General features: G+C 43.4%; 1 protein-coding gene across 2 annotated transcripts; it reads right to left on the bottom strand.

Annotated features, from left to right (window-relative positions):
• Positions 1 to 36,352: 36,352 nt before the first annotated feature.
• ZNF516 (zinc finger protein 516) lies at positions 36,353 to 97,432 on the bottom strand. Of its 2 annotated transcripts, XM_009983876.2 has the most exons (5): positions 95,524 to 97,432; positions 51,650 to 53,131; positions 44,191 to 44,295; positions 43,215 to 43,282; positions 36,586 to 36,645 (listed from the first exon to the last, which is right to left on the bottom strand). In XM_009983876.2, the coding sequence occupies exons 1-5, from the start codon at positions 97,430 to 97,432 to the stop codon at positions 36,586 to 36,588; spliced, it is 3,624 nt and encodes a 1,207-aa protein (XP_009982178.2). The 2 variants fall into 2 exon arrangements, with proteins under 2 accessions (XP_086465294.1, XP_009982178.2); XM_086609168.1 differs by lacking the exon at positions 43,215 to 43,282 and having other exon boundaries at positions 36,353 to 36,645.
• Between the last annotated feature and the right edge of the window lie 46,747 nt (positions 97,433 to 144,179).

Genomic DNA, 144,179 nt, shown 5'->3' with positions numbered 1-144,179 from the left:
CATGGCTCCACTCTGGCTACTTGGATTTCAGATGAAGACAAGGTTATGAGTGCCTCCGTTTGTGGATGTCAATCTTGAGGTATTTCCTAGTATCCTAAATAAGTAAACCATGTGTCAGGTAAAAGGTCTTTGTATAGCGGTGTCAGATCGTCAGCCTAAAGCAAAGGACCTTACTCCTCTTGACATCAGTGAGAGTTTTTTCCTGTTTCTTTTCAGTAAGCAGTAATAGCGACCTCATTAAACTCTGACCAAAGTCCATTAAAACGTAGATGGACTTGGGGTAAATCCTTCAGAGACAAAATTAAATACACATAGATAGACAGACAGATATAGACAAAACAGCAAGTTTTTGGCTGGGATTTGAACTTTCATTACAGATAGGTACTTCCAGATTAAACACATAAGCAAATGTTCTTCCCTCCCCCTTCTTCTGTGCAGCCCTGTGGGATAGGGCATAGCTTAACCTTACTCCAGTTTCTCTCTTTTCAACTGCTGAGGGACAGTGAACAGATCAGGAAGCCTGTTATTCCAAATCTGAAATTCCAAGTGCATTACTTGTTCAAATTAAGCCATGTGATACTGTTTTAGTTCATTGATTTGACAACTGTGACATTTAAAACAATGTTTCTGATACAGAAACTGCTGGAAAAGCAAATAAAAAATGTCCCAAAAGCAAACCATTGTCGAAAGTAAGCACAGCTGGACCCTAATTCTTTAATAAATTGGAATGAATATTCCCAGAACAGATTTTCAGTATTTAACCATGTTTTTAAATTGCAAGACTTCTGAACTTGCATGACACCTGGAAAACATACTGTCCTCACTTTCTCCCCAAACTGAGTATTTCAAGAACTTTTCTTGTCTGTACAAAAGAAAAGCCTGAGTTCAAGCATGATTATCCCTATTTTTTAAGCATAAAGTTTAAAGCTACAGTACACAGAACTTTGAAATAATTTAAGCATCTAATGGTACAAATACTTGTTTACTGAGATTTTCAAAACTACTGAAGCAGCTTAAAGCACCCCAAAGGTGCCTTTTAAAATGTTATTACCTACTTGCATCTCTACTTGCTGCCCTCCCATCTCCTGTCTTCTCTTGTCCCATTGTCTCCATTGCCGGCCTTTCTTCCTTTACTTTCCTACAAATGCCAGACTGAAAAACACTTCACTTCTGCTTTCCCCACCTATATCTCAGCATGTTGACAGAACCTTTGCCTGGATTTCAAAGACCATTAAAATATACGCAAAGAGTCAGTGAGGGATATTGTTGTACAGCTTGATCACATAAGCAATGACTGTCTAGTGTACCTTAAATGCAAAGGCACCATAAAAATAGAGGAAAAATAATTGTGGTGTTTTCATTCCTCCTAAGTGAGGGAAGAGATTGGCATGGAAGCCCAGTTTTGACACTCTCTCCCTGCCCAATTTGTTGGCCAGTCTGTTCTTCCTTCCCCACTCATCCGTGAGGAGTTGAAAAGGGCAGAACCCAAGCAGCACAAAATGGGATTGAGACTTGGAAAGACAATGAAACAAAATGAATAGACATAGGTAAAATAATCCTTAAACAATGACAGCTCTCTTTATTGTAAAAACCGAGATGATAAAACGGATAGTAAAACTTTTAATCGCCTCTTTACCGCACTGTGCAAGACTGCTGCTGTCAGGGTCCTGCAGTCAAGCCGTGGCCAGGCTGAGCAGGGTTTTTAGAGTTTCATTCTTCATCTGCAGATTTCAGGAACGAAAGGATTGTTCCTAGGAGAGGAAGTTAAAATTTAAATTGCCCAATTTCTTCCTTAGGCTGGCATAAATCAAAAGTATTAATTGAGTTAGGCTGGTTGGAAAGAGCTGAAATTCTGGTCTATAATCTTTAAAAGAAAATGCATTTCTATTGTACATTACTAGAAAATTAATTTTGTTGCCTCCATAAGACATCTATAGGAAAGGAGAAGAAAATAAAAAGTTCAAAGTACTGTACTAGGTCCCATGGTCTCTTTTTGGAGCACCAGTCAGTCATCAGTCCTAAAATAAGGTCCTCCAAGTGTGCAAAGGGCTCCATCTTTAAAGGAATCTCAGAACTGTGGCCAAAAGCCCAGGGTCCCAACAGCTGACCAGGAAAAAAGGGCAGACTTCCACCACAATCCTGTCAAGCTTGAACCATTTCCATGAAGCATTTCAAGTTAAACTAATCGTCTCTTTTTGAGCTTTGTCCTGGCTCTACTCAGCTGGCCTGTCGTTGTGCCAGAAGATGTCTGTAAGTGAAGAACAGCAAAGCCCGAATCAAAACCTACCAATTTTAGATACAGATGATCCGCGAAGCACTGTCAGAGTCTGGCCTGAGGGGGGTTCCAGCTCTTCATTTGCCATTTATAATTTTTTCCCCTACATTTATTTCAAAAACATATTCTTTCTCCTCTTTTATTCTTTGATACATTTCATGAACTGAACGCCGGCTGCCACTCCTGCTGACTGAGTGATGAAGCCTGCATCTGTTCCTAAATTAAAGCTGAGCTGAGAGTAGACTACAGCATGTCCAAGCCAGGCTGAGATGACAGCGATGCTTGAGTGGAAGGGATGGTTGTGGTAGAGAAGGGACAAGTCAGAGATGTGAGCGCTATGCTTGTTGGGCTGGTGATTTGGGATAGACCACTCTGCACTTAACCAATAAAAGAGGAATAAAATTACCCCTCTCCCCGCTGCTCCATGACACAGGAACAGGGGAAGGAGAAGAAGGTATTTGTTTGGAGCATCCATCCACCCTATAGATCCTGGAGCCCACACCCCAGCGTTACGCCCAGACCATGTCACCACATGCCAGTAGCAGCCCTCCTGGGAGCACGGGGGGCTCAGGGCTGCTGCCATGTGTCTGACAGAGCTGGTAGGCAAACTAAGACGGATTTGAAACTTCTCCCCCTAACACAGGAGGAAAAAAGATTAAAACAAATGGGCGACAGGATGGCTAATAGTGCTAGTGCAATCACTGGGAATAGCAGCCGTAATAGAGTCAGCCTTGGAGCGAGCTGCGGGGTGGTGATGTTACTTTATTCTTAGTCATGATCAGTGTTAACTAGTATTTGTCTGCTGAATGCCTACAGGTCCTTGTCAAGGATCAGGCCCCCACTACGGCTGGCCCTGAATACCACCTAACGCAAAGCTGCTGTCCTCCAGAGCTTGAAATTGAAGCACAAGTCAAAAGGCAGTAAGTGAATTCTGCAAAGAAACAGGTGGACCCCAGGGTACGAACGAGACAAATGTGCGATGACATGGCCTGAAAGTGGCCAAACAGTTACATGCAAGAGGATGAGAAATGCAGCTATTTCTGTTAATTTGAAGAGTCCCTTGGACAGTCTATCCAAGTTAAAGTTGCCAGGTCTTTTGATGCATTTTCAGGGTTGAAGCCCCCCTCCTGGTAAGCAGCTGTCAGGGAGGCAGGGAAGAGGTAGCCTCTCTCTCGAGGTGACGTGAAACGAATGTGGGAGCAACAATGTTGATACCTAAGGCTAACTCTCTGCACGTAGTCCATTTGAACTGCATCTTCCAGAAGCCAAACCAGACTTCCCAGGCAGCTAATAAAAGGGATTTGTCTTCTGTACAAAGTGGCTGCTGCCAAATGGCCACTGCAGACTGAGCGACCGGTCCTTCCGCAGGCTCGTGCTCTTCAGAAAATAATGATGGCGTTGCTGTCTCTGCTGACCAGCTCTGTACCGAAATGGGAAAGGCTCCATACATGTAATAGGAGCTCAGAGACCATGGTAATGAGTATGGTATAAAAAATGATAGATAGGTGGATGGACAGATATCTCTTTATCATTTCTCTGAGCCATCCAATTTCCCCAGGCACAGAGTACACCCCGGAGATTTGGGTTTAAGGCAGAGAAAGCTTTACACGATGGATTGAGTGTTGTGTAAATATGTAAATAAAGAATAGCTCTTTAATTTTTTATGAGGAGTGCATTTTAAAGTCCTGCTTTGGCCTCCTTACTCAGGCAAAATTGCCACCTAACAAAATGGCAGTCATACCTGAACAAACATAACTATGATCTGCGCATAAAACATCTATATTAAAAATTAACTAATGAATAAATATTTGGATAATATTAAGAAAAGCAGAAAACCTGTGCTGAACGTGAGGCAAAAGATTCCTGTGGCATGAAGTGCATTAGGCTATGGAAGATTGTCTTCATAGGTCACATGCTGCGTACTCACATCCCCAAATCTCAAACAGGCTTTGCACAGGGAAGCTAACGCGGTGCGGAGTGTCAGAGCCGCCCTGTTGCCACGCATGACATGTCTCGAGGTCGTCTGTGCGCAGCGGCGTGTAGTGGTGGCACCATACAGGACTGAGCTTTTCAGCAGCAAGAACGGCACCTAAGCACCCTGAAGGTGCCGGGCCCTTGATACGCCTACTGGGCAGGACTGCTAAGAAAACCTGAGACGTGGTTTAAGCGCACAAGCTCCCAAAGTGGAAGCTGCGGTGGCACCACGCTGGCAGAGGGAGGCAGAGGGCTATTCTCTCCCCCAGCACTGCCTAAGCTGGCCGTAGGGTGCTGGGTCCCAGGCGGGCACATTGCACCTCGCATCTCAGACAGCCTGTGCCTTGGTGTGCTAGCTCAGGGATCTCTGGCGTGACCCTAGTTTTTGTGGTCAAGTATACCCTGTACAATTGTTTTCCTCTGCCATGACAGTGTCCCCACACCATCCCTCTGCCGGCGTTGTGGTAAGGGGACCCACATGGCTCAGCTGCCAGGTGCGCGTTGGAGCCAGCACGCACCTCCTGCCTGTCTGTCTTCCCCCATCCTGGTCTGCCCTTACACATGGAAACTGGGAAGGGGAGGGAGCCCCCAAAGCAATAAAAGACACATTGCAAGGGATTTACATGGAGGGTGGCTAAGGCAAAGCAATATATGCAACTGGGATGGATCCTGGGCTGGTAGAAGCACAGACAAGAAGATCGGCTCATAACTGTTCTATTCCCCCTCCAGGATCTCCAGCAAGGTGTGAAAAGTTTCACTAACTGATTACCATCATTCATTGATCACCATCATTCAAAGGAAATATTATTTCTTTTTTTTTTTTCCAGACCTCTGGTTCTGCTTGCATTTAAGAAAAAAATTTCAGAACTGTTTTCCTGCAAGAAGTCCAAGTGTAAATATCATCCACGAGGAGAGACTCTCTGCCATTAAAAACATCCTTGTTTTGTTCATACCGCCAAAGACACAGTGTTCTGCCTAACTAAAGGTCACAAAACAGCAGAAATTTGAATACTTCTATAAGTAATGCAAGAGATTTCACATAAAGCCTGTAACCCATCCAGTAAACATATATGCATACATACATACATACAGATATTTATATACGCACACATACATATAATGAAGGAGGAGATGTTTCCTTTAATAACGTGACCTTGCTGTTTGGTACCACAGTTTAGAAAGGGATTATTAATGAAGCCAGCAGAAGTGCAGCAGTGTTTGTTAAGGCAGCAAAACCACCCTTTCCTCCTTTTTTTTTCAGCCGAACTGAAACCCTCACATACCCTCCATGCTCTTGCAGTGTTTAGGTGTAAATAACACCCGGTGTGTACAAAGCTCCCCCTTTCATATTCATTACTGTCATAGCTTTGAAAGGGAAAAAGCAGAGGTCATTTATTAGAGGTTACTTTTCATGCAAAACACCCTGTGGTTGCTGTCATTCAGAACTACTTAGTCTACGCCCTCAGTCATCTATTAGCAGGGCTTCAGGTCATAACCTTTAGTGGCATTTGGAATCCCAGAACCTCTGATTAGTGCAGGATTTACATATCCTTCAGTAAAAAAATGCTCGGCTGTAGAAATGCATGAAGTGTTGTAAATTTGTTTGGCCTTTTGTCTGGAATACATATGAACTCTGCATTCAAAGTAGGGTGCATTAAACTATATTTGTTTGTCATGTTATAGCTCCTTTATAAACGTGGCATCAGTTAACCCATTAAAGACGAACTGCCCTTTCAAAATGGACTCATAATTGAGTACAAAGAGGAGGTGGACGCTGGTGCAATTAATAGGTTCAGATCACATGAGCCAACCGCTAGTGCATCTTTAGGCCTGTTATATTTTTTTCAGACAAGTAGCCATGCCTGTACCAAGTTTGATTTAATGGTCTCTGCTGGGATCTGTATCATGAAATTTTACTGGAAGGTACGAGAATACTACTGAGTTGTTGCCTCAGCAGATGGTAGCAAGGTGTAACCCATCATGCACTTTTTGAGTTTCTGTAGCGCAGAAACATCATTCATTTGCAATACAGGATCAATACATGTTATTTTTTTGTTGCTGGAATTTGGAAATAAAGCCAAATTCAACTGTTCTTCCAACAGAAATGTCATTAACAAGCATTAGCATGACTAATTGGTTGATTTAGCTCGGCAGGGAGGATTTGTCAAATAATACTAAGCTGCTTTCCCAGATATTCGAGTACTTGAGGTGCTCTACTACAGTCTCATGTATTTCAAGGAAAATATTTTTAAAGGGTATAACACTCATGGTGCATGACTAGAATCCGTCATGTGCGCGTTTGAGAGGACTTCAGCTGAACTGAAGTTCTCCAAGTCATACACAATGAGAAATCATCTATTTTTTATTCAGGTTGGTTATTACTCCCTTATCCGGATGTGAATTTTAATAGCGATAACAAAAGTGGTAGTCTGGTGCAGTAGGGGCTTTTCTGTACCATCACAGATCTTCACCAGGATGTCCCAATCTTTGAGTCAAATGAAATTCCAGCCAGAAGATCATTTAGCCTCTGGTCTTCCTGCTGAGTAGTTAATTCAAATGTTAGTGAGTACATAGCAACCAGAACACTTGACAGGGGTATTTTCTACACACGCATTTTGACTTTCAGTGGTTATATGTCCCTTCTAGCTAATGCTGGAGACATTTTCACCCTAAATTTTCTAAAGTAAGTATTTAGGGTCTACCTCCTTACACTAAATGAATACATGACCATGCATATAGGCTGGTGGACATCTTTGGCTCCCAATTCCTTTCTATTTACAATCCAACTGAGAGACGACACTTAGAAGTCAGTCTCCAAATCCTTTGTTTAAAGAGCAACCTCAGCCACCTCCCTGCCAAATCCAGCATTATTTCTGGATGTCTCAGTGTTTCATAAACTCAGATGTGAGAGGAACTCCTTGATGTTCTGCAAATATCAATGAGAGACACAGTATGGAGGGATGCTCCTTGCATGGATGGAGCTATGGCAGACTGATCTGTCATCAACAAAGAGGACATCACTTCTGCAAGTGTGTGACATGTCTTAATGTCCAAATGATTGTTCAGTTCTGTAGGTACTCTTTGACCTGCTTGCAACAAGTTGAGAATGTCTGAATGGCCTGGCTTCTTGAGTGTAACTCTTGACTTTTGATGTCACAGCTGTGCACTGTTTTGTCCAGAGGCTGCAGTTCTGGAGGAAGGACGTCAAGCATTTAAATGTATCCCTGGTTTAAACTAAACTCAACTATAAAGGGCAGAGAGACTCCACATTTGGGTGATTTGCTGCAATGGCTTGGAACCAACCCACCCTCCAGGGGAGCAAGAGGACACAATCTCACCTTTAAATTGTCAGTGATGTGGAAAGACTGCCAACACATGAACTGTATCTCAGGTGATAGTAAACTTGACTTTTTCAACTCAATAAAGTATTTCAAGGCATTAGGGGCTGAAATTGAGAGCACAGATCTAGTCATACCCCAAGAACAAAATCTCACCCTTTGGCTTTATCTTTCTTACTACAGAGGAGCAATACCTTTTCAATCATAAGAGAGATCACAAAGCCTATCTGTGACAGGCAGAAGGCTGAAATACCTACCAAGGAAATGTCATTTTTCTGCAACACCAGATTCTGGCATGGGTACCTTGATTGATCAGGCTTCATAAGCCCCCAGGGTTACCAAACTCAGCAGGGTGGAATCACGTGTGTCCCATCTTATTTTACCTTTCACGTATCCAGGTGCACAGCAGAACCAGAGGAAAGGCAGATAGCAATTTTCCATTCTGCGGGATCAGAAAAAAGTATGACACAGAGCCAACAATCACGTGAGCTCAGGCGCAAAGCTGAGGACATTTCCTATGGGTATCTGACATGGACAATAATCAACCACAGGGCATACCAAAAATAGCATCAAGAGTCTAGCCATGTCTCCCATTCATGTTTTGAAAGCCTGAAATGCTACTGATTCTCCAACATTGTATTCAGAAGTTGGAGGAGGCAGGACACTGCGAGGTGAACATGGTATCTGATGCACCTGAACCACACAGGGAGAGCCTCAAATGCACAAGAAAGGATCTCTGCTGCTTTCATCCAGATGTGGCATTGCACCAGCGCACATTGATGCCTAGAGTAAACAACATGTAAAAAGTGCATTGGTAGGTGTCAAGGTTGTTCTACAGGGACACAGATGAGAGCTGATTTTCTGAGCTTTCATGAGATTTCCGAAAAAAAATCATCAGTCATCCCCTGATGACAAAAGAAACTTCATGCATGGGACAGTGCTCACCACCCACAGAATAAGAGTCCTGGGGGACATATCAAGGGTAAGGAAGGATTAATAATAGGAAACAATGAAAATTAATAGAGAATAGGAAGTAAAAAGCAGTAAAAGACATGGAGGAATGGGATCAAAGCAGTAAAACCACTTTGAAAGCAAACTTTCTCACATGGTTGGTTGAAAAGAATAGATGACATATGGACATCCCTTAACCTACATAGCTGTTTGTCAGTGCAAGTAAGAAGGCTAGCCTACAGATACTTTTGACCCTGATAACTTCCGGCTGCCTGCAGCATGTCCATTTATTCAAAGTTCAAATGGACAAAGGGAGCAGCACTCCAAAGCGGAGATTTTTTGGTAATACGAAGAATGAGAACTGAACTGACACCACAAACTCTGTTCCACATGGACCAGTGATGGAAAAGATGACTAGCTCCAACAATTTGTAAGGGAATTTGCTTTCTTCTACTAGTTAAGCAGCTAATCCTTATTCATCAAAGCTTTTACATCAACTTTAGACCGTTGGACACCAACAGGTCTCTAGCTCACCTTTAGTTAAGCTGGAACACAAATGTTTTGCTAAAATGAGACCCAAGGAAACCATCTGTTTACATAAAAGTCAGGGAATGCTTTGTGATCAGCTTCAGTGAGGCAAGACTGAATCCCATGTTGCACAGTTATAAATTGTATTTAAAAAATGAATTTCATTTAGAAATTATTTTATTAAGATAAATACCATATTTGTTATCTCCTCCTTAACCAAATCCTCTATCCTTTAACTATTTTCCTCAAAACCTAGTTATATAGAAGTACAATATTCAGGAGAATATTTGATATATTGTCCATGTTTAAACTGAAGATGTTAAATAAATTCAAGCACTGATCGGTCCCTGCCATTGAATGGGAGGAGTCACTGTTGAGGTCAGAACTGGGAAGAATTGCCACCAGATCCTTACCATGTCCCATCAGTTACTCACACAGTTTTGATGTACCAGACGCCCACTGTGATTTAGTTAGATGAGATGTTTCTGGTTTCTGTTGGAACTTGAATGTGAATCACATATTCTCAACTGAATAAGGAAATAAAATTAAATACTATTTTCGTCAACTTTCTGCCATAAGTGAAAGTTTTGTGTTGGTGTATACAGGCACATATATCTACATATATGCATATGTTTTTTAGTGGATTATTCTGATTGTCTGCCTTACAGCTGCAGCACATGCACTGTGTTTAATAATGCTGTGACCTTTCCCTGCATCGGAGACTGTGACTGCAAGAGCAGAAGACACATCCATATGTTCTCCCCTGTGCTTTTCCCTCCTCTGCTTCAGTTCTTCCTCACATCCTGACACTTGCTCAGACAAGACGGTCGGATATTTTTCCTGCTTCACAGGTTAACTCCATCTATTACACCACCATTCTTCAAAACTCGCCGTCCCTGTCCATGTTTGCAGTGCCTGCGCACTACGGCGCCTTCAAATGGAACTCTCTTCTGTCTTAGGTGCTTGTGCATTGACCTTATCAACTTCCCTTGGAACGATAATTATAAACAGCACTTTAAACACCAGATTTATTTAAAAATGAAGTGATCAAGTGAGCACAGCATGACCAGGGCTCAGGGAACATGATTTTTATTCCTGGCTTTCTCACTGACTGGCTATTAAGACTTCAGGCAAGTGACTGAGTTTCTCTGTGCTTACGTTCAGCGCTTAGACATGTCGCTCTTTAGACTTCACAGTCCCAGGGATAAGGACTGTCTTTTACTCCAGATTTGTAAAATGAGTGACACAGTAAGGCCTTGTTAGTAGCTGGGATCTGTAGCTATTATGGCAATACCACAAATGCTGTTAACATTTTATAATCAAATACCGAACTGCAAATGTATTTAGCACCCGACAGTCAAATAACGTAATAGGTCCCTGCCACATATCCAAAGTTAGATTTCACTTCAAACAATAATGCCAAAGAAGGCATTTGAGTGTGGAAGCTGGAGCAGGCTTGAGATACAGCATCTGTGATGTTTTCCTGGCTTGCATGAGCATTTTCTGCCTTCCATCCGAGTGGCTTGACTTGCTTGCCCTCCCAACAGACCATCATGTGCTTGGGATTATCGGTGCCGCGCTGAGCCGTGACCAACCTGCCTGCAGGGATGATGAACTCAGGCTCATGGTAGCCACAGGACATTTGGTCAGACCAGCACGTGGGCAGCATGGGTGCTTCTGCCTGAAAAAGGTGATGTGTAGAACTATCCTTACTCAGCAGATGGCTGAGAACAAAGTTCCTCAACAAAGCAGGCTCTAGCATAAATGAACAAACAGAGAGAGGGGAGAGGAAATCACCATCTCCTAAACTGCCTGCAGTGTTGTGTCCAGCCAGGACTCTACTGTCGCCCCTGCAAAGAGGAGGGTGCAGTAGCTACACAAACATCTACTGACCTCACTATGAGACAGAAACCTGTGGCAGAGATAAAGTAGGTGACAAACACTAAAGGTATGATTTCTCAGATAGGTGTATTTATAATTTGTAGGTATAAACATACATGGTAGTGCAGAACTGGGATCTAAACAATTCATGTGCGTTGATTTTTGCACTTGACTCAAGCTGTTCAGCTCGTCTCTGACATATCATAGCAGAAATTTTTAGAAACTATCACGTGACACAAAGTGAAAAATCCCTGCTGAGCTGCCTCTATCACAAGTGTCTCCACCTCTCTGAACTTGACCAATAAAGCATCCATGAGAAACACAGTAATGCCACTTTTGGTCATTGCCTCATTTTCCAGCTGTTGGAAAGGCACATTGTGCCTTAGCCTGAAATGATAAAACTGAATCCATGCTCTCTGTGTTTGTAGGTCTCTGCTCTTTCCAAGTGATGACATCTATGCCAAAGTAGGTCTTTTTGGCTACAGCTGAAAAAATATACCAATAAGACATTTAGCTGAAATGTATTTTGTCTCAAAGAGGTGAGAAGGGTTATTAAAAAAAAAATGCCCTAAATAGAACGATGTCTTTTTATGATTTTTAAATACTGAAGAAGCATTTGATTTATAAAGAAAAGAAAAGAAAAAAAACCCCAATTCTACACTATGTTTGGTCTTTCTGTATCATAGAGTGAAAAATCCTTAAATCTATTTTAGCTGTAGGTACTGCTGAATGAAACATCTTCTCAAGTGGTTTGTTTGGGTTTTTTTCTGGGGGAGTAGGGAGATGAACCCAGCAAATCCAGCCAGAACAATGTATTTACATACTGTGTATGAGCCAATCAGCGCTGTCGGGACCAAGACTTGTCTGGTGAAGACTAAGGAAAAGACTGTAGCCTGCAGCAGGGAGGGTCCTTTTCTTCTGTTCCTGCGAGTCCCACACATTGCCATAAATGACTATCTGAAGGCTTTTCCAGAAGGACAACCCTTGATTAACAGAGTCGAGACAGTGGGTGGCATTTCAGAACTGAGTGATGGCATGGTCCCAGCTCAGTGGACTCCAGCAACACACAGCTGATGGGAGAACTCCTCGGGTTACTGGGTCACACATGTGACTGCTCTAAATTATACCAGTAATGAACTGTCTCTATCAGGGAGCCAAGATTTGGGAGACCTCAAAAGATATAATGGAGTTGTTTCTGTCGTGTCCCCCACTGCCCCAGGGTGCGTGTCCAATGGTCCTTGGCTGGAAGTCCCCTACCAACCAGAATCACTCTGAAGGTGTGTTACCCACCAGAGTTACCCCCTGTAAACACTGTGCTATGTTTACGCCTCCTTGTTTCACTACCCACAAGAGCGAGCACAAAGTATGCAAAGAAAAACTTCCAGCTCCTATTCAAAAGCAAACAATAATAATACTCAGGAATTACCCCCTTTTGTTTTCCCATTATTATACCCATCACAATCAGGATGAGTGGGACGTGGGGATGGGAGGTGAAGAGAGCAGCAGATGTTTCCGAAGCTCCCAGCCAAGCTGTCTGGAAGATGCTTCATATCTAGGAGGGAAACCATTCATGTATGTCCTGCGGCAGTCACCTAACCCCCATGCCCACAGAAAACTGGAGAAAAGGCTGAGGCAGTTCTGTTTGCTCCTATTGAAAGTCCCCAGTTTGGCAACCCAATGCTGACCCGAGGCTGAGATGTCCCATTTCCTTCTTACCTTGCCCCTCTCTCCGCTCCCTCACTCCCAATTTAAACTGGAAACCAGTCAAATGTTTTTCTTAGGCCTGCAAGTCTAAATCTTTGTAGGTTTGGGTTTGGTTTTTTCAAGTGAAAATGCCTAGTTATGTGTAACATACGGATTTTATAAAGGTGGCTGTGTATTAAAGGTAAAACAGAAAAAGAAAGAATGAAGTTTATTATTTTACACAGTGGAGCGGACACCCTATATGGCTAATTCTTGAGTTAAATGAGTTTTCCAAGAAAATGTTTAGTCTTTCATTGAACAATTATTTTAAATACTTTGCCACCAAGAAAGTAAGTTTTACGAACATATATTTTTTTCCTTTCACAGAAACATTTGCTTGACTGATCTCTTATAGTTCCAGAAACAAATACAAGTGCATTTGCTTAAAATAACAAAACCACACACAATACTTAACTCATTAGGATGATTTAGCGGTGGTTCAGTATTTCTTTTGGCTGAGAGCTCTGGATGAAATCCCATGTATACAGTCTTGTATTTTACACCAATACTTTTACTTCAGGTTATACAGTAATCCCTGTCAGTCGCTGTGCCCCAAGTACAGTATAAAAAGATATCTGCTTATGGAATGTCTCTGTCAAAAGGGCATGTGCAAAATAGATTTTAAAAATTAAACTTGTTTAATGCATTGCACTTTATGGAGAATTTAGAGTGGAGAATTAACTGAGACAGTAAACTCATACTCCCCACCGCTTAAAAGATAAACACAGTCACTGAACAAAGCATATATTCACGACTATGAGGAAAAAATTTGCCTTCATTCTAGGAAAACTATCTCAGACTGTCTTCTTTCCTCTTCATGCCTAACACATGTAGAAATAAAATCTGTTAAACTGTAAATTTAATTAAAAGACACCTCATAAAATATATTAGTACAATCTCTACGAGTGCTCCTCTGTACCAAACTTTTATTGGCTTCCCTTTTTATGTGCCAGAATAATTCTTTGTGAAATTTCTCCTTAAATATCCTTAATTTATATCTCTCTGGCTGGTGACACTCACACTTAACATTCTTGCAGTACAGAGGCAGTTGACTGTAGCCTAAATGTTGTGTATCGAGTGTTGCGGCAGAAGCTTTTCCAACTGAAACTCACCAAATGCCATAGTGTGACCCCACACTCAACATTTAGGTATCAAAATGTTACTTTGCCTGAGGAAGGGTGACAGAATCCTGCCCTAAAAAGAAGCAAGCGTTTACGGGTCCCATTCTGCCATCCTTCTTCAGATACGTTTCCTACTGGCTTAATTAGAGCTGCAGGGGAGCTTCTAATTTTTCTGCTCACACTTTATTATCCTCTGATTACTAGCTATTAGTCTTCATCTTTCTCTAGGTTTGTTTGTTGGATTTTTTTTTTCTATTTTAAAAAATAAAATTTAAAAACCAGCCTGGAATGACATATATGTTGAAAATCAATTTATCCTTTTGTCAAAGTAATTGCTAGCTAAGGATGATAATTTCTTTGTTCGGAGCAGATACAGAACTATTGTCTTGGCCTTCTAAATTGGTACGCCATACCCCATGCTGTCTGCAAGTATCAGTATGGAGCCATGCACAGTAGATGCTGAATATACTATATAACGGAGGTGTCCCTGTCTAACAAAAACTAACTCCTTTTTTTTAATGGAAGAGAAATAATGAGACAACCGCACAGCATTTTAGTCCACATTTCTCTATTTCCTTCCCATAAAAGGTCTCAAAGAAATGCAAAGCACCATTGAAGAGTTCAAAGACATACCTCAGAATGTGACTGCACATTCAAGGCACACTGACATATTCAAGACTGGAGAGCTCTATTGGAGGGGGGGAGGAAAGAAAGAAAGAGAGAGAGAAAATAAAGAAAAAGGCTCAGCATACAAAATACAATACACAATATCTAGTTCTACTGTGTGAAACTCACTGAATTCATTTTGCTCACTGAGCAAACTAGGTCCCAGAGTATAACACATAAAATAAATCTAGCCATTTTTTTTTCTATAGGAGCTGATTTCGAGAGAAACTAAAAACTACTTGGTGTAAATGATGCAGAGGCTGATGCAGCTGAATTTATAAATTGGGTTGAAAAGTTTGACATGTTGAATTAGATTATACCATATAATGCATCACTAAGTAATTGATATGTACATTATGTGCAAAGAAAGGCCCGCTAACTCAAGTGTAACTTTTTTTTTTTTTTTGCATTATTGTGTAACTTGGCCATCAGCTCATTGTCAGTTGAACAAATTTTCAAAAGGAGACTTAGTCCTTCATGAGCAGAATAAAAGTACAATTTTACTACATTTTTGTATTCTAAAAATAAAATTATTTGGAATAAAGACATTTAAAAAGTAGAAAAGAAGTAAAAATACATCAGAGCATTTAAAGATTGTGGGAGGAGCTTTCTTCATTTTTGGGGAAGTTTTCCCTACACTTGTTCAAGAAATGTAGAAGACCAGATGAAAGATGTGCAATATGAGCACCAAATGGAGATGTGATGGGGAGGGGAATGGAAGAGAATGGGGAATACACAATTTCCTCAGTTGAAAGCAAACAATGCAATACCGAGTTCACAGGCAGGCTCTGGGAGCACATTAGACATTTTAAAAAATCCTACCAAAAAGAAATCTCAGTTTTATACTAGCTGTTCAGTATATTTCCGGTCTTTCACTGATGATCTGCGTTTATTTCAAGGAGACGAGAGCATTTCCCTCTGCAATTACTAGCATATCTGCCCTGATCCAATGCTGATTACAGCACAGGGTCTTAAATCTCTGTAATCTGTCTGAAATGTTATTAAATATTAGATTTCAGTGTGATTTGTTTTCTTATCACTTTACTTGTAACTTTACTGCCGTTCACTGCCAAGAGACCTTGAACTGGAGGCTGCAGCTTTAATCTCAATTTGTTATACTAAAATGCAAAATTAAAGAAAAATGAAGAAAGTTGAATATTACCAAGCAATGTGATTGATAACATTGTGTCATTTTTGAGTTTTAATATTATAAACTGAATTTTATGATACTCTATCCTAATAGTGGCATATTTAACATTTAAGACTGGATATAATAATTTTATGGGACAAAATGGATATTGTTAGAAGATTATACAGTCGTACTTTGTCAAATCCTTGTATATTAAATACCAAAACACTGTGATAAAATAATGGTAAGAATCTCACTTCTCAGAGAAGAAAATCTGTCCTTACGTCTCATCTCTGGTTCAAGACCTCCTGGAGGTCTCTGGTCAGTGAGGACCGCAGCGTGCAGCATGTGCCACTGCATCTAGCTGCATGAGAGTAATGGACAGCCAACATTTACAACATACTGGCAGTTTTAATTTGAAAATGCAAAATGGGGGCATTTTTATATCCTAACAACTTTTGCTTTGCTTCCAGACAGTTCCAGTTCAGTAGATGTCCAAAGGACATGTACCGAAGGGAACAGGCATGAGTGTGCTTTCAAACAGAACAGGAGCCGCCAGGAACGGATCACTCTTTGGTTTTCCTCCCATGTTTGATCGCTTCCCAAAAAAGAGATCCTCTCTTCCCTATCACCAACCATGCTCAGACTTCCATACCTCCAAGCCCCTCTAATGCATTTCTGACACGATGCTTGTTGAGTTGCATTTTCCTTCCAGTGTCCACTTTCCCTGACCTCCACCTGCCTTCCTCTCAGCCCATCCTTAAACTGTGGAGAACTAAGGATACAAGGGAATCAGAAACACATAGAAATTCAAATCTGTGTTCAGAGAAAGCTACCTCGCTGCAGTGTGGTAGAATGGCACACCAATGATAACATTGGTACACATCTGTCGCAGTAAAGGACAGTGACCTTCTGGCCTGAGAAGAAGGCATCATTCCCTGCTGTGAGGAGTCTGAAGCCCACACCATGTCCAAACCCAAAATGAAACCAAAGGAAAAATAACCTACCAATAGCAATATTAGATGTTACGACTGCAGTGTGTGATATACAAATGGCAGTAACTCTGGAGATGAGCTATAACCAGATGTGCAGGGTACAGATGTACAAATAGGGAGGACAGCGCAGGATTTGCAGCCATGGAAATCTGCAGGTCAGGATATGAACTGAGAAATTCCGTTGCGCTTTGTCTGCCTGAATCGCTATTCACCAGCATCCAAGCAATGTTCCTCCTTAACAGTCTATCCTTAAAGTGCGTATAATAAAATGAGGCCACTGAGACTTGTACACGGCTGGCTCTCTCCTCTGATTTTAATTCACTGAGTAGAAATGCTGCACAAGGTCAGTTTATGTGGAAAAATCCATATCAGCAGAGGCACGTGTTGACCCTCCTTTCAGGAGGAAATGATAGGATTTCAAATTGGGTTTCCTGTACAGATGAGTAAGGTCCCACAATGAGAAAGATATCTATAGAAAAGAATGGTGACTGTGATTTTTATACATACATATATAAAGGATTTGAATAGCGATGCCACATTTTTGTTATTTATATAGGTCTCTTTGGGGATCTATAAAAATTGCAGATTCACAAAAATCAAACATTTCAGAGCTGCCAAATGAAAAGTGTCAAATAAATAAGGTCTGGAGGCATTTTCAAATCCATTCTAACTGGAGGGGAAAAAAAAAAAAAAAACAACAAAGAAAAAAAAAAAGCCTTATACTTTAGATATCCCTAAATATGAAAAGACAATCTAGCTACATGTGGTGTTCATGAAGGAGTTAATTTTAGAGTTGACTGCTCTAGAAGGTGTTAAAATTCTGTCCAACAAGTTCTGGGGCCAGTGATTCAGGCCTCCAAGCACAATACTTTATTGCTTAAATTTGTCATCTCTTGCTGGTGAGATTTCCGGACAGAACTCTTTCCCTGAATCCTCCCCATTGAATGCAGGGCAACAAAGGTCTTACCAGCTGGTGTATTTTCCTAGCTTGTTTTCAGATTCACATCCCAGGTGAATATCCTAGCACCTCCACTGTCCTGGTCCCCCTTCCCTCCTTGTTTTTTGCATTTACGTGCGAAGTGAAATACTCTTCATTTCAGTCTGTCAGAGATAGGGATTTTTTTTTTAAAATTGTATTTTTTTAATTCTAGAGAATCCTAGGATAGGAAAACTTCAGAGTAAAATTTAGGGAAACTCAGGGGTGCCTATCTATAGCAAGACAAATAAACGAGAGATTAGTTCCTCTGTTATATTCCGTTTAAACCTACTAGAAACCTTCGCAAATACTAAGGACAAACTTCATCCAAAACAGAATCCAAATAGATTCTCCCTCCATACATGGACAGTCCCAGGAAGAAAGGCCACCGCCATCTTCCAAGGGAAAGATGATCACAGAATTGTTTCTGAGACATCAGTTTCAAAGAAACATCAATTACTCTGCCCACAATGTTATCCCAGGGCTCAGTACTGAAGAGAAACATTTATCTGAACACGCCAGCTTTGTTCAAAGTGAAAGAGAATTCCCCTAAAAATAGTTTCAAAACAGAAATTAACAGCAATTCCCATTTAAAAACAAATAAATAAATAAATAAAAAACCCCAAAAAACAGCCCACATTTATGGAAGGAGATGACAAACAAAATCTGTCTGATCACACTGAAAAAGTATGTGCACAAAGTAGTACAAAGTGAGGAAATGAAGCTGGCTAATTTTCTCCAAGTTTTGCCTTTTTTTTCTCAGAAAACAAAAAACACAAAAAAACCCCATCAAAACAAAAACAAACTAGGGGTGGGAACATGAAGGGAAAAGGAAACGCTTGCTTGCAGGACTCTCACAAATTCCACCTTCGGAGGTGTCACCAAACATAAAAAGCTGCGCAGGCGGCGGGACAAATTGTTCCTGATATTAGGAGGCACGTATTTCACACCAGGCTGAGGTCCCAGGGGAGTCGTAAGGACTAACGAGGAGCAGCCAGTGCCACCGCCACGGTTTTACTGCTGCAGCCCAGGAGGGCAGTGGGTGCTGGAAGGGGCCGGGGGTGGCAGCGGGTGGGATTGCCTCTCCCTGTCGCCGTCCCCGGATCAGGGCACTGCGGCACAAGGCAGAGGATGGCAGCTACTCACACGCTGCGGGGTGCTGTTCTAAAGACGACTCTTCCTGACACGCCATTGCTGTGATTTGGCTCGCTGCTCAATCAGAATCAAAAAAAAAAAAAAAACCAACCAAACACCCAGCCACTCAAAATAAGTCTTCTAGAAAAATTCTGGTTACGTTTCAACTTGAAGACGTATTTAAGGAAAAAACCCCAAACAGCCAAGAGGTCTGTCCCAGAGCTCTCGCACCCCAGCCATAACTAAAGGGAACATTTTTATATTACAGCACAATACAGTCCTGGTGTTGGGGCTCGTCAAAACAAACAAACCATATTCAGCGAAATCTGTGGCACAAAGAGCCAAACAAATTATGGGGTAGAGGCAAACGTGGCTGCACCATCAGCATTCAAAACCCGAAGAAAAGCGTGGAAACTTTCAGGGTCTGAATGCAGGAGTGGAAAAGCTAATTGAGCACAAATGACAGGATCTATTACGGCTGAAAGAATAAGTGAGAGTACAGGCAGGACAATACTCTCATTTATGATTCAAATATCCGTGGATAGTGGAGTACAGCTTTAAATACAATTTACAGCCTTGATTACAAATGACTATGTGCATCAACTTGGAAGGAATGCGGAGACTGTGAGTGAGAGAAAGAGCCTGCCTTGTCAGAAAGGAAGGAGAAGGGGATAAGTGAAGGCAGAGCCAGGCTGGACGCTCAGAAGCAATTGAAATGTGCAGAATTATGAAATAGTGCTTTTAAAAACCTGAAGATGAACTGATTAGTGGGCAAGAAGGCTCACATTTAAAATAATCGAATTGCCCAGTGATAAGATTATAAAGGGAGATTTATGCTAGATAATCACAGCGAGATCGGGGAAAGGGAGTATCATTCTGTCCCTGTGTCTTCCAAAAGCAAAATATTAAACTATGATTGTGGTAAAATAATAAGTACTGGAAATGAAGAGCAAGGACAGGCTCCTACTTTTATGGAAAGCAGCAGCAGCTTTTTTCCTCAGCCTACAGGACACCCACAGCTGGTCTGAAACTGCCCAAGTTACGCATTACTTTCCACTGAGCAACTCTCTGTATCCTCACTGCCTTTTCTTTTTTTCAAGCTGCGTTATGTTTTATGGAGCAAACATTACATCTGTTAAGTTAACAATTAAATTTTCCAAGAGTTGGAAAATTCTAAAAAACTTATGATAATTTTAATGTGATCTGGGTTGTGTAGCAAGAAAATGTCGTGGGTTAGGCTGATCCGGCAACCAAACCCACGCAGCTCTCCCAGTCCAGTAAAATGGAGAGGAGAGAAAAATGTAATAAAAGAGCTGAGGATCGAGACAGGAACAGAGGAGCACCCACCAACCACGGTCTTGGGCAAAAGAGGCTGTTTTCTTAAAGCAAAACTATTTATTAACAGCTACCTACAAAAGAGAAAAGCACACAAAAATGGTTACTTGAGAGAATAACAAGAAAACAAGGCCAGGTCTTAAAATCAACACCACTCCCCCCCCCCTTTGCTTCTTCTTCCCGGCTCTGGCGTGGGTCGTCATACCGACCTTAAATGCGTCTCCGTACAGACTTTAAATGCATAAATGCGTACATGTGAAATGCGTAAATGTGTCTCTACCTGTGCCCATGATTCACAATAGTCTCAGGCTCAGGCATCTCTTCCCGACGTGGGTCATCCACTGGTTGCGAGTGGGTCTCTGCTTGCTCCACCGAGGACTTGTTACAAGGGGCCGCTCGCAAGGGGGACTCAGCCGCGGCACACGTTGTTCCGTCCCATCTTCACTGACCTCTTATCTGTGTGTCCGTTTCTCTTAGATTTCAGTCCTGTCTGGGTGAACTTGGCCCGGTGGGCGCCCCGGCAGCGGGGCTCTCCCCGAGTTCCCTAAGCAGTTCCGCTGCCGCCATCCTCGACGGAGCGGGCCCGGCCCGGCCCGGCCCAGGCCACCGGCCCGGCCGGGAGCCGGGAGCGGGGGCCGTGCCCCCCTCCCGTCTCCTTGCTCCTGGGCACCAGCACATCTTTCCGGTTCCTTTGTCCCGACGTAAATAGAGCAATTCGCAGAGGCGCCGATTGGCTCAACCCCCGAGGGGGACGGGAGTCCGGTCTGATGGGCAGCTTCTGCCACCCGGACCTCCCCCCCCACTTCAAACCATAATAGAAAATTAGCACCAGCCTCTCATGGATGGACACTGGCACCAGGGATAGCTCACCCCTAGGTTGCACAGGCTGTATCTTCTCGTGCTTTCTATTCTGCATTCATGTCGAGATCTAGAGGACGTTGTGTCCCACAGCAGTGAGCCATAGTCAGGAAACAGCCATCGTTCCTCCATAGGTCACAATTTCCCAGTTGTCCCAGAGCCCACCTGAAACGAGAAACTCACCAGAAAGCAACTGGTGGGAGCTACACCTCAGCAACAAGGAGAGAGGCACGAGCAGAAGCAAACAGCTGGATGAAGTTGTGACCTTCACACCTGCAGGACATCAGTACCTGAGAACTCAGCCCTGCTGTGCTCTTTACTGGTATTGGCTATACAATAAGGGTAAGGATGTGTTACCTCTTTCCCTAGGTGACCCCAAGATGTTGTTTCTTCCAAGTGGAAATCGCTTACTCAAAGTGATCTGTGCATCCATGACTGTCCAGCTTAATTACTGGCAGCATACCCTACACTCAGGAGTCAAACCCGAATTTAAAAAGCTTCCATGCCTACTGTGATATGCAGCGGTGCCTCGACTAAATAAAATTAAGGAACTGTACATATATTCTTGCAACATCTCAACCAGCTCCCACCGAACCCTCTTCAGAATTGGTTTCTAAATTTGCAGGTAGTGAGAAAGATCAAACATCAGGAATTACCTCTCCTCTCGTAAGCAAGAGCCACAGTCTTCACGGTTATGTGCACGGCAGTCTGTAACCGTGTGACGAGGAGAAAGACAACAAGAGGCTTCTTGATGACTAATCCAACACCACGGAGCCCTCATCTACGAGCCCTAAAAGTAACCACACAAAGGGACAAAACCAAAGTCTCCTCTGTTTTCCTCATCATAACCATCCATTGCAGAGCACATTAATGCTGGGGCAAGTATGTGTATTTTTACTTCTTTTGTAAGGGTTCAGCTGGCACCCTTCTTAAGCAAGGCAGTTAGTGTGAGCAGCCAAATATAGTACCATTTCCCCACAATTATTCATGTTTCAAGGACATTGTTTTTGAAATGAAAAGAGAATGAAACTATACGGCATGTGCTCCCAGTCTCAGATTGGGTGTGGAAGAAAATAATGGCCACACACTGCTATACAATTAGGTCTGTCTTGGAAAGGAATTATACTGATGTTTTTCTAAGCAAAGCCAGGTGGTTTATTCACCAAATAATGAGACACTAAATGGATCTAAAGATTCTTGGCAACTGGTAAATGCTTACCTTGGACTCCCTAGTCCTCTCTTCAAGAAATGGTTTGTTTTTTCCCAAGAGTTTTCTTAAGCAGCTCCTCAGCTGCGATTAAAAGCAAATAACAGTGGACTGAAGGTTGGTTAACTTATACTTGCTTAATGATACAGCTCAAGGAACCGCAAGTGTGCATCAGATGTCTCTCATCGATGTAGTAAACAGCTTCAGCCATCGGAAGACCTTGTTTTCAAAGTCCGTAATTCTCTTTAAAAAATAAACACAAACTAAAACTGTTGTGGTTAACTTTTCTCTACTTGATCTCTGCCCAAAATCCTCTTTGAAAAATAAAAATAATTTTAGCTACATTATTAGCAAGAGCAACAAAACCACACAATTTTTTTTCCCTACGCTGCAGGAGGAGGGCAGACAACCTCAGCAGCAGAGCACTTCTGGGAGCAGGAGGTGGCCCTGCTGGCACCTGCAAGCAGTGGGCACAGCGAGGGCTGGAGGTGGCCGTAGCCCAGCATGGAGGACCGAGGGAGCTGGGCTCCTACCTGCCTCTGAAGCTGAGGGAGAAAGGGAAAGGCTGTATCTCAACAGACTTACGGCAGCCTGCAAAGTGAATCTGCTCCACGCTGGGGAGAAGGATTTGAGCCGAGCCAGCTCCAAGGTCTGCCCAAGGCCAAGCACCACTCATGGTGGGGCAGCCGAGGGCCTCGAAGCCGACGTTGCAGAAACTCTCAGGGCCATCCGATGTCTGGGGGCCCCGAGAAGCACCAGCTGAATCATCCCATTGACCACTGGGAAACGTGGTGTTTCGGCAGTGGCTCCTGTCCTCCCATACGTCACCCCGTGTCACTCCATCTCCGGGAAGTGGAAAGAAAGTGCTCTAGCTCCAAACACAACAGACCCAGGAATGGCGTGACCCGGGTACACGTACAAGCGGCATAATGAGTAAACCTGGGGCTGCTCAGGTCAGGCTTAAGCGTGAGCTTTTCTGCTTCCCCCACTGCTGAGGATGAGTGCCCCGCACAGGCAGGGGTGGACAAGGCCTTTCAGGCTGGAGCAGACACCAAGGTCAGGAGAAGCACCAGCACCCGGCAGGTAACAGCGGCTGGGTGTCGCTCCGGTGAAAGGCTTGGCAGGAATGCCCCATTTCGTGAGTACCAGCAGATAGCAAATCGATTAGCCAGTGTATTCAGTTTCCCTTTCTCTCTAGGGAGAGAAGGGCGTTATAAAAAAATTGATGATGTAAAAAAAAAAAAAAAAATGCTGTGAATAATTCTGCACTTATGGTTTCCCCTCCAAATATTTGGTATTTAGAATTAGTACTGCTTTGGCCATCTCTGTCCAAAGATCGCTCCCATTTCAAGCGATGACTGTTCACTGCCAGCGATTCAGAATTTCATTTGTGTGAACACAAATTGATATCTATGTAAAATCTTACATCTCAATACATCTACTTAAAAGTCATTTTCTAGAATATTCCACAAAACTCTAAACATACTGAACATTGCAAGGCTTCCCAAGAAGAACTAATTACAATGCTCAAATTAATATTTGAAGAAAATCTTGAAGCAATGGCTCTGTTCTCATTTAAATACGTGACTACTGTCTTTATAATGTGCAAAGCATTATAACCATTTATATATGTTCCTAGTGATATATTACTGAGTTGAACCTAGTTTCCCCTTCTTTTGTTCTGGGTTCATAACCTTGCTGTATTATCTTCCATAACTCTATAGCTTGCTAATGCATAATTCAAGCCTCTCTTATTGACAAAAGGCGGCAGAAAGAAAGAATATTTCAATGCCACTTTCCCACGTAGATAGTATTGCTTTCACTTCAACTGGTATCATTTCCATACTAAAGCCAAATCTTTTAAAGTATATTAAGTATCATTTTCATTGCTGCTTCGCAGTTGATTCACTGGGACAACTACACCTGTTTACCTCCATCTTCTGAGACTACTTTATTGAAAGTTTTTGTTGTTTTTTTTTTTAAAAAAAAAAAGATAGGTTTCTTCATAAAGGAAGACGCTTCAGTTAAAACATTATGAGCTAATGTACATCAGCTTCATGCCAATCTCTTGGTTTAGCTAGAGCTTGGCTTTAAGACTGGTGTCACATTTTGCCCAGACGTGTGTAGGGAGCAGGACCATTTGGCAATCATCCTGCAGTCTCTGTTCTAAACCCTTCCCTTCACAAAATAACTATGCAAATAGGCATATATTGAGTTTCTGTGAATCATTTGTCCTCACAGTCAGCCATGCAACTAGGAAAAAATCCTCCTGATGTTAATCAAGATGCTTCAGATACATGCAGGTGCGGAGGAGAAGAGAGTTTGCCCATTTTCCATGTCGGAAAAGGATGGAGAGAACTCCAGAGGCTTTCAGTCTCTTCTCAAAAACAGCTTGCGTCCTGCCAACGGTACAAAAGTGACATGGACTCACAGATAGACAGAATAATTAAAAACAATTAAAGGCTCTGTAGAAACAGCAAAGTATCAAACTCTCCACATCACTACCTGGGCAGGTTAAGACCGTCAAGTTCTTGTGCCTCCAGAGACCCTCAGCTCAATGCCCTCCCGTTAGAGCATCTTTTGGAAGCACAAAAAGAACGCATCTTTCTTTACAGATTGCTGTAGGGTAGCGAGCAGCTACTCTTCCTTTGTACCACCCCAGTAGAGAGATGGTCACCACGTCCTTTACGGGGTCATTGCTGCCTGTGGCTCAGGATGCCATACTATGCAAGGAGCTGTGGGGTGAGGATCCTCCACAGCCTTCCTACAGACCTATGCATTTACCAGAGCTGTGAAATCCTGTTCTTTCACATCTAACTTGCCCTGGTAGGCAGCCTGGGCTCAGCCTGAAGCCAAACTGCCTACACGTCCCACCTGCCCTTGTGACAAGCAACACCCCACCACCCAGTCAGCACTATTTGTTTCATATCTTGCTTGTGGGAAGAGCAGAAGTTCAGGGCAGATTGAAACCAAGAGTGCCAGGGCCCATCCTCATGGCAAGTGATGCCTTTAGATCACTGCGTGTCCCCTGTGCATTGCACCTCACTTCTCAAAGCAGCGGCTAGCTCGCCTCGCAGGCAGCTTAAAGGCACTCAAGCTTACGGTAAGTGAGGTGGGCAGAGACTGACTTTGCCCTCAAGCCCAGCTCAAAGTCACTTCTGCATGGCAACCCACATGCAGCTTTCACATCAGAAAACATCTCTTACTATACAGTGCCAGGCACAGACAGACACCTACCTAAGAGGCCCTTCATATAATAAAGGAAACTGTAATCTTACAAAGAATATTATTCTATGAAAAGCAGTGTGGTGGGTTGACCCTGGCTGGATGGCAAGTGCCCACCAAAGCTGCTCTATCACTCCTCCTCTTCAGCTGGACAGAAGAGAGAAAATATAAAGAAAAGCTCCTGGGTCAAGGTACCAGCAGGGAGAGATCACTCAGCAATTACTGTCATGGCAAAACAGACTCAGCGTGGGGAAATTAGTTTATTACTAATCAAATCAGAGTAGGGTAGTAAGAAATAAAATCAAATATTAAAAACACCTTGCTCCTGCCCCTCCCTTCTTCCAGGGCTTAAATTTAGGGGTTGCGGTGAGGTCATCACACTTTTTCTCTGCTGCTCCTTCCTCCTCAGGGGATTGATTACTCACACTCTTCCCTTGCTCCATGGGGATCTCTCCCATGAGAGACAGTCCTCCACAAACTTCTCAAACATAAGCCCTTCCCACAGGCTGTTGTTCTTCACGAACTGCTCCAGCGTGGGTCCCTCCCACAGGATGCAGTACTTCATCAACAGACTGCTCCAGTGTGGGTCCCCCATGGGGTCACAAGTCCTGCCAGCAAACCTGCTCCAGCGTGGGCTCCAGCAAACCTGCTCCAGCGTGGGCTCCTCTCTCCATGAGTCCACAGGTCCTGCAAGGAGCCTGCTCCAGTGTGGGCTTCCCACAGGGTCACAGCCTCCTTCAGGTGCATCCACCTGCTTCACCGTAGGGACCTCCATGGGCTTCAGGGGCACAGCCTGCCTCACCATGGTCTTCTCCATGGGCTGCAGGGTAATCTGTGCTTTGGCTCCTTCTTCACTGACTATGGTGTCTGCAGAGTTGTTTCTCGCATATTCTCACTCCTCTCTCCAGCTGCAGTTGTGCAGTTTTTTTCCCCCTTCTTCACTATGTTATCCCAGAGGTGCTACCACCATTGCTGATGAGCTTCGCCTTGGCCAGCGACAGGTCTGTCTTGGAGCCGGCTGGCATTGGCTCTGTCGGACATAGGGGAAGCTTCTAGGAACTTCTCACAGAAGTCACCACTGTGAGTAACCTCCCTCGCTACCAAAACCTTGCCACACAGACCCAGTACAAGTAGTATGAAAAATGATTAGAGGAGGCCCTACAGGCACCTGTGCTTCTTTGAGTAACATTTACCAAACCAGCCTCAGTAGTAATGTGGCCAAGTCAACATCTAGCTATATTTACAGCCTTGGTGCTTCTTCCCATGCCACCTCAGCACTCACTTGCTCAGCTGCAGATTCAAATTCCTGAAGCACTGTAATTTTGGCTACAGTCAAAATAATTTCTCTAAATTTAGGAGTTTGTTTTTCTAAAAACTCTCAAAGTCTTAATAAAGACTCATTTTCTGCAAAATACTCAGAAAATCATAGAATCATAGAATGGTTAGGGTTGGAAGGGACCTCAAAGATCATCTAGTTCCAACCCCCCTGCCATGGGCAGGGACACCCTCCACTACACCAAGTTTCCCAAAGCCTCATCCAACCTGGCCTTGAATACTTCCAGGGATGGGCATCCACAACTTCTGTGGGCAACCGGTTCCAGTGCCTCACCACCCTCAGAGTGAAGAAGTTCTTCCTTTACATCTGATCAAAATCTACCCTCCTTCAGTTTAAGGCCATTATCCCTTCTCCTATCACTACATGCGCTTGTTAAAAGTCCCTTTCCAGCTTTCTTGTAGGCCCCCTTTAGGAACTGGAAGGCTGCTCGAAGGTGTCCCTGGAGCCTTCTCTTCTCCAGGCTGACCAACCCCAACTCTCTCAGCCTGTCTTCATAGGACAGGCGCTCCAGACCTCGGATCATCTTCATGGCCCTCCTCTAGACCTGCTCCAACAGATTGAGGTCCTTCTTGTGTTGGAGGCCCTAAAGCTGAACTCAGTACTGCAGGTGGGGTCTCATAAGAGCAGAGTAGAGGGGCAGAGTCACCTCCCTCGACCTGCTGGCCATGCTTCTTTGGATGCAGCCCAGGACATGGCTGGCTTTCTGGGCTGCAGGCACACATTGCCAGCTCGTGTTGAGCTTCTCATATACCAGCACTCCCAAGCCCTTTTCCTCTGGGGTCCTCTCAATCCATTCTTAGCCCAGCCTGTATTGTCCTTGGGACCTGGTACTTGGCCTTGCTGTACTTCATGAGGTTCTCACAGGCCCACCTTTCCAGCCTCTCAAAGTCCCTCTGGATGGCATCCCTTCCCTCCAATGTGTCGACCACACCACACAGCTTGGTGTCATCAGCAAACTTGCTGAGGGTGCACTCAATCCCACTGTCCATGTCACTGAAAGAGATATTAAACAGCACTGGTTCCAATACTGACCCCTGAGGAACACCGCTCGTCACTGGTCTCCACTTGGACATCAAGCGCTGACCACAACTCTCTTAGTGCAACCATCCAGCCAATTCCCTATCCACTGAGTGGTCCATCCATCAAATCCAGGTCTCTCCAATTTAGAGACAAGGATGTCACACAAGGATGTATCAAATATAACTTGAGAAGCAAATTTGGGTGGATTTAATGGTGCCTACAGCTGTGCCTCATTTTAAGTCACTGTTATTTAACAGAGCCAATGCAACGGAGAACTAACTCAGTGACCAAATAATTTAATGTCATGCTCTGAAAAAGTAGCAGTTTAGGACAGCAACACTGCTGCTGCTTGGACTATTGCCCTTCTACTTGCCTCACCGTAAAAGCCATGTAATTTCTCACGTCGTGTGCTGTCAAAGGAGACAAAACAAAAATAACTTAAGTAACTTCGCAGGGAATTCCTTAAGATATTTCTAACCCTGAAAGCACTAAAACTTCCAGGGGCAGTGTGGGAAATGGAGTAGCCCATAAACAGCACTATGAAGTAAATCATGAGCCTCTCCAGCAGCAAGTGAAAAGCCTATGTCATTTTTGACACTTGCTCGCTGTCAGTCCTTCCCCCTACCCTCAACACTGTAACTGGCAAATTGCTTTGTCAAACATCATGTACAGCACTGAGCAAAGAACCAGATCTATAAAATCACCCATCACATTATTTCAGCAATCAGAAATGGTGAATTCACTGGAATTTCCCTTGGGTCTGCTTGGATGAAACCTTAGTGCTGCTGTGAACCTACTTCAGGAAGTTCCTGCAGGCTTCTTGCAGGTCACTTTTGCCCATAAATGACACCTGGCCAAACGCTAGGGAGCCCTTACTTGCCAAGGGTGAACACAGAGTTGCAATGGGCCTTTCCCAGAAATTGCTGCCCAGAGCCTCATTCACTCATCATATGCAAGGTCCTCCAGGGAGGCCTGGAACATCTTTCCAGCTGAAGGAGCTCCTGGGCTGCTGGCTCCTGGGCAGCTCCCATTGCATGGTTGATGCAAAACAAAAAAAACCCAAAATACAGCTGTGCCAAAGCAGAAAAGTCCTGCTCGATGGCAGGGCTCAGACCAGTCCCAGTTCCCTCCATGGCTCTGTCCTGGTGGATGCAACTCATTGGACGTGAGCAAGCAGAGCTTACCCTTGCCAGCGGGATATACGCTGGAGAAGCGAGCAGGTTGGGGAAGAGAGGCCAAGGAAGGGCCATGCACACGCATCGCTGCATTGCGTGTCCCCCCTCACCAGCCCAGAGCCAGCGGCAGCAGGCAGCCTCACCCTTGCAAGGCAGAGACCAAGCACCTGAGCAAATTTCCATATAATTCCACCTTCTAGGTAGTGAATTTCTACAGATCCACCACTGTCAAGAGCCCCCAGAGCCTGCCAGTAGACCTACTGTTCCTACAGATTAAAAACAGGCATCTGCACCAATTCTCTCCAGACCGGCTCTCCAAGAACACAGTCCAGGGATGTTCTCTACTTTGTCAATATTTGAAAAAAACACTTGGGAAAAAACAGTTACTCCCATATGCACAGCAGGCTTTTGCATGTTGTTGGGAACATGGCCACACAACTGATTTGCCATTTGGTAGGAGAGGCAGGGAGGAAACCCCAGCAGAGGGGACGGGACTCTAAGCAAGCCCCTGATGTGGACTTCTTGCTGACAGAAGCTCTTCCCAGTTGCCTGCTCCCACCACTGCTCTGGAGATGTCACTTCCTCCATAGCACAAGCAACCACCTGTATCTGCACTCTCTGAGGCAGGAGAGGAAAAAATAAGAAGAAAAGCTTGGGAAAGCAGTAGCCAGCAGCCCAGTTACCATTTAAGTCCATGGTCCTACATGAGTAAGGTGATCATAGTGACTTCCCACCACCAGCTCCCATCTGGAAGAGCAGTCCCTGCAGCATCAGCATGACTCTCATGAAAACTTGTGGCAAAAGCAAGGAACAGTTCATAGAATCATAGAATCATAGAATGGTTAGGGCTGGAAGGGACCTTCAAAGGTCATCTAGTCCAACCCCCCTGCAAGGAACAGGGATATCTCCAACTAGATCAGGTTGCTCAGGGCCTTGTCCAACCTGGCCTTGAACGTCTCCAGGGATGGAGCATCCACCACCTCTCTGGGCAACCTGTTCCAGTGTTCTACCACTCTCATAGTAAAAAATTTTTTCCTAATATCCAACCTGAACCTACCTCCCTCTATTTTAAAACCATTACCCCTTGTCCTATCATAACTGGCCCTCCTGAACAGCCTCTCCCCATCTTCCTGTAGGCCCCCTTGAGGTACTGGAAGACCGCTATAAGGTCACCCCGGAGCCTCCTCTTCTCCAGGATGAATAGCCCCAACTCTTTCAGCTGTCCTCATAGGAAAGGTGCTCCAGCCCTCTTATCATCTTCGTGGCCCTCCTCTGGACCCTCTCCAACTGGTCCATGTCCTTCTTATGTTGGGGACTCCAGAACTGGACGCAGTACTCCAAGTGAGGTCTCACGAGGGCAGAGTAGAGGGGGAGAATCACCTCCCTCGACCTGCTGGCCACGGTCCTCTTGATGCAGCCCAGGACGCGGTTGGCCTTCTGGGCCGCAAGAGCACATTGCCGGCTCATATTGAGCTTCTCGTCCACCAGTACTCCCAAGTCCTTCTCCTCAGGGCTGCTCTCGATCCAATCACCACCCAGTCTGATTCAGTTCACGACCTGCCTTCACCGAGGGAGATCTCTAGCAGAAGCGTGTTTCTTGGAGCACCGTTCCAGCACTCTGTGGCAAGCCGCAGATCTCAGAAACCACTAGTGGCTCACTAATTGTCCCAGGCAAGGCACAACATTGCCCTGTCCCAGAAAAGTTGAATTCTGGGAGTAAGATGAACTGGAGGGCCAGCATCCCTTTTATTTTATGTCATACCAGAGTGAAGAATATTTAGAAGATAAATAAATCATTTTCCTCTGCTTAGAAAAAAGATCTTCTAAGATTCCTGTGGTACTTGGGTTGATGATGATGAAGTATGACACACAGAGATTTTCACTTCCAGGAAGGGAACAAGGCTACCTCACATTTTCTAAACTCTTGACAAGTAACTCACCTTTGTAGATAACACTGACACAGGAACAAACAAATCAAGCCATCTGTACCCGTCTTACATGATCCACAACTTAAATTTGAGATACAAAGGATTCCACAAAGGAGACAGTCAAGTGTCTGAAGCCATTTTAGTATCGGGCACTTTTTAACTGCTTTGAGCATCCCCAGCACTTTTATCCAACATATTATGAGGCATCTTAAAATATTCTGTATGAGAGAATGCTATTTGAAGGTACCCTCTAGCATCCTCAAAGGATCGCTCCAGTCAGCATCTGCTTAAACACTATGCCTTCTTGCCTGCCTTGTTTTTTTTATTTCCCTCCTGCTTGGGGCTAATCAGACTCTGCTTGTTTCTCGAAAAGAGCAATATGCTTTTCAAAAACCCCCTGGGTATTGGAGAGACCCTTCAGTCCAGCTTCAACTACTCACAATTATATTCCTAACTTTGGTTCACCCATCAGTCAAGAGAATAAAGATCCAAAAAGGCATTCTCTTATTTTCTGTCAGAACATCATTCAGGCTCATGCCATGAAAGAACGTTTTTGCAGAATAAGATGATTCACCAAGTTTAATTATTTTCTCAAGTTTCCAATGCATCTCCCCAGAAGACGCCTTCACATCCCTCCTCCCTTTCATCCGAATGGAAGTCCTTTGCAATGAGTCTGCAATAGGCACAGACCTCTTCTGGTTATGTTTCAAGCTTCTGCTCCATCTCCACATTCTTTTGATCTCTCTCCCTGTTGACTTCGCCCTTTTTGACAGCTTTTCCACTTTATGGTGTTCCTCCAACAACCTCTCACTCCAGTCCTGGCTTCTCCTCAGTCCCATCCTCAGCTTTAGCCTCTCTCATACATTGTCTTCTGTCTACTTACTTAAATTTCAGATTTAAGTCAAAACTTAGCCCCTTACGGATCTTTCATGTTTTCTCCATCTCTTATGGCACTGAGGTCAACATCCACATCAGTACTGAAATCCACAGAGCTGAGTCACACTAATGCTCTTGATCCCTTATTCAAGCCACAACCAAACCACCTCTTGTTCTGTGCCTGCTTCCTACTCCCACCGCAACATCCTTTTCTCTCTTTCGATAGCAAGTGTCCCTCATTTTCACTGCTAACAGGTGAACCAATTTGGAAAATAACTCCTGTTTATTATATCCAGCACATAAGGGTTTATTTTTTCCCATCTGTGGTCTGTCTTTTCTCCACCAGCTTTGAATTACAGAAAATTTCTTGAGGCTTAGGATTGGGTTGTGTTTGTTGGTTGTTTTTTTTTTTACTCCCAAAAGCAGCACTAATCAACCTGAAGGAAAAAAATACAGGTATCACTACAAATAATTTGTAACAGCTACCGCCTACCTTGAGACAACTAAGGATGCCATCACATGGTTATAGTGCTGCTCAAGAACGCCAGCACAGACACAGCCCCACAGAAAGCAGTTAATGGGAGTACATCTATGCTCCCACTCATCTTCAACTGGTTTACACCCCTAGCTGCTCCAGAAACAACTGTTTCAGAATTTATAATTAATGAAGAACTGCAATGGAAGGAATATTTATATATATTAATGTACTCTGTTTCATTTAGCTCCCCTTTATATATAGGGATCAACCAGGCATTCCTTGCACTATAAGCTCCCAGTGAATCCACACGAGCTTTGCCTCCAACCATTGGATTGCCCTCAGGTATGGGGCTGTCAAACACAGCAAAAGAGAGGAGAGAGAGACGAGGGGAAGAAGACTCTGAGCAATTCAGTCCTTTGTGCATTATTGCTAGTTTAAAAAATACTGGCTTGCAGGGGGAGCAGGAAATTTGATTTGACATAAAACGCAAACCTTTCCTACTTTTAACCCAACACATTTTATGTAGCAGTAGCAGGAACCTGATGAAGAAGCTACCTCTTGCTTTCTTCCAGGTCTTCTTGCCACAGATTTAGGATTTCTCCTTGAAAACCAATGTGACAATGTATTCTAGCAATCCTGTTGGAGTTGCCGAGATCTACTGTAAGTAGCTCAGCACAGGAACGCAGCGAGGAAGGAGAACAAAACCAAAACACAGGCCTGGTCAGGGACCCTTTGAGCATTAAAACTAGCAAATAGGAGGATGCACTCCCACTATACAGATGTGCTTTTGTAAAATGACTCAAAATGTCATGCACGGTCTGATGTGTCGAGTGTGACAAAGGGAGACGTGCGCTCCAGGACGTGCGATACTAAGAGGTGGCAACACGTTTACAGGGATTACCATGAAACGTGCACGATGTCAACGCCTGGAAAAGCCTCCAGTGACAGATTTTTAACTGCACTATAGCCAGAACACTTTTTTTTGCACCAACAGAAGATGCCTCTTTTCCAAAGAATAATTTCCTTAACTAGTTGTTTTCATGTAAGTGGAGTCTTCCATAGGATGGGAGCAGCTATTTATGCTAATGCTTTTCACTAAGGACACTAAGTGGGTTTGAAATACGAAACTGAAAACTGTTTTGGCTTTCTAATTTTCTTTCCGTTTTGCAGTACATACCAATTTATTCATAGCATTTCTGACAGAAGAAATTTCAAGAATGCAAACAGCGCGATGGCAACGTAGTAGCTGATTAGCTCCGTGGAAAAAGTTTCTCTGAGTTTGACTTTGGGTCAGCGTACAACATTCAGAATACAAAAACACTCTGGCAAGGAATGTCTGTCTTTCGCTTTAGCTATAATAAAAAAGATCTTCTACACTTTAGCTATAATAAACCGCACGAAACCAGAGAGAGTGAGAGAGAAAGAGAGAGAGATGGCTGATACACTGAGAATCTGCAGCGTAGATAATCAAACCCTTTATTGTCTAAGTTACATTAGACTTGCAACACCATAAAACCTGTTAGGAAGAAGAAACAGTAGATTGGTAGAGGTAGTAGAAAGTCCCTGTAACAGTCATAAAAGGGCTTTACAGGAGTGTGTCATGCCAAAAAAAAGTTACCACGTTGCTTAAAAGAGCTGATCAAAGCCCACTGACTAAATAAATAAGGAACACAACTCATTTTAAATACTATGGCCTAACTAAAATAACAAATCAATACAATACAATGATAAAGAAGAAAACAGAAATCGTGGGATTTGCTTCTGAAAACAAATGGTCTTTAAGGTTGGCTTTCCCCCACCCACCCTTATTTCTTGTTTAATTAAGTGAAAATCTCATTTCTGTGCTATACACAGCATATAATTATTTAAACTGATTTTCCCTACTGTTGTTCTTCATGGAGCTAAATTATGATTGTAAACTTTGCTGATTAGTACCCTGGTAATGGCAGTGACAGCACTAGCTTCTCTGTCAGAGATTCTGGAAGAAAAGCTCCAGAAAGAAGCTTTTGGCTCTAAATATTAACTCAGATTTTCTAGATTGGCTTGCCAAAAAAATACAATTAAAAAAAAAAAAGAAAAGAAATTACAAATGTACACTACGCTTTCGTGCCATTTTGGGTACAGAAGAGTTTTTAATAACTAAAACACAAACAAATAGGCTAAGCAACTAGCTTTTGTGCATTCCTGAACTGTCATCATTACTTTCACTCATGGAAAATATGACTCAGAAAAGCAACAAAACAAAAGGAAAAAAAACCACAACAGAAAACCAAAACAAAACAAACTGAGAAAGCTAGTGCAAACCCAAAATGATAATCATTAAGCAACACAGCAAAATATTTCATTTTTTCTTTTTTTCTCATTTTTTTCTTTTTTTTTTTTTTTGGTGTACAATGGAATGTGTCTATGCAACCTCCCTCAGAATAACTTCACAGAACAGTTAATTACAGTCACTTATAAGTATTTGCACAGACATTCCTAACTACACCGAGACTTACAGAAAATTCTGATATACATCTGGTGTAATAGCATAAGGAAAAACTAGTTTTAAAAAAATACATAAGAAAGTTAATTTGCATTGTTGCAAGTGTTGCGAAGTAACAAAACTGTCAAGTAATGTAAAACAAGTAACAAGTAGTATCCAGAACCAATTACTGACTAGTTTTTTTTTTTTAAAAAAAAAGCACACCCCCTCCCCCCCAACCAAAACTGTTAGAACAGAAAGATCACGCTTTAAGGTTTTTTCTGGTGTTTGTGTTTTTTTAAACAAATCTTTGTGTCAGAAGCCCATTTCTACAAAAACAGCACTATTCCATTATTGTATTAAGTAAACTGTTGCTCTCACCTGTATTAAAGGTTAGCATCATTTCTGTACATGTAAAATTATTGCTTTTTTGAAAAATATATTTAGCATGCTAGGTTTTTTTTTTCTTTTAATCCATTTCCTGCCTTTACAAAATGTTACAATTTAAAAAAAAACAAACTAGTAAAGCTTTTGCAAAAATTTTCACAGAACATTTTCTTTCAAGGCAGCAGTTAACTTTTGATAATGCATAAAATTATATGTGCAAATTCTGAAACTCTCAGAAATATTACCATCACACATAGTGTCACAGCAATAAGAAAAGAAAATATTTATATCTGTGGAATACATTTTTAATTGCTTACACTGCATGGTTTAACAACCTGTTATGTGCCACAACCCCACCTTGAAAACTTGCAGTTAAAGAGTTACTGTAGAAGAGGTATATAAAGCTTTTTTTTTTTTCTCTTTTTTCCTAACACCACCAGTGATCACCAAGTACAAGACATGACACATTTATATGAACATTAACCTGCCACCACAAAAGAAGTTCCTCGTCTTTCCAAAACGTCACCGGGCCCAAGGAGGAGCGGCAGCTGGCCTGCTGAACCAAATGCAGGAGCAGAGAGTACCTTACGGGCCCAGGGCTGCCTGAACTTGTTCAGTGACACCTTTTCTCTTCTAAACATACAGATCAGCGACGTTAGACAGCTGAGCGTTTTATTATTTCTAATTTTTTTTTAAAACGTGAAGACTTCCTTTGTGATCAGGTCGAAGAAATAGCCCTGTTACAAAAAAAAAAAAGGTCCTGAGAGTAAAACACAGAAGACTTTTTTTTCTTAGTGTTCGACTAGCTTTTCTTTTCCAAAGCAGAATAGAAGCTTTTCTCTGGAAGTGTTTCAATTTCCATATTCACATACTATTAATGGTGCGCAGTCAAGAACAAGAGCACTAGAAATGCAAGTGGTCCCCAAACTGTAATGAAACAAACCGTTGCAGAATGACGGTCTTTCTCTTTAGTCCCTTTAATCCTTCATCAAGCATTGCTTTCTCAGCACCGAATGCCACCTTTTCCCCGCACCCCTCATTCTTCCTCTCTCTGTTGGTGTTTTTTTTTTTTTTAATTTGCTTTTCAGCATGACAGGCAGTGGCAGTTTCATTAATTAATACTTCTCCAGCCCTCGAATCCACTGCTGTTTTTCAAACGTATCAAATAGTCATTGTGAGCATCAGGGAGGTTTTTGTTACAGTGCTTAACTTCTTCATGCTGTCCAAATCACATAAAGTTTAATTTTTCCAGTGTCTCAAACTTCTCTTGATTAATATAGATGCCTTGTGCTGCCACAGTGCTTGCCAACTCCACTGTTTATTATAAAGGAAATAAGGAACCATGGGACTGATTAGTACGTCAATTTATATATATCTTGTGTAGCATCTTCATTTATTTTAAAATGATTAACAGCGCAGAGGCACCCCCCTCCTCGCAGAGCGCTGCTTTCAGTCCCGCGCAGCGGCTCCAGGCGAGGCGATGGCTGGCAGCAGGGAGGCTGCTCCGCAGTCACCGGGGCACAGGGCGGCTGCGCGGGGGTCTGCCGGCGCTGCCCGTCGGGGCGGGGGCTCCATCGCCGGGGCTCTAGGTTCCCTTCCGGAGAGGCAGCGTGTGGGCGACCTCCGCACCGCCGTGGTCCCTCCCCTGCAAGAAGGACGACACAGGGAAAAGCTCATTCTCGCCTCTGCTCCCATGCGCAACCCTCCAGCAAGCCCTGCTGGCCCCCGTTACCCTTTATTAGCATCACCCACGTTCACTTCGGCCCACCACGTCATAAGTTTTTGGGGGTTTTTTTCATCACCTCCAGCAAGACAAAGTGTGTCAGGCCCATACAAAGTCCCTGACGGACTAGAAGAGCAAGTAATAGTGTCTGATGGAGCCGTTCAGGGAAGGCTGAGGATAAGGAGGGGAAGGAGAGGCCGCCAGAAAGCAGAATTTTGAGCTAGCTGAAAGGGATTCACAACTAGATCAGCATTTAAAAAAGGCTGAAGTTTGAGGTCACAGAGGCAGCTAAAAGAAGAAAAACTGAATTCTTGCACAGGTCTGTCAAATGCTAAGGCAGCTTTTTTCCTCCTCCTTGTCATCTTCCTTTTATTTTTTTAGCCAATTTTCATGCATAATTACCGTGTTGAAAAAAATAGCAGGGATATTCTAAAATCAAGTGAAATTAAAGATAACATCATGAATAAGTGGAAGCCTGCAGCTCCCAAGAAAAGCTTTAAAATGACATTTAGAACATCACTGTCGGAACAATGCAGTTTACAATCCTGATCCTAAAACAACATGGCAAGATTAATCTTACATAAATGCATTATCCTTAAGCTAAAGTCTTGATGAAGTGAAACAGACCATTTTAAATTAATGCAACATAAAATACGGCACCCATGTAAAATCCAAGCAAGTTTCAAGCTGTGCCCATGGCAGCCCTCGAAATAGCTAAAGAAAGCCCAGCTCTGGTTGACATAATGTATTAAGTGCATCTCTTTTGTTAATAGATTTAGAAAATTCCTAATTAAACTTGGCCCGAGATTCATGACATTTACCAGTCAAAGTTTGGTTTAAGTCGGAAAGATTTGCAACAAAATTAAAGAAAAAAAAAGCTGCTGTACAGACGGCAGTATATTTGAAATGTAGGAAACAGTAACTGAATGAGAGATGTGATAAAACTTCCTTAGTTGGATGCTGAATTTCCTGCAGTAAACCAAGAAAGATGCTTTACATTTTTGCGCGGCTGCATCACGCCTGAGAGACAGAGCCACAATTCCAGGAGGAGGCATTCATCATTAAAATGTCTCGTATCGAACCGGCTCTGCGTACACGGGGGAGTGCGGCAGGGCTTTGCCGAGCCGGGGGAGGAGGGAGGGAGGGGAGGAAGGAAAGGAGGGGGTGGCAGGCACCTCGCCCCAGTTTCCCTGGGTAAGAACTGGAAAAAAAAGTGTAATTAGGGGTGCTTTTTTGGGATGGATAGCCTGCGGGGTGCTGGGTGGCAGAGGTGTGCCCTGAGGGTCTAGGCACCAATGAAAGGGGTAATCCACCCTCCTCCCACCTGGCAGGGCAGCACAGAGGGGCCAGGGGTGGGTGGGTGGCTGGCTGGCTGGACCCCTCTGTTACGTTCCCGGTTTCACCAGGAAACAGAATCTGAGCTTCACCTGTGCCGAAACCCAGCCAGCAGCTCACCCCCTCATACTCGCAGTGGCCCGAGGGGGCTGTCAGGTTTTGATCCGGCTGATGCACAGCTGGATCGAGTTCTTCCTGGAGTGAAACGTTTACTGTTTTAAAAAGCAGGCTTTCTTCACTTTCAGCATTTCAAAGGGGAAAATCAAGCACATCTCTTTTTTAAAGTGAAGCTCATAGCTTCCATGTCAAAACCTGCTTTCATACCAACTTCTAGGGCTTTTCACAGGAAAAAAATCAGTTTGCGTGCGTGTTAATATATTGGAGACAGATTATTGCACGAAATTGAAATCAACTGCCACGATAGGTTTGGAGCACAGGCACCGCTTCAGTTTGCTGGCAAACGGAAAGATCTGGGACAAGAACTCCAGCTGCTAATCCTGTCTATAATGCTGATAAACTAAGGGCCATACAGTACAAGCACATTACTCAGACGCTGGTACAGCAGCCTCCATGATTCCTTGATTGTTTGCATTATAATCTCCATATGTATGAACGAGACAAATTAGGTTGCCATTTATTTGTTCATTATCTATTATTTTGATTAATGGAATTCTTGTTCTCAGAATAACTATTTAAAAATAACATTTGCAATAATGAGGACTGAACTATTAATCATGATCTTTAGCAGAAACTCTGTTAAGGAACTGGGGCAAGACATTTCATATGAACAAATGTCATAAATAGGACTTATAACAGACAGTGCTAAAATTTCAAATGCAAAAAAAGCCAACCAATCAACCAACAAACCTGCCAAACTCAGTAACCAACAGTTCAAATAACTTTCTAATCTGGTGGTTTGTTGTTTGGTTTTTTTTCTCTTCTCTTTCTCTCCAAAGTTGCTTTAGGACAAGCAGGGCTGTAGCGTTGCTGGACCATAAAAACATTATAGAGGTAACAGATGCCCCGAGCCTCTCCCCTAAGCTCCTTTACAATATACGCGTGTGTATATATATAGAGAGAGTGTTTTCTCAATGGTTCTTTCCCACCTTTCTATCCCACAAATTCTGACTATTCAAGTACTGAAGAAATATTTTAAAATACTTACAGTGGAGAAAATTAAGGCTTATAGACCCCTTAAGGAAGGTGGTTTACCACTATCACACAGGACCTACTGCACACCTCTCTCTTCAGTGAATGAGGCCCAAGAACTGTGGTATCCACAGCTCTTGGACAGAAAAGGACCATCACTGTCTTCTGGCATGGGGAAAACTTCAGCCAGAGGTATTCACGATACCAACCATTCTTTTTTTTTTTCCTGGGCTATAGCTTTTGCTTGATTTTCTGTGAGTAAAAGGGAGTTTTTCCAGAGAGGGCAAAGGTTGGCATTTTTGGGGTTTTGCCTGTTTTGCTCGCACAAAAGGCAGAAAACTCGGTGTCTCTGGCTCCAGCACTGCAAATATGCTTCACATATATATATATATATACACTCTCAATTAGACAGAACTCTTTCTCATTACTAGGAGTAGATTATGCATTTTAAACACCCAGTTACATGTCCCTTAAAATTTTTAGAGCATATTGTTTGACACAGCACTGATAGAGGATAAACTATATTCCTACAGCGGGCCAAGTTTTTATATGTTTTTAAAAACGCAGCAGAAGTAGTTAAACACAAGGCATATGTATTAGAAATTGCTACCACTGCTGTCACCATGTTACAAAAGCAGGCTAGAGACTGACTCCTGTGTCACTCAACGCACTTGGGAATTGGGCTTCTGGCTGCAACGCTGCAGCATCAGGCAGTGTCGCAGAAATGACCCCGTGCTTCAGGAGAGCTTTTCTTTGAGAGCTGCAGCAGCTTTGAGATACACATGGTCGCAGGGACCTTTCTGAAGCGGAGTCAGCTTTTGTCTTGCCGTGTATAAAGTGCTCCCCGAATTCATGCCTACTAAAACAGGTCTTTGGACGTTGCTTAGTGTATTCCAAATTAAGATACATATTCATTGTGGATAAGCAAGCTTAATTATGGATATATTGGGATATTTAGCATTTATAAAAATATTCAGAATATTCAGTATGTTTAATATGGCAGCATTTCAAGAGAATCTATGTGACTTTGCACACATTGTATTGACTTGGGGTATGTAATGAGCATTTTTTGTCCTTCAGACAAAGAAGAGTAGGAGATATTCAGGAGTTCATGAGAAATTCATTTGACTTCAAATGTCCTCCTTTATTTTTATAAAGCATTCAGGTAGAAGTAAGAAACCACAGTTAAGTAATGGTATGAAGGAAATTAACATCTTATTTCCTACATTTTGTTTATATTTCATTGGTGCTGATAACAAAGCATGAAACACAGCCCAGTGCTAGTATTATCAAAACTGGGTGTGTACGGTCTTCTTTACACGCCCCTATAGGTGGCCTACTTTTCAGTGCTGCTGAACACCTGCATCTCCTCTTGGTGGTTCACTACCCTAAAGTAGGTTTCCTATTTAGGCACCTAAATATAGATTTAGCTGGCTCACTTTTGGAAAAGCCTGGCTGAAGACCCTATTTTTAACATGTGGAATTAGAATTATTCTGTGAGAAAACTGCCGTATTATATATGTAACTGTTGTAAGCTACTGTGCTGGGGGATTTTAAAAGCCCTACCTAACACTCCTTCATAAAGGAAACCTTTAGAGATGATCTTCTGGTTGACTACTGAAGGGAATGGGGGAACTGTGAAATACTAATGTTAATATTTTTACTCTTTAGTAGACTACTCAAGGGAAGATATTTTACCTGTGAGGAGGAAACATTATGTAAAGTGAATCATTTCCACTTAACATTAAAAAAAAACCCTTTCATTCTTAAGCTACTGCACGTGGTAACTATTGTTCCTTGCTCGGAGCATGTGCATGGCACTTCTGTAACTTGAACTGACTTTACACCATAAACTCATGAATAGATCTGTCCCCAATTAAGAAATGAAATGAAGACACGTAGTGACAATGTTTAAAGTGGGAAATCGTAACGTTACCAGAATGCTGCAGGCATCGTTCTCACTGCAAGCTCATTTCCGCGCTTCTAAAGGCCCCTACAGCTGCAGGTAGAAATGAGCACATTCCGTCTCTAATGCCCAGGCACTGCGCAGGTGGAGTCCGCTGGGGGAGCGCAAAGACTGCTCGCCATGAGAACGAGCAAAACGGCAGACAAGTGAATAATCCTAACCGACACAGACGCTGACAAACTGAGACAAAGGCTGATACCGAGGAGCAAACAAGACAAAAGAAAGGGAACTATCTCCTGGAGAACTGATCATACCACAGCTTCTATGGAAGAAATACTGACTGGCAAGAGACAAAGCGACTCATGAAGCTAACCTCTACCCAGTGTTCTGCTGTATTGAGAGATGTTGTAATTTAATAAAATACTTTGAAGACAGATTGACACGGACTGAGACTGCTACAGCAAACTACATTTGCTGTGGAAGAAGTTAGTCAATAAATTTTGGCATGGAAGTAGTTTACAAAGACAAGCTTATGAGTAAATTTATTGTGCAGCAATATAACCCGAATTACAAAAAGCGTCCAGATGCGGACTGAGCTGCCACATCGCTTTTTGGATAGATAGGGCCATTTCAGAATTTTTTGGAAATGTATTTACAACTTCGACCTTACAATGGTCTTCTAGAGGAAAAAAGCCCAGACGCCTTCAGAATCTGATCTCAACCACACATGAGATAAAACCATGAGCATGAGAAGATGAAAGAGCATTTTGAAGATGCTTAGGTTTACTAAATGTACATTACTAAACCGATCAAAACCAAAGACTAGTTGAGCTAGTTTGCAGAGCTGCAGCGTTTCATTCTTTCTACCAAAAGGTATGTCCTTGCACAATTCTACTAGATAAGCATCACAAGCCAAGCACTTTCACCTAGTTCTCCAGCTATAGCATAACTTTGCTGCTACTGTCCCACAAAAGCAAAGCAAACATTGCCCACAACCACAACTACTGAAGCGCTGTGCCATCTCCAAAACTTCAAGAGGAGAGTTGGACACTCCTACGGCCTGATGGCACTCAGATATTCCTGCGGCAGCGGTTGGGTTCCCCATGTAGTCTTTGGGCCAGAAAGATGCAAGTGCAACAGAGAAGGCACTAAGAGTCTCCATAAAGGGTGCAGTGTATGAACCACATGATGTGGTGGTGCCCGGTGAGGATATTTAGTGAGGAAGTAGAAACCAACTCCTAAACTTCACAAAGGTGGGCCTAGCATTGAAATGTATTCTCTAAGCATGGCTGAAGCCATCTGTAATCATCTAGTAAGAGACAGGAGGACAGGAAAAGTGCTGTAGTCAGAATTAAACTAAAAACGTGGATGAAAGGAAAAGTAAGTGATGCTGGAGCCAGTTTCACAATGAAAGAAAATTGCCCTTGAGAAGGTGTGCCCTGAAACCCACCTGCCAAGCTGGAAGACGGAGTGGGAAGGTCCAGGTTATGACACTGGTCTTTAAAGACGTAAGATACACAGAAGAAATTCAGCTTAATGGTTTTCTAAATAACAGCTTTGTCATGTGTAATTCAGAGCACCAAAAAGTGTTTGTTATGACAGGAAACTCTGTTTACTAGAAACAGGAAAGCACACCGTCACACAGAGTCCCCAGAAACTGGAGGATGAGAGCCTTTTAAAGGCCAGGTACTGGATATCAGGGTACAAACACTCTTCAGAAAAAACACAGACCAAGAGCTAATTGTATTGTTGCAGTAGAAAATGTGTTAGTTGTAAAACCAAATTACTTCTAGGAATTCTTTATGTTCCACCTCACTATTACATATCACTGCGCATTACAGAGTTCCCTATCCCACCCAGTCCCCAGTAAGCCGGTAACATGTTTATTTAAACACTGTCTACCTGCTCTGCAATTAACTGACTCTCTACATAACAGACTTTGATAAAACGCTTAAAAAATTTAAGAGCTAAAAATCAAGCAACACCGTTATTATTTATACATGTTATAAACCAGTCAGCACTTCAGCGGTGAGTATCACTGTGCAACTTTTTCCCAGCTACCACATTAAAAACCAAACATCCAATTAATTGTAAAACATACTTGTTTTGGGGCATCTGCAGAGGTGGTGTGAACTTCAGTACCTCGGAGTCCATTAGACTCAAATACCACTGTGGGAACAAGGGGGCTTGTTAACAGATGAACATTCAAGCTTCGTTAGTGTGTGTACATTATTTGAGACCATTACAGATTAACCACGTTCAAAAAAAGACACCAGCTACTAGCCTGTGGCCGGAAAATACCAATTTACCGTAACACTTACTGTAAGAGAGTGTGCTAATGGCAGCCTAGGGCCACTGCCCTTTTTAATTCAGACTTCGGCGCTGAAGAAAGCAATCACTGACAACATTAATTATCAGTGTATGTGTAAAGGGACCCTCTTCTTGCATTACTTACCATTTGGCCTCTGTCATTTTCCATCAGACTGGCTTATGTATGCATCATTCACACTTTTCAGGAGGAAACCGCGGCTCTCACTGTCTCGTGCAATGCTCAGGAAGCCTCTCGACACCGGTGGCTTCAAGCCTCCTACAGCCTCAACCACAGACCGCGGCAGGTTAAAAACGGCTGGTAGGGATTTCCCATTTTAGGGCTGACCGGTCTGCGGAAAAATCTCGTTTCCCGCAAAAATGTTCCTGTCAACAGCAACGATGAGGCAAAACAAAGCCTTATGTTGTGCTGAAAGGGGTACTTTGATTTCAATTTGTGCTGGTGGCAACGGAATTCATTAGCATACTCATTTCTGAGTACCCTACTCTCTAATTAAAATAAAACATTTGCAAACAGACTTATCTTAAATGCATTGCAATTTTATGGAGTTCGGGCGGGGATCAGGTAAGCAATATCCGGAGAACAAGAGCAATAGTCATAAAAATAAAAAACCTGTCTATTAGATTTAGGTACTGGAATTACTTAGGTTAGCATGGTATGTGAAATGTAATTCTTGGCATTTTGTTAGCCAGATCCGAACGCAGGCAGGCGGGAAAGGGAGAAAGCAAGAGTGAGCGTGAAAAGGTACCTGCGTGGGACCTCTGATGAGTCCTGAGGTGGCTGGGTTGGGTAAAGCATTTTCCACATTCTCTGCAGACGCAGTCTCCTTGGCGTGTTTGTGTCCTGAGCATCCCTGTAGTAGGGAGGGAGGGAGGGAGGAGGGGGTGGGAGGGAGAGGAGAGAGGAAAGTTGAGAAGAAAACATTATGCCAGAAGAAAACATCATTAGTATGTCTAATGTGTCATTATGTGAGGCTACCTTCAGGCCCTGGATGACAACTGTCAGCCTTCATCTAGGCACTGGCTGACAGGCCAGGCACACACAGGACTGCAAGAATGCATAAATTACATTGAATTAAAAAATGCTCCCCATGATGTGCCCGCACCAGGACTGGCATGTCAGGTGTGCGCTTTTCAGAGCAGCTGGATCCACTTCTCAGCCATCACCCAGCTTTGTCAAGCAGTACATCAGGCAAATCAAAGTGACTCCAGCGTGGCGGAGACAAGTCACATGGATAATAGGAAGTGAGTAGGACCAGAGCCCGACTGTCCCCGCCGGGCGGCAATACCTCAGAGACAAATTCAGAGCGAGCGGAGCCATCACAGACTGATCAAACCTTTCGCCCCTGCCTACCTGCCTGCCGGTGCTGCTTTGACCCCGGACCTCTGAGGCACAGACGAAAGACATCTGTGAATGAAAGTGTCATTCCGGACATTTTGAGCTGGTAGCAGTGCAGCAGCCTTCCCCCAGCCCTGGGTAAACATGTTTTCTAGGCCATTAGCATTTGTGGAAAACCGCTCAAACCTCTCCTTTTTCTCCAAAGGTCAGTTTACAGCATCTGACTTAAAGGGCTGGTCTTTGTCTTTTTGCTGCTGATCACAAAAGACACGTTTGACTTTTATTGGGCTTTTCTATTATTTAAAAAAAAAAAAAAAACACATAAGTTTCAACATCATATTTTCTATTTTGGTAAAACGCTCTCCTCAGAAGGAAAGAGTTGATGTTTCCATTTGCCACTGGAATACTTCGGCTTTTAAAGAAATTCTCAGGAACTTGTCAGCAGAAGTGAGGTTTCAGCTTTTCTTTCAATTTTTCCCCCTTGTTACAGCATTTAAAAAGAATAAAATTGTGAACAAAAGAGCAGCAACAAAACCACCCCTAGAATTGAAAAATCAACTGCAGGTTGCCAGAGGGCTCATCTGAAATACAGATGTTGTACCTGAAAATGAATTGAAAAGAAGACGGGATGCCGGTACGGAACCAAGCATCCTGAGATGGTTTTTACCACAGTATATACTGAAAAGAAATGTCTGGCTGCAAAAAAAAACCCAAAACCTCCACTCACAAATTGTTTTCTCTTCTTCTAATAGCACCTCCTGCAGATGGCAGCACAGTCTGTATAATGTAGCTGAACATGCTGATGCCCAACAATTAAGTTCCTGACAGTCAAATACGAGATCATCATTTAGGGGCAAATCCAGATCACGTACACCCACAAACATAAAAAGAAACAAAAATAAACAAAATCACATAAATTTCAAGGACAGCTTCACTATACCATACTGAGACGAATTTGCCTTGTGAGGCAGTCAATGTTGAAGGAGATTTTCTGGTCCGTTACTAGTGTTTTCCCTTCACTGGCCAGAACTACAGCTGCAAGCTCGAAAGCAAAGCTGAGTGAAGAACGCTGAGGGACCAGACGTGGCCTTTGCCAGATCGCTGTGCTGGCCATTGGACAGGCAGGGACAGGTAGCCCAGGGCTCTGCTACTGGCAGAGCAGCTCCTGTGGAGCCTGGGAGACCTGGGTTCCTCAGGTGGACTTCTGCCACCTCTGTAAAAACATTTAATCTCTCTATATCCCAAGCCTCCCTCTGTGGAAGGTGAATACGCTTGTCTCAGCAGCCATTATGGGACCGATCTGACAGCCTTCATCAAAGCACTGCTCCCACTTGCACCGTGCACAAGGGAAGGTTGAGGATGCTATTGCAAGCCAATGCATCCTGTACAAACGCCGAAGGTGAAAGGGTTAGGGCTTTCCTCTAACCCCTCCTTGGAACTCACTTTATAGGATTTAAAAAGCAGGCAGAAAAAAACAGATTGCTTCCAGGTATATTTGCCATTGTTGCGTTTCCTAAGGAGCACCATAAGGCTTTTGATAGTTGAGAGGTTTGAGCGATGGGCGTTGCTGCCGCAAGCCAATACCCCTATGAGTCATCACTTGGATTATTCTATATGTGAACAAAAGGCGGTGGATGACTACAGGTGTTAGCAAATTAAGGTAAACGAACATGACTATCTGAACAGGAGCTCTTGCAAAACCGATGCTCAAAGCTGGTCTCAAAGGAGCCCCAGGAAAAGAGCGCATCTGCTGCCGAAACCCATTCTTTCCTAATAGGGTGATTCATGTAAATACAATGAATAAAATAAATAATGACCATTAAATATAACAATAAGATTCTCTCTACAAGCATTTGAGAAGATTCGGCAGTGTGAAACAAACCTAGACTAAGCACAGCAAGCTTTGCGTTTGGAGCTGTATCACAACAGCACGCACAACAACTCTCTTCTCCAAGGACACACTGGAGTATTAAGACAAATGTAAAAGAAAGGATCCAAGAAATAAATCCAGCCACTTCAAAGGAAATTGAACACTAAAATATTCTAGTGTGATCCAAGATGAGGTTGTACACCAAACACCCAAGTAAAGTCTACTGGGAACATTCAACTGGAAAAAAAAAAACGGCAAATAGTATAACTAAGTGAGATTTTTGGTTGTCCTTTATGTCATGATTGCCATATTCACGTTGCCATATTAAGACTAAATTGTATGATGCATACTGACTCAGAGGGCTCAGTCTAGGGCTGTGTGTTATTTCAGGCAAGGTTCATTTACCTTCCTCTTATCTCAGTCAGTAGGATCTCGCTCCTTTTGCCTGCAGCAGCTTTTTTATTTTAGTGCTATGAAAAACAGCCATCATGCCAATTGGTTTGGAGAACCATCAACAACCTGGAAGTTGTATATAAAATGAAGACAAGCTACATAAAACAAAGGAGGTTTCAAATTCTGAAAACTTGATTGCTGTAAAACAAGGCCAAGTGCAAGGTCCTGCATGTGGGTCGGGGCAATCCCATGCACAAGTAAAGGCTGGGCGGAGAATGGATGGAGAGCAGCCCTGAGGAAAAGGACTTGGGAGTGCTGGTGGATGAGAAGCTCAACATGAGCCAGCAATGTGCGCTGGCAGCCCAGAAAGCCAACCGTATCCTGGGCTGTATCAAAAGGAGCGTGGCCAGCAGGTCAAGGGAAGTGATTCTGCCCCTCTACTCTGCTCTCGTGAGACCCCACCTGGAATACTGAGTTCAGCTCTGGAGTCCCCAGCACAAGGAGGACATGGAGCTACTGGAACGAGTCCAGAGGAGGGCCATGAAGATGATCCGAGGGCTGGAGCACCTCTGCTACGAAGACAGGCTGAGAGAGTTGGAACTGTTCAGCCTGGAGAAGAGAAGGCTCCGGGGTGATCTTATAGCAGCTTTCCAGTACCTAAAGGGGGCCTACAGGAAAGCTGGAGAGGGACTTTTTACAAGGGCATGTAGTGATAGGACAAGGGGCAATGGATTTAAACTGAAAGTGGGCAGATTTAGGTTAGATATAAGAAAAAAATTCTTTACATTGAGGGTGGTGGGGTACTGGAACAGGTTGCCCACAGAAGCTGTGGATGCCCCATCCCTGGAGGTGTTCAAGGCCAGGTTGGATGAGGCTTTGGGCAACCTGGTGTAGTGGAGGATTTCCCTGCCCATGGCAGGGCAGTTGGAACTAGATGATCTTTGAGGTCCCTTCCAACCCTAACCATTCTATGATTCTAAAACACTTGGCATGAAAGAAGAAATTTCAAAGCAGAGATGGGCACTACATAACTTACAGTTAAAGCATCTCTAGAAACCACTACCCACCAAAAACATTTTGGCAATAAAATCCCTCTTTTACAAAGCCGGTAAATTGAGATCTCCTTGGAAACCCTGCCCCTACTTAACTTTGCCCCAACGGCCCTCATGGTTTTTCTGGTGCCTGCATTCACTAAGTCAGCTTCTAGTCCCTGGCTTCTACTATTTCCCTCCATCCCTCTTAACACAGCTGGGAGCTCACTGGATCAGTAAGATTTCTCTGAGCAGGTTGACACAACATAGTATTAAATAACATCAAGGAGGGCATCCACATAAAGGTACGCACCCCAAGTTGATAGTGGAACAATTAACTGGTATTTAGAGCAGGAAGCAGCCAGGGAGAAACTTCAGACAACATTTCTAGGCACTGGGATGGCAAAAGCAAAGTTGGCTGGACAAAAACAGGAACACAGACCCTGCAGTTTTAGAAACCAAGCATGTCCTCCTCGCTTCCTTAACAAAAACCAGGAGCCTGATGCCAGTTACAGTCATCATGCAGCCTCTAACTACCTGTGTAACAATCTACTAAACAGTAGTAACAGTCTGCTCCTACACAGCACTACTTTTTAGATGACTGAGTAAAACTAACAATGGAGTGGCTGAAAGGTGCACTTCATGGACTATTTCAGACAGATTCTGCCTTTCCTGTCTTCTCCAAAAGGCCATCAACAAAGACCTGACCAAACACTATGGCTCCTTCCTTGCCTCACAGCTGCCAGAGCGGTTAACTTGCACACACTTGCTGGGCAGTAGACCATAGCCGTCCTTAGACTACCAGCTTCCAAATGTCCTGGTTTTCATTCCACCCGCAAAATGCAGTCACAAGCTCCATTTCACATGTGCTTTTGACAAAACAGAGCATTATGTCAGGTGAGGACATTAGAACGCTGGTCTTGAACGCATGCTCTTTCCATGCAGAGTTCAGTTCTTGCACAACTTGGTAAACCAAGAGAAGTATACAAAAAAAAAAGGGATAGTTTACAAACGGTGAGAGCTGGGACTATGGTTCCCATTCTGCACCCCTACACACGCACACCCCCATCTCAAGAGTAATAAATCAGTGTGATTTTCAGTTTCCACTGAGACAGACTAATTCTGGCAGATCATCAAAACGATATGGTTTCAAATGCAAATACATAGGTTTCTTTTTTTCCTTCTTTTTACGTGGCAGTTGACTGGCAAGAGACTGGAGGAGAGCTCCGATACTTTTTCAGTGCCTGAACTTTTAAACTGGCTATTTGCACAACTGCCTTTCCTGCTTATGTGAATAAGCAGGCTCATATTCAGCCCTACCTCTTTTTAACTATAAACATACAAATAGATCAAAAGAATCATTTGAAAAATAGGGTAGCAGTCTTTGATATGGACACGGAAGATCTTAAGACTTTTGTCAAGAAAGACAAAGGACACTGACAAGTGTCTTACCACCAAGCTGTGGAAAGAACTAGCAGGGACTGTGAGGATGAACCACCGCCCACTGTACTTGAAGACCAGGTTCGAGAACATCTGAGGAACTTGAAGGTGCACAAGTCCATGGGACCTGATGAGATCCATCCGCGGGTCCTGAAGGAACTGGCGGATGAAGTTGCCAAGCCACTGGCTATTGTATTCGAGAAGTCGTGGCGGTCTGGCGAGGTCCCTGATGACTGGAAGAGAGGGAACATAACCCCCATTTTTAAAAAGGGGAACAAGGAGGACCCGGGCAACTACAGACCGGTCAGCCTCACCTCTGTGCCTGGCAAGGTCATGGAGCAGATTCTCCTGGGAACCATGCTAAGGCACATGGAGAGCAAGGAGGTGGTGGGTGACAGCCAACATGGCTTCACCAAAGGCAGATCGTGCCTGACCAACTTGGTGGCCTTTTACGATGGGGTGACAGCATCGGTGGACAAGGGTCGACCAATGGATGTCATCTACCTGGACTTGTGCAAAGCTTTTGACACTGTCCCGCACGACATTCTTCTCTCTAAATTAGAGAGTCATGGGTTTGATGGATGGACCACTCGGTGGATAAGGAATTGGCTCAATGGCCGCACTCAGAGAGTAGTGGTCAACGGCTCAATGTCCAAGTGGAGACCGGTCACGAGTGGCGTCCCTCAGGGGTCCGTGTTGGGCCCGGCCCTCTTCAACATCTTTGTCGGTGACGTGGACAGTGGCATGGAGTGCACCCTCAGCAAGTTCGCCGATGACACCAAGCTGTGTGGTGCCGTTGACACGCTGGAAGGGAGGGATGCCATCCAGAGGGACCTTGACAGGCTGGAGAGGTGGGCCCGTACCAACCTCATGAAGTTTAACCAGGCCAAATGCAAGGTCCTACATCTGGGTCGTGGCAATCCCAGGCATAAATACAGACTGGGTGGTGATTGGATCGAGAGCAGCCCTGAGGAGAAGGACTTGGGAGTACTGGTGGACGAGAAGCTCAATATGAGCCGGCAATGTGCTCTTGCGGCCCAGAAGGCCAACCGCGTCCTGGGCTGCATCAAGAGGAGTGTGGCCAGCAGGTCGAGGGAGGTGATTCTCCCCCTCTACTCTGCCCTTGTGAGACCTCACTTGGAGTACTGCGTCCAGTTCTGGAGCCCCCAACATAAGAAGGACATGGACCAGTTGGAGAGGGTCCAGAGGAGGGCCACGAAGATGATAAGAGGGCTGGAGCACCTTTCCTATGAGGACAGGCTGAAAGAGTTGGGGCTCTTCAGCCTGGAGAAGAGGAGGCTCCGGGGTGACCTTATAGCGGTCTTCCAGTACCTCAAGGGGGCCTACAGGAAAGATGGGGAGAGGCTGTTCAGGAGGGCCAGTTGTGATAGGACAAGGGGTAATGGTTTTAAAATAGAGGGAGGTAGGTTCAGGTTGGATATTAGGAAAAAATTTTTACTATGAGAGTGGTAGAACACTGGAACAGGTTGCCCAGAGAGGTGGTGGATGCTCCATCCCTGGAGACGTTCAAGGCCAGGTTGGACAAGGCCCTGAGCAACCTGATCTAGTTGGAGATATCCCTGTTCCTTGCAGGGGGGTTGGACTAGATGACCTTCGAAGGTCCCTTCCAGCCCTAACCATTCTATGATTCTATGATTCTAAGTGATTATCTCTCTCTGTTGTTGGAAGACTTGTTTGCAGACAAAATTGAACAAAACCTCCAAAATAACATCACAGAAAAGCCCCAGAGGATGTTTATTTTGCCCGAAGCAAAAAGATGATGATGTGTGCCAGCACCAGCATATCAGGGGGATCTTCGTGTGACAGCACATCTGTGTAACTTTAGCCTGCTTGAAGCGAGGGGACAAAGGAACAGTAACACGCCAGGTGGAACCAGATACATATAACCTGTGACAGAAATGTCACACCGTGCATGAGGGGGGTTGCTGCAACGTTAGAGATCGGTAAACAAACCTATTCAAGCCTATCCAGAAACAATAAAAACAATGAACTTGTAATCCCAACCGTTAAAGGGAAAGAAGGAAGAAACTGTGAAACACTGTGTCGTGGCTCCGAATGAAGCAGGAACAAGCAAGCCATGTCCTCAGCTACAGAAGGGCTTACGAAAATCTTACCTGCGTGATCCAGGACAGGGCTGTTGGCACCGCAGGTTTGGTACAACGAAGCAAGGTCCTTTGGAATGTATGTTTTAAAGATATTTAAAACGTCCAAACGTTTCTCATGCCCGTCTGATCCCAGATCCTGTTTGCTGGAGTGTAAAGCCGGAGAAAGTCCCGCGGTGCTAGGCTGGGGCTGCAGCAGTGGACTCGCTCGTGCTACCGCTGTGCAGTTTGCCAATGTCCTCATCTCATTCCCAACCTTCACGTGAGACTCCCTCTGAGGCACCAATGGCTCTTCGTGTTTAGTGTACTGCTCACTTTTACACAGAGGATGATACTGTGGCGGTGGGTGGAATTTGGCCTTCATGGACTCTGACACACAGTGCTTACCTGGAGGGGCAAAACTAGAACCTCCTTGGGGAACCATGTACTTTTCCACTTGCTTACTGTTGGTGGGCTGTGTGCTAGGCCTGGATATGACCGTCTGAGTAGGTGTTACACTTCTGCTATAGCCTCCCATTTGCATAAGTTTGGAATTTGCTTCGTATTTACTTTTTTGTTGTGCTGCTACGCTGTACTGCTCCTGGGAATGGTTTAACTTGGGCTGTCTGTACCCATCCAGACCTGATGATAAGCGTGGACCACAGTGGCCAAAGGCATGACCGTCCTTTGACTGATGTGTACTCCCAGACTTGGCAGTCATCCCGACAGAAAGAGAGCTGCTTTTGGATCCTGGCAATGCACTTGGCACTTGAGTGCGTGTAAATCTGGCAACAGGCAAAGGCTGGCATTCCTTACCTCCAAGAACAGGAGGGGGACCAGTACGCCCACTCCTCGCCAGAAAGACCAGGTTGTTTTTAATACTCTTGAATCCGTTCTGTTGAACCCAAGGGGGGACCATCGAGTTACAGCTGATTTTGTGCAAAATTCTTTTGTGCATCCACAGAACTTCAGGGTAGTAGGTCTTGTGACTGCAGAAAGGACACGGGTAGACCATTAAAGCCGCCTGCAAGGATGTATTCAGATGTTTATTGCATGAATTATCCCTTGTTGATTTTTCACTCAAATCGAGTAGAGCTACCTCTTGAATTTCAGCACCTTTTTCTATACAAGGATACTCCCTGTTTAAGTCTAGCAAATTTTCTCTAGTGCGACCAGTCTGCACTTCAAGTGACATTTTCAAGTCCATGACTACGTTTGAAGATGTCTGGCCCACACCTGAAGCAAAGCTAGCAACGCGACTGGAGCAAGGAAGCCCTTGGCTGTGGTGAAATGCTGGCATCTTTATGTCTGCAGAACTTTTTATATCTTGGTATTTCAAAAACGGTTCCTTGATGACGCTCTCCGGTGCTGACACCAGGGGAGGAATCTCTGTTTTAGATTCCCTGGCCTTGTTTTCTCCGGCGTTGCAGCTTCCCAGCTTCGGGAGTTCACCCAACTGAGATGTTACCATCGGGGTTTCCTCTTCAGAAAAGTTGCAGTGGTACGGCTTTTCATCTGAATGGGACAAAGAAAAGAACATCACTGTCATCTTATGAAGAAAGGACCCCAAAAGACAGAGCAAAATTCAAGATTAGAGTGAGATAGCAGGAGAAAAAGTAACTTTGGTATCAGTATCATAATGACATGCTACAGGCTAAACGTACTATATAAGCAAGAAAATCTTTAAACAAGACGTAACAGTTCAATTTATTTTTAAAGATGACTGCGACGTCTGGATAAACTCTCTAACACTGCATGCTCACGACGTTCTGAAGAACGAACAATTCAATAATATACCCATGTTAAAATTCTGGAACTGTGAGAAAAATAAACAAATATGCAATCATTTAATGCTTTAACGAAAGCAAAGATAATGGAGCCAGATAAGACTGACTTAGTTAAAGGTCTGTCAGTGCTTCCATTACATGCCTCTATTTTCAAAGGGTTTATAACTCAGCAATAAAAATTGGCTCCACACGGAAACCGAGCATACAAGCAAGGTACAGCATACAGAATAAATTGCCCACTTAAGAGGGACTTTTGCAGTGGCCAAGAGTAAAAGATGAGTTATAGAGGACGTAAATTCAGACTTTTCCACCCGTTAGTTTAAAGCAGATACATTTTTTTTAAACATATTTTTACGTTTGAGTCAAACTTTACAAAAATTTTATGACTGCTCAATCCACTGAGAGATAAAGAATTCAACATTTTCAGCCATTTAGATTACAGAATTCAAACCAGACGTTCAATTCTTCCTATTTTCTTTTTTGCTTCTCAGCTCTCCAGTGTAAATTTATCTACCTAACACATGTCCTGGAAAGGGAACATACTGGGCAGTAATTAAAGCCATTTAGGGGGAAAGAGAAGAGCAGGATTTGTTTTGCTGGGAGCATGGCTACCTCTGCCCACTCTCCCGACGTCGATCTCTCAGAGTCGCTGAATCCCTCCAAATCAGTTCACAAACCAGTTCCACAGAGATTTTCATCACAGCAGTAATGCTTACTGCACTGAATCCATTTAACATGTAACTGAATTGAATCATCTGACAAACTTTCAGTTTCAATTAACACGCAGTTAATGAGCCACTGCCAGGCAAGTGTAAGGAGACCACGCTCCATCTAAAATGTCACCAGTCCAAAGTGATCACCACATTTGTAGGAGGGGTGAGAATGGGAAAGGAGCGAACTGCTCTAGAGCTGCATATCCTCTCGCATCAACTCATAAAAGCCAGCACTTCAGAAAAATCAAGTGCTGTTCGTTAGTGCAGCGCAATGCCACAGGCATTATTCTGCACGGTGCAATGGAAGAAGCGTGTCTTCGGCTGGAGTTTCACTGCAAATAAAGTCTACTTAGCCTCGCATTCAATTCAAGCAAATAATTCTTTAGCTTTTGTTTAATTCGAGGTAATTAGCTTAAAAACAACACATAGAGTCACAGCCTTGCAGGGATGAGCGCTCACTCTGCTAAGATTATCTTCCTTTCAAACTCTCTAAGCAGGTAAATTCAGGGAGGAAAAAACCCCACAACCGATAAACTTGTTTTTCCTGTGTTGCAGGGGGCAAGGCTTTGGGAAAGCACATGTCCAGCACTACTAGCCAAATTTACAGTTTGAAACAAAGACACTGCATGGAGCAGTGAAATCTGACTCTGCACATCTGTGTTATTTTCGAAGCACATCTGTCAAAGCCCAAAATATTTGTGCTCTTAAATAAGATTTTAAGGCTTCTCTTTACGATCACAAGGAGTGGCTCCTTTGATCACAGTAGTAAATAATAAAGCAAAGCAAAAACAAATCATTCGGTCCTAGCAGTACTCAGCAGAGACTGAGCCGACCTACGGGCTACGCTGAGCAGAGCGGGCAGGGGAGGGAGGTTGGGACCACTGCCAGTCCCGCTCTTCGCGGCTGAGAAGCTGGGGGGCTCCAGCCGCACCTCAGTCCACCTGCGGAGCTGTGACAAAGGCGTGCATCGGCAGACGTCCGCGAGTCCCAGGTTGCTCTGCGTACTCACACACGCCTTGATGCTTTCTGGCATGGTCAAAATCTACGTACCGCGCTGTTTCGGCAAAGAGGACAAAGTGGAACGGACTGTGAGGTGGCACGGGTTACGTCTGGGCTTGGTCTTTAGGTCTAGACTGTTCAGTTTAGGTCTGTACTTGGGATGGGGGAGAGGAGGAGGAGGAAGCGGGGAGCGGAGGAGGAAGAAGTACAGAAACAGACCACAGTCTTGTGCGCCCCGATAACCACAGGTATAAAGCCTGGGACGGCAAACCTAGAGGTGGCTACCGTCCTTTCAGCTCTATTGCTTTAGTGCAGCCATCAAAGAAACAGGGATTTTCCAGGTGGAAAATGCAGCACAGACTAGGAAACTGATGAAGGCATTTCTGAGGTGTATCTAGGCCTGCAGTTGCCACAATGCTGAAGGCATACACTGACAGAACAATACACGAAAATTTGTAAGGTTTTTACAAAACACAGCTTCTAACATCTCTTTGTAGCGTCTTGCTAGATTCCATTCCTCTGATGTCTCACACAAACAGTACTGAACATACTAGGAATAATTTTAAAAGCTTAGATCAAGAGTCTCAATAGCAATATTTGTGTTAATTGCTCAAGCTGCACTTCTGGAAAAAAAAAAAAAGTCCCAAAATAAAACTACACTCTTACCCTCCCTTCCCCAAGATTTGGACGGACACGCTTTCCACCTGCAAGCCAACTCATACTTCTTCACCAGCACAAAGCACAGCCTAAGCTTTTCCCCTAGCCCCATTCTGCTCTCCACCAAGGACCCGAAACTCCAGACACCGACACCCAGGCTTGAAACGCTGCCACGTGCCATCCTCCCTGTCCTGGGTGGTGGTCCAGGCTGGGCTGCGAGCAGGTAGCAAAAGCCAGGGGGGAAGAGGGGATGTAGGCAAGAGCAAGAGGAGACGGTACGTGACCCAATAACACAGGCAGAGCCTTTTCAGAAAAACAGATTAAATTTATTTCTGCCTGCTCCCAGTCGCTTGCCCCAGCTGAAAAGGGGTACTAACAATCCTTTTAAATCACTGGTATAAAATATTGCTCTAACCAGTGTAGTGCAGGCATTACTGTCACAAGAAACTTTCGAGATTTTATTATGGCCAGGTCAAAGCAAAAAGCCATGAATGGGATGCCTTTTGCATGATCTCCAAGGACTATAACTCACATTCCCCATTGAAAGAGTTCTTGGCTAAGCATGCTCTCACTTTTTATCCTACAGTCCCTGTCATCTCCTCATGTTTGTCTCAATTCCTTTGTTTCTTACTCAAAACAGCCATTTACCTGTTGAACTCAAGAGTGAGAAAGGTCCTTTTAACCAAACTCCTGAAGTGTTACAGTTTTTCTGTGTCATGGATACCCGGCCAACAGCTGACACGGACGAATTTTAAGGGTGCCCAGCTAGGAGGTGGCTGCTGATGCCATCGCATGCTGTTGGTTTGGCCATAGCTTCCAACATCGGTGGCATCACAGACCAGAAGAGAGCAAAGCAAGACAGCAGGGAACACTTAACTATATGAGAAGCCATGGTCTAGAAACATAGGAACATTCAGTGATTCGACCAGTTCTTCAGAAATATATCTAATTGCCATCACTTAGTTATGTATCTTACACAGGCAGATAAAAGTGACTCCCCTTCTCCACACACACACACACACACATACACATACACATCTCCCTCTTCTCTCTTTCTCCCCCACATGCATAAACTCCACTTGTTTCCTCCCCGGTTCTGTTTCTCCACAGAAACTAATTTCAGAACAGGCCACGCAGCTGTTTTAATTCACAAGGCTTCCTATAAAGTAAACCAGGCTACAAGCCTGAGGACAATGAAACCGTCATTTCTATTCACAAGAGCAGAACTGGCTAGAAATTGGTCCCTTTTCTGGCTAGCATCACAGCACTAGGAGTTGAAGGGAAAGGAGCAGATGTGATGTGTTTGACTTTTAGTAAACATTTGATAGTGATTTGCACTTTTGAGATGAATGCTGTGGCTCGGTTTGAAAACTGGCTGCAAATAAATCATGATAAAAGCAAAGAATAACATTGGAAGAAGGTGCAATATTGCAAAGACTTGTATTAGGTCCTATTTCACTTGGTATTTTCTTTAATGATCTAGAAGAGACTCTAGACAGTATGCTGACTTAAATCTCCAGGAAATTCCGCATTTGGAGGAGCTGCAAAAGTAACGGGGACAAGGAAAAAATGTGCAGGGACTTAGAAAGAATAGAAATGCAGTCTGAAAATAATCAAATGAGATTCATTCTGGAAAAAATGCAGGCTAAGACAAGCGAAGGGAATCAATCCAAAAAAGCCCATGCAGTGGGAGGGCAAAATCTGAGAAGCAGCAATGTTGAAAATAACAGATGTTACAATAGACTGCAAGTTAAATACGAATGCAGTAGGTGAGGTTCTTCAGCTTAGCTTTCACAAATGTAAGTATGCATTATAAAAATAAAATTACCCCTTTGAAGAAGACACTTACATGATGGCTATGCTCCTCGTGTTATTTTAGATATACATACAAACACACACATCCCCCCCTCCCCGCAAATAACAGGCACTATGTAAAAGCCCACAGTAAGCAAAATACAATGGGACATGGAAGGGATAAAATGGCAAAAAGCAGGTTTGCAGCAGAAAATCCAAGTCTTTTATCCTGTGAAAGGAAGGTGCAACAAACAATACTCCATACCTCCAGAGTATCTGTGCAGATCTGCAAATACAGACAAGTCAGAAGACATTCAGAGAACCGCAACAGAAAAGTAACCGACCAGAAAATAAGGATGAAGAGTTAAGTGTCCCTCACGTGGCTGAGGGAAGATGGGAGGGTGACGGGCCAACGCCTGCAGCCTCCCCAAGAGCACCAAGCTCCAAAAGAGAGAATTATCTCATCCTGAGCACTGGAATCTATCACAACAATCAGATGCAACTGCATGCAGGAAAACTCATGATGAACAGAAAAAAAAAAAAATCAATTATGTGTATTTGCAAATTGCAGAGTAAGTGTCAAGGGAAGAGACGGAACATCGCTTGGACTATAAAACCTATATGGACAAAGCACGGATTATTAACACATGATAAAAATCCATCCTTTTCAGGGGGAGGCAGAAGGCAAGACTTACTCCTTCCCTTTGCTCTACCAGCACAGCAAACCAAAACCCCACGTAAGCTAATACCCACACACTACAACTGCACTGTAGACATATGCCAAAACCAGTCTTCCTTTCTTACTAATTCCCTATGTGGTTAGCTAAGGAAAGGACTCCTGGAGCGTTCAACAGTGAGCCCCTGACCCTCTTTAGCAGCAGGTTTATCATCTGAGTGTAGGTCAGGCTATTTGAAGAGACCCGGTATCTGTTTTGCAGAGGACAATTTGTCGCACACCAACCACGCCCCCTTTTCTAGCTGCCTGCATGTCTAGTTTTTCTACTCCACATGCTATCCACCACTTCCCCTGCTTTCTGCTCCAGCTGCATCACTCAAGATCTCCAACATGGTGGTAAAGCGGACACGAGGTGAGAGACAACCCCTACAAACCCTCTTAGGTTTTCTTACAGCACAAGGCCACGTGCCACAATGGGATACTGGGAAGAAAAAGTTACACTGTTTTGAAGAGATCCAGCTTCTCATCTGCAAAGCTCATCTTGCTTTACATGTTGCGAGATGTTTACAGACGCAGCTACACCAGCTCCCCATAATTCAGAAAAAGAGACGACCAAGGATTAGAACGGAGTACTCAGCACTGCAGGATGGGGCAGGCTGTCAGGCAAGAGGGTGATGCTCAAGGGTAGAAACCACATGACCAACTAATATCCCTGCTTCTTCTCAGACTAATTTTAGAATTGACGGTGAGTGGTTTTGGCTGAAGTTTTTAGCAGGGCAGAAACACAGCACAGCTCTTGAGATGCTGGCTGATACAGATGGTTTATCAGTCAGCCAGCTCACCCCACCTCGAAGAGGTTTCACTTCAGCAGGGGGAGGCGGGGGGGGAAGCAGAGTAACCCCATCCTACGCCATGGCCTGGGAGTGCACAGAAAACAATTCCCAGGTGCCCCAAGAAGTCTCACCTTCGTCTGGTCACGAGTGAGGTGTTTCTGGTTGATACCACACTTTTTCTTCTTTTTCCTTTTTATATGCTTTTCCTTACTAGTTTTCAGCATTTTTTTTTCCTCTTCTTCTTGTGACTAGATGTTGGGGAGTTACTTTTTCACTTCCATACAATCAGCTATACGTTTCTAATAGCGCTATACTTCCATCCTTAGCAAATAAACCCAGATCACAGGTTTACCAACCAGAACTAGCAGCCCTTCGGTACAGTTTGCATCCATGGTCTCCATTCTCCTTTTCTATATCTAAACCTTACAGTTCCTAAAATGACTTCTCATTGACTTTTTACTCTCATAACTGACAATATCAGGATAAGGATGCATGATGGCAACTGCCAGCTTTCAACCAAGTATTTCTTGGGAAAGGATGCCAACTATGAAAAAGCATGATCTCACAAGTAGAGGGAGAAGAACTGCAGTTTCACATCCTTGCTTTTTGGGAGTGGGCTCAGGGAGGGGAAATTATTATCTGATCGAAGCGATTTTAATTCTTTTAGGCACCTTAGAGTAACGAAATTTAGCTTTTTTTCCTTCAACTCTCTTCTTCCCAAACAGTACTACTACTGTTGCCATGATGATTAAGTGACTAATGTTTGGAGGCCTAAATTCAACTTTTCATGGTCATAAGACCATGCTATTTTTCAGCTGGGTTTTTTTGCACATTTGTTTTCAGGCTTCCCTCTATTCCTGGAATAACTATGTATGGATTTATTCCAAAGTCTCATTTGCTTTATTTGACCAACTTTACCCTTTACAATGTCTAACTTTACCTAAAAGTTCCTTTATACCTTTGCTGTCGAACGTGTTAAAAATCATATCGCCATGCTCCGAGTGTGCAAATAGCTGAAGGGCCCCATTATATTGTTCGCCTCCTTTCCTCGGCCTCCTTCCATCAGCAGAGCTGGGGGACACTGCAGGGGATGAAAGCGGGACAGGCCAGCCAAGCACCCAGTCTCCATTCAACTAATCTCTCTGGCATTGTCTAGAAGGACACCTGCTGCTTGTGAAAACAAAACCCAGGGAGCTCTTACAACCCAGGCAGCAAAAAACATGAATAGGCAACCATCAAACTAATTCAATAAAGTTTGTTCAGTTCAGTACTGCACATGTTGAGGTTTTTATATTATTTTAGATTATTACTGTTATTAACATCAGAGATACCGATGCATTTTGGAAATAATCTGAAAAGTCACTGAAATGATGGGAAAAAAAAGGCAAAAATTTTAGTTGATTAAATCTGAAACTTAACCTTTTAAGATGAGTGAAATCTGAGTTTGAGAACAGTTACAGTATAGCACACAAAAGATCCCTTTCTACAAGGTATTCCCTAGCTCTGTAAAATTACAAATTCCTTTGCACAGCAGAAATACTTCAGAGTTATGTCGCACTTCAAGGATCACTTTTTTTTTTTTTTTTTTTTTTTAAGAAAAGAGAGGCCTGAAAACATCCCCCATCCACCTAGCCACAGATGCAAAGGCCAGCAAGGTTACTGGACTTTAAAGCACAATTAGAGGATAGATGCCAACAAAGTAACAGAGGAACTAGGTAGAAAGGGTATTGGGTCCAAAAATCTGTGAGTCCGAAGTGCATATTTTTAGGTATCAGAGGCATGATGAAAAACAAGCTGGAGAGTTCACAGTGAACTTTTTCTTTCCAGCTACTTGTATATACGTTTTGTTTAAAGAGTATTTGGCTCTGTTGTTATCTAGGGTACCGATGCTACCAGCCTCCCAAAGGCCAACTGGCTGCAAGAGCAGCTCCACGTGCAAATTACTCCACTCTCGCCTCACGTTGTAACTTTTCGTCGCTCTCAGCTTCATACAGGTGCACATCAAGTGCAAAAAGCTTTGTGCTGAAGTCCAAACACAAACTCTCTTCCAGCGCCGGGTGCTTTGGGATATGTCTCCCAGGTATTGGCCCTTCCAGAGTCAACACAGATTTTATTTGAGGGTGAGAAAAGGAAAGCATCTATGGCAGAGCACGTAACAAAGTGAAAGTGCACACGTGGGTAAGATGGCTGCTGCTGGCAGCGTGCCACAGGCACGACATTTCCAGCATTCAGCACATCTCTCCGTATCTCCTCATTGGGATTTTTTTGTAATTCATTATATATATGGTGCACAGGAATTTGGGGCAGCAGTAGATGTAGCGACAATTTACTGACCCTTTCAATTTTGTATTCCTCACACAGAGGTGCGTGAGGGTAATCTCTGCCCAGCAGCAGGGGAAAAGCCCCACAAAATAATGGGTATTTGTCTGCCAGTGAACCTGTAGCTCCTGTTATGGGAATATTTCCAAGTGCACTTCTCACCCTCCATCCACAGTAACTCAACCCAAGGGTAGTTAAGACTTCAGTGGGGCTTTTGCAGGTTGAAAAAAAAGCCTGTCCTTTACATAAGGAGCTGCGAGGATGTGACACAGAAATGATCCGAGGGCTGGAGCACCTCTCCTATGCAGAAAGGCTGAGAGAGTTGGGGTTGGTCAGCCTGGAGAAGAGAAGGCTCCGGGGTGATCTCATAGCAGCCTTCCAGTACTTAAAGGGGGCCTACAGGAAAGCTGGAGAGGGACTTTTTACAAGGGTGTGTAGTGATAGGACAAGGGGCAATGGATTTAAACTGAAAGAGGGCAGATTTAGATTAGATAAAAGGAAGAAATTCTTCACTCTTGAGGCTATAACGAAGACGTTTTTCACAATGAGGGTGGTGAACAGGTTGCCCAGAGCAGTTGTGGATGCCCCACCCCTGGAGGTGTTCAAGGCCAGATTGGACAAGGCTTTGAGCAATCTGATCTAATGGAAGGTGTCCCTGACCATGGCAAGGGGGTTGGAACTAAATGATCTTTAAGGTCCCTTCCAACCCAAACCATTCTATGATTCTATGACACTGCTCTGTCCAGTCTCGCACAGCAAGGCTACAACTAATGCATCCGATCACTATGTGGTTGCCGCATCCTGCTCCCATCCCCAGCACGGTCCCTTCTGGGACTGGGGACTGGACCTCCCAGTCGTGCCCCACAGCGACCTTTTGCCCTGTGAGCTTCAAGAGCATCCCGATGTCTTCCCATCTCATGCAGGGTTGCTCCAGCTACAGCCGGGCAGATCACAGTGCCAAGAAACTAAAGGGAATTGTCCACATTACACGTGGCTTTTGGACCTCTGTCCCCACCTCGCAGAACTTCGAACCTGCTCTTCTTCCCTTAGAAATGTTAACACCAAAGTGCACAACTGGGTGCAGAGGAAAGGGTCCATCAGTCCCACTCGCGGAAGGAGAACACGAGGACCAAACCCGAGCGAAGGCACCACAACAGCTCAAAGCATACAGGCACTTTCACGGTTCCACATCACCAGCCAGAATCCTGGAAGGTGCTGAGGGAACAGTAGGTACTTATCTATAAATTACTGGGAAAATAGAGAGAGAGTAAGTACACAGGACCAATAGAAAAACACTTGCAGGGACTGCTTGCCAAAACGAAAACTGTACAATTTGGCATTGCCTTAAATGTTGCTGCTCATAATACACTTAAAGAAAATTATGGGATATAAAACCCCTGGAATGCTCTGCAAAATTAGGAAATGATTAGGCCAGATGATACCTATTTGACTCTAGCACAGCTCTGTCGTAATTCCAGAGCTAACAGTAATACTGTATGAACTGGTCCAAAACCTAAGCAGAGTACTTCCAGTACACGCTGTAGCACTTCTCTCTGTGTGGCCCTGCCAGTTAAGTTTGGTGCAGGTAGAAGGAGGAAAAAGAAAGGGCCCGAGACCATTAACATAGCAGGATACAGAATTAAATCTGAGGGTGTTGGATTTGGGTAGGGGCTGTTCTGTTCATCTGGGTTTTGCTTTATTGTGGGGTTTTTTTTCAGTTTTAGGCATAGAAAAAGAAGTGCAATTGGTTTTGATGCACCAAAACTACTTGCAGAGGAGATGGAAAATTACGACTCAGATTTTTTAACTTTTCTTTTTAAGTAAGTGGCAGCCTGCCTGAATAGCCACTCCAAACATAGACCCAAACAGCTGTAAATCTTTCTGGAGATTTTCCCTTTCGTTCCAACAGTCAGACTTGCCACAATGTCTGCTCCAGAGCGCCTTCTTGACCACCGCCTGTTCCTCTTCCTTCAAGTGTATCAAGAAGAAAGGCTTTCCAGGCCAGGACTGTGGACTGGCTGTCATCCCATGCAGCTTAACATTCCTCATCCAATATTTCATTTCTCCTATCGTTTGTTAAATGTGGCTAGCATATTGCCATACATCATAAAACTCTTTACTAGAGCTGCTCAGCCTAAAAACAGAGGGTACAGCTGTGCTGTAGGCTAGCATTCTTCAGAAACACCTATGCTGCAGCCTGCAAGCCCAGCGTGGTAACGCAGGTAGCACAGCTACGGAAATAAGGAGCTCTGCATGATCTAATTCATCTTGTTTCTCCTGCCGAAGGCCACGCTACCATGGCCGGTGGCTCTGTTCACAGACTTAAGGCAGTCAAGGATCTCTACTCTGCGTGTCAGTCACATCGAATACACTGGCACATCACAGAAAAGAGAACTTACATTGTAAATATTGAAACATGCACTAGTTATACAGTAGTTGGGCAGAAAATCTGCTTCCTTGTGTTAAGAAATTTTTTCAGGCTTTCCAAGGAAAGAGAACTTTGGTAAGAGAACAGAAGAAAATAGGGCCAGAATAGGAAAAGAAGCAAGTCAGATCAAATCCAAGACATAGGCTGGACAGACTGAACTATCATCACTGGAAACTGGACGTCCTTGGTGAGGAGTGAGATTGCTGGATCATAATTATCACCGCAAAGACATGGCAGGACAGGTGAGGGGCTGAGCCCAGCAGGGTGTGGGATGTGCAGAGTTCCCTCAAGGTACAGGAAGGCTCTAAGCTACTGATAGATCAAAAGTCGGTTTGAACAGCTCTGCTCTGGATGGACCAAAGGGAACCAGAGCTCCCAGGGAAGACGTGGCCACAGGCACGCAGGCAGCCTCTGGCCACTTGGCCAAGGCCACCAACTCGGCCCCAACCGCAGCTGAACCACACCAAGTGCGCCGTGTCGGTGCCATACAGCCCGCAGCCCCGAGCCACGGCCCTCCAGAGCACAGCCTGGAGGTCCTGCCTGCCAGATCCAGTTCCCCTCCACCCAGCCGCCAGCTCGGCACGGGCAGCATTTGCTCCCATTGACAGCAGGGGTATTTGCAGGTTGGCTAATCGTGAGGTAAGCAGCCTTTCCTTTCCCCTTCCTTTTCTTTCCAGTGTCCTCCCTTGCTCCTTTTGTACAGGAACAGAGGAAACAGTAACAATAAGAGGCTCTACCAGAAAAGTAAATGGCCTTTCAGACCTGGCTGGAAAAAACTGCCTGACAGCCTTACGTGGATCACTAAAGACATCAGCCGTTCACTGGCAACTTCCATAATCCCCTTGAAGAGCTAACAGACAAAGCAGGCTGGAACCTACTGCCACCAGCGCAGCAGCGGCAGAAAGGGCAGCTGCCTGCAGGCGAAAGGCACTCTAAAAGGGATTTGGAGTTTTAGCATTTTTCCTGACACTTTTCCTTTTATACCGAGAGGTAAATTTGAGAGCTCACGAGAGCACCGAAGTTCTGGGCCCGCTTCAATTCTTGCTTTTTAAAGTCTTACTAATCCAGAAAATGAGTAAGAGACAGAAAATAAACTTTTAAGATGTAATTTAAAAGATAAAATAAATAAATTCCAGCATCTATTCATTTCTGGTGTGTAGGCTTCCCATTTCAAAAAAGATGAAGCTTTCTGTTTGGGAAGGAAGTCAGATGAGAATCATCCCACGGTGCATGATGTAGCTCAGAAAGGTCAGCAGACAAGGGGATGTCTCAAAGACGTATTGAAAAAAGAAGAACCAGCTGTAATTGTATTTTAATGAATCTTTCAAATAATAGAAACATTGTTATGCTAAAGGAAGATGAGAGGTAGAAATCAAACCTATGTAAAAAATGGCAACAGCAACACATCACTTTTAAAATAAGCTTCATAGACAATGAAATAGTAATTCTGCACCCACGAGTCATGATTATTTATATCACACACTCATTTTAATAAGAGCTGTGTTAAAATGCTAGAACGCTATTAAATACTGAAACTAACTATTGCATATAGCACATAGGAAGCTTCCCAACTTTTCCAATTAGCACCAAGGCTTAAGCTTTAAATGCAGCAGAAGCAAAAGAAACGCTGAAAAACACTGCCACAGGCTGGTTTAATTTGGAATTTCTCCTCTTCAAAAGGATTTAAAAAGAAAAACCACACAAACACACACATCAGATTTCTTTCCTTTCCCCAGCCCTCATTCTGTTACGTACCTTACAAGCGAGTAGGAAAGTATATTTAAGAGCAACTTAAAAACCTGTTTCGATAGAAAAGAGCTTCTACAGGTGTACCAGCAGCAGCCTGCAAACACCATTTTGGGCGAGAAGCTCGGTTAACCTCACTGACGTTTCTTGCCTCCATATTGAGAGCAAGCCCCTAGAAAGCAGCGTGAAAAATCCCTTTGCCTGCCAGATTAACAAAGGAAGATCTTAAAATGTCAACGATCAGCTGTTTATATGTGGTGTCCTCAGACAGAAAGATGCCTGCCACTTTAGAGCAAAGTTTTTCTCCTCAGAGATGCAAACCTGGCGGGATGGAGGAGCATCCTCTTGGGAACAAGGGACATCGGTTCTTGAGCAAGAACCGTGGCCTGCTGTATTTCTGCAAGAGGCAGTACAGATACCTCTCCTCTCAAGCAGCTTAAGTTATTTATTAAATAACTCAATTACTTCCCAGCATTCAAGTCTTACGGGGACCTGATTTTTTGGAAACTCAGGAAGACCATCTGCTTTCCCAGCAGCACACGCAATGGGCCTGGTCGGAGCAACTCCAGCAGGGTTAAACAATGCACTTGGGGAGGGAGACAAGGGGAACCGAGGCAAACAAACCACTCCCTTGCCCCAGTGCCCCAGTCCTGTATCATCTGTTATTATGCACATAAAACTCCACAGGAAGAAAAAAAAAAAAAAGGAAAGATTACGTTATCAATAAAGACAGAGTGCCTCAGATCACCTACATCACTTGCTTGCCATTTATCCACACCCTCCTCTTACAACAGACAGGACACTGCCTATTCTAACCACAGTTGGCTCCCTAAGACTGCTTCCGGACAAAAATAAAACTTTCCTAAAGAAGAATGGTCTTAAGAAATTAATCTGGTTAATTCAGATTCTTAAATAGGAGAAAAATCATACAGAAAAACAGATGTTTGCCCAAGTATTTCCAAAAAGAGAGAGGTAAACAACTGCATGGGGGCTGTGTATGTGTGTGTCCCCAGTAGCATCACACAACAAAAGACTTACTACCACAACTGCTCTGGCAAAGGTACAGATTAGGCCAACGTCAGGAAAATCAAGCGTTTTGAAAATCCTCCTGAAAGTCTGAGTCATTTTAAATCTATTCACTAAGACTCATTTAATCCGTGACTTAATCCACCCGCACACCTGACTGCACACAAGGTCCAGGTGATAACCAGGCTGTACGGCACTGCCGTTGCACGAAGCTGATTTGAGATTTAGTTCTTTAATCCAAAGAAACGCATAGCTTCCAAAGTGACTCAAAGCAGGTAGGGGAGAGGTTACGTAGCTAACGGAGTTACCTATCCCCATGAATGAAGTAATACACCCTCAGCACTGCTCAGGTGCACTTCACCTCGGCACCTCCCTCCGCAGGCAGGTAACACTCTCCGTTAAAATCCCGCCCTATCGATTCATCATCACGTGCAGCACATCTGACCTTTCCCTGCCACGAACACACCATCGTAGCTCCAGTGCCCCGACGAGCACCGTTAAATCAGATTTTTACAGTACGCCGCCTACGAGAAAGTTCTGGTGTTTTCACTGTCTTCAGAAGCGCTGTTATTTTCCCTGCACGCCCATGTCGGACCCTGGCTCGGCAGCAAGCAGGCACCGGGCAGCTGCGGACTGCAGAGCTGGCGAGGCGGCCAGCGGCAGGAGGAGGAGGAGGTGGAGGAGGAAGGAGCGGGAGGAACGGGAGGAGGACTCGGCGTCGGCCGTTCCACTGGCGGCCGCCAGGTGGCGCCGCCGCCCAGCGGATGAGCCGCCGGGGCCGGGGCCGGGGCCGGCTTCCAAACCCGCCCCCCGCCACCACCCCTTCCAAAAGCGCCCTGTCGTCTTTGCATTGGGCTAGTCCGGGTGCCGCCTGGGCCTCCTGCTCCAAAACCCTACCCACGGCGCAGAACCGCCCCAAACGAACCAACCAACAAAACAGAGCAAAGAACAAAAATGTCCCCACCAAAAAACACCCCGCAGGTAACAGTGCTCCCACAGCTGCTGCTCAGGACCACCAGCCCGAAGCGTGGCTAACCCAGCGCAGGCAGAAACCTCCCCTCCGTGTGCATGCACACCTCCGGGCGCCATCGGCACCCGCAGCCTCAGTTGGTCCTCTGCACTGGGCAACATCGCCAAGTTGAGTGGGGGGAAAAAAAAAAAAAAAAAAAAAAATCAATAAAATAAAACAATAACAAGCATGAATATATTTAAAAACAAAACCCAAAACAAAACAAACAAAAAAAGAAGAGCTTACCCTATGGAAGCGTCCCCAGGCGACAGCAGTGCCATGTGGCACACCGCTCCCCGGACAGGCAGTCCTCAGTGGGATTCCTCCCTGCTTCAGCGGGACGGCCCCATTCCTGCACTGAGCGTGAGGTGATGACATGGACCATGCTGACTGAGTCCCTGGCATACGTGTGAGCACCTACCATCACTTCCGAAGGACAGAGACGGAAGCGCCTCTCAGCACCGAAAGAGGAGAACTTGCCACAGGACCACGAAGAGGGTGTCAGCATCCCACACATCTTCCCAGTACACCTTTCACCAGCTGTGAATTCGGAAAACCTGGTCCCCACTCTGGGGAAGCCCCTGAGCTGAGGTCCCCTGCCACCCGTAACCAAAAGCATACAGGCCGTTATGGCTCCGTGTGAGGGGAACGCGAGTCATTCAGTGACCAAGAGCTGCGGGAGATGGGGGCTCCATCCTCCCAAACGACAAACGCTTCACGCAGCACTGAGGTATGCCGACATGTTTAACGATGACGAGCAACTCGCCCTAGCTCCGAGTGTTTGCAACCACCAAGAAAACAGAGTAAAAACCTTCTCGCACCGGAAGCTGTGTCTGGCCCAGTGATTCAGAGTGTAATTAGAGAAACTCCAGGAACAGAGATGGGAAGTACAGTATTTTGATGGGCTTTGCTACATAATAGGCTATATTCCACTTTTTTTCTTTTTTTAAAACCAAAACTCCCTCAAAATAAAAAGACCCCAACAGGCTAATACAGGTTACTTTACAGGAAGTACCATGTTTGCAGATGGCAGAAAAGCATCCATTTTAGAGGAAACAAAATCTCCCAACACAAAAAGCTTTGACTTTTGTTCACTGCTCCTGCCATGTAGAAAGAGCTCCATCGAAACAGGCCGGAGCCTGGGCAGTCAGCAGTAGGATGAGGTAATGCCAGTCTCTTATCTTTCTTTTCAGACAGTCACTCTTGATGCACAGTAATCAGTCAGCCCACGTGCATCTCTCCGCAGGAAAGCATCGCTTGAACTTTCCCAACGCAGCCACTGGGGAAAATAACAGAAACGTGGGAGAAGAAAATACAAAGACCTCACAAATGCAAAAATCTTTGCCTGCCGAGCGCTAATTGAGAGAACATCCTTGCAGATTAAAAAAGTGCTGTAGGAGTGGGAGAGGCTTCACTTACACACAACAGGAAAGTAAAGCAACGTGCACAAGAAAGCAGGTGTCTACGGAGATGGTATCTAACGTTTGCAACCAAGTCAGTTTTACACTACTCCAAACTGCTGGTTTATGGTCAGAGGAGGACAAGCTGATGCTGCAGCCAACACGTTATTAAATTCAAATTATTTGGAGTGGGTATGTGAATAAAAAAACTTCAGATTTTGCCAAATGTAGTGAGGAAAAGAAAAAAAGTATGTTTTTACATTCTGAATTCAACTTCAAGCCTAAGACAAAGACCTGGAGTAGGATAAATGGAGACAATTCGTTGTCCTCAACAAAAAAATCAAGGATTTAGAGGGAGGAGTCTCTGATACAAAGGCCTAGGTTTCCTAAAAGCAGTAATGGATTTCGAATACTCCTATTTTTTAGCATTAAACCATACTTCATATGCTTTCATTCATAAGGCATAGCTTTCAGAAGACAGGTATATTTCATGGTGATCTGAAAAACGTGGAAAGGCTACCTGTCATTAGGCACCCAAGTACACTTGGTACATTGACTGGCATCTATTTTCCATTCAGCCTATAGAGGAGTGAGAGCAAACCACCCACACGTCCCTGATGTTGTACTTTTCCATTTGATTCCTTGGGAACCGAGAGCAACAGTAGCAAAGTCAGAACATGCAGTTTAAGGATATTTTATGAAAGTTTAACAAAAAGCGTTACTTTGAAGCTAAATTCTCAAAAAACTGCCTGGTTTAAAGATTTAGGTTTAATTCACGTAATAATTCTTCCATTATTACAGAACAAAAGTTCCTCCAAAAAATCAGAGCATAAATGAGCAGAGTTTACCAGGGACTTTCCAAGGCTCTGCCTTAATTTTGTATATTTGTTGATGAAATACTGGCTTTCCCAAGCTCACTGTCAACAGTTCCCTCCTCTCCTCACTTTATTTTAAAAAAAAGCCTTTAAAGTTTTCTTTTGTCTATAATTAAGAAATTCTACACTATGAGGTACCTCTTTTCATCTTGTTCGGGATTTGCAAGCAGGCTTCCCATGAGAAGGGAATCCTTAGCATTGTTTCTAGATTTCAGTGGTCTGTGTTTCAGGCCACAGGTGTGAAAGCCACCCTCTATGGCAGCACGCAGAATTCACCAGCGAGCACCTTCCACCAACTACAAAGCTGAGTCAACCTTTCAATCTCTGCTGAGTTCCCACAAAAGGACTTTACCCTAATGCTTTTCTCCTTTGCCCTTCCTGTTTGAATCTTCCCATCTATCTTTCTGTATCATCCGGCCCATGGAAAAGCTCATTACATCTTGTTTTGCCTTAGTCAAAACCATACAGATGCTTTCTGGAGCTCTTAGCCCCACGCCCTTCCAGTATCTCAAGAACACATCCTTCTCACTACTCATCAGTAATCTTCCTTTGTCCTTTTTCACAAGAGGAAAAAAAAAAAATTGTATCTAAGAGGGTGGATGGTTTTGTAGTTAAAGGCATCCAAAGACATTCCAAGTTACAGTTTTCGGTTTTACCACATACTTTAGTCTCATAAATGACCATGAGAAAGTTGTTCAGTCCCTCTGAGATTTATGTATCCTCTGGAAGAGGAGCACTGTTACTCAGAAGTGAGAGTGTCTCTTAGCTCCAACTGAGAAGATTTGTCCTCTACCCAAATACCTCTCCAGGTAAAAGTCTCTGGCTCAAGTTCAGTTGAGGTTCCTTGACCACTTGCCTTGGCCAGGACAGGGAACTTAAAAACCTTCAGTTTTTGAAGATGTAACGCAGAGAGAACAACCACACTGATCATAACTCCTCGTTATATCCAGCCTTCGTCACTTACTACAGCTGCATATTTAGATCAGAGTTTGTAGCCCAGTTATTCCTTCTTTCCACTCAAGTTAACTAGTTGCATTGAAGCTCTAAGTAATTACGTAGGGGGGAAAAAAGTCCCAGTCATTATGAAAAAAAAAAGCAAACTTAAACAGCACTTTACACTCTCTTGCCTTTCTCCTTCCTCTAACTAATCTCTGAACACCACTCCCCAGTTTTTCTCAACTTTCATACTTCCAGTGCTTACGGAAAGTTGAAAGACTTCCTTTAGGCAGTAATTCTTGCCCAAAAAATTAATGTTCCCTCAACCTAAACATGAAATTCAGACTTCAGTTAAACTACCAGGAATTTCATACACTTGAGTATCACTGGCACTTGCATTATGCTAGATGTTTTCTTGCCGCTTAGTGTCAGACTTCAAAGTGAAGTTGAGTTTTACCCTGGAAATCTTCTCAACAGAAACAACTTAAAACATTTAAGACTACAAAGTACTTTTAATATTGTGGTAAGATACAATCCTTGTTTTCAAACAAATCAGAAGTGCAAGTACCACAGCAGCTCTCCTACAAAACTCCTCATTTTGTTCACTTAATAAATGCCTTGTTATTGCAGTGTTGTACTCCTATATTTACAATAACAAATAAATGCCTTTAAAATGCAGCTGAATTTTTTACACATACTCTATTTCGGTTAAAAATTGATCAACTACTACTGGTATCAAACTTAAGCTATAATGTTAAGAACACAAAACTATATTTTTAACAGAAATTGTTTCTATGTAACCTAATTATCCAGGTTATTATCTGAGTCATCTTGTTACTAGGCTGAAAAAAAACTACAAAAAACACAAAGCAATACTTTGTCTAACAACATTACTGAATCACCAGAAATGAATTATTTTCTGTGGAAAGTAGTGATTTAAACGTTATAATATCATCCTGCCACAAACAGTACTTTCAAAACATGCATATTTGGATCTTAGACTCATTTTAAGTAGCTTTCATTAAATTTTTCCAGCCTTCATTTTAAAATTAAGTACAAGGAATTTAATGTATCAGCATAAGCTCAGTTAAAGTTGCTTCCAAATTCTAGGCTGACAGGTTTTATAATTCAAGTTGAAGGGTGCCAGGAGGGCTTGTGAACAGTGTCTCTAGCCCTCTGCCAGTCTTCTCAACCCCAAATCCTTGCCGACTTAGTTTTCTCCAAGCTGCAGACTCTCTCTGTGAGAGATGACTGCACCCTCAAAATGGAGATCCATCACTGAGGAAGTCTCACTTCCCTTTGAAATACCCTCTGAGGAGGTTTTCCATTCCCCCAAAGCCAGAAACACACTACCAACAGCCCCTTATACTGTGACTGCCCTCTTGAGGGTGACTGCCAACATACCTTTTTTCTACCAAGCTCAACTCCTGCATCTAAGAGGATCTAAGAAATCCCTTATTCGGTGTGGCCTGTCTTCTAGGACATGAAGACTCAGGGTGATAGTGGGTCAACGCAGTCTAAAGATAGATGAGCCTGCCCTAACAGCTTAATAGCTTGTTACAGGGAGCTGTAGTGCTTAAGAAGGCAAAGAACAACAACTCGGCTACTGCAAGGTGCTGCTCCCAACTGCTGGGAGTGGCACTTCCCAGCTTGGTCAAAAATAAATTTAAAAATAAAATAAAATAGAAAGAGACAAACACACAACTTGTGTTCAACATCATTTTACTACTCATCACTAAGTCAATCTCAGGGCTGATGACAGAATCCGCATGTCCCAGATGCAAAGCCCATGTTTACCAGGTGATGGTAGCCAGAGATGGAAAGGATAAACCACCTCTGCCTACTCACTCCCTGAACTGGTACCAGGACAGGCTCTCCAGTGAATTGCGGGAAATGGATGCCATCGCCACCACATCTCCTGGCCATCAGTTTAAAGGGAAAACAGGAAAGCTGTTGGACTGCCAGCTCTTCCCCTTTCCCTTGCTGAACTCCAGCACGAAATCACGAGCTTGGCAGATGGTTACACCTCTTCACCCAGTCTTAACCTACATGTCTATCAAGCACTGCCAAGGAAGAGCCCTGACACCACACTGCAGCCTCGGGATATACGGTTTGGAAAAACGCAGAAGCTCGACCTTCTTAATTAGTTAATTCCCCAGAAGGAGTTCATTCCACGAACATCTGCTCTTCCAGGGAATGTCGAGTTTTGTTGGAAGAAGCAAAATCAGTAACAAATCCGCAGTATTCATAGGACTGACATTAAAACTTGCATGACAGTTACAATAAGGGCCTTTTTCTTTAAGCAACCTTGTCACAGCTCATCAGCTTAAGACCCCAGAGGAGGCCCACCTCTCCTATCTGAGGTTGCTAAATCGGCACTCTCAATGCACGTCATTTTCAGATTTGAAAAATCTGCTGGTTTATATTTTGCAGGGAAAATGTGATAAAAGAACAGGCTATTGCAGGCATATCTAAAAAAAAAAAAAAAAAGAAAAGAAAAGAAAAATGCTAGTACTGCTAGATCGCTGCAAAGGTTGGGTTCCAACTTCTTTCCATATTAAAAAAATATTACAATACTTTGGACCCAACAGGAAATAAGGAAAATCACTACAGTGTTTCCCCTGTGAGCAAACAAGTCAGGAATAAAAATGTATGAGCCACTACCCCAAGTGCTCCAGTGGTACTCTGAGGCGCATCGGACTGTGCTGAGCAGCGAAGCATCCCTGAAGCACTATAACTTTGGTTAGAACTTGTAATTCAGAAATCTCCCAGTGACCCCATTATCAGCGTAGCATAGAGAAAACGGAGCTGGTCTCAGTATATGAAGGCAATGACTATTCAGGGAGCTTTAATCAGAAGGAATTTAACTGAACAAACAGCCATAGCTCCCAGAGAAGGGCTGAGTACTTTAAAAAATTGAGAGTAGCTGACCCTATGCTTTAGAACAATAAGATGAAATTATTACACTAAAACCCTTTAATTAATGCATGCAACAGAAGCTGTGATTTTTAAGCCCTAATCTCCCTGTCATTTCAGTTTTTAAGAAATAGTAAAAAGCACCCATCTGCTCAAGCTGCCACACAAGGCCCAAAGTTCTGTTCTCACACCAGTTTTGTGCCGGATGTCTCATAAATTTACTGCTTATTTACATAAGCCAAAATCGAGACGAAAGCTGCTGATCTCTTAAGTTTGCCCTCCTGCAAAAATGGCCAAAACACATCTTGCTGTTACACACACACCATTTTTCCCCCTAAAAGCAGGGGCTTATTCCCTTCCCCTCCCCCAAAAAATACCCCATAGGGCATTTTGAAAACCCTGGCAGATGTTTAATTACAGAGGCGCTAGCAGGCATTATTTTGAGAAGGTCAAACACAGAACGACTGTAGCTGACAACCAAATGGCTAAAGTGTCTGCCGTACCACTCGTGAAGCAAACACTTTGCTAATCCACATTTTGCTAATTCAAACACCTAATAACTCACGTGCAGGCAAAAAGCTGCTGGTAGCGCAACGTGTCTGAATAACCATTTAATAGCAGGAATCTGTAGTGGGATCTCATGTTACCAAGGGTGTATTACAAAATACAGCAAACAGCAGTCAGCGCTACGTTATGAAATATCAAACCAAACTCTTGCTCTCGACATCTAAGAACAAAGCACCTTTTGTAATGCAGGTTTCTTCCCCTCCTGCACTTATTAATTCATGAAGTTCATTCATTTAAATAGGTCCCTTAGTCACTGATGTAAATGAACAGGGATCTACAGTACATCTGTGGGCTATGTGGCAGGATGAGAATAGAGATGGCACTGCGTTCTCCACTTGAATTTCCAGCTGTTTCTTACAAATTTCTCACTGATTCCCTGCAAGTTCTTACACTAGGTTCCAATTAAAAAACCTTTCATTCAGAAAGTTAGCCAACCCTATTTTGACCCATTAAAAAAACCAAAACAAACGAAACCTAAAAATACAGACACCTGGACCTGTGACTAAAATTTCTTGGATGTGCTTCTGAATGGAGCGGGATGTGCCCCTTCTTTGCTGACTCAAATTCCGTAGTGCTTAGACTTCATCCCTTACCCAGCCTTGCAGCTGAGAGAGAGGCGGACGCGCTTCGCCGTGTTGTGGAACTGCGTACTGAGCATGCACCAACACGAAATATTGTCCTAACAGATTTAAGCATGCCTCAAAGCACATTGTTCTGACAGCGCCTGGGTCTCCATCATCACTCTCCTAACTATCAATGATTCTGGTTAATTTTACAATCACAAGAGGTACAAGCCTCCATCTGGTTAGTCTACATACTACTGCAGAGTCAGAATCACACTGATCAACAAAATATGTTGGCCACTAAAGCTCTGTTAAGGTGGACCGGTGAGTGGAGAAAACAGCCCTACCTTCGGCTACACTCGAGACACCGCAAATACAAGGGTGCAGAGCACGAGGACCGGCGTTGCCTGGGCAGAGGCACCCAGTGCTTCAGGGCTGCTGGGGGAGGCACAGCAGCCAGGTCAGGACTCAGGTGTGCTAGTAGGACTGCTTGGTAACCTAACACACTGGTTTCAGTCTCCTGAACACCTGCTGCGTGTACAGCAAAAGCCTGCCACAGCTCTTTACCTGGAATGAAGCTGAAAGGAAGAGATCTCCTGTTTTAATGCCTGTGACCGAAGCGACCTTGTGAGCAGGGGTGGCAGGGTTTCTGAACACTTCTTGCTCCCTGCTTGCACAAACACCAAATACAACAGCACTTTCGCCCGCAACAGTGTAGTGGCTTAGCTGTTACCATAACACAAGCCACCGCCATGCCATCCCTGTCATCCCTCACCAGGAAGCCTTGCCTCACAGGTCCGATGGGGAGAGCAGCTATGGTGTCACTGTGAGGATCACAGAATCACAGAATCATTAAGGTTAGAAAGGATGTCTAAGATTGATCAAGTCCAACCGTCAACCCAACACCACCATGCCCACTAAACCATGTCCTGAAGTGACACCATCTACACAGTTTTTGAACACTTCCAGGCATGGTAACTCCACCACTTTTCTGGTCAACCCGTTTCAATGTTTGACCACTCTTTCAGTACAGAAATTTTTCCTAATATCCAATCTAAACCTCCCCTGGGACAACTTGAGGCCACTTCCTCTCATCCTGTTGCTAGCTACTTGGGAGAAGAAACTAACACTGACCTCGCTACAACCTCCTTTCAGGTAGTTGTAAAGAGCAACAAGGTCTCCCTCAGCCTCCATTTCTCCAGGCTAAACAACCCCAGTTCCCTCAGCTGTTCCTCATAAGACTTGTGCTCCAGACTCTTCACCAGCTTCATTGCCCTTCTCTGGACACGCTCCAGCACCTCAATGTCCTTCGTGTAGTGAGGGGTCCAAAACTGCACACAGTATTCAAGGTGTGGCCTCACTAGTGCCAAATACAGGATTCTCATGCCAAGAGTCCCAACACAACGTCCATGCCACGAGCCAAAACCAGACACCCACAGGAAGGCCAGCATGGATGCAGGTATCCCAGCGAGGCTGCTATTTGCGTTTTACAGATAAAAAAAAAACCTTCCTCTACATAAAACCCAGTTAAAAGTGCCACCTGGCTGACATCGTTGCATCTGTACTCATGATCCCTTCCACCAGACCTATATGGGTCAGGAGGTGACACTGCTATAAAGCCTAACACAGACAATTCTGGTGGCAGAGCCTGCAACGCTGAGTGCATCTAGGTCTCCTGTAAAGACATGTTTCCTGTTCATCTTCCAAACGCGGGTTACTTTTGGCTGTTGTCATGGACTAGGACTCCCCCGTCCTCCTCTGTCTTCCAGTACAAGGGCCAGTGTTTATTTCTCCCAAGTCTGGCTGAATTTTATTCTTATCTTCTAATACGTCCTTCATGTGAACTCCTGGTAAGCATCACATTCAAATGCAGCACTAAGTCTCTGCAGATCTGTACCTACAGCACATTCTCAAACAAATTAGCAAAAACCCAAATTACTGTGTTTATAAGCAATGTAGACTGTAAGCAAAACAAATGCAAAATTAAAGAGCCTTTTCTCATTTTGGACTTCAGAAAACACTTCTTCAGTAGGACACTGAGTAAACAGATTTCAATGCTCTTTAATACTTCAGTTTGTTCTGTAATGCTAAATTTGCATCTGAGGGTCTTCACAGCACAGTATACATAAGGTATGATTATACAACGGAACTCCCTTATGCATACAGTTAGGAAGAAAAACGCCTCAACCCTCGTATTGTTTCAATCTGTTTTTTTGTGTTAATCTACCAGGCGAACAGATATAGGCCATGAGCAAAGGGCAAACATCCCTTCTTTTCTCTGCTTTTGTTGAGGAGAACTCCCCACAGCTCTACTCATGTCTACTCACCATCAGCCACAATACAGAATCCCCCAACCACATTTTATTTCATTCACCTAGTATTATTTTAGATATGTACAAGAAGTCTGTTATGATCCCACTGAAGTCACTGATGATACAAGCATTAACCTCAAAGGAAGGAGAACTGGTCCAAAGACTGTAAATAGATAACAAGCAGTAAATTCAGAGCCTCTCCCAACTCTGAACAGCTGGAGGTTTTAAAAACCCAGTGGCTCCATGGCATAAGCAATGAAAAACAGGTTATAGAACTCAGCCACAGGAATTAATAAAAATGACCAAAGGTCATCTGTAGTCTATCAATCACTGTATCGTTTACAGTTCATATTACAGTAGAAGGGTATGAATGTTGTCAGTGTTGTACACTGGCTACTCTAAGATCTATCATGAATAATTGATAGAGGTTATCCATTTGAGTCCCAGTCTATTATTCAAAAGTCTAAACCTGCTGTTCACCAACAGCAAAAAGCACTGCAGATGAAGGATGGAGGGGCACTACAGGGAACTATTCTCAATGACGCAAGCAGTGATGAGGGAATGCAGATTTTCTGAAAACAAAAGCTGAATTTTTCTGAGACCCAAGGCACTACCCTTTGTGAACTAACAAAACGGCATTTCATGTCTAAGTATTTTGCACAATTTACTGTCGAGAATAAAATACACCAGCTAAACCTGAACTTGAGGCTTCAGTCTTAAATCTTTCAAAAGCTTGGCTGTTTGAGCTGAAGGCTGAGAAATGCATTTGCCTCACCTTCTCTTACATATTTTGCATTGAGCATCTAGTATGTGTCTTCCTGATAAAGTGACTTTGACCTAAATCAAAGAATAAAAAGCCTTACCCTTATGGACCAAGGTTTTGACGTTACTTTTAAAGTAAGTAAATAACAAACCAGGAATAGCTGTATTTACAAACTGCATTGGACACCTGAGGAACTAAGACTTGCAACATGACCTACACTGTACTAATCCTGACACAGCCATTACCCAAATAACTTACTCCACGACGATATTAATTCCCATGGTAGCAAAAGGCAGCATAGCTTTGAAATTTCTAGCACGGTTAATACACCTAATAAGAATCTCTTTACTACTAACAGTCCTACTAACTACTACCTTGTAAGACAGGGCAATTTATTTACAGTTCACCATAACTGAACTGAAGAACCACCATCTTGGACTCTCTAAGTCCATACTGCAGGGTGCAAACCAGATCATAATTTCATCTTCGATTTAAGAAAGTCAAGCTCCCTGAGCTGTTGGTATGGTTTATAATGTCAGAATAATCCTTTACTACAATGACAGCCTGAGACACTGAATGGGATAGTCTATGAACAGCAGCCCCACTGTTTACTCCTTACAGCAGCAGCTCATCAGCGGCATTTGAACAAGCCACTAGATAGTTACATCCACATACCTGAAACACCTTCCTTATCTTCACACATCCCAGGACTCAACAGAAATGCAGCATTTTTTTCCATTAAATATGAGAGGCGGGTAGTGGAAAGAAAGATTTATCTGCAAATTCAGGGACATCAGAGCCTGCTTTTAACTCCCTTTGCCGAAACACAAGGCCCTGTCTAGACACCAGCCTTAAGGCGCTCTCTTTGCATATAAGGCAGGCCAGGGTGTACTGGAAGCGTAAGGATTGTCAAAAAACCTGTTTGGGCTTTGGCAAATTAGTAATATACATTCTGTAGACAGCACAGTTCTTAGGCTTATGTCTGACAGAAGCAAAAAAATGCTACAGTCTTTTTGACAAACTCAAGCTTACCTTGCCAAAAGCCATCCTCTCTCCAACTCAGGCTGTTCAGAAACCAGCCTGAAGAAGCCTTTGTTCCAATCTCCACTTTTTTCTACCAGAAGGTAAATTTTGTTTGTTTTGACTGAGTTTTGGAGGCTGCATACTTTGGTCTTGTGGACGCCAAGATCAGTAATACTGGCTTTGTACTTGACTTCTTACAACCTCGCACTCATCATTTCCACCAACTCCGTCGTGCCACTTTTTGACCAGAAACTAATTAACATCCTGCCTGAATAAAATGGCAGCACCCATCCTCTCACGCTTCCTGTAAATAGCAAAACTCAATCCTGCTCCCATCTTCACTTTGAAATATTTTTCTCACACTGAGCTCCTGTGCAACAGCTTGCGTGCAGCGATCAGGCTGTAGACACCCTACACACGTACAGTCGGTGGTTGCTTTCCATGGGGTGGACTCTCAGGACACTCCTGAGACTTGCAGATACAGACTCCCAGGCAAGTGGATGAAACCAGTCTGAAACACCATTTTGTCGACAGGACAGTTGAAGAGACCGAATAGTTTTCACTAAGAAATTTACAGCTGAATTGGCTCAGCCCTTGCTACGGTGGCAGGGTGAGGAGAGGGGAAGACAGAGAGGGAGACAGATTTGATCACACACAGAAAGCTTATCACTAGCTTAACTCTGTTGCTTCCACATAATTCCTCAGCTAGTTACAAAGTCAAAAGGCCCATACAATATTTGACGTGGACAGGCAACTACAAACAGCAACATTTAGTAAATTAATTATGAAGATTGGCTGTGCCTTACAACATCTGAGCAAAATACAAGATCTAAAGCTCAAATGAACTTCATAATGTAGGGAAAAACTAATTGCACTTTAAAGAAAGCCTAGTCAAATTGCTGCACAAACAGAAGGCAGTCATTTATTAATATGTGATGATCGCATATTTCTGTTCTTTTTACTTAGGCTTAGATCTGAAATATGAGCCTTATATGGAAAGAAGCTTTGATGACAGTCATTTACTTGGGAAAGCTTTTCCAGACTTTTTGTTTTGCACAAATGATTTGAATGTTTAAAGCATTTAAAGAATTTCATTTCTAGGTATTAACAAAGAGATGTCGTCTTTTCTATCTTCTATATTTTTATTAAGCTTTTAGTGAAAATGCAGCTGCTGACTTATAAGCGGTTCAAAAATAATATATATACAAGCTGGCAGACATTTTCACAATCTGGCAAGTAACACATTTCCATAAATAACAAAGAATACAGGGTCACAATATCAGCTGTTCGGAAATTTAAAAAAGTCACAATGCCTCTAATTTTGCAGTAACTATTTGCCTGATTGTTTTTATTTATGGCTTAAAACTGAATTTAGAAACACTTTCTCTGAACTTTAAACACTGTGCTCCCAACTGACCAGCTGTCTCTCTGCTTGTTTTCTCACTCGACTTCCACGTATCTGTGTCCACACTGGCCCACAAGCTGGGCTGGCAAAGCTTTGCGAACATCTGAATCTGCTCCTCACGCATTTGTACGCACACACCGCATACACACATTATCTTATTCATTCCCATACACAGTCAGCCACCCCGTTACCTGGCTCTTCAGGTGCATCACGTTAATTGCGTTGTACAGCAGCTTTAGACAATTAGACACAGCTGTATGTTTGAAAATAGCAACACGCAGTGGGAAATCCTGCTGGAAGATTTTGATCATAAACACTTTCATAGCATTATCTACTCCTTAACTCTGTTTTGATTCCAAGTTAAAGTTTTCTTTTACTTTTCCCTTGGGGACTTTGCCAAGCATTCCACTTGAAAATGATTCTGTGACACTGTCACTTGGCTTCTTTCTAATCCAAAAAAATAATCAAAAAACATTAGTGTCCCTGCCCACGGCAGGAGGGTTGGAACTACATGCTCTTTAAGGTCCCTTTCAACCCAAACCATTCTATGAATCTATATATATATAATTCTGTGAAAATGCAAGCTGTTTCCTGAAAAGAACCAAGAAAGAAAAAAAAAAAGCCAGTATTTTTAACCAACAGACCTGATGGACAAGAAGGGATTGTTAATTTTTTTTCTTTTAAATGGCATGTGAAATAAAGCATTTCATGTATTTCTCCTCCCTCAAAAAAGCTGACAATTTTTCCAGAAAGAGAGAGGAAGCTCCATTTCTGGGGAAGGAAAAAAAAAACAAACACCAAAACTGTCTCAGATCTGCTCAATTAATCTTCCACAAACACAAGTTACAAGCCGTGTTAGCTTAGAAGCTGATTTTGACAATCTCATTACCTCACGATTCAGACTACTAAAAAAAAAAAATTCCATGTTACATTTGTTCATAAAAATTACGAGACTATTCTTGTTATTTCTCATCTGAAAATATAAACAAGTCAGGTCTCGAACATATTGTTTCATTTTGTTGTGTTGGAGGTGGTATTTACAAATAAAGGGGGAAAATATTATGCTGGCGATTGTGAAAGCATGAAAACTCAACAGGCAGAAATGCACACAGAAATAAATACAGCAAAATAAAAATAAACAAGTTTATCCAATCTCACTGCATATCTGGCATGTCAGAAGCAGAGTATTAGTTTTAAGAGCGTAATCAAGCCATTTCTTCATTATTTTCAGAAGTCCAGACACAGAAGACAGAGGACTCCATGAGAAGAGCTGTGATAAGACGTTAACTCCAGAAATAAAAGCAGAGAATACCCCTTTAATTTTGATTCATGAGCTAAGATTTTTTTTCTTCCTTTTTTCTAACTGCCACTAACTGTATTTGTGGAGTTCTGCTTCAAGTGAGCACCAAGCTACTAGGGGATTTCCTAAGTGGGATTACCCGTGTTTCTTCAGTTCCTGCTAGCTGCTTACAGTTGCACCTGTGACAATTTAACCGAGCTGGCTGTCAACGACCAGCTACCGAACGCGAGGAAATAGCAGAGAGACTTAAGTGCTCTCTGAAGCAAAGCACATGGGTGAAACGTAACCTCAGGGTGGGATTTCATCTTTTGGCTGAAACTGATAAGGACTCCTAATTCCTAAAAAAAGAACAGAAAATCTAAGCTAGCCTAAAAACTTCCGCCTCTTTGTCAAAAGAGTCTCGTTTTTCCATTCAGCTTTTGCTGAGGTACAGTCGCAGTGCAGAATATAATTAACCCCTGAGTAAGGGAAGAATGGGAAAATGGTTTCCCTTCTCTTCTCAGGAAAAGTCTGTTGGGGCGGGGGGGTGGGGGTCAAAACAGAACAGCACCACAGCTTAAAGTAAAGAGAGGCATAATTAAGCTTTCATACAACATCTGTATGACATTTGCACATGCACTCACTTCCAGGGAAGAGACAGACATCAAAACTAATGGAGAACATCCCAACTCTCCGAATGCAGGAAGAATGCTGTAGCCTTCCCAGCTGCGCTCTCTGGACTGTAGAACAAGAGATCAGCAAAAGAGCCTATTTTCTCTTGTATTGCTTTTAGTGTTGTTTTTGGCGAGGTAGTGTTACAAAGTTCTTCAACAGATTTATCCTACTGCTCCACGTATTACGAGAGCCTTATGCACACCAAGACTTCTGGAAAACAACAGCTACAGAATAAGCCTCATCATCTTCTGGTTGTTATGCACAGTAATTGGTTCCAGGGTCAACACTTCGATGCTGCAACAAAGGGCTATAGCTTACGGGTAAAGAATAAACAGCAGGAGTTAATGGAAGTTCTGTTACTACGTAAGTGCCCCCGAAACGAAAGACAGGCAGAAAACAAAATATTACATAGAAGCAAAACTGATTATGAATCCAATGTACAACCTTAGCTCCTAACAGGCTGTTAATTTAATTAAAGGAAAGAAACATAGCAAGTACTTTCAAGAAAACAACACATGAGGATTTTGAAGCCGGTTTGACAAACACAGTGCTTGCCATGGGTGCCAAGTTACTTGTATGAAAATATAGGCAAAGAAAGGTGCCTGGAATTACAGTATTACTCATAAAATACCCATTACTGGGGTATAGACGATTCTTTTCAAAACACCATGTGTGATTGCTCCACTGAATCTAAACATCTGCAGCAAGTTATGTATGTAGCTTTAGTGCCTTTGAAATGACATGCTACGTTTAAGCCAAGAGTTCCAGCCACACCAGTTTTAACAGCCATGTTTTCAAAATCCAGCACTTTATCATTTCGAATCTTCCCATTCAATGACACTTTTGATAAAAATATATTTATTCCTTTTCCCTGCACACCAGGAAAGTGAAACAGATGTAGAAGAATTGCAAATGTCTTATTTCAAAGTATTTCTCCAAACATAATGATTATCTCCAGACATTCAAGCACTTAGATGAAAACGTACAAAGGAAAATAGTCATCCTTGTGATTTACCAGGTGAAACACTAAGACACGCAAGGTATCAAAACGGAATCCCTCATTTGTACACTTTGCTGTTATCACTTCTCCTTTCCCCTTCTCAGGACCTGAAAGAAACTTTTACCTGGTTTTCTTTCACCTTCTCCGCCGCTGTGCACAGCTTCAAGTGCTGGGATCGCTCACAGGGAGTTGTGGCAGGGGCACCGCGTACCCTCCCGTCCTATGCGCTCCCAACACCCCAACATGAACATGACGATGCTCAGATATGGAGCCTCCTGCCTTGGTGCTCCGCTCTCTCTCCACATGCGCTCCGCGGTCACTCATTTCCTTCCATTAAACAATACCCATTTTCCAAGCGCCAATGTGCCCACACAGGCTGACCTCTCGCCGCATGCCAACCTCCCAGGCACATGCTGCTCCGGGCCACAGCCGTCCTCGTGGCCCATCTCCCGTTAGGAAGCTAACACCATGACACCGCTTACGCAAACACAGCACGCTTACCTCCAGCTTACTTCCTTGTGCCATTGATTCGGCTTTTTGCCAAAGCAGCTCCTAAGGCTCCCATTTGCTACCATTCCTACAAAAAGGACCTCCAGCTTGCAGCCGGCAAGAACCTGAATCCAGACCAACCCCTTCAAGACAAACCCTTCTACCATTTCCTTCGGCTCACAACCGCGTGATTGTTGCAAGGAGCGGGATCACAGGGAAATGCCCCCGGTCAGGTCTTGACCACTGCCCCATGGCACCCAGCCCTCAGCAGCGCCCGAGTGCCCGGTTCGCCCACAGCACCATGGAGATACATCGGGACATGGTACTTTGTCTCCACCCTGAACCCAGACCCTCAAGAAAAGAAGCGCAGATGGGTTATCTTACAATGTATCTGCTGCGTGACTACTTTCAATGCTGCGCATCAGACCTAACGTATTCGCCTTAGAAAGCAAACTCACAGATAGGGCAGTTCTTTCCCATTAATATATATATATTAACCTATACTTGTTACACACACTCATACACTTTCTGAATTTTCGCCTGGCCTTTCTCAAGCCTTTTTCAGCTCGATGGAGCTTTTAATTACATTACGTTTTTGGCCCATTCCAACCTTCACCTCCCTAGGTATCATGTTTCTTTCCTTTTGGCTTCTGAAGGCCTCAAAGAAAGTTGCAAAACTGGAATGTGAGTAAATACTGTATGAAGAGTACTTTCCATGATGCCTTGGTTGAGTGAACTCAGTATTTCAACTTACTGAATATATCCTAAGAGATTTTAAAAAAAAAATCTTGCTAATATAACTGACCAAGAAAGGTCAGTCTAGCAGAAAATTTTACCAGCACATAAAAATTTCATTATGCATTAATAACACCTTATTTCCATTACAAGCCTTAATATTAGACACTTGCATGCTGATAACACCAGAGATAAAAAACCCTAACAACTTCACTTGCAAAATAAAGCGCTATGTTTGAATTACAACTAATATGTCATGTCTGTGTGTATAAACTAATGAAAAAAACCAACACTCCGTATTGCTACACAAATAATAGCATCGAGGCTTCCTTGTCAAAACATATTTAGCACTGCAGTAGCAAGTTACGTGATCCTCACTTACGTGCACCCATTTTGTTGTCCCAGAACAATCCAACTAAAGATTGATTTTTTCCCGTTACAACTTTACTTGCCGTTCTGTGTTTCACTTTTTTTTTTTAAGGCTTCTCCAGGCTTCAACAGTACTTAAGGTTAAGACGTTTCTGGGAAATTGCTGTGCGTGTGGATACAGGCATGTGTAAGGACAAGAAACTCCTGCAAAGTATTATAAGGGGGTTTAAGATTAATGTGTTCCATGTGCAGTGTAAGCTGTACTTCCTGAACTCTCTTTTAAGGGAAGAGAAGGATCTATTTGCTTCATTATATAGTAAAAAAGGCTTTACTACCTACTAAATAAAGACTAAATAACAGAAAACTGAACACACCTTTGGTTCAACGGTGCTACAGACTTAGCAAAACATGCAAAAGGTAAAGACCAAATGCAGCATCTGCTCCACTACTTTGGGGTACAGCACAGATGGGAAGAGATGAAGTCTTTTACATCCCATTATCATCTTGATTCATTGCATTCAGTCTTTCACCATCATGACGCTGGCGTGCAACCTCTATTGTTAAAATACACTGAAAGTGTTTCACGGGGGTGGGGGAAACTGTTTAGACCTGAGGTTCACATTTCCGAAAGAACTCATTTATTTCCCTTGTGGTTGTGCTTTTTTTTTTTCCAAAAAAAAATATTTAGGTTTTGCTGACAGCAGCTTGCCTCAAATGCTATTTGAGCAGTAAGACATCACAAGACATATGCTATCCTGAGATAACACGCATCTCTGAAGTGCTGTTAGGTGTAGCTGATGCCTTCAACTGCCTGATGAATTTGTTATCTCAAAGAAACACAAGGTTTGGGAGTGTCTTATATTATAAACTAAACCCAAATTTAGTCTTGAAAAAAAATAATAAATACAATAAATCAGTGATTTGTATCCTTTAAGAGGAAAAAAAAAAGATATCTGACTTGGAGTAACTACTCTTAACTTACAGTGCCCAAACTAGACTAAAATTACAGCTATGATATGACAAAAGAAAAATCATTTTAATGGCTATTTATTTTTCCATTATTTGAAGTAACAGAGATAATTAAGTAATATCTGAGGTGTGAGATTATCAACCTGGAAAACAAAGTTCTAAAAAGTAGGAAGGTAAATCTTCCCTCATGGGTCCTGTACGAGGAGGAGTATCTCATGCCCTAAATCCATGTTAAGTAAGTCCCATATCCAAGTTACACTAAGCATCAATTGAGAAAGTACTTTTGTCTTTCATGCGGACACTTTCTCACCAGAGATTAAAAGGACAAAGTGTTGGATTTTTGCCCTTAGCATCACTAAACAGTAATCTAATCCATTAACAGAATATCCACAAAAGGCAATTCTGAGACATGCTCCTCCCTTATGCCTTATCCCGTGTAAAGTTTGTATGCTACAGTACACTTCAGGATACACAACTTACACTGGCATTGACTACAGAAAAGAAAGATTTCTCTATTATTCTCTAACTTCAAGCCACTAGGTGCCAAATGGTTCAACAAAGCAGCTAACAACGATTCCAACCTGACTGCTCATATGCTTAAAATCAACCCAGCAGTTATGAGTTTTGCTGGATGAGGGCCAAAGCATTCAGCAATTTGCCAGTTCAAACCCATACTGCCTATAAACAAGGAAAACAAATTCACTGTGAAAATAAGTTCCCTATACATTTACAAATTTATTCCAGGCATCAAAAATAATGTCTAGATATCGGTTACAAAATAAGACACAGTAGCAGTGACACACCAAGTGTAACAAGGATCCAAAAGTCTCATTTGAGGACTAGGACATCGAAAATTATAACGAAAAACTCAAAAGTTTTCCTCCACAGTTTCCATAAAACGCACTACATGCTTTTTATCTCCCCAAAACGCCAGGTTTGCTGCTGCTAAATCTTGTAGGCAATCAAGGAAAAACCGAGAATAAAAAAAAGGTTATTGATGCTCTCACTGTAAAGTCTTCCCTTGACTGCAGCTAAGTTGCTCTTGACTTTTACTGGTATGACTGGTACCACAGTCAGGCCTATTTCAAGTTAAAGCAATACAGTGCTTGAATGAGACTACTGGGTTAAAAAGTAATAAAGTGGAGCGACCTAGTAAAACTTGTATTTGTAAAATGCACCCACCGAAAACAAATTATGTACCAACACTAGGCCAAACTGTGCATTGCTTTCATACTCTGTGCAGCCCTGGAACTCCATCAGGTTTCAGCTCCTGCAGAATTTAGCCCACCATATCCACTGAGAGCACCTACTGCCAAACTCAACGCATTAACAAAGAAAACCTGACTCCTGATTTAAGATGGATGAAAGGCAAACTGTGAATCATAATGTTAAGAGCAGCAAAACGATTAAACAGCAAAGACATCTACACGAGCCCCTCATTAGCAGTCACTTACAGATCAGTAGAATCCCACGAAACACAGCCGTTGCGCTACTGAAATATTTGGAAAACAGATTAAAAACACGACCATTGCAATTTTCATTGCCTGAATCTTGTTTTACTAGCTGGGGGGAAGGGAGTCCTTGCTCACTAATCAGAAACTGCTAGGAAATAAAAGCAGTACACAATGTGATCTTATGACTATAAATGTCACAAAGCAGTATTTCACATGCTATAGATTGATGTGATAGAAACATCCAGTACTAAGAAATACCAGAATTGCTAAATCAGCTTTTATAAGGAAGCAAGGTGAGGGTAGGTGTCAAGAAGTGAGGAATTTGAGAGAAACCTGAGTTACTGTGCAGCTGGATTCTCAAGTGCATGTCTCTATATACAGATGTTTATAATACTTGCTGAAGCAGAACTAAAAGCCTACTATGAAAACTGGAACCCCTGAGCAACTGACTTAAACATATAGGGGTATTTTCGTACGCACAAACTGAAACCAAGACAGCTATTAGCTTTCCACACCCTTGGAAATATTTTTTTTTAACATGCTAGTGTTTGGTAAGCATGGAATGGAGATTGGCAATTCAGGGAGGACTAAACATAGACACAAGCAATCCTTAGAAGCAGCTCTTGAGACAACATTTCCAAAAGCTGCGTTAGAAGTATGAAGAACTAATCTTGCTTTGGGCATTTTACACAAGCTTCACGGCAAACACTATCACCTGCCTTTAAGAAACCACACTCACTTCTTCGCTTTGTAACATATAAAATAAAGGCTGGGTAAACCTATCTCTCCCTTAGCATCTTGGTATGAATCTTCCAAGCATAGCTCTGCTTGGAAGGTCACTCATATCACAAACCTACAGCTACAATAAACTATCTAACAATACTTCTATCCAATTTTGTCTCTTGTTATTGTATATGGTAACCTGCAAAAAAGGAACACTAACAATTAAAGCTGAATACAGTAGAAGTATCTTTGACATGCTGTATCAAAGTAACCTGCACAAAATTCTTCGGTACTTAAACAAACCCCCACTGAAATGTTTGCACAGAATAAACGCAGTAGAACAGTTGGATTAATAACTTCAAAATGCTGCGAAAGAAGTTCTCTCTGAGGAACAACAAAGGCAATCTCTGCCATGAGAAGTCATTCACCTACTGAAGCATCTCAAGCTCAGACAGCAAGCCTTAGTTCTGACTTGAGCTGACTGTGTGTTATCTGTTCCTCATCACCCTGCCCCGTTGAGAGAGGAACTTGAATTATTGTTTAACACTCTTGCTGGCCACCCACATTACATGAGACAGAGTAAAACAGGACCTAGTAAAGCAGAGCATGGTAATCAGGAACACAGTGGAAATTACCCAAGATGCCTACAGGGCAATCATTAAACAAACGTTCCTTAGTTGGTATGATGTCAGGGTAACGTATAGCATTAAAGGGTACAGATTGCATTTTCCCAAAGCATTGCTGCCCCGTTCCAGTCAAACACTTTTTGCACGAGCTTTATGAAGCACGGCTCCCACCATCAGCCTAAAATAAAGAAAGGCCAAGCAACTTCATGTGTGTGAGGTATACATGCCAAGGGAGGTTTTAACCACACCTCTAGATGTCCCATGGCTCTTCTCTCCTCCTCTCCCGTCGCTACACACTTCAGTGACTCTGGCTGCCAGAATTTTTCTTGTTACCCATTTCCTTGGGATGATCAGCATACCTTCTATTTTGTTATGTTCTCTCATTTATCCTTCTCATTCGTATCAACCCACAGTTAAAGAAAAATGAAAGCAAAAAGCTATTGCTGATGGCAGCACCACAGGAATATACCCACATACAGGAGACATCCTCTGCAGTACTGAGGAGTGTACAAGAGCTCAAAGAGGAGGGAAGAAGTAACAAAGTGCTGCTGTGGAGATACACACAGGCCTGAACGGGTCAAAAATGATGCTCCAACCTGCATGTGGCTTTGCTACGTGCATCAGGATTAGACTATGTGCATTACAACAAGGTAGATATAAAAGAGAAATTTCTGACTGGTATTATTAGGCATGCCAAACTAGGTAACTGATCAAGTCTTGATCCACTGAATTTGCTCTAAGGAACAGTTCAAACCTTACAAAGTCCCAAACAACGCCTAAAGAATCTTACTTCTGCAAGCACAGGGTCCTTGCCTCTGCCCAGCTTCCCCTATGATTTGAATCATCAACTCGCTCTATTTGAAAGTCCTGGCATTAATCCCACTGGCATTAACAAACAAAGCAATTAGTTGAGGTTGCAAAGTTGAGGAGGTTTTATATTCCAAAAACTGCTCCTCAGCAATGCCAAAATTAACTGGTGAAGTGTGTAATCACAATGTAACATTTTTATCTTTGTGGCAGAGATCTAACAGAAAACACTGAGACACTGTTCTTCCTTGAAACTACCTCAGTTCCTGGAAGCCTGGGGCAGTAGTTACCAATTGTCCAGCACTGAGACATTCTCCAATTTGTTGTATGCTTATTGTGCAAAATAAATATGCTAAGTAACTTCAACATACATACAGAACAAGATCTTAATTTGCTGTAAAACATCCCAATAGCACTGCTTTCAGTGGCATTATACTGTAAGATTTACGGTAAGTGAGAGTCTGGCATGAGAAGTATCTAAAGTGTAGCTATTTGATTAAGATATATAGTAAAAACGTTTGATTTTTCAACAGTGGAGAGGACCTCCTTTGCACACAGAGGAACATTTTTTTCTTATAAGCAGAACAACGAAGTCCTGGTAACTGGATACTAACAGCTGTGTTTCACGCACTCACTTTAGCAACAGAAAACTTTTACTAGGACTATCTTTCTCCCTTCTTCGGAGTTACTATACATTTTTATTTTTCTACTTTCACTTGCTTAGCTGTTTTATTCTTACTGTTCCTCTCTCTCCCCCAATTTACAACCTCACCATTTTACCAGAAAATTAAACCAACTCTGGACAATTTTTACTTTTGATTTATTTTAAATCAAAAGCCTTGGGAAATTTGGCGCTTTTTGCTCAAGTTCCAGCTCTTGGATTTGTTATAATTTATATCTGAGCAAAACAAAGTCCAAACTTATGCTTCCTAAATCTCTCCTACTCTTCTTCTTTCACAAAACTTACTAATGTCGTTATGTTTCTATTCAAGCGTTCCTATTTACGCACAGGATTTTCTTATAACATGGCTGGGATAAATGGTATGTGTTATATCCCCCAGTTTGTATAAACTATAAGCAATTCACAGGCAGCCGTCTCTTTTCCTTCAATTCACTAATAAAGATACTAGTGTCTGGCCATGGATTTCTAAGAGTTTTTTAAATTTCACAAACAAACAAAGAGCTCGAAAACCAGGCACTGCTCTAAGAGTTCAGACTTTGTACCAGATCAGTAACAAGAAGCCAGTGGGTCTGACAGCAGGTGTGGATGAGGTGCCCACCTGCTGTCGTCTCCCATTCACATGACTGCTCCAGACCTTCTGTTTTTCACATGGAAATCCTCTTGGAGTTACCCACCTCCGAGTGCAGGCCACCACGAGCCCTCACAGCTTCAGTGCAAGACACCCAGCGACCTGGGTTTGAGGGTCTGAACCCCAACACCATCCCACACCTCTCTTTCAGCCTTCTCTTCGAAACCTCACCGTATGGCACCGCTCCCTTCACCAGGGACCTGCTTCTCTCTGCCTCCCCCGATTCCCCTTTCTCTCCTCCCCACACCCTACCCTCAGCTCTTGTCTCACTCCTTCATGGAGCTCATCTTCTCCTGAGCAAGTCCCACCATACCACCAGTAATTCCCGACACAAATCAAATGCAGCCACGCTACCGCTGTTTTGTACTCATTGTTTGAGGGGTTTTTTTAAATATTCTGTGCAGTCTAGCAACTTGTGTCCACCCCATCGAGTCAGACTACCAGCTCCACAGGCTCCCTAGATTACTTTTATTATTTACTTCCTGCCCAGTCTGGCGCTTACATGCAAAAAGTACCACCCTTAATGGCACTCCCTTACTCACCAGGTATCACAGCCCTGTGCTCTTACTACATGTTTGCCCAACGTCAAGTGGTATTTAGATAGTTTTCACTTCTTTACTTCATCTTCCCACCCGCCAGCAGCAGTCGCAGCCTCAAAAACTATACTTCCTTTTTCATTTCAGGACTGAAATAGTTCATAGTGCCCAATGTAACAAACTGTAACACCCTCACTGCTAAACACACTGCGACAATAAGAGGGGCCCACATTGAGCCTTAAAAATACTAACCACCAAATGCACACAGGCTGAATTATTTCTTTGACATACTTAAAACTACATTTCAGTTGAGAACCTGAAAGATTAAAAAAAAAGAGTATTTTCCATTCCACTTTTATCAACACATGCATAATCCCCCTTTACTCTCTCAGTCATAGCTCTGGGGTTTTTTTTAGTTAAAAATGAACACCACAAAAAAAAAAAAAAAAAAAAGCAGCCTCAAGTTGGGGAAGTGCCGAGCAACAACTCACAGGTGATTCAAACAGCTCTGGATGCAAATCAGTGGAAATTCAGGTAGAGTTTGCTAGTGGTTTGAATGCCAAAAAAAAAAAAAAAAAAAAACAAAGACTTATCTGAGGCAGGAAGATCTCAAAAATATTTTAAAGGCTGCTCTTAACAGCGCATGTTCTCTGAGCACCTTTTCACTTTTTCCCACATGGCTGTCACGCGAAGCATTTATATATCACGGATCTATCTGTGTGTGACACCGCGTGTAACTCTAGAAAACTAACTTTTACCCTCCTTCCAACAAGACGGAAAGCACTTTGTAACCCGCTAGCTTACTCCCTGGCAGCTGATAAGCTGGGTATGCAAACACTACCCCCGTGCCTGAGAAATCATTATGTTACTCTACATAGACAGCAGAGACAAATTACTGACGGGTTAAGAGCAAAGAAGTGCCTACCCTGAAGGCTCTCAACCCCATTTCCCATCCAAGGGGAGATTCTTGCTCTTCCCCAGTAAGCCCTATCAGCACTTTCCAGCCTCAGTCACCATCAGCCCCAACATCTGCTGGCCTTAAGTGCACAGAGGTGCATGGCCAGCTTCCCTGCTGCAAGACACTGTGTGTCAACGGAGCTGCTCAGATTATTAAGAATTAATCACACAAAGAAGTACTTTCAGCTGAGTCAAGGTCACAACATTCCGTACTTGGCAGTCTCGAGGCCCTTTTTCTGACCCGGAATAACACAGGAATGTGTCAAAAGGCAAAGGGGAGGAGGAAGTAAAGATATGAAAGTAAAAATACAGATATTATACAACATCATGAGTAGCACAAGATTTTCCTTACCACAGCCTGAGTAAAAATAATACCATAGAAGGCATGTCACGAACAGGAACCGAGAGCGCTGCTCGCCCGCCTCCACTGAGGAGGGATGCTGTCTGTGGGGCTGGAGCGTGGCTCTTGACAGAAAACCTTCAGTGGCAAGAATAACTACGAAAAGCCACAGCAGAGGATAGCAAACCACAGCACTTCTAGGACAAAATGTGCTTCAAGGCCATTCCAGAACACCTGATTTTAGCAGGAGCATACATGAGGGCGGAATATGGCCTATATTCTGTACACCTTAAGTTTCTGTTCATAGGGGGGGGACAGAAAGCCTCTGCAGAAGAGCAAAACTAATCCTACAGTCCCATAGAAAACAATATAAGGGCAGTTTCAATAAACCTGCATACCAAAAAGAGAAAATTGAGAAACAGAAGTCTTGAACATTGACCTATGAAAACTCCTTACAAAAAAAAGACAAACAACTTTCTTTTGAATCCAAAAAATCTTTGCTGCTTGTAAAAAATCTTCACTTCACTGATACAGTTATTTTATTTAAATAAATCCTATTAAGAAGCAACAGTAACATTCATTTTGGTCATAAGATTAAAACATTTCTTGTTAGCCAATTAAATACTTGATTAGCTCTTCGGTTGTGACGTTAGTGAATATAAAATGCAGCAGCCAGCCCATCAGTGCCAAGACATCCCTCTTCCAAGATGCACCTTTATTTAGGTCCATCAGCTTGCTGCTTCTTTACAGTTAAAGAAGATAAGGACCAATTTGGCACCCAAAGAAACAAGTTTCCAGGTGTTGACTAGTGACATCGGGTTAAGCCAGTCACCTTAATTCCTGTGAGAGAAACTGCTGTGTAACTTTAACTCTCGCCTTTCATTCCTGCAACAGGGGCTCAGAGTTTGAGTTGAGGCAAGAAGCAGGCCAGGCAAAGAGATGAGATGGCTCCTCTTGTTAGAAATAAAGCGTTTAACACAGAGAGCACATAAAAACAGCTTTCCTATTTGTGAAAAAGTGTTTCGGTGGTTTTGGCCCATCTCCAGAGAGACAGTTTTCATAGAATCATAGAATGGTTCGGGTTAGAAGGGACCTTAAAGATCATCTAGTTCCAACTCCCCTGCCATGGGCAGAGACATCTTCCACTACACCAGGTTGCTCAAAGCCTCATCCAACCTGGCCTTGAATACCTCCAGGGATGGGGCATCCACAACTTCTCTGGGCAACTCTTCAAGACTTTCCATAACAGCAGTTTCCATAAGGGCCCTGTATATTACACTGGTAAAACACAGCAGCCCGATTTAACTCCAGACAAAGTTGCAGTTTTATCACTGCATCTCGTGTCAACTGTAATGAGGTCTTTCAGGCAGCAGATGATGGATTTTCACACAAAAGTAAGTATGTACGTTCTCATGAGGAACTTTGTTTAATGTCCAAAATCCAACATCAAACGGGAACACCAAATTTTGAGTCTTTTAAATGGCTAAGTAATCACAGCGAAATATGTAGATATGTAAGTCAACTTGTCACTATGACATTTTGGAGTTGTGGTTTATGAAAAGGGCAAGAAAGTATAAAAATTGGGGTTACTGGTTTAACTTAGGTTTTTTATTCTAGTGTGCACCCAATTTGTCCATCAGGGACTTGATCCAAGTTGTAGCAAAACCAAGTTTAGGACCGTTCTTGTAAGTTTAAGGACAAACAGATAGGTTTAATTTTTTACAATTTCAATCCTTTGAAGCTCTCGTCCATCTACGCCTTACATTTTAAAAGTTATACTGCCAAGCAGTCTCAGCTCCAACTTCAGTTGTCCTAAAACCATGGGACTTCCATGAAAGGCGCTTAGTGACAAAAAAATATACATCCAGCACTGCTTCAAAACTTTATGAAAAACATGCAACTAATAGTATACAATTCTGGAAAATGTTGCTTTGCTGCTGTGGGGTCTGTAGCCAGGAGAATGTGCAACATGATATAAAATCCTGAAAGAACACGGCTAATTGAATAAGCCTATCCTCTTCCACAATGGTGCAGATTACTTCATCTGCAATGGTCTTGAAAATGAGTTTAACTCTACAGATAACTACGTTCTTCACAAGAAAAGGAATGAAAATGACAAGAAAACGTTATTGTTTGCCAAGCAGAAAGAAAAAAACAGCACATGGCTAGTAAGGAAAGCATGGTTAATCTAACATTTCTAAAAGAGTATGATAAACAAAGAATAGTGAACAACAAAAATAAAATATTAAAAAAAAGATACAAAAGTGCTTAATAGAGTTCTTTTAAATATTTACTTTGCTGCTATTTGGAGAATAATTTGTTCCATTTAGCAGTGTTGGACTCAAAGGACCGCTTTGATCCAGAGAGATTAATTATAGCCCTTGGAGTTATAAACACAATTTGTGAAGTGAAGCAGAGAAGAGGAGAGAGACGTCTCTCATGCTGGCGATTAACAAGTTTACGCGCTCTGAGGCTACAACACACAGGCTGTGCCCCTGCTACACCTGCATGCTACCAGCAGAACAGTGCACAGGATGCCCGTAAATCGGGGGAAAACAGCCCGCAAGACGTCCAGGGAAGACACTATCCCCTACTCTACAGTGTTGCTATAGGCAACTAAGATACTTCTCAGGTGTCTTTCACTGAAACACAAGTTCCCTCGCACCTTACGAAGACATCCTCTGACCTCGTTTTTATTACCTGCACCAGAAACAACAATTCACCACGCTGAGACAAGGAGCAGCGCTCAGCGGGCACAAGACCCCCTCCACATTGCCCCTAAACCTCTCATGTGCTTTCACGCATCTCTCCCACCACTCATCGCCACATCCCGCACCGAGATACGCAGGGACAGGCGACAGCAAGGAGGGCGAGGCTGGGCACGACCTTACCTAGCAAGGGGTTGGCGGCTCCCTCCTCGGAGCTCTCCTCAGCCCCCTCTTCCCCCAAGCCGGAGGTAGCCGAGTCCTCTGGGGCGGATGCGGAGCCAGGGGTGCTGGGCCCACTGACGGACCCCGAGTCCCCTTCCTCGCTGCTGGAGCCATAGCGGTCGGGCTGGGCGGCCGTCCCTCCCTCGCTGCAGCTCCTCCGCTCCTTGCGGTGCACCCGGGAGTGCAGCACCATTTGGTGGTAGGTGCGGAAGATCTTCCCGCACTCGAAGCACTCGGTAGACTTGTTGTTCTGGGCAGCCCGCCGGCTCTGCCGCGAGGCAGGGCGGTAGTCCAGGTCCCCCTGGGCGAGCGGGAAGCTCTCCCCCGGCGGAGCGCTGACCGTTTTCTCCAGGCGCCCGCTGGTGCAGCTCTTCTTCTTGGGGTTGCTGGAAGAGCTGGGTGAGTCCTGCTCTCGCTTGCGCTTCTCCTGGTTGACAAGGATGTACTCTCTCTTATCCTTGTCGTAAGTCACGTCCGCATCCGCCAGGGCCTCGTCCCATCCCACATACTTCACATACTCCGAGGGCTCTACTACTTTTCCTTTGGTGGCCAGCTGCCAAGCTTGGTAGCTACTGACTGGATCCAGCTCAGCAACTCTTTTCCCAGGCTGTCCTCTTGCAACTCTATCCAGCCCTACAGATGGTCTTAGATTGAGACACTGCAAGAAGAACTGCTTCGTTACCGAGGAGCTGAGGCTCTCATCAATTAAGTCCTCGGCGTTATCCCCGGCACTGCCCCGCTGCGCCCGGTAGTGAACAGCGTTATGCGCTTTCAGGCTTTCCATATTTGTAAACAGATTTCCACACTTGGTGCAAACTTCGTACAGAGACAGGCCCGTCACAATCATCTCCTCCTGTATCACGTCATTGATAGTGGCTATGAGCTCCAAATCATTTTTTGGTTTGTTTTTGCTCCCGGTCTTGGGACCGTGCGACTTCATGTGGTTTTTGAGAAACCAGGGCTCTTTGAATCTCCTGCCACAAATGTGGCACCCGTGATCAAATGATCCCCTGTGCTTTTTCATGTGAGCTTTCAGGAACCAGGTTTGACTGAAGGCCTGGCCGCAGACCTCGCACGGAAACTCGCCCGCGCTCAGCTCACTCTTGCAGTTCTCGGCATAGGCCTCCCCATTCGGGACCTGAGCTGTTATATGGTCCTTCTCTATGTGGTTTAAGAGCGTCTCCTCCCTCAGGGTCATGTAGCTACACAACCTGCACTTGAACGGTTTGTGGACCTGCTGCAGGTGCTGCTCCAGGTCCTTCTTCTTTTCAAATTTGTTTTTGCAGAAGGTGCACTGGTAAGAGGTCAGCTTGCCACCCTCTTCAGCTGGCGCCGCCTCCATGACCTCCTTCTTGCTGCTTCTCAACAAGATCTTGCTGCTATCTACCTGAGCGGTACCGTTCAAGATCTTGTTGCAGGCGGATGTACTTTTGGTGGGGCTGGTGCACCCACCGAGGCCCTCTGAAACACCCATCTCACCCAGCTGCGCCTCTCCCATCTCCGCCTCGTGCCCCTGACTTAAAGTGCCTGTCCTGTGACTACGGATGTGGATCTTCAGGTTGCCCTTTTGGGAAGCTCTGTGATCACAGTAAGGGCATTTGTAGGGCTTCTCACCTGTGTGCTTCCTCATATGCTGCGACAAGGAGCTCTGAAAAGGGAAACTTTTACCACAGATGCAGCAGCTGTGGCACATGGTCTTGTCAGCATCCATGTCGTTCTTGCTTAGCTTGCCTGGGCTGGAGGATCTCCGTAACTCCATTTCTGTTTCTTTACCACGATCCATCTGTATTACTGCAACATCAGGTGAGCGGGGCAGGAGGACAAAAGCATGTCCGGCAGCAGAGGAGGGCTGGACCGCGTTTTCAATCATACGGTTCTGCAGACAGATGTTTTATTGCTTCATTCTCAGGGTAACGTTTCTCCTTTCAGCTGCTCGAGGGAGTCTGAAGCGCTGATTTATTTCCCTGTGCTCTGTAAGTGGATGGCATAGATCACCTGAAACAAGAAGAAAAATCACACAAATGTACAGAAACTGTTTAAGTAGATTCTTAAATATATTTAAACCTATTCATATTTTTAATTCAACACCTTCCATCACTCGCCTCGCATTCAGAAGCGCGCTATACTACAATTTATTGCACCAAAAAGCAGCAGCTTCTCCTTTTGCTGGTATCTTAGACTTCGATGGCAAGCATCGTTAATTAACAAGTAAAACTCAAAAAAGAGCAAACATTCATTTCCATATACTGACGCCACAGTGTATTTAAAAAAGTGCAAACTTTATAAATATTTTTTGTTTTAAAACCAGGCAGAAGTAGCTAAAAATACACCTTAAATGAGGAAAATATTTCTTGAAGGGGCTATTAACACTTTAAATCTGTGGCTTTACTATCATGTGTAATTTCATGTAAAATACTTACTTGCCAAAGATAAAAGGCTTTGCTAGAGACTTTAGCAAGTATCATATTCCTACTGGCAACTGCATTACTTTGCGTCTCAGACAGCTCTGCTGTGCTTGATGTGGCATACACAGAGCAGGCGCAGAGGCTGAGGATGCTCAGTACTTTGATTAGACAGAAAACAAGAATACAGAGCCTGACCTGGCGTTCAGGAAAACTAAAAGTTACTTCCTGATGGACAATGCAGAATAAACACCCTCGAAGCGTAACATTTAGTCTCAATCTAACAAAGTAAACTGATAATGTGTGCAGGTATCAAACGATTTTAAAAGTGAGTGATTTGTGTCAACAAGACAGACAGGAAACCACAGCACCATCCACCTCAATGAAACAGAATCTTAACCATAAACAAACAAACAAACGAAACAAAAAACAACTTTGATTAACAAAACAGATTAGTAAGAGTTTAAAAGCATTTGTATCTTGTCATGATTAAATGCAACGGTCAATATCTGCCTCAGCAATGCAAGATGCAACACATCAGCAATTCTTCACCTTGTATATGGCAAAACCCCATGGTTAAGATCTCCATAGACTGTTTCTTTTCCAATTACCACACTGCGAAACAAAAATCTTCCCCCCTTCCTATCCTCATTAAGTACTACAAACACCACATGACTAAGATCAAAGAATACTGTATTCTCTAATAAAGAGAACCAATCTATAACCACTAAAGAAAATATCGGCTTTTTAAAATGTAGCTAAAAACATGCAGAGCAATAACAAGACTATATATTCACGCATCCATCACTTGACATCTATGACTCAAAAAATACAGAGCTACAGATCCACGGTTGCAAATTTTAAGGTTTCTCATTGCATTCACCTCTGAGTCTCTTCAATATGTAAATAAATAAATAGTCTAACCACATCACCAGCATGAGCCTAACAAAAAGCAAGGTAAAACTGATGCAAAGCTCATCTCAGTTACACACTATAGAATAGCTTAATTGTGTTTTAGTTAATCTAGTCCTCTTATTTGCTACAAGACTATTCATTTCTGGGTTTGATTTTCTGCATATCTAGTATCCGTTCAGCATGTTAAGAGTTATCAACAGCATCTACCCAAACTACCTTTTCCTCAGAGAGCTGACAAATGAAATTTCATTTCTTGAAAGAAGCTTTTTTATATTATGATTAAAAAAAATTAAAAATCACATCAGAACACAAATTCAAAAGTCCATATGAGCAAGAAGTTTACAAACAAAAGTATCTAAATTAACCTCTTAAATTAGCCATTTAAAACCAAACTGAGGGGCAGCCTCCTAAGAAACTCCCTGGGTATATAAAGGATGGCAGCCACTGGAAGTTGTGGCTGTACCAGAAGGTATGAACATGCCAAAGAGCAAATACAAATGCAGTTTACACTGCATATTGATGGAGGAAAGAATTCAGAGTAACATCTTATTTGTTTGACCCATAATCTACACTTGCCAAGTAAAAACCCATATTGTCTTATAACCAAAGACTTAACCTAAAACTCATTAAATCATAAAAAGAAACACCAGAACAACTTTTTGCATTTAACACAATAGTGTATTTGAACAAGCAACAGCTTCTTCTGAAATGTTCTGCACCATTGTAGAAAAAAAGGTAGCAAGCTTTAGGGACGGATTTTTCCAGGTATTTTATACAATGTTTCCTACATTTTGCATTTTCTACAGTCTACACCAGTGAGAACACTGCTTATTGGCAGGCTGGCTTTTAGACTCCTGACTTTTTTTTTTTTTTTTTTAATGTCTCATTTTAACTCAACTTTCTACAGTGCTTCCTGTCTGAAAGTTCAAAAGAGCTTTAAGAGCCAAACTTAGACAAGAATGCTGTAGGCAGCAGTTCAGGCACTTACAAATCCAAAGCTGCAGAGTCCCTTTGTTTACTCAGCCACAACTTCCCTGTGCTTAGTCCTGACATATTTCACTTTAGTTATTTACAGCATTTTCATTAATGAAACTTAGTTATGAAAATGAGGGTAGGAAGAAAGCATTACCTATAAGAGGGATATTAGCCACTTGCAGGAGAATCCCCTAGACCTATATTAAATTAGGCTTGAGAGGTGAAAAAGTCAGTTAAAAAATTACCAAATTATTTTATTCATCTAAAATACTTAACGGAAGTATTATCATCTTCACCAAAATATTCTGAGAAAATTGTTTCATCTTTATTAGTTTAGCTTAGTCAATGCATTGCAATTTACAACTTTAAAGCCAAAATAAAGTCTTCCTAGATTTTAATTATTTGAATTCATACACATTGAAGACTCACAAAATTTAAAGTCTGATCTTCCACAGACAGAAATTCCAGGGGAAGGAAGGGTGTTCACCCAATACGAGTTTGCTTTACACAGTTTGTGGAGGTCTCCCTTAGGCTTTGGTAAATCGACTGACACAAACACATACGAACAACTTACAACTCCCTCCTCACATCATCTGAGTGCCACTTGAAAGTAATTCTTTCAGAGAGGCTCTTTGCAGAACAGCAAAGCTAGTGTTCAACGGAAAGAAGCCGCAAAAACAAAATCAAAATGACAACTTTGAAAAAAGCTTCAATTCGGAAGACTAAACATACAAAACGCGGAAAACACCACCTGTAAAGAATCCTACCAGTATAAAAACGACATTTTGGCTTAATAATTTCCACTGTAGTATTAATTATTAAACAATTATTTCAACATCAAAGCGTAAGTGATGACTGATGTCAACTGGTAAATCAAATCACACTGACTACTCTTCCACTGTGAGTAAAATATTGCTATAGCTACTTTTGTTTCTTTCTGGCTGCGATGATAAAAATATTTGTATTTTGAAATAATTACAAATTTTAAAATATTCTGAAACAATTCTCTTTCAGGACACATGGGACGCGGCCACCTCCAGCCACCCTAAGGCTACTAAAAAGTGTTTCAACTCTCAGTGATTTCAGGTGGTAAGCAGTAATTTTTCATCGCTTCGGTCCCAGTTCACCCTGCAGTTCCTCTGCACCGTCTTGTCACACAGAATCCATAGCAGAGTAACATCCAGCCTGCGGATTTCTCCCAGACTGTCATAGCATGGAGATCACCAGTAGCGCAGAGGCAAGCCGTAAGGAAATACAAGTGAATGTAAACTGTAAATTAATATGCAGTCTTTAAAAATATTTTGTGTGGCTTAATGGCATCGCAGCCTACGCCAAATTCCGTACAACTCCTTGAGGAGCGAGCTGATATTCTGCTGTAAGGGGCATATGAACTAGATTTCATTTCATTTTGTTGAACTAGGCATTAGCAGTTCATGTTAAGAAGCCTCTGGGCAGTGCTGGAGAGGCATTTTCAGCTCCTTTAAAACACACCGAGGCACTTAACATCATTGTTATTTACATGCAGGTTTGGTATATAAAGCAAAGTGGAGGAGAAACATGGACAAAGACCCAAAACACAGGAGGGGTGGCACATGGCGAAATGCCTTTGCTCAGTCAAATATTTCAGTTTTAAGGCCTTTTCCTGCACCCATTGCCTCACATAGAGTCTTTGCCTTGATCCACATGGGAACAAATACAAAAAAACCTTATTTTATTCCCCCCAAGAAGGGAAAACAAGCTTTTCTACAAGCTTAAATCAAATATTTGTCAGAATCGACTCCATTTCCAACACTTAGGCATCAAAACTTCTCTGGTTTTAAAAACTAACTAACTCCAGCAGAGTTCTTGGCTTGAGAGAAAACACATTTGGCCAAAGAGACCTGCTCTCACTGTGGAGCCCCAGCACCTCTCCCAGCATCAGCCGCAGCTTCCCCAGCGAGACCGCGGTAGCCCGTCCCTGCCAGCAGCACGGAACGTGCGCGGCTGCATCACCTTCACAATTCCTGCAAGACCCTCACATAGTCTTGAAGTGGAGCTCGTGTAAAAGTACAGAGGAACAGCACTTTAAATAAAACAGGAGCACTCTGAAGTATCTGTTACTCTTCTCTTCATGCCACCTGTTCTGCATGTTCTGGAAGAAGACCAGATATGCTGTGAGGACTCCCCACAGGGTGAGACAGACCCTCTCAAGATCTTTTTGTGTCTCTTGGAAAACAATTAATAAAAAAAGAAATGGAAAATAAACAACATAAGAAAATTGAAAAATGGAATGCAAGAGATACCACACTGAAAAAGTAATTGCAAATTCATTTCTTGCATACAAATATCCTGTGCAGCACAGACTGAAAGGAAAACATCCAAGAAAATTATTCCTATTCCAACATAGAGAAGACTACACACTCGTTTTTAATTTCTTTTCAGTTAAACCTGAGTTTAAAAATGATATCGCATGGGCTGTAGTGGCAAGAAGAGAAAACTCTTCATTAAGTTCTTCGCAAGAATATACAATCTGGGAAGCTACATAGATCTATTCAAATAGCACCGTGTGTATTTTAAAACAAACTGCTTTCAGTTTGGGTGTGAGTACTTCAAGTCCCATCTGAAAGATAAACGCACTGGAGAAATATCGCTCTTCTGATCTCCAAGAGGTTTGAATACAGACCGCAATCACTCTACCATGTTCCTCTGCCAAAAGCAACAATGACTTTTTTTTTTTAAAAAAAAAAAAAGACAACCCACTGTGAGGCATGATCTTGTGGAAAAATATCTTACTGAAATTCCTTCTAGATGATGAAATGATAGAACATAGTAAGTAATCATCTAGGTGAATTTGAGAAAGTTGTGTCTTTCAAAGAATGGCATCCTGGAGAGCTGATCTCTCCTTATTTGAGAAGGCTCAGGTTGCCCCAGAGCCAAACACACTTTGCTGTTCAGAGCAAAGAGGCCAGAAGAGAGCCAAATGCAGGAAAAGAGTGGACAGAAGAAAACAGAACGTTTTACAGCTGCCTCACCAGCCTTCGTGCTCATTGAACCACAGAAACCTTTCTCCCCCTCCGTGTCTTCTCCCCAGGCTGCAGAGATACCGTCCTCCACACACACCAGCCTCACTCCACCTGCACACCCTCCTCACCCCTTGGTGAGGGGACACGGCTTCTTCTGAACAACTAAATCCCATGGGGGTCACCAGTCCACCACCTTGATTAAAGGTTCGATCTCGCTGTCTTCATTTAGGCACCAGTCCTACCGAAATGCCTCTTACGGACCATGCCACTAGCCTGTAGACCCTTTACTGCCTCGAGCTGACAGCATCCTGCACACTACACCAGAAGGCTGAAGAGCGAGCGTATCTTTAAATAGTAAGCCCATACTTGAATTTTCAGGAAATCCTGGCATTCTGCAACCTACAGACTAAACTTGCCTTTAGGAAAAAAGGCAGCGTAGCTCTGAATTGATTTTCTGAGAGTAATCCAAACCAACCCAGCAAGAAGCTATCCAAAAACCCTGAGCTGGTTGTAAAAGACTGTCGAATTTTCAGATGTATTCAGTTATTAAAAGCGGCAATCTTGACGACAGACCTCCTGAAGTTTGTTTAAGCCTGCCAAAACTGACACAGGACTGGAAAGGAAAAATAAAAAGCTCCTGGAAAAACAAACAAGGAATTTCTATTAGTCTATTTCCGCTTAGGCTTTATAAAAATCTTTCGGCAGCGTTCTGCAATACTTTTTTGCCTAATTGTTTTAAACCAGCCTTCCCCTGCAGCTGGAGAAGCTCTTCCCATTTGGAAAGTTTACTGTCTGCACCCTGAGATATTATTTTGAGCTTCTCGAAACACAGGGCGTGTGTTTTGTGTGTTTCTCCCCCTCTCTCAAGCTAACGACATTTTGCAGCGGCAGCGCGAAAGTGGCGTCAGGCCCTTCTCAACCGATGCCACACCCCGAGCAGGGGAAAGAATACGCTGAAAGAAAAGATTAAAACGTTAATGCTGAAAAAGCTGGAGGTAGGCATTTGCAGCGAGATGATCTCTTCTCTCAAAACAAAGTCAGCAAAACCTCCGTAACCCAGATTTTTTTTTTTTTTGTGGCTCCTCAAGAAGCAGAGCAGGAGCAAAGTGGGGGGGGGTGAGGGGGGGTAGTTTGCCTTTGCACTGCTACGGGGTATGTTGAGAAACGCAGAGCTGTCACCCACTCAGTACATATTTTGTGTTTCAGTACACTGTGCGTGTTTGTCTTCGGGGAGACAAAGAAACATACTTTATTAGTTACAGTGTAGTATTCTAAGCAATGAATTGGAATATATCATTAACATCCAGGACAAGCTTTATCTTGCTACCAAAACAAAGGGACTATTATTTGAACAAATTGAGGGGGAAAATCCCATAATGACAATGAAGAGTTCCTCTCCCTAAAAACTGCGCTGCACAAGAGTAACAATTACGGGCTTATATTCTACAGTCTGGGGTTGCGAATAGCTGCATGAAGTGATGCATTCACTATTGGGAGAGTAAGTACCATTGATGACAAGGCCTTGGGGCTTCTGCTGTTAGCAGACCAATCAATAATCCATTATGAACAAACTACATTTCCCCTCTAATACGAAGAAATGAATAAAAGGGAACCAGTATCACTAGTACTTTCATGGAAAAAAACAACAATGCAGAAATCACAAAATGCCACCATCACAAGACTTAAACTAGTGGTGATGTCTAACACTGACAGAACTATCCACAATAACCCTTTATTTTACAGCAGTTGCTGGAGACCACTACATTATAGTCCACAATAATTTTTTTTTTAAAAAAAAAAAAAAAGCTTATTTAAAGGCAAGATTCTTACAAGGCTACTTATTCTGGCCACAGGAGAAAATAAAAAAGCAACATTAATCTTTCAAGGCAAGGAAGCAAAAATGAACTAACTTCATCCAAATACTTACCAGTTTGCTTCAAACTATTTTCTAATGCAACATAAATAAGAACTTCTAATTAGAAATTACTGTCCAAATGTGACTGGTCAACCATAACAAGACTTTATTGCAGCAGCTGCGTTACCATCCAGACACGAGGCCCTGAAATTGTTGTTCTCCCATTGTCACTGTCACATGCTATAATACAATCAAGAGAGGATCCATTTAAATAGCAAAACCATAGCAAATCTCAGCATCCTTAGTCTAGTTCCTATCCAGACCTCTGAACACAGCACTGAAAGGTAGAAAAGGAGAAAAGCTCTCATGAAAAATTACAGATAAAGTATTTAAATTAAAAAAAAAAAGTTACTGATTTTTTTTCATGAGTAGCAGTAAATTAGATCCAAAGGAAACCCTGAGACCAATACCGTTAATGCATAAGGCAGTCTAAGTCCTTTTTCTGAAATATAAAGACTAGTAGTTAAAGTTGACCTCGCAGGGTGGGGGGCTGGGGAAATGAATACACAATGTGATTATTGATCAGCTGTAGAAAAGCCAAGAACTGCACTAGTGCAGATGTGATTTTTATTTTTTTTTCCTAGGGTCATTAATGATACACGTTGGAAAGTCGAAATCTCTTATTTTGACATGCTGTAATAGTATTGCTAATTCTGAATATAAGCATCATCTTAGGTTCAAAAAAATATTTAAAAAACAAACAAAAAGAGCCCTCCATTCTACTTCAGCTTAATAATGTTTTCCTATTTGGCCACACCCACCAAGCAAGTTACTTCAGTGTCTTAGTACTCTCCAGCACCAAAAATCAAAAGAAAAGTTGGAAGAAACACCCACAATTCTGATACTATCAAACCAAAAGTCAGTCAGTTACAAATACAAGCAAAGTCACCTCAGTACTGTATATTACCTTCTTATTCAAATCGATGGCATTGACGCTCTCTATTCATGCATGTCTATGGAGATGCACATACACATGGGCAGCACAGTATTTTCCCAGCATCCAACAGTGCTTTTATATTTAATGATCTTGTTAGGGTTTCCACTGATAACCAATTTACATGGAGTTGTAACACGGCCATTTTAAATCTGCAGCGAGGGGGCTGATTGCAAACTGTATGATCAGGGTATTTTCCTGCTAATATGCTCTGCTCTGTTTGCATCTTAAAAATGGGGGAAAATTCTTTATGTTTTCTTTTGCAGTGCCATGACAAGGAAATAGTTTTATTATTTTTACATTATCTGCAGAAGAATAAGGACTGGATCGTCAGCTGGTATAAAATACTGGTGAGCAGCACATCGCACACATATACACCCACCCCTCTGCTGCCTCTGCCCCATCGGTGCGAGCTGCACACAAACCACATCCTCAGCTGCCATAAGAGCACACAGGGCCACGAGATCAATTTGTACCAAATGAGAAGCTACACTGCTCGCTAAAACCGGAATGCCTTTGTGCTGTGTAAATCAAGACCCGAATGCAAGAAAAACATGAGCATAATTAAAAGTAAATATTTTGAATTGTCGATCTCCTACCCCAGCAAAAATTACATGAAACAACTTTGTCCTAAGTGCCCAAATTCCTCCCTGTCACAACTAACAATTACACCAGTGAGGAATGAAATTCAGTGCTTTAGTACACACATACAGCACTGTAATGACTTGCCTATAGCAGATTTCAAATGCAAAAAGCTGTATGTTTAATACCAAGCAAATTTACTATCTACAGCTATGTGTTCAGCAGGTCAATGGAAGGTAAAGATTATTTCTATGGCACATAGCTATGAAATAAGCTGTGTGGAGAATTAAGAAATTCAAAGTAATAAAGTCGTTTATTATACCCAATATATCCTACTGTTCAAATTGCAACAGTAAAATCATTACCTTATAAATATGTGTTGCCAAGCGTTAACCTGTTAACAGATTTAGAATTACAGCACCGTTGTTTGATTAACTATTAAAGCTTTACCGTAATAAAAATATTTCTAAAGTAGCACCAGCAAGTCATTTGCTTACTTCCCTGCCCCCCTTCCCAGTATGATAAAGGAATTGTAAAGCACTGAAACAAGCTTTTGGGCTATACTTCCTCATGTCTTTTAAAAATCCCATTTTTAAGAGAGTAAAAAGATTACATTTAAAAAAAAAAAAAAGGAGGGAGGGAAAGAAGGAAGGAAGGAAGAAAAAGAGACAGAGAGAGAGAAAGGGCAGGGGGGAAAGGGAGAGGAACTGGGCCTTGAAACACAAGGAGGGATAATCATATGCAATAAGCCATAAAAGCATTCTGTTAAGCATCACATTCTGAGGTAGCACTGTCTAGCACTGAGAAGCAACACAAAACTCATGAAACACAAAATCTCATTTTCAGTTGTTGGGTTACTTATTTTTTTTTATATATATATATATATATAAAAAAGTGTTTCACTGTAAGCTCTTGCAAAGCACAAAACAACATAGGCAAGCTCTATTTTAGGAAGCTTTCTTAAACGTTTAAGAACTTAAGTAGGTAATTAAGACTCTCAATCAGAGTTTTTCCATTCTCTGCAACATTTCCGAATGTCAAGCACGCAGGCTATGCCCAGGCCCCAGCACAGACACTCTGCACTTCGGAGATCCCAAACCAGCCAAGCTGAAGCTCACTTTGCGCCAGCTGAGACATCGGACGCACTGCGCTGCTTAAACCACGCACAGCTTTGGCTCAGTGACACCAGCTCCAAACAGGCAGAGGACAGTGCTGGAGGCCAATCTCTGAATAGTCAATGCCTCAGAAATACCTTCATTTCACCATCTTTTCGCTAAGATACACAGTACCCCTGAAGATCACTTCATCCACAAGCATAATTTGACATGATAAGCTTATCTTATGCTTGGTAATAAGACAGGTGATTGCTAGTAGCTTAAAAGAAGGTTCATAAGTTTCTAAGTTCACCAGCAGTTTTAAAGACGTCTCCTGTTGCTTCATTACTCCATTAATCCATTTCAGCGTTTTCTGTAGTTCTCATTATTAAAAGCTACTTTCACTACATACGTGATAAATCCGGCTGCGAAATGTAGTGAATCTGGTACTGGCCCATGACTGCCAGCACAGAAAAACAGGTATAGCCAGTACAACAAAAGCGACATTACCATAAAGCATGAGGTGACTTACACAGTAGGGTAACTACTTTTCTCTTCTTCCTTTTTTTTTTTTTTTCTTTTTTTTTTTAAACACAAAGGGAAGAAAGCAATAGTCCTGGATGACTTTTTTTCTGGATTTCAAAGCTCCCTGTCAAGAGAAGAAAAACTAAACCCAAAATCAAATCTTTCAGCTGTCAGTTGGTCTGGTTTATTTTGGTATGAAGTGCTGAACTATCTCTGTGGAACATCACTGCAATGTATTATCCAAAGAGACAAACAGATTCCATCCACTGCTTATAAATATGATTTCAAGACACATTTGGCCAACCCTGTTAACTTTGCTCTCATTACTGCACAATGTAAGGCATGCTTCAGGTTTTGGCATCTTATGGATATCACAAGATAAACCCTGACAACTCTGTTCAAAACCACTCCCTGACAACTCTGTTCAGAACCACTCCACTTTCCTTACACAAACAGGTACACATACTTCTCCGCCCCTTGCCATGCTGACTTTCAATCTTTGGGCCAATCCCTTACCTACAGCATCCACGCCATTTCCCCAGAAATGCAAAGACAGACAGGCATTTACCCAACTGCAGAAAACTTTTCTATGGAAAAGAAGGGCCTGGATGGACAGCCATCCCCAAAACTCCAAACATCCATTCACAAGCTCACTGCTGGCCTTCTCCGGTCAGCTTTCGCTGCAGCAGTGGGCACAGGAAGGCAGAGCTAAAAGCAGAAAGAAGCCAAAGAACAAAAAACACTCCCATGCTCAGGAACTTTTGTACAGCCTCGGCACGCAAATGCTGAGCAACTACTTAAAAACAAAACGAAACAAAAGCCCTGAAATTATCACTCATACGATAGCAAGCAAACAAGCCTGCAAGGAAGAAAAAGGTCTGCTGCACAGCCTGGTGTCGGTTTTGTTTATTTTTCCATACGCTAAAACTGCAACTTGCAAGACAGATCTATCAACTGGTAAGACAAATCTGAATTTGGAACATAAATCTGTACATGACCAAATTCTGCAGTTAGACTTTATTTCTCCTTTCAAAGAAACGTATCTACGTACCACATGCACACACCAACACCCTCCTCTCTCACGCGCTCTCCGCGACAGAGGATTCAACGCGCCGTCGTTCAACGCGCCACTGCATCTTCCGCCGCGGCACACGTCCCTGTCCGCCCCACTTGTGCCCACACCGCTGGGGCGGCACTGACCTCCTTACTTCCATCTCCTACCCAGCTCCACCCCGCCGCCGTCATCCGCCGTGCCTCCAAGCCCCAGCTATCCACACACACCGCCCGCCTGTCAGATCCCTTCTGGATCACCTGCCGGCGGCTGCCAGGCGCTCGGTCCCTTTCTCTGGCCATTGCCATCCTGCAGACGCAGTTTAAAGGCCACTTCTTCCCATTCCTCCCTTACTGTCTGCTCACTCTTCCACCTCTGCTTTCTCAGTTCTCCTCAATGCTTTTGCTTCTTCCAGAAGCACCTTCGCCTCCTTCACTCTCTCAAACCTGTTTGGGCCCTTCGTGACTAATTCCTCCATCTGGGCTCTCCCTCCTTTGCACGGCTTCAGTCCCTGCTCACCAGGACATTTCAGCACGTGTTTAAATAAGCACCTCCTCCTTGCCCCTTCTGTCCTCTTCCCTAGAAGATGCTCATTCTTCAGGCTTTTCTATCTTCAGTTACTGCAGAGTCATCTCTGGCCACCAAGCTCATAACTTGCTCCCCTCTGGTCTATTCAAGTAACTCCACTGCTAACAGCACAACGCTCTTCCAAAAATCAAAGGATGCCAACACCCAGGTCAAATGTCTCGCACATTAGGTTCAAGTGCCATTCTTCTCCTTCAACGACCTCCACAGTTCCACCCTACTCTCTTTTGTGTGGGCAGTGATTCACTCTCCCTAACCCATCTTTTGTATCAGTTTCCCACTTATGACCTTGTGTTTTGACTCTGCATTTAGAACTGGTTTTCCATTATTTTTTTATTCATTCTTAAAACCACATTTTCCATAAATGACTCAAAATTATTTTCCAAAATAAAATTAATCACTCTATTTTGTTGGGGTTTTTCCCCTCTAATGCCTAATGTATGTAGTACATATTGCTCTGTTCTAATTGGTATGTATATTCCTCAAGGCAGAGACTTGAGATCTTTTATACGTGCTCTTTTATATACTTTTATACAGTGCCAAATGTTCCGACTTCAAATAATTTCTAAGAGCAAATTATCATTATAAAGTCAAGGTTCACCTTTTCAAAGAGTCAAAATCCCTCTTTTCATCAGAGCCACAGCCAGAAGTTGAGAAACAGAGATTCTTTCCCATGAGCCCCAAAAGTAAACTTTTGTCTACCCAGATATCTTCTCTTAGTGAACTAAAAGGACCATCGACAGTAAATAAACGAACGAGGTATAAATCACGTCTCTAACCTCCTGTCTCTTTGCCTTTCTGAAACACAGGTTTCCAGTCAATTTTATCCATTTACAGGATATTAATAACAACAAACAAGAAGCATAACACAGAAGTTTCAAGTGCTGTATACCACCAAAGGAAACACTTCTCTCTCCATTTATTCAGTTCACAAGCAACTGGAAAAGAGTGGGCTACGCAGAACATCAAATTAAAGAGTAAGGTCCTTAGTGGTGAGTCTCACTTAAGTGAGTTATTCTTCTTACAGGGGTTACTCTCTTTCTACACCTGGGATTATAGATCTGAGTTAGAAGTTTTCCAAACTTACTTTCCTCCAGCAGGTGCATGCTGCTTTATATCACACATTTTACCGCTCTGCAAATACAAATACAGGCCTTTACTCTTCTGGGTGATGCTGAAGCGCGTAGATTTCCCACCAGAGAAGCACAATGTAACTGTGACTCTTTAACTCCAAAAGCAGAATTTGAGCCACGCTGCTAAGTCCTTAAACCTGTTACACAACAAATAAGCGTGGATTATGGCGTGGCTGGTTCATTATGGGATGTTTTGTGATGCTATTCCTAACACACAAACGCCGTTTGTCTTAGCCACATACATAAAGACCATTCTATTTTTTGTTACACATCTTTTTTATCACTTTCACTTCTCTGCATCTCACTCATTTATTACTCACCTACTCCCCATTTAATACACTTTACACCGTAGAGAGTGTTAAATAATCATGATGTAACAGCCCAGTGTTATACCTGCCCTGTATATAAATGACTGCTTGCACTACGGTGACTTGACACTTCTTACTATCAAAACAAACCATTTATAGCTATATATTATCTTTAGTACTCCATGACTACTCTACTTGCAGCGCTAAACATAGAGCGTACAAATAAAAAGGAGCAATCTACGCTGAGGAGGTTTTCATTTCAGTAAAATATCAAGCAAAACTAATCTAAAATGCCTGACTAAAGCACGTTTTTAGGCAGGTGTAATCTAATTTTGGCAGGTTTACAATAGTCAGCTACAATGTTTGCTAATACTTTAGACGATTTGAGATTTTAATTTTTTTTTCAAACAGGCTTAGATAAGCACACCCGTATTTACTTCCTTAGGTAATGGGTATGTTTATCAAAGTCACAGTTTATAATCTTTAGAGAAGATTTCCTCACAAGAAAAAACTTGCCATATAGGAAAAAAAAAAAAAGAATCCCAGGTTCACAACTTGACTAGTGGTAAAACACACATTCTTGAAGGAAAAACTTATATAGCGTTATTACTACTGTGTATGGGGTCACAAGTACAGCACGTTATCTATAATCATATGTTTTCTAAACATAAAGAAACTTTTTTCATAAAACTCATGTATCAGACTTGTAATCAAGTCAGACAACTCCTTTCAACATAACAACTCTTAAAATACAGCTTTACTGCTAAATGCTAATTATCATTCCTCGTTCTATCGCACTACTCTACTGACAGGCTTTCAAGTACATCCTGAACTTCCCACGTGTGATTAATTCAATTAACAAATAAAGGTATTATTTAAAAACACTATCCGAAACCAGGTATGGTTAAAACTTGCACAGAAAGTACAAAAAAAATCACATCTGTAGTACTGCCAACTCAGAGCACTAGACCTCATTGGTCAAGCACTCAAATACCATGAGATACCCAAAGACTTAGGAGAGGTTTTAGAACATACCCTAGCTATAGATTCTTTTATTTGTCTTTTGAGCTTTTTACGGTATACTCAGTCAGGTCTCAAGCTTCTTCCAACAACCACGAAGCCAGGGAACTTTCTGGTTTTAAAGGCTTACGTCTTTTGCTTTTCAACCTCCAGGCTGCAGAAGAGGCTTTGGGAAATGATCTCTATCTTCTCCACCAACAAAAATGGTAAGAAGCAGGAACACCATAACCAAAGCAAACAGATATAGTATTCCTTTCCTCCTCTCTGCTTCACTCATAAAACACTTCTCAGAAGGCTATAGCAGCTTACCTATAAACATCTAATGCAGAGGGACAGAATAAATCCTCCACAGACTCATTCAGTGAATGGCCAGATGTACAGAGCATGCATAGCCTCCACTTACTCCATGGGATTTACATGTATTAAGAAAATTAGGCAAAAGAAAACAAACTATTTTGTTCAATTTTGAAAAAAAAAAATTTGATTTAGGTGTATAACATTTGAGACCTAAGTTCATAAATATTTTCCTTAACGCTTTTGACTAGACTTAACAAAATTAAGAACACTAAAGATAAAATACAGTGTTAAAAACGATATTCATTCGAAGAACCTGTGTAACCATGAAAAAGCCAAGGTATCCGCTGACAGACATCCAGTGCCATATTCTCCTTGGCCCCAGCTACTTCTCCTGCAGGACACAAGTCCTTTGTTATATCTGCCAGGTACCTTGCAGTGCAAACGTGGCACAAACATTGCAAAACCTTGAATGGTACTAAAAATACCTTGACCTTCTGCCAGAAAATTTCTAGTAAACCATAACCCTGAATATAAGTAGAATAGATGGTGATTATACTACTGTAAGACAAGACACTCTGAGGGAGCAGACAAACAAACCCCAGCATGTCTCACCAGGTCTGTCATCTGCAAAACTGGTTTGTCCTGGGTACAGCTAAAGGCAGCTGCAGCATCTGCTAACACTGAAAGCAGTAAGAGGAAAGGATTGAGTTGTTTTGACCCAAATTATTAGTATCCTGTAAAAGAGAAGCCAACAGGCCAACCCTGTGAAGCACACCAATAATAAAGGAAAATAAAGGTCTGCATTAGCATCTATTTCTCCATCTTCTCTAGCATATTACCGCCTTCAAACCTGTGAAGACGACGTTCCTCCCGATGCTGCAGACTACAAACCAAAGGCACAAAAGGTGGACTCATGCTGCTACCTAGATGCCTCCTCGTGCTGTCTTCAAGATGCCTGGACCAAGCAATGCTGCTCCAGCCTCTGAAGGAGTGTTTGGCCACCACACGGTCCCACCATGGGGCAACATGGTACCTCTCGCACAAGACAACTGCTCTTTGGGAACCCTATCACAGCAGTCTTATAGAGTTCTTTTATTCCGCAAGGATCACTCATCTCAGGGGTAGCGGAGAGATCGCCAGCTCACAGGAGATTTAGGCACTCTCAAGGCTTTTTTGGTTCCAAACTGTGAGTCAAATCCTGAGCTGAGTCAGACAGGCACCCATCCCGACTTACCGCGCTGACTTCAGTGGAATCACTGCACTCTTACACTCACACGAAAAGGGAGACACCAGCCTTTCAGTTTTTGTTTTTAAGTGCAAGGCTGCCATTTATCTTCCTTACATATTTGGAGTAATTTCCTTTGACACCAGATTTCTTTTTAAACCCTGCCTGAGCCTACAAGGTGTGGATCACCTGGAAACAAAGGCACCCAAAATCATAAGTTCTCAATTCGCTTAGCACTTCACCACCACTCAGCTAATTCCAATGAGGCTTAAACTTTGCAAGTGGACAAACTCATGAAAGAAAAGCCCAGCCAGGGCTACGAAATCCATAAGATGCAGACATGACCTCTAGCTTAGGAAGTCACCGAGCTGAAAACTCATCCAACTGGGAGAGTACCCCAGGAGGAGTTATCACCAAAGGCTTGTTCCACTTCTCCCGTTCCTTCCCCAAGCAGTTGCTACCCAGCACTGTAAGAGGGAGGATACCAGAGCACACAAACCTTCAGCCTGACCCAGTTCAGACCCTCTTATGTTCTCCGTGACTATTAATAACAAATCTCAAGCCATCTGCTGCTGTACAAGAAAAGGCTGAAGGCCTCCCCAAGTTCAGATCCTACAGCCCAGTCACCTCCAGACGAAGGGTGGGGAGTCACTTTGATGTGACCGCAGAATTTCAGGCCAACCCTTATCTTCCACGGCAAGTTGCAAAACAGCCGGCGCTGCAGTCGCTCAGCACACAGCCAGCATCTCACGGAGCGATGGGAACACGCCTCGCCGAGGTAAAGCTGACTCCCTTCCCTGCCTTTTTATGAACATATGCGAGAGGTCAACAGTCTTCCAAAAAGCTGACAACACAACTTTCAAGCTGGGAAGGCATAGTGCTGGTTCTCTGGGACTTTTTTTAAAAAAAAAAAAAAAAAAAAAAGCAAGCTCTACAAACACACACATCTCCTCCCATTCTGCTACCTGCTCTGTTTCTGCGTCACGACTTCCCACTGCTCAGGCGCTTGGAACACGAACGGCTTCCTTACCACAAACCAGACACCGCCGTGGCTCCTACGAGGAGCTTCAGAGACATCCTCGTTGTGCCTCCATCGCATGGACTCGAGTGACCAATGCAAGCATCTTGCACCCAAAGGGGAGGAACAGAAATCAAGGAAAATACATACGTAATTAATCGCTGGGATTTTGTTTTCTTAAGCAATGACGTTTTAAAACGTGTCGTAAGCTTTAAAAGGCTTCAGTGCCTAAACACCATTAGATTTCCTGAGTGACTAGCACGCTACTATGAAGAAACAGAGGACAGTATCAGGGTATTTGTGCACGTGCACACACACACACACCCCCCCCAGCCTTCACAGCTTTCACTGTAAGACCAGCAGTTTCTCTGTTTGAAACAGCGAAACTCATCTGTAGAGATTTTGTGGCTAACAAGCATTTGATTTCACTTTCCAGCAACAATACAGCCATCGTATTACAAATACCATCAAATGAAATTTTAATTATTTTCTAAGAGTCACTTGGTAGCTGTTAATGAAGGCAAACTGTTAGGGAAATCCTGCCAAAAGAAAGTAATGACCAGATGTGTATCAGCGCAGCAAGGTCTAATTTAACCGAATAACAACTTTAAATCATTAAAAAAAGAATTGGACCCATCTCTTGTCAACATTCATCCCGACAGTCATTTTAAAGTATTTCTCCTAACCGGGAATCTGGATAAGCTCTTGAAAAAGCAGCTTAGAAACCATGAAATATATCTAAACATCTGAATAAGAGACGCAGTAATAATTTTAAAGGCTTTCCCACTTAAATCTCAACTTGTTTTCAATAACTTCTATTAACCTCTCCTTACAGTTTTTTCAGAGTTCATAATGCTTCCTGTAACCTAAAATAAAACAAACTGCAGAGATGTCAGAAAGTTATAGATGCGCACTTTAATTACCCTATGTTAACAATGTTTGTCATCTACATTAACGTTGTAAATGAAAACAACACATGCAAATCTGGGGATTTGCTTGCAATAGTTTGTACCCTTCGCTGCCACGCCTGTGCAGTAGCAGCTAATTAAGGCGGTGAGCTGTGCCGATACGGAGCTGTTGCTAGGCTGTGAGATACTACATTCTAACTACTTGTATTGCAAAAACAGCGATTTGTAGTGCAGCTTAGTTTTAACTGCACAGCATGGGGCTTTGAGAAAAGACTCACATTTCATACTGGTATCATTAGATTGATATTTTTCACCAAACTGAACTATGATCCCGTATACATTAAATAACTGGAAAGAGCAACTGAGCGAACAGCTCGTATCACCTTACACTTCCTTATAAGGGATTTGCAACCCAAAAATATTTAAACTACTCCGACAGTCCTACTAAACTCCGAGGCATAAAACCACAATGTATCTTCAGCACAGTGCAGACATACTGAATTGAGAAGCTATTTCATTTGTAAACACTTCTTTATTAGTAAAGAACGCTTATTGCTTCACTGGTTCATATTCCCATGTCTCCGGCCTATTGAGCAAATAAGTGAAACAACATCTATGCATTTTATAATTAAGTTATCGCCACGTTATTGTTCGTGTTCTCCGCTGGTGAAAGCCCTAAAGGAAGAAATGCAGCTGCCCAGCACTGAAGGCACTCCTCGTTTAAAGTACCTTACAGAACAAAGGCTGAAGCCAAAAGTTGGTCTCATTCACTCAGCACAATAAAAATCTTCCCAGGGAGAGTCTCCACAATGATCAAGTATCAATCATGAAACGTGCACAAAATCACAGTTCCTCACCCATCCATTCTAGCACCCACCAGAAGACTTCCTGGGAGTGTTACGATTGTTTTTATTTATAATTATTTGAATCACTTATTTAAACAAACGCAACCAAGAGCCGGAAAACTACATGCAAGGTTTTAATTATCCTCTTAGCGCCTTGCCATGAATCACAGAATCATTGAATGGCATAGGCTGGAAGGGACCTCAGAGATCATCTAATCCAACCTCCCTGTCATGGGCAGGGACGCCTCTCAACTAGAGCAGGCTACTCAAGGCTCTGTCCAACCTGGCCTTGAACACCTCCAGGGAGGGGGCATCCACCACTTCTCTGGGCAATTTATTCCAAAGTCTTACCACCCTCCTACTGAAGAATTTCTTCCTGAGATCTAATCTAAATCTGTTCTCCTTCAACGTAAACCCATTTCCCCTTGTCCTATGAGTGGACACTCCCGTAAAAAGTCCCTCCCCAGCCTTCCTGTAAGTTCTCTTCAGGTATTGGAAGGCAGCTATTAGGTCCCCCCGAAGTCTTCTCTTTTCAAGGCTGAACAATCCCAGCTCCTGCAACCTGTCCTCGTAGCAGAGGTGCTCCAGCCCCTGGATCATCTTTGTGGCCCTCCTCTGAACACGCTCCAACAAATCTATGTCTCTCTTATGGTGGGGACACCAGAACAGCACGCAGTATTCGAGGTGGGGTCTCACAAGAGCAGAGTAAAGGGGGAGAATCACCTGTCTTGATCTGCTGACCACACTTCTCTTGATACATCCCAGGATGCGGATGGCCTTCTGGGCCGCATGAGTGCACTGCCGGCTCATGTTGAGCTTCTCATCTATAAACACCTCCAAATCCTTCTCTTCAGGGCTACTCTCAACCCACTCTGTGCCCAGTTTGTATTTGTGCCTGGGATTGGCCCGACCCAGGTGAAGGACCTTGCATTTTGACTTGTTGAAGCTCATGCAGTTAGCACTGGCCCACTTCTCAAGCCTATCAAGGTCCCTCTGTATGGCATCTCTTCCCTCAAGTGAATCCACGGCACCACACAGCTTGGTGTCGTCGGCAAACTTACTGAGGGTGCACTCAATGCATGTCAGCAATCATGTCACTGAGAAAGATGTTGAACAGCACTGGACCCAGAACAGACCCCTGAGGAACACCACTTGACACTGGTCTCCATGTAGACATTGAGCCACTGACCACAACTCTTTGGGTGTGATCATCCAGCCAGTTCTTTATCCACCGAGTGGTCCATCTGTCAATCTGTGTCTCTCCATTTTAGAGACAAGGATGTCATGTGGGACAGTGTCAAACACCTTGCACAAGTCCAGGAAAATGACATCCGTTGCCTTACCCATGTCAACCAGCGCTGTAGCTTTGTTGTAGAAGGCCACTAAATCAGTCAGGCACAACTTGCCCCTAGTGAAGCCATGTTGGCTGTCACCAACCACTTGGTTATTTTCTATGTGCCTTAGTACAGCTACCAGGAGAATCTGTTCCATGATTTTACCGTGCACAGAGGTAAGGCTGACTGGTCTGAAGTTTGTTCTAACATTTTTTTCAGCTGGCCAAGAAAAGCAAACACATGTCAAGGTCCGAGAGAAATAGTTCACCTGAATTCCAGTTCTGGACAACAAAAAAACCACAATAATTTAAACAGGAAAAGCACTTGATAGTTCTGAATTCATCTCTTCCATGAATGGAGAAGCAACATGCAGCGAGTTTGCCTGCTTCTGCTTGTTTTGTCACTGAGGGAAAGAGAAAAAAAAAAAAACCACGACACATTTTTAAAAAAGCCTCAGATTTGGTCTTGCTGGCGAAGATCTGCAAGCTGTGGCTGGTTTAATAAAGCTGTTCTTCAATGAAGCACACGAGATGTAAACTGCAGAGCAAAGTAGCATGTTGCTTTCCTAATACCACTGTGTTTGTTTCTAATATGAACTGGAGCCTCTTGTACAAAAAAATTCTGAAGATAGTCACGTGCAAGTTCCACCAGTCACCCACCACTCACAGTCACACAAGCTAGTGCAGTTTCAGTGACATTGCGAGCACTCTGTGGCTTTACTCTGGCTGACCTAGAGCTTAACTGCTGCACTAGGCCTTTAAAGATCAATTTTATTGGAGTAAAAAGTCATTTTATGATGTATGCTGTTCACATTCGGTACCAAGATAACAGAGCACAATCATGAGGACGCTTCCTTAAAATTTGAGCCACCATAGCAGTGATTCATAGGAAAAAAAGTACTGTTTCTAAAAACAGCGTCATCAGCTCATCATAAGAACATCCGTAAGAGACAAGACCAATGCCCCCAACTTTAGAAGGTGGAAAGTAATTCTGAAGTAGACAACAACATTCTTTTTCAAAAAGGTATCTTTTTTACCTCATCCTTTGAGCAGCTCTCTTACACCATAAGCTGTATGTCATAACCTCTCCATTAGTCAGCCTGAGCTGTATTGTTTTACTCTGATAATTTCTTGGTATAGTGAGTTCCACAAATCATACGTCTTTGAGAGGTCAGCTCCTTCTTGCACACAGTCACATGAAGCCAGCTCTTTTCACTCAAGCATCGCTCCAACTCCACGAACTGTTACAGGCAGTATTGGTTTTGAATATAATTTGAGTGTAGAATATTGGTAAAACAACCTGAGTCTAAAGTAACGTTTCCTCAATGCCTACATTTAACTTGAAAGAGATGTTAAGCCAGTTTTACAATACAGTAAATTTTACATACTTGCATGTGTACAGACACACAGCAGTTAAACAGACAAAGAGAGAGGTGTAAATTGAAATTTTCAAAGCAGCCGAAGAAACTTGAGCATCTTATTTTGGAGGTTCCTTTGAAAACTTCAGCTGTGCTTTTCACAAGACTCTTTGTTTGCTTTTTTGTATAAAGGTTAATCAGATAATTTAGTGAAAGTACTCAAGAATTCATACTCAGGGAAAAAAAAATCTCTTGCACAGAGCATGAAAGAGGGGGGAAAGGGAAAAAGAGAGAGGGAGTGAGGGAGAGAGGTTAAAGAGTGACTTTTTGAAGGAAGTACTTTTTGGTCTATCTTTTGGTGCATGGGGGTGCAGTATGGTTTAATTGCTACTTTGAAAATGGTTTATTTTGTCTGCAGAGCAAGCCAAAAAGTGTTTGAAATCATTAAACTTCCAGGTATTGCCCAGAACGCCTATTTAAAAAGACATATAGTGAACCCTGTTCAAAATTTAATAACAAGTATTCTACACTGTCTGAGGAAATCTATGATGTTCTGAACCTCACAGCTTGTCCAAACTGTATAGCAGTATTACAAGATGATTATGAAACTGCTATTTTATAACTATACTTTCCTAAAAGAGGTAGTCTTAGCATTTCCACACATTTTGTTGTATACTGCCTGAATAAAAATATCTGATGCACATAAATTATAGTGTCCTAAAGTGGCCTGCATTAGAGAAAGCCTTATCTGTCTCCTTGTTCCACATAAAACCATTAAACTGCTCCAAACGGTGAAGTCAGCATTTCATAATTGTAACTCTAAATTAAGGCTTTTGTGTTGTAATTCTCCCGGAAAACTTGCACCTACATTTTACAATAAGAGGAAAAATATCAAAATACATCTTACTAAAGGTTTATGAATGAATCCATTGTATCACTGATGAAACATGCATAAAGCCAAAATCTCTTCTATTTCCACATTACTTTTTCCCCTTCTGCAGGAACAAAAGTTGACCTAAAATGATTTTCCTTTCTGAAACCAAATGCAAAGAGTGGGCTGTGCTGTAAATACAGGCTTTTCAGACATCTTAAAAAAAGACGTTATTAAGAACGGAACAAAAAGAAACTTAAGTCATTAACTGAAAATTTACACAAGCCCCAATTCTGCACTTACGCAATCGAGTAACTTCACACACATAAATAATCTGATTAAGTCCAGTGAGGCTACTCATATTTTCAAAGCTACTCATACCTATTAAGTGTTAGCAAAATCACGTCACAGTACATTTAACCAAAAATGGAATCAGAGAATTCAATGTGAAACTTAAAAATTGCTTCCATAAAGGCAGTACTTAAAACACTTGATCAAATTCTACTCATCTGCTCTAAGCAAAAAAAAAAAAAAAAAAAAAAAAAAAAAAACCCCACAATATTTGAAATTATTTAAAATTAAACCTGAAATTTTCCAAATGATGTGCAACTATTTTTCAAACAGTTAATTGGCTCAGGAGATATTAACTAGGTTACTAATTTAGGTAAACATTTTTCAAGTCTCGGGTATCTCTAAGAACCATCACATTTAAGTGCTTAACAAGGAGAGCCTGCTTTTCAAAGTGCTTATTACTGCAATTCCCGTCGACTGCAATGGGATTTCTAATTTACTCAGCTCTTCTGAGTAAGGGAATACCTAATTCCAGGACACAGGAGTGCAAATTTAGAAATCTCTAATCAGGTCATCCGTATTTTACAGTTTTTGTCTGAAAAACTAATTTGTGCGTTGTTCTAGAGATTATAACCTACCACGCAAAAAAAAACCACACACACAAAACCCTAGAAATTATGACACAGTAAAATAAAAAGCACACTCCCTTTCAAAGAACTGTATGAGAGGATGCTAATAGAAGACTGGAGCTTTGATCTTCTTTTTAACAATCGCTCATACAGTGGCAGAAATATCCTTAACTCTCCAAAATATATTCAGCCAACACTAAGAGATGCCAGTGCTTTCTCAACAAGCATTAAATAGAGGATGACTTCACCTGAGAAGTCCTTTAATCCTCCCTGTATTGCTTTGTTGCCTAAGCACATAGCAAAACCCTCCCCGTCATACTTCTCCCTGTATCTGTGGATGGCATTCTCTATAACATGGAGGCTATAAGCCGCAGTTCATTTTTCAAATGTAGAATCAATACCCCTAAGTGGGAATCTGGGGTTTTTTCTTCCTCTTGTACGAATGCTTGTAACCATTATTGAATCATTTCTCATCTGCTATCTTGCATAATGTCGGTGTTTGCTCTTTCAACTTTTGCCTTGGTTTTTGCTGCATCTCCACTTTCAGAACCTGCTTCCAGACTCATTTTGGAGGCATTTAAGTCATGGCAAGGTTGTAAAATCACTTCCTTGGGATGCTTACTTCATGCCGTGTTAAACAAACAAACAAAAAAAATCCACACCAAATATTTAAAAAGTAAAAATTAAAAAATCTCTTCCTGATAATTGGATTGATTTCTCTTCCCCTGAATTTTAGGGTGCGAATGAGTCAGCTCCCAAAAGAAACCAATGCTGGAAAGCTGTCAGGAAATTATTTACATCTTGCAAGTTATTAAGTGTTGTGAATGTTTATGTTTTAATTTAGAAAAATTATCTGTTACCAATACGCCAACCCTCTCAATCACCCATTTCCTAATGTAACACACCCATAACTGAAAGACAGATCAATACGCGTTTGATAATCACCAAACATAAATTGCCCATTTATAGTATTGATCAGCAGCTTTTTTTTTTTTTTTAACAAGTGCAATAGTTCGAGGGAGTAACAGGCACTTGGCAGTATCAACACCGCGCTGACAGAAAGAGAAACTGGCTGGCGCTCATGCAACATCATGTCAGTAGATACCGCGTCCATCAAAGGCTGACAGTTTGGCAGATCAGGCGCTCTCTGCCATAATGTCATAATGACTTCGATTTACTTCTCCGCAGCACCCAAGGGCTGCGATTTCATCAGCCATCCAAGTCTCTTCAAGAGCAAGACTCTCTTCCTTAAACATCCTTGACAGCTGCGTATATTTCCTTAAAGTTTCCTAGCAGGCATAACCAGAATGGTAAGAAACATGAAGCTGTTACTGCTTCCCTCATAATTTATAGGAATAACTGAAGTTTTATTTAGCAACTAAAATTTCAAGCTCAAAATTCAAACAGTGGCAAGTTTCAAGCACTGAAAAACAGAAACAGAAGAAGGAAACCCAACAAAACCCACTGGAGCAGTGATTTTTACAAGCCCGAGGTAGGTAGGGCTGCCTGCACTTCCAACTGAAGACTAAGACGCTAGCATTTGACATCCAGAGACGTACTTCCATCCGCCGGGAGGACGCGATAACAGTTTTAATCGAGGATAGGCAGCAGCACAGAGATGAAGCCCGGCGTTTGCTCCTCTCCATCTGTGGATGAATGAAAGCACAGGCAGCTGCCTGCATTCGGGCCTCAACCGGAGAAAACAGGAACATCACTGCATGAGGTCACCAAGACATCGTCAGCAAACAGGAGATACTCAGGTATTTCCTCCCAGTTAGTCAGATGCTGCAACGGGGGCGATGATCGTGTCAGTCAACAGCTGAAGTGAAATTCATGACTGAGTTTTGGCATAAAAACGTTAAGGGATCCTTAACTTCACTGCACCATTATTTTTACGTGGACAGGTATCTTTATCTCCTCTTCCTTTGCCACCTCCCAACTCCCTCAGGTCTTCTCTGCTGGCCAAGTTGACTAGTTAAACATTTTGCATGGTCTCAAACAGTACAATTTGAATCTTTAAAACTTAACAAGTGAAACAAAAGGAAGTACATCAAACCTGTTCTTCTGAAAGAACACAGAGATTCAGAATTGAGAAACGAAGCACGGGTTTCTGCATACAATTTCTGTTTGGCACAGGAAATATTTTCTTCTCGTAAAGCACGGCAGCTAAACCTACACTTCTGGTAAAGTGTAGGTAGAAAAACCTACCCACCTGAAAGGGGAGACGGGGAGCGAGGAGGCAATCTTTCCACCAGAGGACTTCAAAGCACTCCCCAACTCAAACCAAAACACCTCAACTCTTCCAGCAGAGGTGAGCTATCACGACCACCACACCATAGCCCAGCCCTCCCCACACCACGGCGTAAAGGCTCCCAGGTCTCCATCTCTCCCTCCTTTGTCCCTCCACCGGGCTCTGCCTCCCACTGCACGACCGCTGCAATAAACAAAGACACCACGCCACGAAGGACATGGGCTCTTTTTTACAGGACTGGGTTGCTCACGATGCTGGACCCATTGGGCTTGAAAGGATGGGTAAGTGACCCACAAAGCATGAGACACCCCAGCAACAGGCACAACTTTCATGTTGTTGGGTCAGCATAAAGCAAATGATGCTTTCCTTTCAGTATGCACCACTGCAATGGTCACATCCCGTGCACAGAGGAAAAAAAAATATAGCTTGATCTTTTCTTCCAATTTTATTTAAAAAAAATAAAACCAACTTCTCAGCCATCTAATAGCTTTTAAAAATGGAGTAACAAGAAACAATCCTAAAGACAAGTTTACATAAGCTACCTAGCATACACCACTACAAGTGATTGTTACATAAATACAGAGTAATTACATCTTAATCCCTTGCTTTAAGAGACACATCTTGTTAATCTGAAGGAGTATGCAAACTCTTTTTGTTATGCTATAAAAACCTCTCCAGATTATTAAATCAGTAAAATCAGGTTCTGTATGACCCAGCTCAAACATGCAGGTGCCTGCGACACTACAGGATGCCTCACCTGTCAGCAACCACAGGAATTGCAGCTAAGCACAGGACAAACAAATCTGACTGCGCCCTGGTAAGTGCATCGACTTGGCCTTACCACATTTCAGCACACTTGCCAATTGCTACATCTCAACCAAATCCTTTCCTCCTCACCCCTGCAGAGTTGCACAGGATGTCTAGCGTGTTAATGAAGTCTCTCAGCAGACCCGGTCTTCAGAGGTATCAGTGTCACAACCACAAAAGAAACAATGCACATGGATTTGAAGGAAAAAAAAAAAACAAACAAACAAAAAACACCAACCAAACACAAAGCAAAAACCACACCTCTCTCAATATTGACTCAGTCTTTTCATTGCAACCCTTTCCTGAAAGAAGGGGAACATCATGCTGAGGAACCGACCTAGTCCAAGACCTCTGTTAAGGTCACTTCTCCACCAACAGTCATGGCGGAGTGCCATCTTCATGCCCAAGTACACATACCACTGTGCTTAAAAAAAAGAACAAAAAAAACCCTACACCTCTACTTCTGGCTGGGTAGGAGGGTGTATTTTTTGCTCTCTGAAGAAGACCTTGGAGTTTGAACTTTGCTTTCAAAGCCCGAAAGTTTTTCCTCCTTTCACACAACACAGAAGATTCCATGTCCATACGTGTCTCCAGATTCCGACAACAGGATCTAGTGAATACATCAGTCTTGCTTATGAGCTTAATATTTGCACGTTCCTACTGAGACCACACAACTAAGTAAAACTGCTCACCTATGAAAAAGTAGCAAGTTTGGGGTAAAATGGTCGTACCTCAGACTGCAGTGAGCACTTCCTTGAAAATGTTAAAATACCATTTTGGATTAGCTTAACCCTATTAAACTTGCAGCATGATGTCCTTCACCTGGAACTTTCTAAAACGTTTCATATTAAAACTAATCACCTCCCCCTAGATAAACACAATGTTGATAAATAACTTTATAACATTTATGCTGTTTTCAGGAGGAAGAGCTAGGTAATTTTTTGAAGAAGAGTAAGTCATTCTCATTGACATCTTTGCCTTGGAGTCTTCCACCCGCACACCAGAGAAGAGTCTTCTCTGTAAGAGTGACATCTGCAGAGACTTCCTCTGAGCACATATGCAAGCAGGCAGTGTCAAAACATGCTTCCTAAAGTGATGCCTGAGAGACATTTTTTGGCCAAAAGACATCCATATAGAGGTTGCATACACAGGGAGGGGAGCAGTGATGCTCGTCCCCTGCTGCCTGAGATTCCCCTGATTGAGCATAAATTACAGCTGACTTGAGAAGGGTACCGAGCGCCTGAGAGTCCTCAAAAACATGGCCAGTGGGGAGCTGTAAGGATCCAGACACTTCATAGATCTGAAAACTACATCTGCATGTCAAGTGCTAAATCCAGCACTCAGTAGCACTGCAGATTTGTGACACGTCCAGGAGGACTCCAACGCCATAAACGAACGGATGGATTACGCCGATACATAAACATAGCAGTTTCATGCAACAGACAAACTGTTTCTCCCATCATTTAATGTAAATTACCTGAGTTTACACTCTAGTTATGAACGTTTTAAAGAGAAGCAATGTTTCTTCTCTTGAATAAGTAAAGCAATTATTTGAGCTCTAAAACTAGGCAACATCAAATCATTAATTGCCTCTGAAACTAAACGCCCGGTTGTACAGACTGACCCATATGAGCAAATCTTTGCAGTCAGTTCAATAGGCTTCCAAATGGCCACCAGCATCTGCCTACGTGGATCAGCTTGCCAGATCAAGGACGAAGTGTTAAATTACAAGCTTTGTACTCATGGCAAGCACGTTGATTAAATAAATAAATAAAGTTAGAGTATTTTTATTACTGGCAGCATGGCAACCCCATGCAAAAACTTCAAAACCTATTTAATATTTTTAAACTAATATTAGAGTAAGCTCAATATCAAACCAATAAAATAACATCCTTTAATGTTTAACCAAACAGCTACTTTTGTCCCTGGTTAAACTCTGCCAACACTGGAAATGAACCAGAGATTAATTTGGTTCAGTGAATTTGGCTTTTAACTTAGACAATAAAATTTACTTGTATAAAAGCTCAGATCCCAACTGGCCAAATACCCAACCCTTAGGGTAAGCTCTGGTTCTTGCCAACACCACATATCCACCTTTACAGCTTTAAAATAAATCTGTGAATTTTGTTTCCACATGTATAGGCATATACTATGCTTACATTACAAAAAAAAATCAACACTGACTGGCAAAGGTTAATAATATGATGCTTGCTAACGTATAACCTCAAAACTATAGAGGACCACAAACAACCCACTTCCACAAAACCAGGAAGCAGGGGAAAGAAAAAGAAAAGGGGAAAAAAAAGGAAGGTAAGGGAAGCAGAAATACTGAACAGCTACAGGATTCTGAAATTGCATTACCTTTGGCATTAACTGTATCATACACTTACTACTACTCTAACGAGCAAGTATGTTTCTTAACAATACTTTGCTAAGCATCTCCCATCGTATCTGAGGAACTACAGAAAACAACCTCTGTTTCTGAAGTCATCACCATGACAATATTGCCTTCATTTTCCAATTACCTAAAGAGTCATGTACCATTTTCTTATAATGACTGACCTGTACTTTAAACTAATCTATTCACAAAGTGTGCACGTTACGTCCAGTATACATGCGGGACCCACTTGGCCAGCCTTGCACCCTTGAAATCTTCACATCAGTGGGCTGTGATGGCAAAGAGCCAAGGAGAATCCAGTCTGCCAGGACAAAGAAGAGGTAAGGGGATGGAAGCACATCGCAGCACTCTGTCACAAACACAGACCGTTCCACATCATCACGCACGGCCAAGGAGGAACTTGTACCTACGAGGTTGTAGGTACTCACTCTGCCCAGTGTTAAACAGATTGCCAGCATCAATAAGAGAAATGAAACCAACAAGCTGACGTTTTTCAATTCCTGGCCTGGTAATACCAACTCTTTTCATGTGTGTGTGTGCACCCAGGCAATGCCAAGCTTTGGAAGACTGAGTCAAACCACCGCCCGACGGGGCCAGGCTGGGTAACCATCGCTGACGCTGGCAAACCCTCACTCATGAGAAAGTGAAGTCTCTGAAGTCAGCCAGACTCCTCAGATGAGTAAGAAGCGCTCACTGATGAGAGTAAAGATTATTCAGCGAGGGCTCTGAAGGTTTTATTTTGCAGTAGTGCGTGTGCGTGCGCAGGAGCAGACACGACTACTGAAAAGCCATAATTCACCACCAGTCTACAAGGCAGTATGGGTTACAGAGAAAAGCAGTCAGAAAGCCATATAAATGACCCTATGCCATGATCTCGAAGTAGGAATAACCTCAGCGCAGGCTGTACCTACCCAAACCAGGACTAAACATGACTCAGGGAGTACAAGGTTGAAGTAAAGCGTGCAGAGGCACAAGATCCATGCCATCAGCATCTCTCCTGCTTGCTCAGTCCCCTGCCGTCCTGCTGCACTCTCTATGCCACAGTGCATATTTAGCACACCGAATGCTAACCTCTCATCTCATGTACACTGACGTAAGTTTAAATTAACATGACTGAAGTCAGCAGAGAAACACCAATAAAACGCAGAGTAACTGAGCAAGGCTTAGTCTCCAGAGTCAAGTCAATACAAGGTCCTAAAGTGACGGAATTTGTATCGTTTCTGACCAGTGTCCAGAAGAAATTACAAAGCCATTTACATGTCCATGGGATACAGCACCACGTTACTCCCAGCTGCACTGCTCAGAAAGCACATAAAAGTGAGCTTTGTATCTGGGCATATTTACTATGCCACACAGCTCTTACTAATAAGCTGAATTACCAAAACCAAAAAAGTTGCTACTGCCGTTCGTAAAAGCAGAGTATCTTTGCAGTGGAGAAAAATTGCACAAACAATACTTTACCCCACAGGCAAGCGCTGAACTCATACGAACACACCCATGCTACATGGCGTGCCAAACTTCTTCCTCCTTGGTTGCCCTCATCTCTTGTGTGACTTTTCACTGTCATCTTCTCCTACTACCCCTTTGTAAAAGGTACAAAGAGGGCTAACATACAGATGAGCCACTCCCATTTTTCCAAGTATCTGGCGGGTTAATTTCTGGGATGACCCAGGTAGGCTGGCACTGACCACATTTCTAGGCACCCATGAAGCGATGTGGAACAGGAGCCCCATGGTACTGTTTTCCTACAAGCCTGGGGCAAGACCAGTTCCCACACAGAAACCGGGCGAGTCTGGAGGAGAGCAGAAAGCCCTTCCACAGCATCAACACACAGTCTTCAGCAGGAGGAAGACTGTCACCAAACTTTTGCCTCATATTGTGGATACACATTAAAATGTCAGCTGAGGATCAAATGTCAGCTGAGGATCAAATGCTGCAGTTGGCTTCCCCCTACTCTAGTAAAATGCAGAGTAAATTCAATTCTAATAACTTATTATTGTGAAAAGGGCTGTGATAATTAACAGACATTTATTAGCGTTTAATTTGACAGCAGATATGCTTTGAAGAATTTTAATGACCCACTAATGGAGCCATACGACCACATGTACACACAGAAGATACAATCAAATCCAGGGACCGATTCTTCCTATGTGCATCCCAGAACAACAGCAAGAGATCATCATTGCTACTGGGTGCCACCGTATGACAACAGCTATAATTATACTGTCCTGATAAATCATAATCTTCTGTAAGCCTAAACCGCTGACTTTGTGTCAGATAAAAACAGATGCCTGGCGTGTTCCCACACACCTTTACCTGATCATCACATTGTCATTTGATTTAGAGGACAAGTGCTAGCAAAAGGAACTGAACACAACTATGGAAGTTTGTGAAAAGGAGCTGCTCCATGTCCTCATTTTATCTCCTTTATCATGCTTAAAACATTAAGTTATTACTTCTTTTAAAGCAATCAGAAACTTTATACCCAGCACATTCTTTGTAAGAGCACTCAGAGTTAAGGTCGTAGCAGTAAAAGCCATGAGCCAGATTCATGAGTGTTCGCAGAAAAGATGTGGGATGAACAACAGACTTCCCAAGTGCTTTTTTTTTTTTTCAATGACTGGTTTTGCTGACACGCATCTTTCACAAACCTAGCTAAACCTAAAAAATTCTATTCATTCACAGAATTCATTTGTTTCTTTTTTTAAGGAAGTTTGCTGCCAGTGCTAAAAATTAACCAGCCTTAGGTGGCTGTCAGCATCTCACCTATCATCCTCCCAGTCCTCCTGTGCCAGCAGCCCCGATTCTCAGCACTGCCCTGTCCTTGTCCCAGGTGCCTTGCAACACTTGGATCGCTCCTGTTTTCATCCTGAACGCAAACCTGCTCCACTTCATATTCCTCCTCCAAAAACTCTCCTGCTCAACATTCCACGTCCACCCACTCATCCCAAGTCTCCATCACCTTCAGGTTTTGAATGTTGACACCAGCTCAAGTTCAGAAGTGTGCAGCAGCCAGGAAAGGGGGATCATGAAGCAAAGCAGATCTGGCAGGAAAAGCGTTCACAGTAAACAGTGATTTGTGCGGTGAGAACCAAGTCTTAAGTCCCTTAAAGTAACCACACAAAAGAAAAATTCATTTACTTCATTTACGTGCAAACACATGTGCTTGGCCAACCTTCTCTTCTCCTTCTGCTTAACATCTCTCCATAACCCCACCACCACCATTACTTCACTGTAATTTTTCCCAGGACCCCGGTGACAGAGCAGGCACCAGACAAACACCAGGCATCTCCGTACCCTGCTCCAACACAGCTCTGTACACTCCCTGCCTCCTCCTCATCCTGCCGCGGGATGGCAGAGACCACCCGGCAGGCTGGTGCCATGGGAAATGAAAACAAGTAAGATCTCAGTTAGATCACGTTAACTCATCCCATACAGCATCATCCAGGAACTGTACAGGGACGCGACAACTGGGGAAGCTCCACTCGCCACTCTAGCCTCACTGCTCATGAAGAACAGCATCACCGAGGGGCCACGATTCTTTTACTACCTTAACACAGATAACCCCAGATTCCTGCCATGGTGATTTCTGATAAAACAAAGAACAAAGACACCCACCTACAGAAACCCAGTGTCCTCAGGTACAGGGGAAACTGGTTCTCTGCCTTCAACAATCTTCCTGGACATCCACGGCTAATCCAAACACTCATTCTCGACCTCCTTATTTCTGTGTGGTCTAGTTACATGTTCCTTTCCTTTATGGATGCACTCAGCTCCTCACGCCCTGCGTTTTCCTCTCCTCCAGCTTTTGCCGCAGCAGCTGCCCGCACCAGCTCTTCACCGCCTCTGCAGAGACCGACGCTGACGCCAGCCGTGAAACGGCTGAGAGATCTTTACAAGTCGAGCAGCTCATCCTGGCACAGCTCCGCTATCCCGAACGCAAAGTGCAACCGTGGGGGTGGAATTACACAAGGAGTAATTCTGTGTATCTGGTCTTCAATAAACTTCACACAGCTGCTGTGAGACTCCACAAGAAAACTCAAACTCCACTAGACCCTAACGGCGTGGAAGTAAAGTAGGGATGACTGTGTGAAGAGCATTTTTATTGCTCCTCCACAAAATTATTTTTCATGTATATTTTCCACGTCCACGTACTTCTATACCTACATAGGTATTTTCTTTTTAAAAGACTACTGAAAAAATTCATTAATATGTAAAATGAAGTTTTCAGATGGAGAAACTGTGATTTCAGCCCTTCAAATACTGTTCACTAAAGTTTAAAATACTCTAAACAAAGCAGAATAAACTGGGTTTGTAAGAACAACAAAAATCTGTTTCATGTCTAGCATCTTCTTAGCTGTCAGACTCGCGCTTCTGATCATCTTGTCCTTTTTCTTAAATGTTGAAGAGAGTTTAGTTTAAGAGAGAGTGCGTCCTTTTCCACAGGGACAACAGAGGATAGGGACTTTCCTGAGTGATGGGGTTTTTTTTACCCCTGTGCAGGGGAAGTACCAACTCAGAGGACAGCGTCATGGAGCCAGGAGGACCACCAAAGGGTCCCTACGCGCTGCAGAGTAACCTTCACTGGTCTACACAACAACATGCAAAAGAGGACTTGGAGTAAACTTCAGACAAACTTCTTGATCCTACCACTGCCTTGGGCTGCTCATCCTTCACCACGTCCATTACGTCCTCTCTCCCACCTCCCATCCTCCAGAAGCACAAAATCCACAGACAGAAGAGGGGATAACCATCCATCTCCCTCTCCAGTCTGGTGATACAAGCCTTGACCCCTGGACACCAGTCCCAGAGCTTGCAGGAGGGCTTGGAAAAGCTTTTTGCAAGGGGAAAAGAAGACCTAGACTTTAGAATGGTAAGGCATTAGCCTGATTTCTTACATTTCAAAGACTCCATTTCCTTCTCTCTCCTCAGCCTGCCAGATCAGCCAGATCCCAGTGGATTCCTCTTTAGCTAGTATCTTCCATTTCTCTCTCAAACCAGTTCAGCATTTCTCTTCTCAAACTTTTTGTTCTCCTCCTTATTTTCTGTCAGAGCCAAGGAAGTGAAAACAGTTACGAGCCTCTACACCATCTTCTCCAGCGCTCCAGATACAGCTAAAAAGTTGCAGGAATCTTCTTCACCTGCCATTTCACTTGGCAAGCACTGAAAAGCCAATAAATGTCACTAGGTTATCTCAAGGTGTATACCAGGACAAGGCAGCAAAGGGTGTGAAAGCCAGTGTCTCCTGAGCTAGACAGCATTAGGTAAGAGTAATACATAAGGGACTCCGCCGTGGCTCTCGCCTTTTTACGAAGGCTCAGAGGGGACGCTCAGGTTTGCAATTCTACGCCTTTCTCAGAGACAAACGCGTGGCCTGCTATGCACAGGTGGGAGTTAAAATATTTTGTTCCGCAGGGGTACAGATGAAGACTGCTTGCAGGTTAGAACAGGACACACAGAAGTCATGAGACTGCACATCGTATGCATTATTGTGACTAAAATACATCCTAGGTTCTGCACTGAAACCGCAGGAGACATAACAACAGATAACTCGGCAACGGGCACCCAAGATTTTGTGCTTAGTGGCCTGTATGAATTTCACAGATTGCCTTACTGCTTTCACTCCAGTTTTGAGACTTTCGACAAGCCAAGCCACCCTTTTACAATACCCAGGCCCTTCAGAGAACCAAAATCTGGGGAAAAAGGCTGCCCACAGTCTAGAAGACACTTCTGAGCTCCTAACATCCTCCTTTTTAAGTGCACGAAACTTAAGTGAAATATTAGCAATCCTAGCCTTTTGCACTGCTTACTTTTGTCATACAAATACATGGCAACCTATAATCCCTAATCAACCTAGAAAATAAATGACTGATAAACCAATCTGCTTGTAACCCCATTAACAGATTCTGGCTTCAGTATCAACAGGGTAATTTGCTGAGACTACTTTTAATCCTGACTGCTAAACCACTAATCCCACAGTTTCCACGTAGTATTTCGCACACCCCCTCCCCTAAATTTACCCAAGGTTACCAACAATTTTGCAACTCATTAGAGAGTACATAAATAAATAACATTTGCAAATATACACCTCCTGGCACTGGAGAACTGAGAGACTCCGATTACTCGGCTGATCCCGTTAAAGCCATTACTTTCTAATTGGAAGGAGTCATTCAGAAGCAAAGCTGTGTGTCTGGCATGTCACTTGACACCTGGTATGTACCATTCATGATAAGATGAACTCTCCAATATGCTTGCCACAACGAGAAGAAGTGGGTTATTTCATTCATACCATCAATAGTCACAGCTCCCTCTACTAAAATCTGTTCAAATTTAATGGGACCAGGGTTATCGACATAAATTGTCATGTTTTCTAAAACTGGCATTAAAACATTCTCCAAGTATCATTATTAATGTCAGTATAAATTATGCATTGAAGATCACAGCATTCATTACAGAGGTAAAATTTATCTGGGGGGAAAGGAAAAAAAGAAAAAAGATACAAACAGAGCAAATCTAATTAAAGTAAGTATTTATAGATTTCATACGGCTTTTCTCAGTAGTGATGAAAACACTTCTCTAAAATGGTCTTAAAATAAGCATTCACAGAGTCATTAAAAACAGCACTAAGAAAGTACCGTGTTTATCAGCTAAAGGTACAGTTATAGACAGGACGTCGCACAGGGGCTGACGTGATAACACACGAGACTGGTGGTTTATCCAAGGATGTCTCAACGTGCTAGCACAACAATCTGGAAGACGGACCCTTGCTTTCTTGTAAGCAGCTACACACAGGAGGAAAAGCTGTATTCAGTGTTGGAAGGGTGGTGTTTAACGCTCCTTTCAACTTCTATAAATTACGTTAGCCGTTCCTGTTACACATTAGTATTCAACCACCACGTTGAAATTAGAAGCTTAGCAGTTCTTGGCTACACTTACAGACACCTCACAGAAACATGTGAATAACCTCGTCGAAACATTTTTGTATTTCAAGGTCAAAAAGAAACGACTTTAAGAGACAGATGGTGAGCAACTGGTATCTCACCGAGGAGCACCGCGGACTTTTGGAAGTTCTCACGCGACGCACCGTATGGGGCTAACTCCTATTTACTTCGCTCCTTGGGACTTCCCAGCAGAGCTCCACCTCCTGAAGTCTTGAAGATACACACAGCTAGGACAGCACGGAGGAAAGCAAGCCTGAAAATACAACTGCTGGGGGCTCCAAATCCAAAGGGAAAATAAAAAACCTTTTTTCCCTAATTGCATAGTTTAAGTCAATCCTTAAGCTGCCTGATTCATGGTTTTATCATACTTGTGGCTGCCAATGCTGGTACCGGCTCACCAATACAGGTGCCTCACAGTCTACGGCAAGGGAAGCCGGAGGCATCCATTAAAAGAGACAACTAAGCAACCTCTGTGCAAAGACCGGAGCGGGAGGGAGGGAGGGAGGGAGGGAGGGAGGAAAAAGTCTTTCCAGGCAGATCCTCAACCATCAAAGGAGCAGCTCTAGTTTCAGCCAGCAGAGACCGTAACACCTCGCCCCGCGATCCTTTCACGACACACTGTGTCGCTGGCTATTGTTCGTAACTCTTCCCGCAAATCATTTCAACATTCAGAGCCCAGCTATTTCTTAAGGAAATTATTTCAGAAGAGGAAAAAAAAATTAAAAAAAAAAAATGCTTACTCACGAACCTCTATCATTTTAACAATGAGGCAAAACAGCTAAAAGACACAGTTACATTGCACAATCCTAAATGCATTATTTGTTGTACTACATTTCAGAAAAAGAACATTCTGAAACACTAAAATAAATCAGAGCATAAATGTGACTTGTTGTCAGCTCATACAATATGGGTTAAATGCTACCATATGGTGAGTGCACACACATTACCCTTTTACAAACAAAGAACACGGCCAATTTCTTCCCCAAATCTATTTTTAAATAAATAAATGTGATTATTTTAAAACGAGGCTACAATTGTGACCAAAACACCTCAATTTCCACCAGCCTCTCTCTCTCTTTAGTGTGAACTAATGCCACTTCACCGTTCACCATCTTTTAAAAAGAGACAAGGAAAAATTACTATGAAGTCAGTTTTACCCCTGTAATAAGCCAACATGAGCATTTCCATGCAGTGTAAAAATAGTGACAAGCCAACTCACCGTTCTTCCTTTCTTTTACCTGCCAGAAAAGCAAACCATGCGTGCGTGTGTGTGCAATACGTTAAAACTCACTGACATATGATCCGATTTTCAGCAAGCACTCCCAACAGGACCTGCCTGATAGACAGTGCTCTCGTTTTCTCTGCACCCCCCAGTCATGTACAGAAACACACAGTTTCGGTACACTCCCAATCAAAAAGAACAAAAAACAAACAAAAAAAAGGACCAAAGCAAACATGTATGAAATACACGCAGGGTAGCTGGAGCGGACGCTGTTGGTTTGAAAATTGTCTGTCTAGCCTCTGTGCTGAGCATTTGTTTTTATCATTATACTATAAATGAAATATGTCAAGAGTCTAAAAGTAGCTACGAATTGTAATTACATATGCTTTGTAGTTTCTGTTGTACTTTGAAAAGAAGATTAAAAGCTAGATCGTTTTAGAAACTGGCCTTAAAGATTTGGGGAGCCACAAAATTATTCTACTTTGCAATTTGGAGTACACTGCTGGAAAACATTTCCTTTGGGACGTAAATATGACAGCCCCAACACGGAGCAGAGAAGCAAGCTCCCGACGCCATACAGCAAGATGGCAAGAAAGAAAAGGGAGAAGAGCAGACAAAGAAAAAAGTAATTTCTTAGAGATTCTAAGAGTGCCCTGATTACTGATGTAATACTATAAGCTTTAATTAGGAGCTAAGTGCTGTGTGCTAAATTCATCCCCATACACAGCCCTGTAAACTCCGAGTCACTCTACTAAAGTTACCGTGGGTTTACGACGACTGTACAACAGCAATGCCCGGCCTTTGGCTTCCCCAACAGCCCGCAATGAAACGTGGGTTTCGCCGCACAAGCGTTAAGCTGTGCAAGATCCTGCTGATACAAATTAAATTATTTTCCAGAAGCAATCGCTTCAACAAAAGGTTAGCAAAAAAGGGATTTTTAAGTAGTCGTCGGAACGTAAGTTGTTTTGAATCCAAAGTGAAAACCCTCTGCTCTTCCGTGACATAAAACAGTTTAGACCAGCGTCTTCATCAAGAGGTGACTTTGTCACCGGGTAAACAGCCGCTGGCCCAGTGTCCCCGCAACAGGCACTACCTGCAGCGTCAGCGCGCAACTTGGGAGCGGTAAACAAACGAATTACCTTACAGCAGCCCAGCGCCGCTGCTATAAAATACCTGCTAGAGCTTATTGGGCAACAAATAGTTTGGCAGCAACTTACGAGATGTGAGTTTTGTCCATCCGCGTGCAAATTTAATCCCAGAACGTACAATTAAAGCCCTGAGCCCATTTGCACAAGCGCTGTTGCCAGAACACAGTTTCAGGAACACAAGGAGAAACTGCTAAAGTGAAGTGTGTTAACAATGCTGATGGGCCTCTACAGATAACCAAGATGTAAACAACATCAAAAAAAAAAAAAAAAGTGAAGTTGAGCAATTGTCACATCGAAAAAAAAAAAAAACCCACAGAGCTCATTGGCTTCAAATAGCAAAGCAGCTTCAGCAGATCAAGAGACCCAACATTTGCTGACTAACAGTTAGGTAATGAAAGTAAACATTTGCAATGAAGTCATCACCCTAATGAAAGCCGCGGCAATGTTAACTACCTGGACCATAATCCACTAGCATGTTTTAATGCAGGCTCACCGACACAATATTTACTAGAACGGCTCCTGCTGGAAAAGGAAAGGAAATCTCATTTACTTCTAACGTAGAAGTGACAATCAAGAAATCCTGCTGTCTGTTAAATCATTTTTAATTCCCAAGTATGGTGCTGGCAACGCCCAGAGAGTTACTGTGCAGCTGCAGTGGGTAACTGAGAAACAGAATTTTGCCTTCAGTGACTAAGTCAGAACAGCTTTATCTTAGCACTGAAGTGTATAAACATTTGGAGCATGTAAGATGTCTGCTTTGAAAAAGCAATATTGCGCCAAGGTTCAAATATTTATATTGCAGATATCTAATCAAATAAATGCGACTTTTTTTTTCTGTTTTTTGTCATGCAGTGATTAATTATCTGGATTAAGTTTACAAAAAAAAAAAAAGAGAAAAAAATAACACTCTAAGTTTTAGATGATTAGCTGACGATATTTTTAAGGATTTGGGGCTCTGCTATTTACATACGGGAAATGTAATTCCACCCAGAGACACCCTCATGCAACTCCCAGTAGTCAATGGGAGTGGCAAGCGTGCTTATTAGGGGACAGCACTGGGCTCACAGGCAGCAAGTCAATTTATGGGATCGTCATATGCACTCTCACTCAATTGAGGAACATCACACAGCGATAAAAACAGTATATTCCATTTCCCCTTTCTGCATAGAAATCTAATGCCCATTCAGGCTGAAAAGGTATGTGTCTACAAATTCATACTTGTGTCTCAAAAACTTAAACGGGCACATTTTACTTGTAAAATTTGCAAGCTCAGACAAGCTACTTCCTGCAAAATGCAATCACTTTGCATTTCAACTTTGTATTTTGATGACTTCAAGAAACAATACAGTCAAAACCAGCTTTCCAGTTTGAGTAGACATATACAGACTTAGTCACTGGTCTCACAAAAGCTTACACATTGGCTCATTTTGCGTACTCTGAGTAATCCCAGAGAAGTCCTGGAAGTACTTGCCATGGAAGCGAGGTCTTTCAAAGTCGACAGGTTTTGAATCATACTAAACATAGATAATATCCCCCATTAAGTGGGACCTCAGCGTAAAAGTCACCTGTTAAGATCACAGATAACTAAACATAACTCTGTTGAAGTCACCTGCACGTAAAGACTTTAAAAAAAAAAAATCAAATAAATAGACTGCCCAAAGTTTGCAAGAGTTGGTGACTACATCATTCATCCAATGACACCCTTCCAGACTACACCCCCTGGTACCAGCTACACAAGCACCCACAGCAAGGTGCATTTTAAAGGCTACTCATTTTTCAGTCAATTGAAGCCAATGTCCCCTCTTCCAAAGCAGATCCGTAAAGTGTTAAGACATAAACACCTTCCTTTGCTAAAATGAGGGATGGTTACACTCATGGGCAGTTCAACAGGCAGAGATTCAGACCGATGGCACAATCGTTTTCACTCCTTCAATGAGTGCTTCTGTACTGATAATTGCTATTATTAAATCTTGGTGACACCACGATACTATGACCATCTATAAAAACATACGATGAACCTAATTTTTAAAGCAAAGGCATTAGTCACTGTCACAGGAAAACTTTTAATCTGCAAAAGTTGAACGTGGCTGCTGTTGCTCCATGCCAGCCAGCTACGCTGTTACTGAGGTCACCTGCAAACAACAACAGGTAGCGTGCACCTTAGTGAGGTAAAGTGTTTTCTTTTCTACGATGCACAGAGAAGTAGTTGTTCCCTCTCACGGAGGGGCCGTACGCAGCTCTTGATGAATATTTCTTTAGTCATGTACAGCAATTTAGAAGGTCATGCTGAGCTTAGGTAGAAGCCGTCCTAACAAATATCGCTCCTCTCCTTAAAGGCACTTTGGATCACTCCTTAAGATGGCATGGTATTCTCGTCAAAGTTTAGTTTTTTAAAAGTTCAGTTTTTTTTTTTCTTTTGTAAGTGTTATCCTTGCATATTGAACTAACAGGTTGGTTGTTTAGGGTTTTTTTTTTGAGGGGGGGGGTTATAATGCCCTATTGTTCACACAGACCATGCAGTACTTATCATTAACTAGATGTCACTTACACGTCACTCAGTTTTATAGGAACTAAAGGCTGAAAAAAAAAATCCCAGGTAAGAACTGTTAGAGTAACCTGAAGAACATTTTACACTAGGAGCTCGTAAAGCTGCGCATCGTGCCAGTAACACAAAGCTCCACACAAATCGCTTCATCCTACAGAGCTCATTCAAGATGGCCATGGCAGCTACTCTAGGGAAACTAAAGATGTCTCCTGGAATAACTGCACCATAATACTAATTACATCACAGGTGCTCCTACACAACTTCAGCTTCCAGTTACACCGGCAGGGAAAGCTCCGAAAACCACCGTGGCCCACCCCTCCGCACCGGCCAGCGGGACACAACAGGGCACACAGAGCGGCGGAGCTGAAGGACAGGACACACTGGCGGGAAACAAAGCACCCGCGCTCACCGAGAGACGACTCCCAAAACACTCCCTACCTCGATGAAACCTTTGCTCCAATCACCGCCACCCCCCCTCAGCACTTCTCTCACCCCAAAACACCTCACCCAACACTTCCTGCAATACAACACACACACACACGCACCCGTGCGATCCCCGTCCTGGCGTGCTCACACATACCCAGCCCCCCCACACCCGGCAGGACCTGCAGGCACACACATCTGGCAGCGATGCAACATAACCCCATCCTGCACCAGTGCACACGCACACACACATCTGTCCCACACGCAACAACACCCCTCTCGGCCCCACATGCACCTGCCCCACATGCAATAGCATGCACCCCAGCATGTGCAGGCTGGGCGGAGAATGGAGGGAGAGCAGCCCTGAGGAAAAGGACTTGGGAGTGCTGGTGGATGAGAAGCTCAACATGAGCCCGCAATGTGCACTGGCAGCCCAGAAAGCCAACCGTATCCTGGGCTGCATCAAAAGGAGCGTGGCCAGCAGGTCAAGGGAGGTGATTCTGCCCCTCTACTCAGCTCTCGTGAGACCCCACCTGGAATACTGTGTTCAGCTCCGGAGTCTCCAGCACAAGACGGACATGGAGCTGTTGGAGCGGGTCCAGAGGAGGGCCACGAAGATGATCTGAGGGCTGGAACACCTCTGCTATGAAGATAGGCTGAGAGAGTTGGGACTGTTCAGCCTGGAGAAGAGAAGGCTCCAGGGAGATCTTACAGCAATCTTCCAGTACTTAAAGGGGGCCTACAGGAAAGCTGGAGAGGGACTTTTTACAAGGGCGTGTAGTGATATGACAAGGGGCAATGGATTTAAACTGAAAGAGGGCAGATTTAGATTAGATATAAGGAAGAAATTTTTCACTCAGAGGATGGTGAGGCAGTGGAACAGGTTGCCCACAGAAGCTGTAGATGCCCCATCCCTGGAAGTGTTCAAGGCCAGGTTGGATGAGGCTTTGGGCAACCTGGTGTAGTGGAGGGTTTCCCTGCCCATGGCAGGGGGGTTGGAACTAGATGATCTTTGAGGTCTCTTCCAACTCTAACCATTCTATGATTCTATATACACACACATACACCCCTTGGACCCACCCACACACACCCCCCCACACACACACACCCCTCCACGGGCTTGAGGGGGAGGTAAGGTGGAAGCAGCTGCAGGTCACTGCCCTTCCTCAGGGTCAGCATCCTCCTGCTTGGTCCCTTCCAGGGCACGCAGGGCTTTAAGGCACCGCAGGAAAGCGGCAGTCAAAAACCAAGACACGCAAATCCCACAAAATAAAACTCTCGGCTATCAACCCACCCACACGCCACGCACAGGGAGTGGGGCACAAAGGAAAACTGACAGAAGAGGCTGAAAAACAGACCCCCCTAAAAGCAACCCACGTTTTGCCATTCAGCTTCTGCTTAAAATTATGCTTTTTCTCTTTTTTTTTTTTTTTTTTGGGGGGGGGGCGGGGGGCATGGGGGAGAGCCAACCAAATGCACGGTTGCCAAGTCGAGTTAATGAAAAACCCTTCGGCTGTTAACTCATTTAGCGCAGCAAGCATGAAATACAGTCCGTGGCAGGGGGCCAAAGCACAGCGGCCCTGTGCCGGGCGGGCTCCTGGGACCCTCTCCCCAGCCGCCCAGGAACCAGCCCAGCCCAGCGCAGAGCAGAGCAGAGCAGCCGGCCCACAATTTTGACGAGCTGCGATCTTCCTCAAGAAATCAGTGGATTCGCCTCAAAAAAAAAAAAAATTTATATATACATATATACCGACGGCACCGCCGGGCCCGAGATTTTTCTTAAGGGCACTTTTGCATCCACTTCCAAAAAAAAGCCCAACCCATCCAGCCCCACCACTGAGACGGGAACTGCGGGGGGATGTAAATAACGCGGCTGGGCGGAGGATGCGCACAGCGCCGGGGCAGGGTGAAGGCAGTAGCCCGGCCCGGCCCGGCCCGGCGGCTCCTCGTCCCACCTCGCCGCGCCCCGACACCCCCCGACACCCCGGGGCCGAGCGGGGCGGGGCCGGGCGGTGGCAGGGGGCGGGCCCACGGGTTGGGGCCGCCCCGGAGGGGCGGGACCGCGGGTGGGCGGGGACTCCGCGCCGCGTCCCTCCGGCCCCGGCCCCCCCCCGCACCCCCACCCGCACCCCTCCCCGCCGAGGAAACTTCTCCGCTCGCAGGGGAAGAGTACGGCTCCGCGGCCGGGGAGACGCTGCCGGCGGCCTGAGGGCGAGCGGGGGGCGGGGAGAGCCTGGCGATGGGGAGCGGGGGAGCGGGGGAGCGGGGGAGCGGGGGGGCGGGGGGGGCGGCGAAGAGGAGGAGGAGGAGGCGGCGAGAGAGTTGCGCTTCTCCCCAAAAAGGGACTTTGACCTCGCACCGCTCTCCGGCGGACCCCGAATTACATATTTTTGTCACAGGTCGGATCCTAACGCACGTCGGCGCAGCGTCTAATTTATGAACTCATCAGCCTAATTTCATTATTTAATCATGCGCCCAGCAACCGTGTTTCCTTAAGAAAGGACTGACCTATTTTTGGCTGGAGATAAACGATCATGTTAACAGATGTTAATCTTGTAATCTGTTTTTCCTGTAAGCACTTCGCATACCCGCGTTTCAGACATTAAAAAAAAAAAATACTAAAAAAAAAATCTTTCCCTAACGACTTGACGTCACGATCCAGTTCTTACTAAAAAAAAAAAAAAAAAAATCTCGCAATGGTTTCAAAGACATTAAATCTTTTCACTTTATAAATGCTGATTTGTTCTGCCTCAACTCCCACAGGCTTTTATTTGCATTTCAAATTCCACAGGTTACACCAGTCGCCTTTTCAGAAAATGTAAACCAACAATAAGGCAGCAAATGGGGGGGGGGGGGGGGGGGGAGGGGAACCCTGCATCTGGATTAAATAAAGACCAGAATTAATGTTTAGAAAGTAGTCCGAGCAAAATGATATTTGCACGCCCAGTGCCCGAGCGCCTCCGTATCTATAGGGGTTAACGTAAAGGATAAGCTGTGGGCACACACAATGCGCATTCCCCACAAGATCCCCGTCCGCTGCCGAGAGCTTATTAACGCTCCTAATAAACGGTGCTGACTCCAAACCGACACTTTTCGGCTTAAAACACAGGGTTCGCCCCCAGCAGTTAATTGCAGAGGTTAGCTGGTTTGAGGGGAAAAACAACGGGCGGCTGTCACGCTCCGCACGTCCCCCCCCCACCCCCCGCCTCCTTTGAACACCCCACCTTCGTCGCTTTCAGCGAAGTTCACCCCTCCAAACTTTCCTCAACTTGCCCAAGTACTTAATTCGCATTAGGATCGCGACTAGGCGCTATGCTAATTATCACCGAAGATAGTCGCGGGGGGGAGGGAGGGACGAGGAGGAGGAGGAAAGCTTTTATAGCACAAAATGTCTGGAACTGCATTATTTCTATTCTTCTTTTCTCTCTCTCCCCCCCTTCCCTCCCTCCCCTCGACCCCCTCCTCTCTTTTATTTAAGCATATACATTAAACTCCCTGCCTCTCTCCCCCCCACCCCACCCGCATCAAACGGGCTATTTTCCTCTTCTGGAAATAATCGCTACGGAGAGAGACATTGTCCTTCTCGCTGTCTATATGTGAATAATTGTTTTCTCTGCCCGCCCACCCCCAACTTCCTTTGATCAACTGTGTACTTCGGTAACGGGGATCACGCAGCTATCGGCTCGCAACGGAGCCGGGAGTAGCTAAAAAACAAGGCGGGGGGGGGGGGGGGGACGGACGGGGGACACGAACGACGGGACACACAACCATACATCGGACATTTCACGCACACGCTGAATCGATAACTACCAGGAGAAGGGGGGAAGAAAAAACCCACTTAATAATTTAAGTGGCTACTCGGGGCTCGAAGACCCATCACCCACCTTCATTAGCCGAAGCATTTTACTTTAAAGAGAGGCAATTTGTTCTTTGTTTCTTAATGGATTAATATCGCAATCTGCCCGCCCCCCCCCCCCCCCCCCCCCCCCCCCCCCCCCCCCCCCCCGCCGCTGACGGAGCGTACAAAGCCAAAAGGCTCCCACAGCCCGCAAGCTCCCCCCGGCACCACCACTGCAGTAAAACCGACCGCAAAGTTACCATTTTGGAGCCGCTCCGATGACCGGGGGGACAGTCACCAATTCCCGGGGGGGGTGGGGGGGGGCGCGAAGTTTGGATTGCGGGGTTTTCCCCCCTCCCCCCCCCCAGGGGCGCAGCCCGAGGACCCCCGCCCCCCGGGCCAGCCCCCCGCCCCGCCGCCCCTCACCTCCTCCGCTGCCGGCGGCAACGTTCGGGGAAGGGCGCGCCGAGCCACCCGCCGCCCTGAAGGTGAAACCATGCGCCGCATGCGAGCGGCAGCGAGCTGCACATGATCCGCCGAGCGGCTCCACTGGCGCGGCGGGCGGGGGCGGCCCGCCGGCCCCCGCCGCGCCCCGCGCCCGCGCGCCGCCCCCGCCCGCCGCGCCCGCGCGCCGCGTCCGCGCCCGCCGCGCCCCGCCCGCCCCGCCGCCGCCGCAGCGCGTGTCCCCCGGCGGCCGCGATGGTGGGGGCCGGTGCGGAGCCCGCATTCCGGCGACTATTGTCTCCGCGGCGCAAAGTTGGGGCGCGGGGGTGCCGCCGCCCCGGGGTGCCGGGGCCCCTCCGCCGGACCGGGCGCGGCGGGGAATGGATGCCGGGCGCCGCGTTGTGAGAGCGCGGAGTCGCGCCTCTGTCCGTCGCCCCGGTTCCCACGTACCTCAGCTGCGAAAGGTGCGGGCTGGAGTCGCCCCAGATGCATTTCTATTAGAAACTTTTCTTTCTTTTTTTTTTTTTTTGGCGAATTCCACTGGTAAAATATTTATGGATCTATTGAAATGCGCAGAAACAACAACATTAAAGTCCTCAATCAAGATCAAAGAGGAATACTGTTCAACAGCCACGCTGGGGAAGTTGAAAGACCTCCGAACAAATCAATCTGCCATATGGCTTTTTTTTAAAAAAAAAAAAAAAACACACAACAAAAAAACACCACCATTCCTATGTCTGAAAAGTTCAATTCATGTTTTCCTGCGTGTTTGCGAAGCTCAGTTTAATCACGCCAGATACATGTGCCATCGGCGAGGGGAGTATGTTTAGTCTATGACTGGAAAGCCTAATTTAATCTGCTAAAGCTCGGTACTAGACATCGAGGGTGTGGAGGCTTTTTTTTTTTTTTTCCCCTCTTTCTTTCTTTGTCTCGTAATGTGCGATGACGTAGAATCGACACGGAGGACTTTTGACGGAGGGTCGGTGTTATCTCGACGCCCCGGAGCGCCTCGGGCCGCCGCCCCGGGCCGGCAGAGCTCTCCGCGCCGGACGCCTCGGCTCCGAGCCCCCCCGCCGGGGCTGCCCCCCGGCCCTGCCCCGGGCGCACTGGCCCCGCTCCTGCCTCCCTCCAGCCCCGTCTTGCACTTGGGACGCAAACCACTCCAGCACCGCTGGCAAAGAGAAGAAAACAAAATTGGGGCGGGGGGTGGGGGGGAAGGCTTTAAATCCTGCCCTTTCCAGTGCTTATTACCAGAACCCTCGGAATAAAGGAAAGGGGCGGGGGTGGGGGCAGCGAGCCGGAGGGAAAGTTGGTAATGAAGGATACACGAATCATAAAATGTAAGCTATGTGTGATTAATGATCTGCACTAATTTGAATAGCAG

The sequence above is a fragment of the Tauraco erythrolophus genome, chromosome 3 (assembly GCF_009769465.1).
Source record: "Tauraco erythrolophus isolate bTauEry1 chromosome 3, bTauEry1.pri, whole genome shotgun sequence".
Classification (NCBI taxonomy): Eukaryota; Metazoa; Chordata; class Aves; order Musophagiformes; family Musophagidae; genus Tauraco; species Tauraco erythrolophus.
This window is presented reverse-complemented; position numbering and strand designations above follow the sequence as displayed.

What these genes read in the sequence shown, in the direction of transcription:
- ZNF516 (XM_086609168.1), bottom strand. Translation starts at nt 97,432, where the DNA reads ATGATTGAAAACGCGGTCCAGCCCTCCTCTGCTGCCGGACATGCTTTT. An exon ending in AGCCGCCAACCCCTTGCTAG is followed by an intron (nt 53,132 to 95,523) that starts GTAAGGTCGTGC and finishes TGTCCCATTCAG; the next exon opens with ATGAAAAGCCGTACCACTGC. An exon ending in CCCTGTCCTGGATCACGCAG is followed by an intron (nt 44,296 to 51,649) that starts GTAAGATTTTCG and finishes TCCCTACTACAG; the next exon opens with GGATGCTCAGGACACAAACA.